This window comes from Rhea pennata, chromosome 3, assembly GCF_028389875.1.
Source record: "Rhea pennata isolate bPtePen1 chromosome 3, bPtePen1.pri, whole genome shotgun sequence".
Taxonomy (NCBI): domain Eukaryota; kingdom Metazoa; phylum Chordata; class Aves; order Rheiformes; family Rheidae; genus Rhea; species Rhea pennata.
In genome coordinates, this window is record NC_084665.1 from 27,440,875 (window position 1) to 27,584,459 (window position 143,585).

General features: G+C 37.3%; 4 protein-coding genes across 13 annotated transcripts; 2 read left to right on the forward strand and 2 right to left on the reverse strand.

The window, feature by feature from the left end:
- The first annotated feature begins 4,049 nt into the window (after positions 1-4,049).
- On the forward strand, positions 4,050-61,583 carry UBR2 (ubiquitin protein ligase E3 component n-recognin 2). 4 transcript variants are annotated; one of them, XM_062571882.1, is made up of 47 exons: positions 4,050-4,128; positions 8,357-8,616; positions 11,733-11,811; positions 13,155-13,268; positions 14,091-14,218; positions 15,298-15,436; positions 17,070-17,132; positions 18,620-18,740; positions 23,003-23,110; positions 24,629-24,717; positions 25,361-25,459; positions 27,664-27,827; positions 27,909-28,008; positions 29,110-29,238; positions 30,001-30,184; positions 31,231-31,292; positions 33,245-33,355; positions 34,930-34,995; positions 36,359-36,481; positions 36,834-36,897; positions 37,282-37,406; positions 38,603-38,655; positions 38,910-39,012; positions 39,578-39,626; positions 40,002-40,156; positions 41,747-41,849; positions 42,626-42,735; positions 42,962-43,042; positions 43,862-44,043; positions 44,738-44,937; positions 45,779-45,872; positions 47,146-47,307; positions 49,183-49,280; positions 49,505-49,577; positions 50,225-50,373; positions 50,467-50,522; positions 50,909-51,005; positions 51,687-51,754; positions 52,009-52,144; positions 52,748-52,838; positions 53,313-53,443; positions 54,920-55,028; positions 55,262-55,318; positions 57,240-57,317; positions 57,600-57,770; positions 58,500-58,601; positions 59,321-61,583. In XM_062571882.1, exons 1-47 carry the CDS (start codon positions 4,051-4,053, stop codon positions 59,460-59,462), a joined length of 5,256 nt encoding a protein of 1,751 aa, XP_062427866.1. In that variant the 5' UTR covers position 4,050; the 3' UTR covers positions 59,463-61,583. The 4 variants fall into 4 exon arrangements, with proteins under 4 accessions (XP_062427866.1, XP_062427865.1, XP_062427867.1 ...); XM_062571881.1 differs by lacking the exon at positions 25,361-25,459 and adding an exon at positions 25,530-25,628; XM_062571883.1 differs by lacking the exons at positions 25,361-25,459; positions 41,747-41,849; positions 42,626-42,735; ... (18 more) ...; positions 58,500-58,601; positions 59,321-61,583 and adding exons at positions 25,530-25,628; positions 40,316-40,497.
- Positions 61,584-66,843: 5,260 nt separating this feature from the next.
- PRPH2 (peripherin 2) lies at positions 66,844-79,223 on the reverse strand. Of its 3 annotated transcripts, XR_009958084.1 has the most exons (4): positions 78,121-79,223; positions 75,687-75,933; positions 69,305-69,666; positions 66,844-68,469 (listed from the first exon to the last, which is right to left on the reverse strand). XR_009958084.1 is itself a non-coding variant. In XM_062573586.1 (3 exons), the coding sequence occupies exons 1-3, from the start codon at positions 78,699-78,701 to the stop codon at positions 69,430-69,432; spliced, it is 1,065 nt and encodes a 354-aa protein (XP_062429570.1). In that variant the 5' UTR covers positions 78,702-79,223; the 3' UTR covers positions 69,142-69,429. The 3 variants fall into 3 exon arrangements, 2 of the variants coding, with proteins under 2 accessions (XP_062429570.1, XP_062429571.1); XM_062573586.1 differs by lacking the exon at positions 66,844-68,469 and having other exon boundaries at positions 69,142-69,666; XM_062573587.1 differs by lacking the exons at positions 66,844-68,469; positions 69,305-69,666 and adding an exon at positions 70,533-70,649.
- A 1,976-nt stretch (positions 79,224-81,199) lies between these two features.
- TBCC (tubulin folding cofactor C) lies at positions 81,200-90,641 on the reverse strand. 2 transcript variants are annotated; one of them, XR_009957863.1, is made up of 3 exons: positions 89,320-90,641; positions 85,569-85,731; positions 81,200-81,311 (listed from the first exon to the last, which is right to left on the reverse strand). XR_009957863.1 is itself a non-coding variant. In XM_062571890.1 (2 exons), the coding sequence occupies exon 1, from the start codon at positions 90,409-90,411 to the stop codon at positions 89,353-89,355; it is 1,059 nt and encodes a 352-aa protein (XP_062427874.1). In that variant the 5' UTR covers positions 90,412-90,641; the 3' UTR covers positions 85,299-85,731; positions 89,320-89,352. The 2 variants fall into 2 exon arrangements, 1 of the variants encoding a protein (XP_062427874.1); XM_062571890.1 differs by lacking the exon at positions 81,200-81,311 and having other exon boundaries at positions 85,299-85,731.
- BICRAL (BICRA like chromatin remodeling complex associated protein) lies at positions 90,573-137,821 on the forward strand. 4 transcript variants are annotated; one of them, XM_062571886.1, is made up of 12 exons: positions 90,573-90,587; positions 117,039-117,087; positions 119,726-119,774; positions 119,857-119,925; positions 124,425-126,125; positions 127,939-128,044; positions 129,342-129,439; positions 131,285-131,346; positions 131,474-131,619; positions 131,756-131,850; positions 133,000-133,102; positions 133,928-137,821. In XM_062571886.1, exons 2-12 carry the CDS (start codon positions 117,044-117,046, stop codon positions 134,728-134,730), a joined length of 3,276 nt encoding a protein of 1,091 aa, XP_062427870.1. In that variant the 5' UTR covers positions 90,573-90,587; positions 117,039-117,043; the 3' UTR covers positions 134,731-137,821. The 4 variants fall into 4 exon arrangements, with proteins under 4 accessions (XP_062427870.1, XP_062427869.1, XP_062427871.1 ...); XM_062571885.1 differs by lacking the exon at positions 90,573-90,587 and adding an exon at positions 99,941-100,229; XM_062571887.1 differs by lacking the exons at positions 90,573-90,587; positions 119,857-119,925 and adding an exon at positions 99,941-100,229.
- Positions 137,822-143,585: the final 5,764 nt, after the last annotated feature.

The window sequence follows — 143,585 nt, forward strand, 5'->3', positions numbered from 1 at the left end:
TGTTATATGTAATACGCTCTGCTTTTAATATTGACCATTTTTGGCATCATGTTTAAAATATTGCATTTTAAAATTTGGCATTTTGGCAATATTGACCATTCTTGACGTCATGTTTAAAATATTGCATACCTGTATCTAAGATCATAGCCTTGCAAAGACAAAGTACAGAAAATAAATGCTTGCTCTGATTTATTGCTGAAAAGACTGATATAGCATTATTGCCTCCAAGAAAGCCTCACCTACACAGATTGTCACATAGTATTTTTAATACTTTAATTTTGAACAAAATTCTTAAAATAACCTGTGTTTTCAGATTATCATGTGGCCTTTTGCTCTGTATAATGTCTTGATTAGTGAACTATGTCTTATCAATCCACCAAGTACTGGGCGTCATTGTTCACCTCATTCACAATTCATCTTTTAATTAACAGTATCACAGACAAAATTCTATTTTGGTCAGCATAATTTGTCAGTGGAATTGGCAGAACAGAAATAAAAGAATTACCTTCTGAAATTATCTGAAGACAATGTAGGAGATGGTGACTACAAAGCTACCTTAACTGGCACTGAAGATGAAGGGAGGGAAAACATGTAAATGACTTTGGCTTTTAAAAAATTATATTTGCAGTGTAAAAATCACTACTTTGGCCATTCAGTATCTGCTAAGCAAACTGTTCTATCAGAATTACTGAAAATAGAAATCTGAATCTTACTCTTAGACACATACTTTACTTGGTGGAAAGGGCTGCTGACTTATGGAAGTTTAAAGAGATACAAATGTCTTTTCAAGGTTATGATCTTAGATATAGGTAGGTAATAAAGCAACAAAATGCTGATCATTTGCTTTAATAGTTAAACTTTGAAATTAAGTTACAGATACAGCATTGCTTTAAAGAGTAGACAAAGAAGTGATTTTTTTTGATTTTTTTCTAGTGCACTAGGAGATGAACTTCTTGTACTGAATAGAATGCAATTCTGAATCCATCTCTCAAGACTTAAGGTTTCTAATAACTGCTATTAGAATCCGTCAATGTGGGAAAAATTGAAGAGCATTCTATTTATCTGGGTCTATAAAGAACACATCTACCCCTACAATCTAGATCATAGACATTTGTCTATTTACATCCAAATTAATACTGTGAGATTAAAATGACTGCATTTAAGGCACAGTCAACATACCACCAAACCAGCCACTTAAAAATTCCCTCCAACATCCCTTTACCTTATGGCTTCTTCCATTCCTATTCTCAACTGCTGTGGAGGGCTTTGCAATATGCCCTGAAAATGGTCAGACTCCGGGAGTATTCTGCCAAGAAAACAGACAGTTCTGTAACCAGAGTAGCTCTTCAGAGCATGCTCTACTGGAGGCCCTTTCTGTTTCAAAATAGCTAGATTTCAGCTTGGCTGCTGCTGGTGACTTCTGTTACACTAAAGTAGACAGGCAGCCTTTTAGTTTGGAAGATCCTATTTCACTAGCAATGCCTAAAACAGTTTTTAGATAGGGACCACCAGTTTCTACTGTCATGTTTAATATTATATAATATTATAATAAATTGTGTATATTTACATTGTTTTTAATAAATGCAGCTTTTATTAAAAATATTGGAATGTAACTAACTGAACTGACCCCCCCATCATAATACCATTTGTTTTTTTTAATGGCAGAGCTGGTGCTTACAGAGGCACATCAGATGATCAAAGACATATAACAGATACCTGCATTTTTCAAGTCCAGATTCTGTAGCATTCTGTGGGCTACCCTATGTGTTGAGAGCAAGATGAAACCCAGAAATATATCACTGAGAGCAGGGAAATGCTATGAAGATTTAATAATAACCCCACTAACATTAAATTCTATGAATTTATTTTCTTCAGTTTGTATCTGATAATAGACCTAGGAAGAGTTAGGCTTTTTGGCAAAAGATAAAGGCAGTATGTCTCCTTAACCTTAATTATTGTTCCTTTATATGAATAATATCTAAGCATTATGAAGTTACTGGCACAGACTAAAAGTTATGGAAAATTCTATCTGAAGTTATAAAAAATAATACCCAGGAAGTTATTAGGTTGAAATAATGGCTTTGCAAGTTTAATTTCTTTTTGGGTCACCCTCCTTTCTAGGTAAAATAAGATGCCTTTCACATTACTGAACCACTGGCTTTTTCTAACATTTTCTACATGCAGCCCAGGAGAGACCATTAAATAATATGGCTTTCTTTCACCCTCTACTTTCTTCCAGAAAAATGTCATCTTCTGTATTCCTTATGCATCAACAGCACATGAATAAGAAGCAGTGAAGGTCTTGCTATCTTCTGAGGAATACATAATTATTTTCTGTGTTCTAAGAACGTTATGCAAAAAGTGGCAAACAATATAAAAATAAATGTGGTAAAAAGAGGTACCCTTTAGGTAGTAAGGATACAATTTGACAAAAGGAAATTAAGATTAAGAATATTCGGTGAAATCAATATTCTAAAGGCTATGCTTTTATGATTCTCTGATAGCTCTTGATAAAAACGTATTTTTCAGTTCTTGCAAACAGTCCCTCCAGAGATATATGTTCCTTTCATCTCAAAAAATTAACCAGAATCACAAACAAATTAACATATGTAAGTAAACGCAACGATTTCTAAATCCTTGAGATTTCAGAAACAAGTGCTTACATAGTATGACCAATACGTAAGCATGCACTGCTGCCCCCTGATGCAAGGAATGGTAAATCTGTTCAAGGGTAGCCAGCCGATGGCATGTTGCCCAATTTCTCTCTTTTATTTGTATATGGCCATAAATATATTTGTTACTGTTTAGACAAAAATAAGATAATGTCTATATTGTGGGTAACTCAATATTTAAATTATTAGTTGAGAGGGGAATGAGGAGAGGAAGAAAAAAGAAGCAAAAAGAGAAAGCAACAACTATGCACAAACACTACGAGAAACTTTTGAAAATTGTTAACACGTATAAACTGCTATTTAGAACCCGCTTTTATTGCACGCTTTTGTTGTAAATTACTACCATCTGGCAACGGTAACACTTGTGACCATCTCTGACTAATACTTCAGGCAACGATAGTACAGTTTGCCTTCCCACTCTCCTGTCTGGTTATTCACGTCTTGTGCCTTGTCTAAATTTGTCGGTGTGAGCTGTCTGGAGCAGAGACTTTGCTGGTGTTATTACTTGCTGCTGTAATTTCTAGCGCCCATGTCTCGACGGGCCCGCGGGTGCAGCGGCGGTGCAGCAGGCCTTTAGGAAGAGCTCCTCAGAAGCGAGAACGCCCTTGTCGACATGCATAAAACCGACTTCCCTGGGGACTGTTTGGTGGCGGAGACCGGCTCGATTGGTGGCGTTGCCACTGCGGAGCTCTGCCTTTCTGAGCACAGCTGAAAAACAGCATTTATAGCATTAGTGATTTTTATGCTTTGCGGAACTTCCCCCAAAGCCATAGCTCCAAATTCGTGTAAATTACAGAACTATTATTTTTTTCTTGAATAAAGCTGTTTTTTCACCTTTGTGACTGACAGTCAAGGTGGTCAAAGTGCATTTGAAAACCTTAGGCAAATAAAACGAGCGGTATTTGCCCGTGTGTGCCCCAGGACCGAAGTCCAGGCGTCGCGGGATGACCCCCGAGCCCGCTGCCGCCGGGTGAGCTGTGGGGCCCGCGGGGCTCCTGCGGCCCGGCCCGGGGCCTAGCCGGGAGACCCAGGCCGCCCTTGGGGAGCTGCTCTGAGTTACAAGGGAGACGACAAGGGAGCGGGTGAAGGAGGCCGGGCAAGGGCGAGGCGGCGCCCTGCGCCCGGCCTGCCCCGGGCGGCGAGGGCGGCCCGGCCCCGCCGCCGTCTCCTAGGAGACGGGGAGGCGGCGTGCGCGCGCCGCGGGAAGACTACAGCTCCCAGAGTGCTCCGGGCGCCGCGGGCGGTGACGCGCCGGGGCGGGGCGGAAGTGAGCTCCGCTCGCAGGGCCGCCGGCCGGGCCCGGTTCCGGGTGTCCCTTCCGCGGCGGCGGTGGCGGCGAGGACGGCGGCGGGGGAGGGGGCGTTGAGGCGGGGAGAAGATGGCGGCGGAGCTGGAGGCGGAGGTGCAGGCCATTGACAAGAGCCTGCTGGAGTGCTCCGCCGAGGAGATCGCCGTGGTGAGGCGCCGTCGCGCCCCGCTGCCGGGCCGCGGGGCCGGAGCGCGCTGGGCGCCTGGCGGCGGGGGGGAGGGCGGGTGCGAGGCCGGTGGTAACGGCGAGGGAGGCGGAGGGGGCAGGCGAGGCCGCGGCGGCGTCGGCCGCGCCTTCCCTGTTGTCCTCGCAGACGCGCTCGGCCCGTGCGGCCGCAGTGCCCGGGGCATCGCCCGGGCTCCGGGGGGGCCGGGGCCGAGGCCTGAGTCGCTTCCCAGCCTGCGCTCGCTTCCCGGCCGCCTCCGAGCGGCTCGCAAGTAGTGTGCGCCTGACTGGCCTCGCATCTCGTTAGCGGCGAGCATGTCTCGGAGAGAGAAGAGCCTCCCTGTTCCGTAGCCTGCTGATTTAGGTGGAAGTCTCGTCCCCTATATGTTTTGCAAATCAAGGTTTTATTGCAGGATTTCTCTCTCTCTCCTTTTTTTATTTTGTTTTTGTTTTTTTCCCCTCTTCTGCAGTATATAAGATGCAGTTTGGGTGAAAGCTTGTCCTGGTTAAGTTGGGACTATTCGGATGGAGAGTTTGTAGAGTAAATATCTTGTAAAATCAGAGTAATACTTGAAATCACCTACTTGCTTATATAGACTTTTCCAGCGTTTATAAAGAGTAGCAAGAAGGTCAAGGAAGGGGAGTTATAAGGGTAAAGTTTTCAGGGAACCATTTTATTTTTGCTTATGAGGTAGGTGCCTGTTCTTACAGGCATCTTGTTCATTTGAGGAACTGTATATATATATATATGTATATATATATTTCTTAACATACTTGGATACTTTGTGTGCATATCTGTAGGATAAGACATTAAAGAGCTTTTTTGTATATCTTAATGAAATTTACATTTTTTTTCCTAAAAGAAAGTAAAAGACAATATTATAATTCAGGTTATCCTCAGATTACAATGGTATATCTACAGTGCAGATAAAGGTATGTTTAGGTAGGCAAGTGTGCATAGTTAGCTATATCCTAGCAAGTTTAGTTCAGTGTTGGTAGCAGTGTGGGCTCATCAAACCCAATAATTCCATTAAACACTTCATGAAATAGCCCTGACTGAGCCCCAGTTACCTTTTCCCTGGCACACCTGAGTGTGTAACAGTTGCTTCTTTCTCTGGGTCACAGTGTAGATAAACCCTAGGTAAAGGTGCACCAAACTGTTCACATCTAAGAATCTGCCATAGGTACAAGCTCTTCTTTAAACTTTGTTCTTTTTCATTTTTTTCCCCCATAATCACCAGCATAAGCTACAATTCAGAGATCAGTTAGTTTCAGGTCCACGGTGTGCTAGCAGTTAAATGTGGCACGCCCTGAATGTATAAGTAAACAACATAGTTGGTCTTCAGCACTGTTTTTTCTCCGTCCTTTGCCAATGGTGTTATTTTGCTGATAGCACAATACTAACAAAATAAATATCAATCCAAAGCAATAGTTACAGTACTTTGCGTTTCAGTTTCTTATTGCAGTAACTTAACTACAAACCTTGAAAGAACACGATCAAAAGTACTGTCCTCTGTAACAGAGTATAATCCTAACATTGCAGATACTAAACCAAAACCGTAAATACAAAAGCTCTGGCTTTAACTCTGGAATAGTAGATTGTTTCATGACTTTTTAAAATTATTCATAGTTTTCAGCTATTTTGTCTCTTAATTAGATGTGATTAAATAGAAAGTCTGATGGACCCTTAGGTGTTTACTTCCATAAACGTTATTTGAACAATTTTTTAAAAAAATTTTTAGGGGGGAGGGGCACTTAAAAGTTACTTTCAGGAGAGTAAGTTGAGGGGAGAAAATGAAGAGGGATATGTTTTGCTTTTTATTAAAGACTCTCATGGGAGAATAGAACATTAACTTTTCTTATATATGAGTTCAAGATAGAAGATAGGTATTTCATATTTAGACAAGTTGTCAGTTAATATTTGTCTAAGTCAAAGAATAAATTACAACATTTTGTGTGTGGTTTGGTTTTTCTTTTTTTTCTTTTTTCTTTCTTTCTTTTTTTTTATGAGATTCAGTGCCCCCCCCCAGGTATCAATCCTCTAGCAAGTTAGCATAGCATATATATGTGTGTGTGTGTGTATATATATATATATATATATATATATATACACAATATGTGTGTGTATTGTTTTTTTTTACAGTTTTAAATACTCTCCGAGAGGCATCAAGAAGGCATCTGTTTCCTTGTCCTAGTAGTCCATATTTCTTTCCTTCTGATATTCCTTTAGCTAGGATGTGGTATTCAGAACTGTATGCGCAGATGCATGTATAGAACTGAATTTACAAAGAGGTTTAGGTGTGATGACACTCAGTGTTGCCACACCTAACTTTGAGGCAAGTACTCCCAGAATTTTTGGGAAGGGAAGGCTGTTTACCTGAGGAACAAGAATTTTTTCTGTCTAGGTATTTGTCTGAGCTTGTAGTGTAACTAATATGCACTGCATCTTTTCTAGGATAGAAATTACTAATCTACTACATATTTAAAAGGTTGAAATTAAAGGCATTTCCCTAAGAAAAAATGCAAACATTGTAACTTATACATTCTCTAGAAAATCATCTAAAAATGACTTCACTGAAGAGAGATGATGGAAGAAACAAAGTTGACTGTAATTAGGTCAGTTCCTCATGCAGTAGTAGATCTTCAGCACAAATGAGAAGACAAAAAGATTCATGAGCTAGGAAAAAAGATGTAAATTCTTAGCAATGAAAACTTTCATTTTTTCATTTTTTGGGAGTATTTTAATCCTGATGGTCATAGGGAGATTAACTGTAAACTTCTGGATTGTTAGATAGGGTCTTTTATGGCAAGCCTTTTCCATGGGTTTATTTGGAAAAAATCCAAGTTTTGTAGCCATCAAAGCTAGATCAATTCAAAAATGATTAGTAGATTGATTATGATTTTAAGCCAAATTTAGGGAAAGAGAAGTGAGGAAAGCATTTTATTCCACTGTCCAAGAGCTATATTGACAAGTAAGCCTTTTTTGTATGAAATTCTGTGGTAGGGAAAACAGTCTAGTAGATGAAAATACTGAAAATATATTTTATTTTCAAAACCCTTAAATGGTGCAAATGCTGTGCTGACTCTGTACCTGTGTCTTAAGGTCTTGAGGATAACAATATCCTCTCAAATAAAAGTTCTCTAAAGAGCAAGTCCTAAATCATTCAGAGTAAATCAAGCTGTAACATTTGATTACCAAAACCATTTATTGTGATATAACTAATTCTTCCTTTTCATATACAGTTTTAGCTTGATGTTTTAATTCTTTACCTGAAGTTGCCAGAGATCTTGTCATATCTATAGTTAGAAATGACATGCTAAGGCTGTTTATGTAACATAATTTAATCACTGCATATTAGCAGTATGTGTTTGTTCCCATATGTTTATTATAAAAACCCAGTAGCCTTAAATTACAACTTAAATCTTTATAGAAGTCGTATTTCACAAGGCTGAAATAAATGTTAGGCTGAGGATTATTTTTTTTACTGTGTGCATATATATATGCATATATATACAGAGGAAAAAAGTTCCGAGTTTCTCAGTGGCTTATAGCAGATATATAGTTTGGCTTTTAAAAACTTGCTGTCAGCACAAATTCTTTTTAAATTGACTAATTTGTAGATCTAACATCATACTTAAAATAGTAATTCAGATAAATTAAGTTATTATTTTTGAGGTAGGAGAAACAACCCCCCCAACCCCATTTGTTGAGATTAAAGGAGAGATGGACTGTCACCTAATGTTGTGTTTGCCAGTCTCTCTGTACCGCCTGTCTTCTCCTGTCCCTTGCCAACTCCAGGCTTCTGTTTCCTGTCTGTGACCCTAGTTGGCAGCATCAGTCTGCAATCCAGATAAATAAAACAGTCTAGTTTTGGCCTCACTTTACAAGTCCCTGCTAATGTTGGGGCATTTTACTGGTAGTGCATTCTAGAGGAATTTTTTGAGAATTTGATCTCTTAATCTTGTGTTCTTGAGAGTTTTCTGTATGTCAGAAGGATAAAATATGCAAACTGGGACACAGATGATTCCTAATGTCTATCTTACATAATTTTCTAGATTTAACATTTGCAGAACAAACTATGGCTTTCTGGTTTTGCAGTGTCATTTTAGATTGTAAGTAAGAAATAAAGAATATTTATTGATAGGTAGAATTATGAGTGCTGTTTTTATTATTGAATAAATTGTTTATTCTTTTGTTTTAACTTAAAAGAAATGGCTGCAAACGAATGACCTGCCGAAAGAAGTATACCAGCATCTGGCATATTATGTACCGAAAATTTACTGCAGGGGTCCTAACCCCGCCCCGCAAAGAGAAGACATGCTGGCACAACATATTTTGCTGGGACCAATGGAATGGTATCTTTGTGGTGAAGATCCTGCGTTTGGTTTTCCAAAGCTTGAGCAAGCAAACAAACCTTCCCATCTCTGTGGCCGTGTTTTTAAAGTGGGAGAACCTACGTATTCTTGCAGGTAGACCTAGCGTTTCTAATTAATGAAGTAGCAAAACAAGTTCAGATGAAAATACACTGTCCTAAAAAAAAAGTTAATAGCACAAATATATTTTTATAGTAATCATGCAATGTTCCATGAGGGCTGGGATTGTAGGAAAATTAACACACTACAGATTTGTAAATGGGAAGGTACTAGTTGGTGTAATGTAGAGTGTTTTCTGTACAAAAGAAATGCAAGATAAAGAAAGTAGCTGGATGAATTGCCAATGTAATTTAAGGATGTTAATCAGAAATAACTGGGCAGGTGCGTGTGCATATAAATTTGGGTGTTTAATATTGGCTGTTAGTGTTGATCCTGTGTTTTAGATCTCTTTTCATGACCTGTTAAACTAATATGCTGGATTCTCAAACAGACATACCAGCGTCTTATTCCTTCCCTGCCTCTCTCTCTTTCTAATTCTCCCTAAAAATACTATTTTACTCAAAAGCCTACATAGTTTGAAGAGCACAAAAAGTAACTAACCATTTGCAAGTATTTTAAAAATCTTATCTTTAGCCAGTATATTACTAATGTACAGTAATCCTTTTATTCTTTCTTTCATGAACCTTCTATAGTTTGTTAAACTTAGTTTGTGCCCTCTCTAGCACAGACTTTTTTGTTTTGTGTGTCTTTTGTCACCCTTGGACTCCTGAACACTAGCAATAATAATAATTTTACTTCTGATATTCAGCATTTTTTGTTGTTTTATTTTTGTCTTTCCTTTTGTCCTTTTTTGGGAGGCTGTAAGACCTGGATGTGGGTGGGATCTCTGTCATGTTTGGAGGGTTTATTTTCCTGCTTTTGCTGGATTTCCACGCCCCTTGTTTAGAAGGAGGGAATACTTGTAGAAGAATTTTGCTCCAGTGCCCTCCTTTTCTAGAAACATGATACCTGGCCTTACTGGCTGAGGCTCTGGGTGAGAATTGATTTGAGATACTTGCTCAGCAAGTTGTCTTTTACATTTCCATTTCAACAGTCAGTTAGAAGTAGCAGTATTGGAATTTTTTGAAATCTCTCATTCTGAGGCAGATGAGCGTGAACTGGAGAAATGCTGTAGATCTCTTCACTTCTTCTTTTTTTTTTTTTTTTTTTTTTTTTTTTTTTTTTAAAAAAAAAAAAATCCTTCTCTTTTCCCTGATACTTGTTCTTAGGTGCTTCCTTCACAATGTGAAGAAGACCAGAGAGATCTAGATACCATTAGCTACAGATTTTCCTTTCTTCTGAGGGTTGAAGGCTGGAAGCTATCAGAGGCTATGAAAAGAATTTCTGCAGTTTCTTTTTCTGGACCGAGAGAACTGAAAAACAAACCTTGGAACTAGGATTTTAATTCAAGTCAAATTGCATTGCAGCCTAGAAGTAATGATGTGTTAAATATTAAATGCTCTTCATCTGAACTGGTGAAATTTGGGAGTTCTGTTAATTCCTTCTAAACATTTGCTTTTTTAAGACTAGCAGTTCAATATGTGAAGTATATCCTCAAGTATGATGAAAACAAAGAAGAATGGAATCTATTGGTGTAGAATTTGGAGGATCAGTAAATGTACTGTTCATGTTCTGGGTCTGTATTTCAGTAGGAAAAAAAATAAATACAACAATATAATCACAATCTCATTCAGGTTGGAAAGAATCCTTGGGAGGACGTATTTTCCAATCTCCTGCTCAAATTGGGAACAGCAGTGAATGCAAAGTATTTTTACTCTTTCTGGAGTATCCAGTTCTTTATTAATGTGCATATATGTAAAATGATTAATATTTCCTCTCATGTTTTAATAATTCTTTGGTTTATAACCGATAATGAATAAGAATGAGAGTTTAAATTGAACTTTTCCAGGATGCAAAATACTTGTTTTTTGATCCCATGAAATATGGTAAAGGCAGTGGCTTTTTTTTTTTTTTTTTTTACCCCCTCAGTTGTGAAACTTGCAGAACTCTCTCTGCTGGGGGTAAGCCTCCTAATTAGAGAAATAACTCTGCAAAGGGTACTGAGTTCTCAGGTGTATAGTTGAGTGTGTTAGGGTTATGATAACTTAATACCCAATATTGCAATATAGCTGAAATAAATGTTTTTTATTGTTTTTTGAAAAATATGAGGTTACACAAACATAAATTATTTTAGAATAAAAGAGCTTCTTATATTTTTGGTTTGGATTTTCTCACTTTTATTAACTCATGTGGAGGAAAAAAACATGAAAATGACTTGACACTTCAGGAATATTAAAGCATGGTTGCCTGATATACTTTCAGTGATTAAGTGGTCTGATTTATTTGGTGAAATGGAATTAGGAGAATTCTTGATAATAACGTAGGTTCCGTGGTGTTTTCCTTTGAATGAAGTAAGTTGTTGATGTTAATTCTTGCTTTAATAACAGCCGTTGTTAGACATTCATTGTCTTCATAGTTACATTTACATAGTGAAACCTGTCTCCCTTAATCTTGAGGTGCCTTGGAGTCAGTTGCCTTACAGAAGTTTGTTTTTCCAGTGTTTTTCGTGGAGGCAACTAAATGTAATGCATAATTCTCATTCATTCTTTCAGCCCTTTTTGGTAGTTCTGTGTAGTATGGCAGTACTTCTAAACGTGAGCTTCTTAAAGTCTCTGGTCTTCTCGTTGAGGAACTCTTGTTCTCTCTTCAGAGAACTTCTAGGGCTAAACCTAGAAGCAGAGGGTTGATGTAATCTGTTCCATGCAATCTTTCCAGTGTTCAGTGAAAATAAGTGTTCTGATTAGTTAAGATTTGGCAATGTTTGTACTCTGTGCTTAAAAGAACTTGCTTGAATTTATGCTGTTAATTTGTCTATACTGTGTTCTGTCATTCAGCTATTTCTTTGCTTATAAACCTATCTCAATATATATTACCCAAGCAATTTTTTTAGAGCCTTCCCTGTACTGAGAACAGAATTTTCTTTCCTTCATATCAGGGCTCCCTTCTCCCTGGAAACTCTCCCTTTAATCTTTCAGAATAATATATAGATGAGTCAGAAAGTTCATATAGAGCTTTGAAATTGGACTTGAATGGACTTGAAAATTACCTGCTGAAAAATATGTAATTAAAGGTGAAAGTACTTGTTTTAATATTTTTTTTCCTGCTGTTTTCAGAGACTGTGCGGTTGACCCAACTTGTGTGTTATGCATGGAGTGCTTTCTTGGAAGTATTCATAGAGAACATCGATACAGGGTTAGTAATGTGATCGGAACCTACTACATGTAGTCAAAGTAGTTTTATATGTGTATAAAATTCCTTGTTTATAACTCAAGATTGTAAACATAATTTCAACTATTTCACTATTTTTAAAATGTATAGAATATCCTTTAAGAAACTACTTATATTTAAAACTTATTTCCTTTAAACATCTGCATTGTTGTTAACTTCTGTACAATAATGGTAATTTTCTTGTAAACATGAGAAAGAAGTTAAAATAGTAAACAACTTCAGATGTATTTTAATTCTGTAGTGCTAACAGCAGTATAGATTATTAATAGCATAGACAAAAATGAGAGGACCTAGGTGTGTTTATAAGGTAAGAAAATAAATAGAAATAACCAGTACAGACTTTCCGTAGATCTGTTTTTGACAATACTTTATTGTACTGCTTTTAATATAAATAAAATCACTGCAGAAGTTTCGCTAGATATTAGGATTAAAAAAAAGCCCCCCTCAAGAAACCCAGTACAACTTCCCATCCATCCTCTCTGAATTCTCTGCCATAATTTACTGATACCAGCATACTATTTGGAGATTTTTAGTTTGCAAGCTTAGGTGACATTCAAAAATATGAGGAAATGTTCTCTCAAATGCCCATCTAATTTTGTTGATACAGTAGGATGGTATGTACCTGTTTGCCAAAAACAGGTGAAAAAACAGCGCTTCTGTGAATCAGTTAATAGTTGTGGTTCAAATAAAATATTACATTTATTGTTTTCAGGTACTTTAAGATCAAACTTTATTTAAACAGCATGTGCAGTTTAAATATGCAGTATGCAGATACTTTTTTCTATGCTTACCAAATCTGATAATGTTAGAAACTTGTAAGTTTTGTCTGTAAACTCCTGTTCTTATAAACAACACATCTTTTCCTCACTACAGAGTGCTGTTCTATGAAATGATTTATCTTTGCTCTAGTTTAAAATATGAGAATCTGATACAAGAAAGATAGCATAAAAACTGTAAATTCAGAAAATGTTACTACATATAAATATTACACATACATGTTACTACTGTCTTGTAGTGTTGCATACTATACTATATTAATTCTACGTAGCCTTGGGATGAGGTAGAATGGGGATGTTTTAAGCTTTTCTTTTTTTCTTTTTTTTGCATTGGTAGATTGAAGTAGGTAAACCTTCAGCTATCATAGACGTGATTTTACTGTGTGTATTTGTTTTTTAACAGGATAGATGGAAAAAGGTATCAGGTGTTAAACTTGTGACTGTGCTTTTAGTTTAGCTGTAGTTACTTGTAAGTTAACATATATTTTTAGGCAACTTCACATAAACTGTTTTGTTTTTAAATAACTGTAGATGACGACATCAGGTGGAGGAGGGTTCTGTGACTGTGGTGATACGGAAGCTTGGAAAGAAGGTCCTTACTGTAAAAAGCACGAAATCAACACTTCAGAGACTGCAGAAGAAGAGGTAATAACAATTGAGATACCATGTCTCAAAATCTTTTTTTTTTTTTTTAAGTGTGTGTGTGGGGGGGGAGGGGAGTAAATGAGGTGTTTTTTAGTGATAACTCTGCATACCTGAAATAAGTTTTAAATAAAGCAAAAAAGGAGACATTATGTTCCAGCAGGGAGAGAAGGATGATTTCTTTAGTGGCTGCTATAGGTACCAAACAGAGAGCATCCAGGAACATGCAAAATAAGCATAAGGGATGCAAAAGGGAAACAGTTGTCTGTGAACAAGATTGAGATATGGGCAGATCATTATGAAATACTTGCCTGCATTTAATGATTTATGTATCACAGCACCTGAGTACTTCCATCATAAATCATTATCTCAGGAGGTGGGTGTTCTACAAGGTCAGATAGATAGGACAGCGTAATAATATTGCTAAGTGGAATAAAAGATATGCAGTGATTTCAAATTATGCTTTTGAAGACATGGAAAAAGCGTGTTTTAATACAAATGAGCTTTGAAAGCAAAATCTCTTGGTATGCGAAAGTGGGAACTATGAAAGTGAAAACATGAAGGTGTTTGAAAATTTGAGTGATCAGAGGGAAGTTAATGTTTGGGTATTGAATGCTAGATTTTATCCTTGATGTCTATCAGTGAAGAACTGGAAAAAGAAAACCAGCTGATTGTTGATCCTATTCTGTCCTATCAAATATAAAGTGATTTAAAGAAAGATTTCATCGAAGATGATATAAGCATCTGTGACGAAAGGAGGCATAGATTTGACAAAATATCTATTGTGAGTACCATTTCATTTCTCAACTGCTAAATATTTTTCAGGATCCCCTTGTGCACTTATCAGAAGATATGGTAGCAAGAGCTTATAATATTTTTGCGATCGCATTTAAATATGCAGTAGATATACTAACATGGGAAAAAGAGAATGAATTGCCTGGTCTAGAAATGATGTAAGTATAACTTTTTTATTCTGCATTTTAAAGGCTTGTAGGTTTTTACAATAGGAAGTGTAAATTCTCATTTAAGCATATTTTCTGTCTTTCCTAAAATTCTACTGGGAGTATGTTGTAGACAAGTCTAAAGTCATTTTTAATGTATTTGTTTTTCCTATATCTTGTGGGGTTTTTTTTACAGCCCTTTTCTCTTTGTAGTGGTGAAACTCCCTGTGATACTTTCATTTTCTTTAATGTTATTAATAATCAATATTCTTAATATTGAAGTGTTAATAAAATGCAATAACCTGAAACAGGTGGAAGGTCAATTTTCTTACAACCAATAAAAAATATTGAAATTATGATGGTTAAAATATCTTACACTACTTTGTGATCCATTTATTAGAAATTCTGAAACAGAAGATTGAAGTTCATTGTAGCAGCATAGTTAATATAGGTGCATTTGTGATGCGTTGCTAGTAACTCTGTTATGTGAGGAAGAATACTGTGTAATTAAACAATGGGAGTCAAGATTGCATTGAAAATTGCATTGGAATCTGTTCAAATTTAAAACTGGTTTTGAGGCTCATGATGGGTGGGTTGTGGGTTTGTTGGTTGAGTGTGGGGTTTTTTTTCATTGTTTAATAGAGACCTTTATGTAGGATTGGGGAAACAAATGTAGCAAAATAATTCCAGAACAGTAGAATATCTCAGAGGTTATGGGAAATGTTGACTAAGACTATGCTGGAGTAAATCTGTTTTCCTTAGTAGGAAATTACCAATTCAGAATTGACAAATGTTCATGAATAATACTGAGACTAAACTATTAGACTATTGCCATAAGATTTTGCTCATTTTGGATTTAATTTTGCAAGGAAGATGCTGCATATTCCTATAGAAATTGGGGGTGGGGGTACAGTAAGTCCTTTTCAAATAAAATTCGTGAGATACTGTTTCAGTACAGTAAAGATAACATTTCACTACAGTAAGGGAAGCCTAGACTTGAGTGCTCTGCTTGTTGGAAAACTTTGTTACACTGGCAGTATCTTTTCATTAATACTACTTTGAATTATATAAATTCAATGCTTGCTTTGAAGTGAGAAGAGTGACACTTACTACTGCATGCTTTTTAATGATGAAGTCCATACCTATGAACAAGTTATATATACTCTTCAGAAAGCTGTCAACTGCACCCAGAAAGAAGCTATTGGCTTTGCAACAACAGTAGATAGAGATGTAAGTAAATTCCTTGTTAGAACTTTAATTAAACTTCCCTTAATGTTTATTTTATGACTATAGTTACTTTAGTCTGGTTTCCCAAAGAGTGTGGTTAATGTGATTAGGTCCTGTGTGTCAGCCCACCCTAAACTATCTTGACTCATTGGCCCATTCAGACTAGAGTTAATCTTGAATGTATATTTCAATGCGGTTTCAATCCAGTGAGTGTAGATGATAGTGTCTCTCCTGCCTCCTTCTTTTAGTCAAGGACAGATAACAGCTTTAGCTCATCCCTTACTATATGTCCAAGTGTTTATGTGGGAGGAGCCCTTGTATGTGCTCCAAGCATGGGAAGAGCTTCTCAGACAGTGATACCAGACAACGGTGAGGGGCAAAATCCATAATCAGCTGCTTTCATTCCAGTGCTCGTGGAACTTCCTGTTTCTAATTATTTTTTTTCCTGGTCATTGTTAAAAGATGACTGGAAGAGATGAAGCATTTCTTATAATATTTAGAAAGAACATTGAGTGCAAAACCACTACACACTCAATATAGTTTTAACTAGTATGTTGATATCAAAAGAACTCTGCCAGCTCTGTTTGTCTTCTGGCTTGTGTGTATTTTTAAGAGGCTTCTGTTCTTCTGGGCAACTTTCAAGGCACAGCTACATTTTGTTATTTGTGCGTGAGCCTGTAAGCAGCTGCTCTGAAACTGAATGTTCTTTAGTGTCTTCTTTGCTTGTGGTTCCTTGTTTTGAGGAGATTTTCCAAAATGGAATGAGACCACCATTTTAGAATGTTAAAGCAGTTAAACTTGAAGAAAGTAAGTGGAAAAGGAAATAAGAATACTTTATATTACTTAGCAGTACATTACGTTTTTTGTATAATCACTAGTTTATTTCTGTGATACCAGTAAATATTTTAAAATTTTCCTTCTGTTCCCTGGTTATGTGCTGGCTTGATCACATGACCTACATAGGTTGCACTTGGGAGATTTGGCAATACTTCTTCAGAAGTAAGAGAGGGATCAACTAGAAATTTATTTATTCAGTTATTGAAAAGAAATGAGAAGATGATGCCTGAAATTATGTTTTGGCATCAGATTAGGCCTAAGATTTGAGTAAGCTATTCTGTCTATAGTACAGCCTAAATTAAATAACTGTCTGTACTTCAGTGTGTGTATTGATAGTATATAAAGACCCACAAAATGTGAAAACCTTCAAATTTTGAGAGAAACTATGTGCTTATTTATGTTAGTTAAGAGGGCCAGTTAGTTTTAATGTCTACTTTTAAAAAGGTATTGTCATATGTGAAATATATATAATACTGAAAACTTATTGCTGTAATAATGTGTTGATCATTAGTTTCAGTAAAATTAAAAAAGATAGTTGCATCTCATTTTAAAAAATACATAAAAAGTTTAGTATAACAGGTAAATGGATATTTAACATAATTTTCTTTTGAAATGTAGAGATTACTTTTTGGAAAGCCAGGTATATAGCTATATACAGTATTTATAAAAATGAAAATGACTTAAAAACAAGGTTAGCTTGCATCTGAAACTTTTGCCTTATCTTTTGTGGCAATATGAAACATAGTATTTGAACTGCTTGTTTTGAAATTAGTGGTAATATTACTTTACAAATTTAAAGGGACGTAGATCTGTTCGATATGGAGACTTCCAGTACTGTGATCAAGCAAAATCTGTAATAGTGGTAAGTAATACTTTTTACTTATTTGTCTCATCTTAAAGGTGTTACAACATGTTTTTTTTTGATTTTGTTAGTCTTGACTCTTTATTATAAAAAATGTTGGAGATTAATATTACTAACAATAGACACGGGATAACTGATAAAATACTGATATATACTCTGTTTTTTGTGTTTTTTCTTTTTTTAAACACCTATGATCTAATTTGCCCCCCAAATATTTTTCTAAGGCAAAAAGATTCCTAGGCATTTTTTTTCTGTCTTCAGAATTTGTCAGTTTGATTTAAAAAAAAAAATCTTATAAAAATGATAATATTATATATCTACAAATTGTAATACAGGATTGCAGATATCTTTCTTTCTCAGTTTTTTTTTGAGAATGGTTGTGTGAAACCAAACATTTCTTTGTAACTTCATGTGTTTTTAATAGTTTCTTCTAATGCTCTGTAATGATGTGATAATGTAATTGTCCTTTGCCATATTTTTTGTTAACAAATAATTACAGATCAAAATCAAAATTGCGTGATTTGCCTCCATTCTTAGAAGTTAATGTCTCACTTGAGCATTTAGGATTTTTTTAAAAAAAACAATTTTATACAAAATTACAATTCAAAAGGATGTTAAAATTTTCATGTTGTTCTTTTGTTTTTGACAGAGAGCAATGGTTTCTGGATTTCTGATGTGTTAAAAGAATATTTTTGTAATTAATCTGAAGAAATAATTGTAAATTAGGGTTCAGATTATAACATTGCTTCTAAACCTTTTCCACTGAAATCCTGATGAACTCTTTTTAAAATACATAGCTTGCCATGTCTCATTAATTTAGAAGTCTCAGACTTTGATCAGGAGCTTCAAATGTAAGCTTCTACAATTGCATGTCAGTTCAGATTAATGAAATTAAACTATTTTGTTTCTTTTTCCCTGTAACATAAACTTGTTTGCCTTTTGACAGCCTCAAGCATTGAAATAGGGACTGATAGAATACAAATGTGAAACTAAATATTTTTTGATTTATTATGACTATTCATAATACTTATCTATTACAAAATTCTTCTATTTCAACTTTCTTTCATCTTCACTTTTCTTTCTTGTTTTAACACTGTGTTTATTTTTTTTAATTATTTTTGGAAATACCCCATGGATGACTAGTTTTTCCTTGGTTGCTGGCTGTCACTTACGTATCATGCTGTGAGGAGCTAATATGCATGGTTGTCCTGGGCTGTGTATGAGGCTGCTTGTTAGTAACACGTAGCAGATCTATGTGTACGTTTATAAGAGGATGAGGGTGTGAAATGGATTTGCATAAATATGCTGATATTGACTCATAATGTCCTTCAAAACATTGATAGTGTAAACAAAATTAAAACTTCTTTGTTTTCCCATCAGTGATGATGCTTGTAATTAGAATGAGTATGTATTAATATTATAAATTATTTAGATTAATCACAGGAATGAAAAACTAACATTAACACCTTTTTCCTTTTCTTTTTAAGAGAAATACCAGTCGTCAGACAAAGCCACTGAAGGTTCAGGTTATGCATTCGTCTATTGTTGCCCACCAGAGCTTTGGTCTGAAGCTTCTGACTTGGCTTGGCAGTATTATTGGATATTCAGGTAGACAAACTTGAACTTTTTCAAGATAAGCTAGAGGGCAACTGTGAGGCAAGCTTATTTCTTGAAGCAGTATGATCTATTTATTTTGGATACATAATATGCATAAAGCTAATCTATTAATATCTTGTCAAACTTCATTCTTTTTTCTTGTTACGGAGTGCTGCTCTGAGGTCTAAGTTCCTCAGAGAACTGGAAGTCCTACTGGTTTTGTTTTCTGTGTTCAGGTGCTGCTTTACCTGATGTTGAACAGAATCTGTCTAAGAATTGTTGTCAAATGCTGTACACCAACAAGATAGGTTCTCAATCCTTAGACCTTCTTAGAGAATGCAGTAAGCTAAAAATAACTGGTGTCCTTAGATAAAACAATTTTTCAGAAGTTAGTTGAAGAATGATTTTGAAAGTGATTACTTCAGATTTGCTGCAGTGTAAGTGAAACAACAGAGAAAACACAAGGAGATTAGCACTAATGAGGTGCTAATTGATATTTAGAGAGACTTTTTGAAAGGAATCAAAATATGCAGAATCATTTTTATGAAAAGGCTGCATGTTAGTTTTGATTTGATTCCTTCTTTGTCCTTAAGAGTCATAAAGTTGTAAAGAGGTGGAGCATGAGGGGAAATAAAAGGAAAATGAGTCAAACTCTTGCCACTATGTAGAAGTGTAGATACAGTCCCCAACACACCTAATGCATACTATGTGTCTGTAAATGTTACCAAGAATTATTAGTCTACCAGTCTCACCTGTAACATTGTATGTAAATTCTTCTGTGAAGGTACAACATTTGTTCAGAGATTTTATTTTTTATTAGACTGATAGTTGACAAACTAGCCAATGTGTTGGGCACAGGTTCTTTATACGAGATTGTTTTTGAAAGATAAGTAGTTTATATTTGTGTAAATTTAAAAACTAACTTTTCAAAAAGTTATGGTAACAATTTGTTCAAGTATTTGCCAGTGTTGCTATATATTAATTTCCTATATATGAGCATAAAGGAGAGGCGTGAGGATATTTAGTTTTTCAGGTAAGTTTTCCTTTTGATGTAACTTGTCTTATTTTCTTTGAGCACAGTTTTGTGCCATGTTGTTTGTGCCTGGTACTTAAGTAATTGATTTTCAGCACCCAATTACAACTGCGAAAAAGCAATTCGCATATGCTAATTAAAGCACTGAATTCATAGTTTGATTGATGTACGTGTGTGATAGTTCCAAAATTCTGTAGAGTTCACTTCACTAAATTCAGTTTCCTTTGTGATTGAGAGGGGCAAAAAATAGCGTTTGACGGTAAGCAGTATGCTTATGTCTGTGACCTACCTGCACAACTGCTTTAATTGTCCTGTGTACCTTGGGATGCAGTTTTGCAATATACTTTGAAGTCTGACTTTGTGAAATGTACTTTTGGAAAAAATTGATTTCTTTTAGCTTTTTAACAAATGGTAATAAATATCCAGGCTGATTTTAAGCAGCCTGTTATCCATTCTTCTGCAAGATGAGGTAAAGCAAATGTGCTGCCTAAATCTCCTGGCTGGAGGGATATTCATGTTTGAAGGGGTCTTTTGTTTTGATATGCAAGTAGGCTGCGAAATGAGTGTCAAACTCTTGACAGTGACTACAGGGAAAAACTTACTATAGCATTTTTGTCACAAGCTTGACTATGACATCCTTGCTGGCAAATACCAGTTCTTTGTGAAAAGGGGTCTGATCACCAATTGTTGAATAATGTTGAGTTTAATGGGAATAATGGATTTCTATTAATAACAGTAAAAGAGTTGGAACTGAACTCTGAAAGGCAAAAGAATTGCTTTAGAATTTCACAGAATATGTAACACTGCACCATGCAGTGTAGAACTGTCTAAGCTACAGCCACCTCGATTTCTTAGGTACAGTTGGCAAAGTGGCGCGCAGAGATGATGGTTAATGCTTGTAAGCAGTGTACTTATGTTAGTGAATATATATATATATTATATATATATATTCACAACAGGTCCAAGGCTAGGTTGGACATATTGTTAATATAAGCCTGTTTGTTGTGCTCTGTCGAAGAGGTAGGTTTGTCTACAATGTGCAAATAATAAATTTTACTATTTCTTTCATTTAGGAAAAATATGTAGAGATGTTTTAAAAATAATAGCAGTTAAGTGCAGACTAAGAGTTGTCATGTGATAAATTATACACTTTGCTTTTGATAGGACTCTAAACAGGAGAAATGTAACTTTAAAAAAGTGAACATGGTGTATAATTATTTCTTGTATTAGTAAACTGATAGCACTTTTAAGAAAGCACAACATCATTTTCATTTGCTATCTCTGAGCAAAAAATGTTGTTTGGTATTTTTCATAGAAGTCTTTGTTCCATAAGCTTAATATGAGACTTCTATGAGGTATAAAATACTTGTGATTCAGCAGTAGTCAAGGAAAAGATGGCCCTATAGATTCTACTTTTTAGGCTTTAAAACTTTTTTTTGGGGGGTGGGGAGGGGAGTCTATCACTGTGATTTATAGTGTCAACTCAGTTTATAATTGCTTTTCTCTTTTGGTCTCTTGGATATCATTAAGAGCTGCTAAATAGCAATTATCCCTTGGTGTGTTTAGATAGTTGTAGCTTATAAAGTCAACTTCAGCATTATTTCTTCAGGTAGTTTGAGATCAGTGTTTTTTATACTGGCTTCTCAAATGCAAGAAATCTTTGAAATGAAATGTCAGAGCAGAAAGACTTATTTCAAAGATGTATCCCTTTGAAAATAATGTCATTTATTGTATGTACCAAGTTTATTCTTATCAGCAGACTAGGCCTTTGAACTATAGTTTTTAAAAGTTGTGAACTTAAACAGTAGCCTGTGAGGAAGACTACTTCTTTTATAAGACTGGAACATTATTTTTTTGGTTGGAAATGTCATTAGGCTGGTGCATGTTGAAAGGGTTGTGAGCTGCATTGTATGGTCTCCTCACCCCCACCCTTTTCTACTAAAACGAATAGTAGAAGAGGAAAATCAGAACCTAATCTTTACGTAAGTAAAATCGTATGAGTTAAGAGAATCATGAGTCTCATATTGGTAAATATTCTTTCTGTTTGTGTCCCATTAAAGATTATTGCATTTTCAGGCTTTAATCTTCAACAGTTTTTTCTGTTGGTGGTTTAAAGGGGAAAAAATGTGTTTCTAACTAGTAAAATGCTTAGTGTATTGATATTTTCAAATACATTTAACAAAAGCTTGTTAAATGCTAAATATGTTTTACTAGCGAGTCAGTTATAGGAAAGGGGTTTATAGATTTCTTTGAAACAGGCATGAAAAAGAGCATTTGTATTCTACATCCATTCAGTTGTTTCTTACGATGTTCAGGATTTTGTACTCAAATAGAGGAAGGCGTTATGCATAAAATGATTGCATTAAGAGATGTCCTGATACTCATCAAATGTTCTGTTAAGCCAAGGAATGCTTTCTTTTGCGTAAGTGGAAGATGTTTATATACCTATGTGACAAATAGGCAACAGAGCTCTCCCATTTAAAGCTTTTGAAACTTCTCAAACTTGCTACTGGTTGACCTTTGCAGATTACTTTCACTTCTTTGCAATAACTTCTCATGACAAAGTGTACCGTGTAACAATTCGCAAATCTGATATGTTTGCAAAAAGGCCCTGTCCAGCCTTTGTGCAGTGTATTAAACTGACTAATTTTTTTTTAATGTGAACCATACATGCACTGTAAAATTGGCTGTCTTCAAAATATCTGAAAAGTATTGTGAACCTATGTAATATTCCACAATTTTTGTGAGACTTGTGAGTATGTAGGCTTCCTGGAAAAACAGCTATTTTGTTGCCAGAGTATGGGTTAAGGAGCCAGTGCTGAACGTGAGAAATTTTCGTTTTTTGTATATGTCTTTCAATTACAGTAAAGTTATTCATAAGAAACTGATTATACTCATGAGATTCCAGATAGCAGGTATCTACAGATTAGCAATCTCCTGATTTAAAACAAACAAAAACCCCCTCGTATCTAATAAGGAAAGTTCTCTGTCTCTACCTTGTATGCATTTTTTGATGCTTTCCCCTCCCTGAGCTAGTTTATTATTAGTGTGGTACTTCTGTTCTTTTTATATGAGATGATTCAAAAATTAAAAATTGTTTTTTAGTTGGTGAACTAAAATAAATTTAATAGTTGTGCTTGTAGTATGCTATGAAAACTTGCAGTATGTCAAAATAATGTACTAATTTTGTGTTCAAGGTAAAATTAACTTTAAATTTGTTCAATTATTTCTTTTTGTTAAGATGGCCTTCGTCGAATATTGTGTCAGGTTGGTTTACAGGAAGGACCAGATGGTGAAAATTCTTCTCTTGTGGATAAGCTGATGCTGTGTGATTCTAAACTGTGGAAAGGTAAGTTTTCTCAAACTTCAGGAAAATGCTAAAGGATATTATGTATGATAGTTTTCATTTACTGTAGCTGTTAATGTTTGATCATGTCTGCTGTGGTACATTGCGGATGCAATTGCCTGTTTTATTATAATTTATCCTGTCACTATGCATTTCCAACTATATTGAGGACAAAAACATAAGGGCATCGTTTGGAGCTTTTTTAGATTCAATACTTCCAAGTAGCCTGAGATTCAGATCTAATTTGATATGCTGATGAAAGTGCCAGTTTAAGGAAAACTGGGTGAACAGTAGAGTGAATTTGCTTTACAAGATCTCAGGATGCAGATCACATCTACTAAAATGCTTGCTTTCGCGCACACTGTCGCACGCTCTCTCTCTTTTGTTTGTGTGTGTGTTCATGAGGAGTTCCTGCTGATCTGAGAACATGCGCACTCTGTTTATTTTAGAGTTCCTAAAGTCTTTAAAGACCCATTGATGTAATAAGATTGGCCAAAAAGTTGTAACTTTTGAGGAAGCAGAAGCAACTCATTTCTGTGCTTTTGTGGAGTCTGTTGTATAGACAAAGCAAAGACAGAGAATGGTACAGTATAACTGATCTATCCTTACTGAAACAGGAGTGCAGGATTTAGAAGAGTGTGTGTATGTGGTTTTTTTCCAGTATCTTTTGTTCTTCAGCTCTGAGGTAGAGATATCCAAGAGAATAGTAATACCTCATCATGGTCAATCAAAAGAATGATTTCTCTAGGTTTTGTTTTTCTAAGCCCTTTTATGTGAATATGTTCTTGGCTCTCAACTTTTTCTTTTGTTTACAAATTTGGTGATCTAAAAGGAACTACTTTTATGGACAACTACTACCTTCTTAGTAAAGGTTTCGTTAGTGTAATATCTTAAATGTAAAAAAGGAGTAACTTTAAACTTTTGCATTTCATTTTAACATTTTTCTACCTTTTCTGTATTCCATAGTTATTCTACATTAAACAATTAGCATAATGACTTCTGACTTTCAAGTGACCAATAGAAAAAAAATGATACAAACATGTATGCATTTTCAAGCTATAAACAGTCAATTCTCATTTACATTGATATTATTTTCTGGATGCAGAAAATCTGTAGCCAGGCTACAAATTCAGTAGCTGAAATTAAATTTGGTAGTGTAGCTAAATTGTTAATTATCAACAATATTGTCAAAATAATCAATTTATTGCAGTTTCCAGGAGCTACTCTGTAATAGCTCCTTTTTTTTCTGGACTGTCCCAGTCCTGTACCAGACTTACCTTGTATTGGGAGATTTTCAACAGCTGAGTATTAACTGATACAGGCATAATAAATAAAGCCACTTAGAGAATTCTCTTTGTTTTAGGTATACTTCTTCATCCTTTACTACTGACTACTAGAAATCAAAGCAGTTTTCTGCTCTGAAATGCAGACTTCATTCATGCTATAAGATTTGCATTTATAGGTGTTTCCATGATGTTTTTGACAAAGTAGTCATTCATAATATTTCATCTTTATTGATAGGTGCTAGAAATGTTTATCATCAGTTATTTATGAGCAGCCTGCTTATGGATTTGAAATACAAGAAACTTTTTGCCATTCGCTTTGCAAGAGTAAGTATTTTTCTTAAAGAGACATTAAATGCTTAGACAGTCTAGCCAGGAGTTTACCTAGCATACAGAACTTATAGGGAGCTGTTATTCAGAATATCCCTAGGATGTGATAGGGTGTGTGAGAAGTTGAAAAGAAATGCTGACTGTTTTATTTCTATCTTCAGAACCTTAGTTATCATGGCCTCTCACCTTTTAGGAAGAAAATGAGCTTTACAAGTTCCCCAGGATTAAGGCAATTCAGATGTTCTTGTCTTTACAGTTAATAATGTAGGCTATCGCTTGGGAGCTAATCATTCCACATTGTTGAGATGTAAGCTGTTACCACACTGCTCAGAAATAGTATTTGAAATGCAGTTATGCAGATTAATATTTCTGCAGTAATTGGTCCTTGAAATGCTTTAAATTAGAGCTGTGAAACAGTACTCACTACTGAAGACAAATTTTTCTTACCTAGCAAGTAAGATACTATCGTGTGAAAATCAGAGTGAGTAGGTCTCATGCTTGAGCTGAAAAGTTGTCATGTTCTTTGTATAAATTATTAGTTATTCGTCCCTTTATCATAACATTAGTTTCCCAGAGCACACATTTAAATAAAAAAATCAGGTCAGTGTGGATTAGAGGTGAATTTCCCCTTGTTGTTTAGAATTACCGGCAGTTGCAGAGAGATTATATGGAGGATGATCACGAACGGGCAGTATCGGTGGCTGCTCTGTCTGTCCAACTCTTCACTGTACCTACTCTGGTGAGTAGTACCTGTCTTTTAAAAACTGATAGTTGGCACTCCTTGCCTTTTTTTGCCTCCTTCTTAATAGAACTATGAGCGATTGCAGAGTGATTTTATGAAAGATGACCACGACAGAGAGTTCTCAATTGCTGACCTCTCGATACAGATATTCACAGTGCCTTCTCTTGTAAGTACTAAAAGACCAAAAAAAAAAAAAAAAAGAAAAAAGAAAAAAGGAAGTCTTTATTTGTTAAAAGCCATGTGAGGCTGTTGAACCCAGACAGCATATTTCTCTAACATTATTACAATGAAAATGCAGGACACTGCTGCTGCAAGGTAGTTGAACTGTTCGTAGGTATTGCTCTAGGTTTACAAGGTTAAGTATATGAGCGTTGCAAAGCTTTGAGTCTGACTTCCTAGAGCAGTTTGAGTATTCTTGGGTTTCTTTTTACATTTTTGCTTATTTTTAAAAAAGACTTCAAATGTTTATGTATGTAGACATGCACATAATGCTTTAATTTCTGATGATACTGGGTTGTAGTTACTGTTTGTAGAAATTTACATTATGATTTACATACTGCAGTTTCAGGGCATACCATTCTGGTGCAGTTCTATTGTGTTTATCTTGGTTTTCTAACGAATCCAAGTGCAGGCAAAAGTTGTTTCATGATATTACTTGCTTCCTGTGGTTCTTCTAGACTCAGAACAGCCTCTTTTCATGCTTCCACTTTAGTTTTGTTTCAGGGCTTCAGGCCATATTCCCAATCCACTAACTCTGGTCTTTTACCAGCTTATGCTTGCTTGGGAAATCTTCTTGTTTGTTCTGGTCTCCAAATAAGTACTTCTTACCTTGTAAAACTACACGAATTAATTTTTGGAGCTGTACTGGAAATGGAAATTTCATTTTCATAGTCAGAATCGTTTCTAAAAATGAGTGCTTGTAATTGCATGGCAGTTACAGTGCTGAGCAAAGTGGGTTTTTTCTAGATGTGCTGGTTTTTTTAGATTTGCATTATTACACATCTGCTAGATATGTATGTAATAATACAGATAATGGGCATTTTTCAGGACTTTCAGAATGATTGTAATATTTATATAGCAGCATATTGTTTGTTCCCTTTTTTATGACTCTTGAAATTATTTTAAACTTCTTGATAAGTTGAGGAATATAAATATCTTCCTCTCTGTCCTCAGTAACATTTTCAAAATTATTTAAATGATCTAAGAGTTAGCTGTCCAGCAACTGAGGTGGTTTGGTTTGGGGGAAGTTGGGTGATTGTATTGCTGGTGATGGCATTTTGTTTTTTATATTAACCGTTAGATTCCTTCCCCTCCCTCCCTCCTCCTCCTCCCCTGAATGTTTCAGAAACTCAATCTAGAATATCATGAGCAACTGCAGAATCCAGAAGCTGTAGTCAACAACCACAGTATCATTGTGCTAGATCAAGGTGACTAATCTTGAACCTACCAGCCATGTAATGAAACCTTCATGGGACCTGAGAACCACAAGACTCATCCTGTTTACCTTGCAGAGCCAACAGAAGGGAGGAGTTCTGGAAGAGCTCATAAGTAGGAGATGGCAGTAATTTCCTTAGTGCTCCCTGTTCTGTTGCAGGGTTGCATTAGGCTAGGCTGGACACGGGAGACAATCTGGCAGTCTCAGCCTTTGCAATGCCTGCAGTCTTGTTTCCTGCAGTGCAGGAAACATGTATTAGCCCCTGACAGGAGTCACAGGTCATTTTGCATAATTTTGATGTGGAAATCAAACTATACAGTTTCTTAGGAATTCGAAAGGCTCAGGCTTTTCATCACTGTGCTTAATAGTTTATAAAAAGAAAACAGAAGAGCTGTCACTGCCATAGAGAGCTCAAACTTAAATTATTAAGAGAAGAGACAACAGATGCTTAAAGGAAGATACAAGTTAAAAATAAGATAGTAGGTTAGTAGCAGCCTAACCATAAACTTCTGTAACTGTTGTGGCAAAAAAAAAAAAAAAAAAAAAAAAAATTACAGAAGCCATCTGATTTATGATAATTGCTAGTTAGATTCCATTTTTCTTCAGTCAATATTTGCAATATTTTAGTATCCTCCTCTATTTTATTTATTGGTATTATAATTGTTCTGGATAAAATGTCATGTATGAATTTCATTGTGTAGTATGAAACTTATTCTTGTTACTAGTATCTTTTAATTACAGCAAATTTCAATGTACTTTGGCATAGGCTCGAATGCTAATAACAGAAGAAAATCTCATGACCACTATCATCAAAACTTTTATGGATCACTTAAGACACCGTGACGTCCAAGGCAGGTTTCAGTTTGAACGTTACACTGCTCTACAGGCTTTCAAATTCAGACGTGTTCAGAGCCTTATTTTGGATCTCAAGTAAGTATATTAATTGTGTGTTAATGTGATAAATTAAAAAAATTTGAAATTAACACTTCTATTTGTTTCTAATGTACTCAGGTACGTGTTGATAAGTAAACCAACTGAGTGGTCAGATGACTTGAGGCACAAGTTTTTAGAGGGTTTTGATGCCTTCTTAGAATTACTCAAATGTATGCAGGTATGTAAATCTGTAAAGTACAAAATTTACAGAACATATTTTCTTCTTAAAACAGGAGGATAGCTTTTAAGATTTAAAATTGATGAAATTTAATGTAACTTCCATTTTATGAAACTTGAATTCACTGTAACTGTTAGAATCATGTCATGTTTGCCTGAAACGCAACGTTTCACTTAACTTTTTTTTTTTTAGTTCAGTTTGTTGCTGCTATAGAAGACAGTAAAAAGGAAAATCAGTTCAAACAGGAACATGTTAGTTTTGTCATACTTTGCAGCTATACAGGCATAAAAGATGCATTTAATTGTTCGAGCAAAATCTTGTCCACCTTAACCAAAACTTGCTGCTCTTGAGTGCTCGAGATACTACTTAAATTCAACAGTTGTTGTTCATATTAAGGAATATGTAGTCTTTTGACATAAAAGTAGACATCTTCACTGTAAAGTTTTTTTTTTCAGCCTTTTTATGCACCATGTTATCTTAAGAGTTGTATATTTTAAAAGCAGCACAGGTTTTACACAGGCAAATGGCCATGTGATCATAAGGTATAATGAGAATTTCTCTCACTTTGTCGGTGTGTCAGTAGAATGTTTTCCTCAACACTTATCTTTTGATGGTCTATTAAAGATAATTTCTTCTCTTGAATATACTGGAGTTATGAGATTACACCATATTTATCTTATTGGGCCCAGATCTGATTAGGCAGTCTGTACACAATCTTTAGTTAACACTTACTTGCATTTAATAGCACATCCCTAGAAAATACACTTTTGAAAAGTGGAATGGCTTTGTAAGATGATGTTTATATGTAAAAGTTTTTGTAAAAAGAATTTATGAATTTACTAATGACAGTGAAATTTTCCCAGGTGTTAAAAATAATAATAAATAGATTTAGATCTGAAACCTTTCTTGTTCCAGTATTCTTATCTTTCTCCACTTCCTGTTTCATTTTCTTGTTATATTAGATCTGTTTGAATCCTTTTAGAATGTTCTCAATTTTTTCTTTCGTATTGCAGCAATATTACATAAATAAGAACATATTTATGTTATGTTGTCAGTGTTTCAGTGTTATATTGCTAAAATGCACAGTTCTTTTTGTTCCAGGGCATGGATCCAATAACTCGTCAAGTAGGACAACATATCGAAATGGAACCAGAATGGGAAGCAGCATTTACATTGCAAATGAAATTAACACTTGTTATTTCAATGATGCAGGATTGGTGTGCTTTGGATGTAAGTTCCTTTTAGGTTATTTTTCCATGTGGATATGTGAAAAAAGGTGAAACTTAGTAATATATGTTGACAATGGAACAAAACACAATTTCATTACCAGCCAAAGTCTTCCTTTATGAGCCAGTACAATTTTTTCTGTATTTGAAAACTTTTTTTAGAGCTTGAAATGATAACTTCATTAAACTATGATTAAGCCTTTTGAAGAAATGCTGCTGAAAGACCTCTGTCAAACATCCAGAAGTTGTGATTGTCTGTCTAAACTATTAGATTATAATTATCGGAGGAGGAGCAGAGGACCATACCCTTGGATGTACCTCTCCTGTCTGCTTGTAAATTGGGTTTCTATACCATAAGTTTTTCAAATTTTAGGACAGCAGAACTTCAGCATGATAAAACATTGCCATGGAACAAGGGATCCTAGAATATCTGAACATTCAAATTGATCTTAATCTGTTACTCTTAGTCAGCTTGCAGGTTTTACTGGCACAACATGATCATTGCTCAGAAGGTTCTATGGTACCAATAACAAAGAAACATACTAGAGAGTCTTTGTTTAACAAGATGTACCTGAATGAGTTTCAGGATCTGCATCCTTCTTAATGATTCAGTTTATGTTTGAGTCCTTGTCTTAAAAGACTGTTAAAAAAGGTAAAACTCAAAACATTGTATCAAAACCATCATACTTTGTATATATAACAGTTATGTTACTTTGCAGAACTCTGCTTTCTTCATAGTCTGCATAAACCACAATCTTTTTTGTAGGAAAAAGTATTAATTGAAGCTTACAAGAAATGCCTGACTGTGTTGATGCAGTGTCACAGTGGTTTTACTGATGGAGAGCAACCTATTGTTCTCAGTATGTGTGGACATTCAGTTGAGACCATCAGATACTGTGTTTCTCAGGAAAAAGTTAGCATTCATCTCCCAGTTTCTCGTTTACTTGCAGGTATGAAATATTTAAAATTTCAGGTAACTAAAACATTATATAAATATGAATTAAATTTACATGGATGTAAGGAACCACACATCAGCTGTTGACAGCCTGAATAGAGTGTATTTTAGCCGTTTTCTAGCTGTTGGATAGCCTTTAGGCAAAATGTTCCGAAGCCTTGGAGAAATTGTTCTGGTTTCAGGCCGGGGGAAATGTCAGTGAGACGAGCTGTAGGCAGTTACTGCTGCTTTTGTGTCACTTGATTGATGCAAAAAGAGTCCAACAAAATAGAATCTGTAGTTGACTGATTCCTTTGAAGTATGGTCAATTTCAGACTGAATAGACTAGCAGACATTCTGTTAGAGAGCAGGTCTGTTAAACATCTGCTGCCTACAAACCAATGTGTGACTGGAAAATTAGGCAGTTTTTCCCCTTTATATTGTGGCTAACTTGTTGAACAATTGTGTTTAAAAAAATTGAATTTTAGTTTAACCAGAAACAGAATCAAAGTCATCTGACAGTAAAATAAATTCACAGGTGATGAAAAAATTAATTCCTGGGTAAAACTTCAAACAGCTTAGAATCAAAGAATTTTGAATCTTTCAATCTACAAGCAAAAGCCTTGTAGTTTAAAAAACAAACTTTATTGTATTTTGCAGGGGTCTTATAATAGTTCCTGAACTATTATTATTTTTATAAATGCAAAAATTGATGGAAAGGATGGGGCATTTGTCATTGATAACTTGACCTGATAGACCAGGGATACTTGGCTATCTCTGAAGGGGGCATGACGTGAGCAAAAAAGGAAAAAAGCCAAAATGCACACCTGTTGTCCTGCAAATAACATACAGAATCAATGGGAAAACTTTAATGCTCAAAATGTATATTTTGTGATGTGTCTCTTCAGAACATCTCTAACACCAAAAAGATTAACATGCAAATGTTTTCATGAAGATTGTCTAGAAAATGGTCAGATAGTAAATTAGATGGCTTTTTTTGTCCTATTGAAATTATGTAAAATATTGTATGCTATATAATATTTGTTTTATGTATTCATATAGGCTTGCATGTTTTGCTGAGTAAAACTGAAGTGGCCTATAAATTTCCTGAGCTGCTCCCCCTGGTATGTAATTAAATATAACATATTCATTAAATACAACAAATTCATACTCTTAAAATGTTGAAAGTGAAATTCGTTATGTAAGAGTACAGTATTATTAAAAATAACAGATTATCTTTCTGCTACGAATTCCATTTAGAGAAGCTAGTCTTTGTGCAGTGGGTAAAATTGCCTCTTAAAAGATGAATAGATGTTCATGACTAGGCCTTAAGCAATCAGTATTGCCCTCTTAAATTATTTAAGACTCCCATTTAAGGTTTGTATTTTATTCTTCATGCATTACTTTTCATCTCACAGTAGGAACTGTTTTTAGTATCTGTTGGCATGACCTAATTCTTTCTTCTTGGCTTTGGAGTTTCTAGTTTTGTTCCCCAGTTATTTCTTCCTTCCTGCATGTTCATATTGGGACACTTGCTTTAAGGGGAACTTAAAAAGAGCAAAATAAGAAGATAGAACAGAACTGGTAGATAAAACATTGCTATTTTCTCTTTCCTGTAAAGGTTAGTTATTCTTTCACAAGAATTTTTTTAAATTGATAACACTAACTGTGTTTAGGAATAAACTTAAGTTACAGAATCACAGAACGGGTAAGGTTGGAAGGGACCTCTAGAGATCATCTAGTCCAACCCCCCTGCTCAAGCAGAGTCACCTACAGCATGTTAGACAGGGTTACATCCAGGCAGGCCTTGAATACCTCCACAGAAGGAGACTCCACAACCTCTCTGGGCAACCTGTGCCAGTGCTCTGTCACTCTCACAGGGAAGAAATTCCCCCTCACGCTCAGGTAGAACTTCCTGTGCTTCAATTTCTGCCCATTGCCTCTTGTCCTGCCATATGGGACAACTGAAAAGAGTTTGTCCCCATCCCATTGACACCCTCCCTTCAGGTACTTGTACACATTGATAAGATCCCCCCTCAGTCTTCTCTTCCCCAGGCTGAACAGGCCCAGCTCTCGCAGCCGTTCCTCATAGGGCAGGTGCTCCAGCCCTCTCGTCATCTTTGTAGCCCTACGCTGGACTCTCTCCAGTAGCTCCATGTCTCTCTTGTACTGGGGGGCCCACAACTGGGCACAGTACTGGAGATGAGGCCTCCCCAGGGCTGAGTAGAGGGGCAGGATCACCTCCCTCGACCTGCTGGCAACACTCTTCCCAATGCACCCCAGAATACCGTTGGCCTTCTTGGCCACAAGGGCACATTACTGGCTCATGATCAACTTGTCATCCACCAGCACTCCCAGGTCCTTCTCTGCAGAGCTGCTCTCCAGAAGGTCAGCCCCCAACCTGTACTGGTGCCTAGGGTTATTTCTGCCTAGGTGCAGGACTCTGCACTTGCCCTTGTTGAACCTCATGAGGTTCCTCTCCACCCAACTCTCCAGCCTGTCCAGGTCTCTGAATGGCAGCAGAGCCCTCTGGTGTGTCAGCCACTCCTCCCAGCTTGGTATCATCAGCAAACTTGCTGAGGAGGCACTCTGTCCCCTCATCCAGGTTATTGATGAAAAAGTTGAACAGGATGGGACCCAGTACTGAGCCCTGGGGAACGCCACTAGCCATAGGCTACAACTAGACTCCACAGCACTGATGATGACCCTCTGAGCTCTGCCTTTCAGCCAGTTCTCAATCCACCTCCCCATCCATTTGTCTAACCCCCACTTCCAGAGCTTACCTATGAGGATGTTATGGGAGACAGTGTCAAAAGTCTTGCTGAAGTCAAGGTACACAACGTCCACTGCTTGCAGAATACCTGTATGGATCAAAGTTAAACATGAGATTTATTTACAGAGTGATTGGATGTATTTTAAGTGAGCTTATCAAACCTTTGTAATACATGTTTTGGACTTGCTACTTTTTCATGCTCCTAAAATTATTTAATGACTATAAATATCCTCCCTTTTGACTTCATTTCCTTTAACTTTTCTCTATTTATGTGAAAATACTATGTCTCTTTATTTAATGCAGAGTGAACTTAGCCCACCTATGTTGATAGAACATCCTCTACGATGCCTAGTCTTATGTGCCCAAGTGCATGCAGGAATGTGGAGAAGAAATGGATTCTCTCTTGTTAATCAGGTAAGTACTTAATAGCTGTATAATCACTGTTTTCTGGTAACTTTGTATATGGTGATTTTAGACTTCAAGAACTCCCCTTTCTATATTTAAAAACATATATTCAGTATTGATTTCAAAATCCACTTGTGGAAATCTTATGGAAGGGCAGTGGGAATGAGGCAGTTGCATCATTTGAATATTTAGGCTTTTAAACTGATCTTTGATTTTCTTAACTGAAGTTGCCTTTATTTTGGTCTTGGGATTAGTATAATGCTAAGTGAACTTAGCATTCTGCTCATGAAGAAACTTCTAAGTATAATGCAGTTAATATCCCTTACCTTGTTTACTGTACACCATTCAACAACAGCAAAAAGTGCTGAATTAGATCTGTATTTCTTTGTAATTCATCACTTTCCTGTAAAAATGTCTCAAATATATAAATATGTACCATGAGATAAGATATTATTATTATTTCTAAGGTAATTAAAATCCTGAAATTACACAATAAAGAAGCACCAGAACCAGGATAGAAGAGTATTTCTTGGCTTTTATCTCTGTATAGAGAGAAGGATCATGCTTTGGAGACTAGCTGCTTCTGGCTTGAATTTTCTCTGCATTTGTTCAAATGAGGTCTTAGGTGTTTTGAGCATAACAGCTATAAAATGGATATTGTAGTGTTGGTGCCACTCAACAGGATGATGATCTTAAGTGATTTACTGAGCAAGACAAAGATAGTAGCAGAAATAGGATTTATTTCTGTGAGGTGTTAACTTGACATAATAGTGAAACTGTTCTTTCCCTCCCACAATTCCCCATGTTCATCAGATAGTTGCAATGTGTGTGTGCTTGCAGGCTGAATTCAGTTTATTTGTTTGAGCTTTAATTCTGACATTCTAGTCTTTTAGCCTAAATAATATGTTCTTATAAGGTGATGTCTTCATTGTCATTTTAAAGCAAAACCAATGCTATATACAAATACAACAACATTCATATTACTGTAGATACGTATTAAATCTGAAATTTCAGCATAACTTCTGGTAGAGAGATAACTACTCTGTGTTAAATTCTTGTGACTTTCGGCATCTTAAATTTAAGAAAATTCTTAAACTGAAGTAGTTTGGCTTCCATGGTCTAGAAGAACCTTTTTCTTTCCATTGGTTATAGAGAACTCGTGTTTAGCCAGATACTGGAAAGTAGAGCATACTGGAGACTGTTTCCAGTCCTGCCTAGAAACTTAACAGCTTGTTTCATTTCCCCTAATTGCTGTGGAATCAACATTTCCTGTTTTTCTGTGCCACGTCCTGATGTCATGTTGCTGCTGTTTCATTGTACTGTTGAATTTATTCCTAGAATAGTTTGGGTTAAGCGTGGCTCTCACCACTCTTAACGTTATCCTGAAACCAGCACTGGATCAATACAATTCAACCAGTAATTATGCGTGTTTTATGCCATATTAAAATGCTTTTTGCATCCAAACGTATCAATATAAATTTTACAGATTTTAATGTCTTTAGTTTGACAAGAGTTTATTTTTCCAGAGCAAAAGTAAGTTTAGAATAAATATAATACTCCTTAAATATTATGCTTTTTTTCAGATTTATTACTATCATAACGTGAAGTGCAGAAGGGAGATGTTTGACAAGGACATAGTCATGCTTCAGGTAACCACGTATACCAGTCTGCATTTCACTGGGTGTTTTCAGGATTTGTGTGCGTGTGTATACAGCTCCATCAAAACCCTTTAATAGCAGGGAAAATAAATTATTATTTCTGTGGAAGAATTTGTGTTGTTCATTTTTGTATCTGTGTTCTTACAGGAAAGTTATGTAGAGGAGATACTGCTATAATCCTGTTTTTTTTTTTTTTTTAACATACTGCAGAAAGTGCAGAACTTCATGTGCAATGGCTGTGTAATACTACACCTTTAAGAATGTAATATTTTAACTAATGGATGATGCTATAGTGGCGGTTAAGGAGTCTTCAGGTCTTCAGTATTGGGCTCAGTGCATGTGTTGCCTCTTCTCCCTTTCTCATTTCCAGTCAAAACTGACCTTTAAAATGCTGGATAGAAGGTAGAAGCTCATATAGCAGTTTGCCAGTTTTGCTATGTTGTAAAATCTCTTCTGAAGCGCAAAACTGAGAGTGAACTTAACCCTGTCACAAGAAGATATGATGCCTTACATCTAAACTGAAGTGAAGAAAGCTAAAATTTGTAGCTGAAGGAAGAGGGCCCCTAAATCTTACCTAGACTTACCAAGCATGATGCATGTGTCCAGAGTTACTTGTTGTTTCAGACACATTTCACTGAGACTTGATCTGTCCCTGATTTGTGATGTGCATTCACGTCATCATCATGTGGACATAAGCAATTTCGTGAGAAATTATCCTATGTTAAGGATAGCCCTGTTATCAGTAGGAAACAACTACTTGCTAAAATCTTATCTGTTAATTAATCTAAATTAACCAGTTATGAATTAATTATTAGTTTTTCAGAAATTGATATATGGAAATGGAAATAGTCACACACATTAAATGTGTGTGACTATCTTATAAAATCAATAGTATTCTTTCCAGGAAAGTTTGGAAAGTCTTGCTAATGTTTTGGGAGTTGGAATTTATAATCTGTTTTTTAAACCTGTACATGGTATCCATTAAGTGCTAAACACATTTCAGTGTATTCTCCAGAAGTTGGAGCAGCAGGAACAGAGTAGCAGAAACAAAACAAAACAAATTTTTAGTGGATTTTATTTGGGATAGAAAGAATAACTGAGTATTTTGCATTTAAAAGTGTATCAAATTGATAAAACAAAAGACTCTCTTTACTTAAATGTATGTTATCGCTTGTGTTATTGAAGTCCTAAGAGAGAGGATAGGGTGCTTTAATTAAATCTTTCCCCAGGATAGAGAGAGAAGAATGAATTTCATAGGGAATATATTGTGAACATTGTCTATGAAATACAAATGTACTTCAATAACACCAGATTTTTTTTCCATTTATAATAACCATTTTTCCTTTTGTAATAGACAGGTGTATCTATGATGGATCCAAATCATTTTCTGATGATAATGCTGAGTCGCTTTGAACTTTATCAGATATTTAGTACTCCAGACTATGGCAAAAGATTTAGCACAGAAAATACTAACAAGGTAATTTTTTATACTGCCATAATGGAAAACTTGCTGTTTTGTTTTTGAAAGTGTATTAGACTCTGTTGCACCAACTCTATGTAATTTCTTGACAAAAATACAGAAGTAACTTTACCTTATTTTAATTTGCCCAATTTGAAATTTGCATAAATACATAAATATATTTACATGTTGAAATAGTAAATTTAAGAAATTGATGTATAATTTTTGCATTATTCAAGAATTTTAAGGCAATTGTGATTACCTTTCAGGAAAAACTCCAATGTTTCTAAAATAAAAATATTTTTGGCTGATAGAACCATGTTTTTACTCTTACTTGAAAAATGCTTTTTCTATTTTTACTTTAAATCAGGATATTGTTCAACAAAATAATACTCTTATAGAAGAAATGCTGTATCTCATTATAATGATTGTTGGTAAGTTCAGAATACATTTCATCTTTTTTTAATTTAATTTGCTTAATGATTTAGAATGAGCATACTTCATCTGATATTCAATTTCATTTCCAGTTTATTGCAGTTTAGACTACTTTCCTAGGAGGAAAGGCTTGCTGAATTTTGTTCAATTTTAATTTCTGTAAGGCATAAGTATCAATCCTGCAAAGTCATCCTGCTCATGAAAAAAGATGTTGGGATCTTGTAACTAGCTTAATTCAGTGATATTTTTGAACACTGGAGGGTGAACTGTTGGGTTTTCAAAAAAAATATTTATTTTTCTAGAACTTTCCTTTAAATTGCAAAAGAACAGAAAATAATATTTCAAAAAATCCTAACAAAAATACTGTTATATTTTCTTGACAGGAGAGCGATTCAGTCCTGGAATAGGACAGGTCAATGCAACAGATGAGATCAAGCGAGAGATCATCCATCAGCTGAGCATTAGGCCCATGGCTCACAGTGAATTGGTAAAGGCATTACCAGAAGATGTAAGTAACTTGGGAAAAATATAACTTCAACTTTGAGATTGCTAAAAATTTCTGTCTTAAGCATGCTTTTGTCCTTAAATCTGAAATGGGAGCATCATGATTATGCAAAAAGAAAGTTTAGTACAGGTACAGATTAATAGTTGCCAGGGAGAGGTAGGAAAGGACTGTAGAATGATATATCATCTGAAAGAGGCAGGAGCTGAGACATGAGAGCTTCCTCAGCATTTTTCTTTTTAATGCTGTTTCTTATCAGGCCACCTGGTCAGCAGTCCCTGTATGTAAGCCCATGTTGCCAGAGCTATCCAAAAATATCAACTGTGCTGTCTGGAAGCCTAACAGTAATTGAAAATACTAGGCACAGTATAATGACTTGTAATGTAAATGCTTCATGTAAATGATGTACTTACTCTGTAAATACTTGTGTAGAATAGCAAAGATGACTTCAAAAACTTACTTTTAAGAAATTAAGCTTTTAACATGATTCAAGGAGACTGTCGAGATTCAAAAGTTAACCTTCAACTCTATAAGTAATATATTAATAAACTTTTTGAGTTATTTTCATTGTTCTAAATGTTTTAAGTGGATAACAAACAAATTTAAAAGTCCAAACTTAGACTAGCTTTTAAAAAATATTTTAGTGTTGGATGAAAAATATTTTAAGCTGGAGTTCTAAATTAATTACATTGTCAGTCTTAGTTAAATAAATGCATTTTCCTTGGACTATTAACTGCTATGAATGTGTATTGCATGAAAGAGATGTGACTTAAAAGGTAATTTGTGTATGAAGCTTTATTACGTATTTGAGCTGATATCTGCTGATACCTTTTGTTTTGTCAATTTTCAGTGACCTGAGTTTTTAGCATTCTCCTATATTTAGTTTTAAAGGTCTAGTAAACAGATATTGACTAATATATACTGAGTAAACTAAGAATTTTTTCAGTTAAGTCTGTTATGCCCAAGTTTGCTAGGGTAAGGAAAAACAGTAAAAAAATTTAAATGGCACAATTTTTTAAAAATACTTTTTGAAGACATGGTATTTTTGGATTTATCTTCATGTTACTTGTTTTAGAGTTCTCTAGAGTGCTAGTAAAACGACATCTAACTTTCTTGCGTATCTATTGCTTTGTGATATTAAAACATATTTGATTCAAGAATCATAGTAACGTTATCTTCTCTTTTCTTTTTACTTAATGTAGGAGAACAGAGAGACGGGAATGGAAAGCGTGATTGAGGAAGTTGCCTGTTTTAAGTATGTTTTACTTTATTCTTGTGTTTCAGCCTTAAAAATTGAATACCTAAATTAGTGTAAATGAGAGAACAGAAGGAGGCTGAGACACTGCTTTCCCCTTTGCTCATGTACATCTCTCTAAATACTACTATATATTTGATTTCTAGGCTGTCTTCTAAGCAGCAAAAGCTTTTTAGCTGTTCTAGTTTGACATTTCAGCATAAAAATGATTATAATCATTGAACATTGTTTTTATACATTTTTTTTCTTTGTAGAAAACCTGGATTAACAGGCAGAGGGCTGTATGAACTAAAACCAGAATGTGCCAAGAACTTTAATCTGTATTTCTATCACTTTTCAAGGGCAGAGCAATCAAAGGTAACTAACAATTTATCTTTGTTTTTCATTTTCTTCATGTTTTCTGTTTTTAAAGCTTTATTTTGTGAAGGAATATTATGAGTCAGCATTTAAAAAAATATTAACATATTTGAGAATGACAAAATTTAACTGAGATTTTGCAGTGATTTCTGTACCCTCAAATGCTGCATTCCTATACAGAACTACTGAAATTAGTGAGGCTTCAGGAGTTTTTCTATGTAAAAATTGTTGTTTTATTAGGTGTTACTTTACTGAAAGTACTTTAACAGTCTATATTTCCCCTTACCTGTATGGAAATTACTGTTTTAGCTCAGATTTGGCTCCTGATTTTATACTAAAAAAAATCTAGACTAGCTTAGGATAAAGATTGCTTCTAAAGATGCAAGATTGTGAGGTACTTACAGATAGGCTGTAAGACAAACTTGAAAGGACTTGGAAACTTGCTTCTGTTATTGAATGCTAGGGAAAAGAGGGGGAAAACTGTTGCAATGTAATAAAGTAAAAGTGCTGTTTTATCAGTTTTGCACAGGTTTTGAGTAAAATCGACATAATTCCTCTATTTCAGGCAGAAGAAGCACAAAGAAAGCTGAAAAAACAGAACAGAGAAGATACAGGTACATCATCTTTGAGGGAGGATGGGAGGAGGAAACACCTGTGGAACTGCATATTCCCCTGACACTTTTAGGCTAACATCGTGTTCTTGGGTTAGCCAAAAATTGGTGAAAACATAGTCATTTCTCTATCTTTCTGGTCATAGACTGGAATCTAATCTGTCAAGGAACCTGCCTTAAGAGTAGCTTATTCCTTCAACTTCTATGTTAAATGCAAGCAATGCCGAATGTTACTACGTGCTGATCTGTCATACTGTTTATCAAGCAACTGTGTATTGTCTTTGGTTAGACTTAAGCTATCTGAGAGTTGGACACTTCTCATGAGTCTTGAAAATTGTAGAGATGTTCAGATGTGAAAAACACAAATTTGCCTTTCAGCACTTCCACCCCCTGGTCTGCCTCCTTTCTGCCCGCTTTTTGCAAGCCTGGTTAATATTCTGCAGTCTGATGTCATGTTGTGCATTATGGGAACTATACTGCAGTGGGCGGTGGAACACAATGGCTACGCCTGGTCAGAGTCCATGCTGCAAAGGGTATGTTTCTGTATTTAAAATTATGCATACACTAAAGAAGGGGTGTGTACTTCAGCCTTTCAACGTCTGTTTGTTTTTTTTATTTACTTTTTGCTTACTTGGTATATTAGAATATACAGAATGCATGTATTTTAGTAGTAAGTGATGTTTTTCTGATAGATATGCAAGGCTGGGGAGACCTCTCTGCCTCCGGTGCAGTTTATTTTTAAAAGTGTATGGAAGACAGAGGTAAATTTCTAACAGGTGCACACAAGACGGAAGAATTCTGCTTGGATCAGTTGAAATAATTGTGGAATGTTGTGTCAGAGACTCTGTTACGTCTGAGTTGTTGCATGTTGAATTTGTAAAGCGTAGTAACTTTTTTCTGACACTTCTTTACTTATTTTCAAGGTAGGCTAAATAATAAAAAAAAAGTAATAAAAAAAAATAAAATACAGAGCAGTTATCTAACTGAAAGCATTTTATTGTTGGAAAGCTGAACTGAACTGTTTGCTCCTCAGTATTTATAATGATCTTTAGAAACCTGGAGAGCTACTCTAGGTTTTGTTGTCTGCGATGATCATTGTCTGGGATGTGCAAAAGTTGTTAGCTAAAGGCAGACTGCCATCAAAGGGGTTGTTTGTGTTGGTAAAGATTGTTGTTTGGCCTCCAAAACCAAATTTTCGGAAAATGTTGATAGTTTTTTGAAATAACATTTTGAAGTAAAGCCTCAGCTGTGAAGCTAAGTATTTTTTTGACATTTGGTCTCGTTGAATTTATATTACTTTTTATAGCTAAATTTAAATCAACATGAGAGCAATTCCATACAAAATACCTTATTGCAAAAAGAACAGTATATCAGTATTATAAATCATAGTAAAAAGTAGAGAATGCAGTCACATTTCAGTAACATGAGAATGTTAGGCTTTAAAATAAGTACTTGAATAGCTTAAGGTACCTTGCAGCTGAGCTAAAATATGCTCAGCCATCTGGGTGCCATGCAATTGGACTTCCCTGGCAAACCAGACAACTTGGGCGCACCATGCACAGGTGTTGACATGAGGCATCTGGGAGAGGTAGCTTACATCTGATGAGGCTTGTTAGCCATGTGATAAGCTGGGAAGAATGGACTGTTACTTCAAACAAAAAACAAAAACCCCTCCAAGAGTAGAATTCAATTTTACCATTTTTTCTAATGGATACTGTAGTTATCTTGGATTATTTCATTCCAGTTCTGGTGGGGATTTTCTAGTTCTTATAATACCATGCTTCTGTTCAGAGAGTTGCAATAATAGCATACAATTGCTAGGGAAAGCTGAGAAATATGAGAAACCAATGAAATTTATTCCAAAGCACAGAGTTGACAGTGAGTAAGCAGGACAGCAAACAGACATATGAGCAGTGAAATGCTCTTACATTTTGTGAGGTTGCAGGAATTTATAAATGCATGTTGTCACTAATGTTTAACCTAGCTATGGAACTAATTTAAATATGTTCTTATTGTTTAATTTTGCTATAAACTTCTTTGTCTTTTAATGAATTATTCAAACTATATACAGAGATTATATGTGCGCTTCAAGAGAAAGACTAAAACTAATAATTTTTATTTAGGTTTTGCACTTGCTTGGAATGGCACTACAAGAAGAAAAACAACATCTAGAGAATCTCAATGAGGAGAACGTCGTAACATTTACCTTCACTCAGAAAATATCAAGTATGCCTCTTTTCAAATGTATAGCAAATTTGAAGCAGCTGAAAATACCAGCATATTATATTTTTATTCTTTTGAGAAGGCATTTACCAAAAAGTTTGTTTACCCATCAAAAGTTTTTAGTGTTATAGCTTAGTATGCGAAAGACAGAATTCCCAAATGCTACAAAAACATTATGTATATATGCTTTACATATACAGTATGCTGGTACTACAGAATCTACATATGCTTTTTCAAGGGAGAAAAATTAAAAAAAGATATTAAGAATAAAATTTGCTGGAAATTATTCTATTTTTTTAAGAAGGGTCTCAACAAAGATTGCTGCTGCATTGAAATACACTATCAAACCTTACAGTTGGAAAAAAACATATCTGTATTCTTAATAAATAGTTGTTTAATCTTGACTCTCCCCTGCATTTTCTGATTAGTTTCTGTAATTTTGTGAAAACATGAGAGTTGGTAAGACTCTTCTGTTGAAAATAGGTGGGCAATACAATATTGTAAATTGTACATGGCAGCTCTCAAAAGGCAAACAGCCAGGGAATGCATGCAGTGTATGTGGTCTTGAAAAACACAATCAACAAGCACTATTCCCTACAACTTTTCAATATTGAGAGAATATTTATGAAAATACTTTGAGGGGAGTGAAAGATGCACATTGGGCATATTTGCTGTAGGGATTCTTCAGCTGTTGAGTTTATACAAGAGTTTTTATTACGGTGAGTGATCAGATTACCAGGTATAAATATAATCAATTGTCATGTTTACTTTTTTCTCAGGACCAGGAGATGCACCCAATAATTCCCCTAGTATACTAGCTATGCTAGAAACACTGCAAAATGCACCTCATCTGGAAGTGCACAAGGACATGATCAGATGGATATTGAAGGTAAATCTGTTTTATATAATTCGTGAAAATCTTGCAGATTTTTGAAACTTTGCTTAACTCTGATTTTTCTTGTACTTCCCATGTTGATTTGTTATGCCTATTTGTTTGTTCTTCTGGAATCCAACACTCTGCATTATCTGACCAGCATTATAATAAGCACAGTTTTTATATATTCATATGTCAAACTAATTAAGACTTTTTTTTTGTTTTTTGTTTATTTTTACAGACTTTCAATGCTATTAAAAAGCTAAGAGAAAGCTCCTCTACAAGTCCTGTGGCAGAGACAGAAGGAAATATTATGGAGGAGGTAAAAAGTTGTAGCAGTTAACTCATCTTAAACTGGTGTGGATTGTGAGCAGCAATGAATTATGTTTCTAACTGCTGCTCTAAATCAAAGATGAGAAAACCCAGTGATTTCAGAAATCTTAGTTCTGTCTCACAGCTTTTAGATTAGGCCAACACACTTTTTGAAAGATCTAGTGGCAGAGTCCCTGATAATTTCCACCCCCCTCTTTTTTTTTTTTTTTTTTTTCTCTCCCTTTGCTTTACCTGTGGTCTCCAAAACTCTGGCAAGTTTACTGCTTGTACTGTTCATAGCACTGATCATAGCACTTAGTCTACTCATCTCATCAGTTCAGACTGCATGGGAAAGTGTTAATGTACACTTCCCCCCTCCCCCTCCTCTTCCCCCCCCCCCCCCTTCTTTGCAGATCATTCCAGGTAAACTCTTGTCAGTTTATTTGCTTGACATGACATTCTAGGTGTTACCCCAAAACCTTGGAGTGTTATAATGCATTAAGAATACAACCAGTGTGGCTGGAGAGAGAGCAGCCCTAGGGACCTGTTACTTTCCTTTTTATTTCATATTATGCATGCTCAAAGAAAATAAAAATAAAAAATAGAATTCAAGGGTGGGGAGGGAGTACACTTCTGGATCTGCGTTTCTACCTGGCATTTAACGTGAGCCAAAGCAAAGAGGGCACAAACCTTTTTGGTAGTTTGTTTTTTTTTTTTTTGTCTTTTTATGAGATTTCGATTGCTAAATGGTTAGTATAAGTTATGCATAGCAGTAGGTAACATCAGTTGTTTGTTATAACAAGATTTTAAATGAACAATGAAATTCCAGAGTTCACGCGATAAAGACAAAGCTGAAAGAAAGCGGAAAGCTGAGATTGCCCGGCTGCGCAGAGAGAAGATCATGGCCCAGATGTCTGAGATGCAACGGCACTTCATTAATGAAAATAAAGAACTCTTTCAGCAGACTTTGGAGGAACTAGATACTTCAGCCTCCGGTGTACATGATAACAGGTAAAGCAAAAAAGAAATTAAAATGAGATTTCATTAACTTTTACATCACTACATTGCTACTGTTTAAAGCAAACAACAGGTTTTTCTTGGTCTTCATGGAGAGCTATTCAAAAATTTGAGGCTTTTTTTAAAAAGCAATAAAGGGAACTTACTTTCACTTACTGTCAAAATTGTAGGATAAATATTTATTTCTCCCTCTTCCCATGTTCGTAGTGCTCAGTGTAAGCAGATAAATAACTTTTTTTTTCCTGTAAGACCATCCAACAGAGTTGTTAATTTCTCAAGAAGAGAAAACAAAGAGAAGGAAATTTTTTTTGAAGAGATAATGTTATCAAACATACTAAATTGGACATAGCTGATGCATGTTTGTCATTTGTGGATGATGAATACAACTGTTAGAATAAATACAATTGTTAAATATAATTTGAAAGAAATAAGGATAGCAAACATGGCCACTATTGTAAGGATATAACCTTTTTTCTACAAAGTATTTTTTCATAATTATTTTTGGGGACATAGGTATTGATATATACTTGCCAAAATTATTTTTCGTCAGAGTATTTAACATAGAGATTTATTAATCGCATTTAAAGCATGATCTGTTTGAGGTGGTGTTTTGTTGTTGGTGGTGTTTTTTTGTTATTTTGTTTTTTTTCCAAATACTGTGCTCACTAGTATCTTTTGAATATTTTAGCCCTGTAATTTCAGATGCAAAACTCACAGCTTTGGGACCAGAGCAAACCAGAGTGGCTGAACACAGGCAGGTGGTTATGTGTATATTGTGTCAAGAAGAACAAGAAGTTAAAGTGGACAGCAGAGCTATGGTCTTGGCAGCATTTATTCAAAGATCAACTGTGTTATCTAAAAACAGAAACAAAATTATCCCAGACCCTGGTAAATGATATTCATAGTTGTCTTCAATGTTACAAATTTCAGAGTTGCCTGTAATGACCACATGCTTTTTATAAAGCAGTATAGCTTCGCTTTCTCATGTTAGCTGTATAATTGTGAATGACTTCATTGTGATCAGTAGCAGAATTCCTGTTTTTTTTGTGTGCGGTAGAGTGCATTCTAAATAACAAAAAGTAACTGCAAAGCATTATCAAAAAACCTTTCAACAGCCATTTATGGGGAATTATTTATAACTATAAAAATCTATTTTTATATAACTATATAAATAGTTATATAACTATTTATAACATAACTATATATATATATAAATAAAAATATAACTATTAAACCCCTTCCTCAAGTTTTGGGGCTAGTATACTTGAACTACTCACATAAATGCTTCCCCTTTGTATAATGTTGTGTACTGCTGTGAAAGCACAAGATGTATCTTTGCTTCTTCTCAGTTTTATCATCTGAAATGGCTCTTAGCCATAATAAACAAACAGAACAAAATGACCTTCCTCCTCCCCCCCCCCCCCCAAAAAAAAAAACAAACAAACTCATCTTGGTGATGAGTGCCATGGCTCAGCACCTTCAAATACTTAATTTGAAGTGTAAATATAGTATACATGCTCAATACAGAATGACATGGTATTTTTCACACGACAGAAAAAGTTGTTATGCATTAGCAATATGATTTGTTTCATCAAATGAATAATACTTCTGTGGTACATTAGAGTTCTTAACAATGTATGTAAATGCAGTAGCCTTTATCTAGCCTTTAGCAGCTAAGTTATTTTGGTAGATAATGCTTATTCTAAAGTGATATTTTGTCTTAATACAGATAAATATGACCCATTATTCATGCACCCAGATCTGTCATGTGGAACACACACGGGTAGCTGTGGACATATTATGCATGCTCATTGTTGGCAAAGGTAAAAAGCTGTACTTACATTTTTCAGTCCAAATAGCATGTCAGCTGTCACTTTGCCTAATGATGCTAATTTTAATTAATACTACTTAATAAATTTAAAAATGAATGTCATGAAGCAATGAAAGTTTTCTGAATTAAAAGGAAACCAGAAGTCAGTTATAATAAAGAATATTATAAACACTTAAAGTAATTTTGATTTACTATCTCTCATTAAGATGAGAAGAATGTGAGGCCACTCATGGCAGTTCTCATTCTCTTTGGATGTTTATCCATGCGCATAGTCTGTGGTGCACATATATCTGAGCCCTGTAGCTCACACTTTCTTTGTTTTTAGCAGTTCAGTAATAGACATGTTCCTGCTCCTTCTTGACCTCTCTGCTGAATTACGCTCTTCAATTCTTCCATCCAGTTAACATTGATACCCTTCCTAGGGGCATGTTGACAAACTCTTCATTTCCTAGGCTGGGAAGGAGTACGAAATCAGGTTTTGCCTTCTGGGTACATTGTTGGTGATGTCCAGCGGTGTAAGAACACAAGCCTCTTAGGAGCACCCAGAGCAGCCTAGGCAGAAGCCCAGAAGTTCTGTGGCCGTAAGTGCTCAGTGATCCTGAGCAGGTCTCAGTTGCAGTCTCTGATACCACTGCTCACTGAAGTTGTGGTGTTCCTGGTCTTGTTACATAGCAGATATACTGCCCTGTGTGGTTACCATTGACTCCTGGAAGTATCCTTAGATGCCTGTATTCAGAGACCACTTTTGGGTAGTAGTCATCAAGCATGCTGTAAACCATCCCAAAGGTTTCTGAAACAGTAGTTACATTTAGCAAAGCAGTGAATTTAGTTCCTTTTCATGCAAGATTCAGAGATCAACCAGCAGTTGTTCTGGTTCTGACTCAATTATGGTCTGTAAAGGAATATACACGGGAATAAAAAAATAAAGTGTTCAAGGCATCTCCCTTAAAATTTCATGTAAAACTGAAATTTAAGTGTTTTTTAAATCCCTCAACATTCTCTACTTTTCCCAATTTGTGATCCCAAAATGTGATTTTGACACATTTTGCATGTCAATGAATTTTTATCACTGATGGATTTTGGCTGACAAAAATTAGGGGTAACCAGAAATTAGTAATACTTGGTCAGTCAGAAGGTAGGTCTTTTCATATAGACAATTTTCTTATGTAGATCTAGGAGATAGAGTGCTTTCAGGAGTATTCATGAATTTGTTTTAAAGTGATATTTGAATAACATGTCATTAATATCTTGCTTTTTTCTTAAAGGTATTTTGACGCTGTCCAGGCAAAAGAGCAACGAAGACAGCAAAGATTACGGGTACACACAAGTTATGATGTAGAAAACGGTGAATTCCTTTGCCCACTTTGTGAATGTTTAAGCAACACTGTTATCCCTCTGCTTCCTCCACCAAGAGCTTTATTCAACAGGTCTGTTTGCTTTATAAACACTCTCAATATTTTTTTTTTTTAAACTAGGCTGTCCTTCTGTACACTTGTTGTTTTGATTATAAAAATAATCCTCAAAATTAGGCTTCCCATCGGAGCTATTCTTAAAGAGAGATACATCTATGTATTACTTTGTCATATCAGCTTGGGGAATGGATTTTAATTTGAAGAACTTTATTGCAAGTGAAACTGCATAAACTGTTAAAGGAATCAAACACCATAAATTGCAGATTTACGATCTTCCGTTGTTAGAGCAATTCGTAGGATGTTGGACTATTAATAAACCAAACCAAAACGAAAAAACTCAGAACAGTCCCAAAAGATAAAACAAAAGGCTATTCGTGATCTCTGGAACAACTTTTTTTTTTGCTTTTTCAAAATGTTTACTCTTTTCAGTTTTAATAATCTGAAATGGATTGCCTCCTTGCTGCTTTTAATTTATGTCACTTCCTCACATAAATTCTGTGTGGTTCTATGCTGTTCTGTGGTTTCAAATATAGCATGTGAACAGTAAAAGGATAGTAAATTGTAGGACCTGCAGGGAAAAGACTTAAAATATGGAAATGAGCAAACAGCAGAGAAAAGAGCCTATTGAGAAGAAGAACATGAAATGCCTATGAAATGACTCATAGGGAGAAAGAAGAAAAAAGAAAAGTAAAAATGAAAAGAGAATACAAAAAAGAGGAGAATACTTTTAAGGAAAGAATGTAGAGGTTCCTCATGTGGAGTAGATTGACAAATGACTGTTAGAGTGTCATTGGAGACAAAAATTTGGAAGTTGGCTTTACTTTTAAAAATAAGTATTATTGCCTTTTGTAGCTTCTTGATCCCATTAAATAAATTTTTTTGCTTCCCAGTTTTCTTTGTATGATAGTTCTTTGTAGTATATGTTTATGCAATATGCTTGTTGGCTTATATAATTAATTTCTATTATCTACACTTTTGTAAAATACATTCAAAACTTCACAAAAAAGTTCTGGAGCATAGCAAACAAATCTGTAACTAGTGTGTTGGTTTAGTTTGTAGTGTGTAATACGTAAGTCTTGTGCACCAGTGGTGCATATGAGCACTACTGTCTTTTAAATGAGAAAACATAAATAATTATCAGATTAAGAGATCAAATACCACATTAGACATTTATTAATGCCAGCACAAATTCCATTGCACTTAAACTGTTTCCCAAGGGTTAAATTTTTCTGTTGAGTGTTCGTATTTCCTCATGATAATTGCATATCAGCCAATAAAAAGCTTTGTTAATATATCATTTATAGTGAAAATAACTAAATTCACTTGTAGGCTAAGAGGAGTCAAAGAAATTGTAGTTCAAAAACAGTGCTAAAAATGAATTATGTTTTTAAAAAAATCTCAGGATTTATAAGCTTTTAGTTTGTTAGTTATGAGAAGAATAAGAATTTGTGTGGGATGTATTACTGCTCTAAGAGGAGAATAAACAAATTCCATCACTCTGTAGAGCTGTTGAGTTGATGGTGGTTTGAGTAATCCATAAACCAGTGGAACATTGTGTCAATCAACAGATAAAATAGATTTTCGTAAGAGAAGTTCCTAAAGTTATAAGCCAAAGGATCTTGCAACAAATTAGTAGCCACTTCACTTTCTTTATGATATGTGAGTTATAACTACATTTTACCTTTAGGAGCACAAAACTAGGCGTAGGGCTCTGAAGAAGTATGAGAGAAGGAATCTAAAGCATCTATAGCCTTTCTGTACCTACACACTGTCATTTGCCTATAGTTAGACAAGAGAGGTTACTAACTTATACAGACGTTAATTTTTATAATATCTGTATCATAGTTGGTCTTTAAATAATGGATATATTCTGTTTATGTTTTTGGACAGGTTAGATTTTTCAGGTCAACCAAACCTAGCTCACTGGATCAAAACAGTATGCCAGCAAATAAAAGCACTATATTTACTTAGAGATGAAGGCTGCGCAAGTAAGTCGAAAGAACTATGTGTATCTGTCTGTGAAAATGTTAAAACGTTCCTGAAACAGGCCCAGTATTATGTTTCTACCACAGTGGAGTTCAGAGGTGGTGGCAGAAGTGGTGAGAATAACTTGGAATTTCAGTTTCTAGTGCTCTGAGCCTGTGATTTTTTTTTATAATGTAAAAATTACATATAGGTGAATAATCAGTGTGCATTTTTCTTGTTTATATAGGTAACTCTGGTAGTTCAGAAAAAATGGATGAGCTGCAATTACCTGAAGGATTTAGACCTGATTACCAACCGAAGTATGTTTTTGTATCTTAAAAAATCATGAAAATTTATCATCAAACTGTAACATTCAAATGTCAAATTCATGCTGTAATATTTGAGTAATGAAGGCAAAAATACGAATTTTCATTTAATTAGAAAAACTGGTTCTATTATTGTGATAATATTGAAGACTAACCCATAAACAGTAAATAATGTGATAGAATTTCAGGGGAGATATGATTCATAGGTGTGCCAAGAAGATCCTTTTGTTTTTTAAATAAACTTCAATGTCACAGTTAAACTTTATTCCCTCTTCTTATTTATAACTGATTTAAGGATTCACAGTTATAGCTTAGCACTCTAAGTACGTTAAAGACTGAAATTGAGAGTATATTGATATGTAATTTCAGTTGTTATGCTATGTTTCTGTTATCTTTGTGGGTTGGATATTCTTAATACTAACAAATGGGAACATTTCCAGTCCAATAATAAAAATAATTGTGAGAGTATCTGGCACAGAAAAGAGGTTATTGAGTAGTTTGAATCAAAGTAAGATACTGAAGTTCTCACTTAAAATTTACAAATCAGAGCATTCAGGTGTGGGGTGTATGCTCCTCTCTGAAAGAATTAGTCTGACAGTGAGAGAAATAATAAATTAGTAATATTGTTTTCCTTGCTTCAGGAATCTTTATTCTGAGAGCATTAAAGAAATGTTGACAACTTTTGGTACAGCCACATATAAAGTGGGTTTGAAGGTTCATCCAAACGAAGAAGATCCACGTGTACCTATAATGTGCTGGGGAAGCTGTGCTTATACAATACAGACAATAGGTAAAAAAGTACTCATTTTGTTCCTTTATGTTTGTTTTCAGGCTTTAGTTAAATTCACAGCACTGAAGTGTCTTCATTTTTTATTTTTCACAGAACGAATTTTAGCTGATGAAGATAAACCATTATTTGGCCATTTACCTTGCCGACAGGTGAGGATCTACTAGCAATTCTTCTCTGAGTTGATGGAACAAGAAGGACTTGTGCTTCTTCAGTGCAGAATGTCTGAAGTTTTAAACTGTGTTCATTTAGCAGTTTTCTCTGTATTTAGATAACTGATATCTGATTTTAATCAATCTATTTAAAAATCACGTACTTGTGTAGCTTTGTAAGGCCAGGGTTCTCATGGTAACGATCAAAATAAGACTAAAAAGAACTTATACGTTTGCACAAACATAAGTATCTTTGTCACATATTACACTCTGCTCCCATTAAATGTGCAACAAAGGGGCGTGAATAGAGTGATATGAGGGAAAAAGTCCTTTCATTTTAAAGGACACATTTAACTGTGGCAGTGTCTTTTTCTTTGTTTTTAAAGGATGACTGCCTTACATCCTTAACAAGATTTGCAGCAGCTCATTGGACAGTTTCATCTCTTTCAGCAGTACAAGGTCACTTTTGTACTCTCTTAGCATGTAAGTTCACTACTTTATTCTATTTTTTTCTGAAGAAATGACATAGAAATGTAATTATGGAAAAATTGTTACAGTTTTTATAACACAAAGATCATATAGAGGATATAGAGGTTTTAACTAAGAGACTGAGAGCTGGTACTTTTACCTGTGTAGCTATACATATTTCATTGCAATGTGGAAAACCAGCATTTCTTTTAGTCTGCAGTTCCAACATAAATTTCAAGAGAAGCACAGATATTTTGCAGTGAAGGGTAGCTATAGATTCTTCCCAGTATTCCTGCTTTTAGACAAATACGTAGGGCAGAGGAGAAGGGAACATGGTCTTTTACAGAAGAGAAGTAATACCTTGAATATTACTTAGTCTTTGTCTTTATTCTGCTGCACGCATAAGCAATACAAGATATAACGCTATCGGAGTAGTGTGAAGTGGTACTCACTTTGCTGTAAATTATTTTGGTTTTGCTTCATTTCAGTACAGTATACTCAAATAGGGAAAGAGTTTTTCTCTAGTGATATTGAACAACTCTAGAATTCATGCATTTCTGGCCAAAAATTTCACATTTGTTTATTAAGTATTATAAGCACATTAGCCAGTGAGATGGCTCTCATTTTGTAACCGAAATACATTAAAATCTTTTCATGTACAAATATTTAATTGTTTTTTCTCTTTAAAATATTCAGCACTGGTGCCTAATGAAAAAAATGGAAATATTCCATGTATACTTGATATCGATATGTTTCACTTGTTGGTAAGTTTTCCATAATATATTATTAATAATGTTTTGATCTCATGCACTTTTCTATGTCAAACAATAGCAAACTTTCTGCCTAACTCTGGGTTAGGAACAGCTGTCATTCTGTTATGTCATAGCTGACTAGCTACTTCCAGAATTAGCCCTATCAAATATCCTGCTTAAAAGGGTATAATTGCAGCATTAACATAGGAAAATGGGGAGATTCAAAAGGAAAAGGAATACTATTGCTTCCTTGTTTTCTTTTACAGGTAAGCTTGGTGCTCTCTTTCCCTGCCATACATTGTCAGGATTTTTCAGGGGTTAGTCTTGGCACTGGAGATCTTCACTTGTTTCATCTTGTCACTATGGCACACATAATACAAATTTTACTTACCTCATCAACAGGTAACTTTTTAACACTTCCTTTCAGGTTTTTATTGAAATGGTTACTCAAACCTGTGCTTGGAAAACAATATAGTGCTATTGGTAAATATATGCAGGTTACACTGGTAAAATAAAAATGTTGATGTTCTTTTTTTTTCCACTTTCCAGTAACTACTGATAAATTATATTCATGAAAGTTCACTCTGTCATTTTTTTGCACTGAAAGTTTTGGTGGCGTAGCTAGTCACAAACCCTAGCTTTCTAGCTAGTTACTGTGCCTGTAAGTATTTACCGCAAAAACTTGGCACGTATGCTTTGCATGATGAACAAGTTGTAGTTAATGAAGAGAATCAAGGCTTCTTCAGGTAAGAGGAACTGGCTAAGCTGTAGCATGCCAAAAGCAGGAAGACATCAAGCAAGCAAACCAGTGCCTTACTGAAGCTGACAGTAGCATATATGCGCCACAAGATGTGCGGCAGAATAACTTTTTCCAGAATGCCATACCATAGCTTGAGTTTTCCAGTGGAATATGTCACTTAGTTTTGCCCTTTTTCTCAAAAATGGAAAAATTACATTCTTGCTCTATAAACTATGGAAGAAATTTATTATTCCTTTACTTTTCAGAGGAGAATGGCATGGATCAAGAAAATGCTAGCAGTGAAGAAGAAGTAGCTGTGCTTACGCTACATAAATTTCTTTGCCAGTGTACAGGAAGGTAAAACGACAATGTTCAGATATTTTATAATTTTCACTCCTGGACTTGACACTAACTACAAACAGAATTCTATGTACTAATGCTGTTAAAGCTTATATTTTTAACTCTAACTCCTGCATCTTGTTCCTTATCCACTGCTTCTAGGTAGCCTTTCCACTGACTAGTCCTATAACTTCTTCTGAGCCCAGCATTATACTCTGGAACAGTGTTTTTCAGTCAGTTTGCAGATACACATGAATCTGGAATTGGTGGTATCTGAGTTCAGAGCAGTTTCTAGGATGTAAAATGTCTGTGCAAATTTTTCCTTGTTTTATTGTCAAAGTTTGATACATTTTTAGAAATCTATAATTCAGTGTTTTTCTTAGCGTTAGTTTTGATGTAAACACTTATTACATAACACTTATTTCAGCTAAGTTGCTTAAATGAAATATGATTGAAGATTTATTACAAAGCTTTTCATTATTGCTTTTTAAGTGCCTTGAAAGAAATTTCCTCGGGCTGGCACCTGTGGAAGAACCTAAAAGCTGGTATCATGCCTTTCCTGAGATGTTCTGCTTTGTTTTTTCATTACTTAAATGGAGTCCCAGCACCCTCGGAAACAGAAGGTACTGCCTGCTTACCAGTATTTGTAGTAACTCAGCTTTTCAAAAGACGCAAAGGTTGACTGACAAAATAAACTATGTTTAAACTCATTTTAGGAGGAAGCTAAATGGAATGAATGTTGAATTGTTATCACTACAGAATTGCGCTGTGTAACAAAAGCAAAAAAAAATTGTTTAAAAAATTTTTTTTCGTGTAAGGAACTAATGCAGATTTTCATTGTCCTAGATTATTTAAATTGTTGTTTTTTTGTTAAGAAGTGACATTTTGACTATATCAGATCTCTCGTTGATTACTGTTTTGAAATGAGCCCTACTTTTGTTTGCACAGATTTCTTTGAAATCAGCATTGAGCTAATGTTTAAAATCTCCAAATACACAAATGCTATATTATAGTATAAATAGCCAGTTTTAGGAACTTCTTTTACTGTGCACCACGTAGGGTTTATGCAGGGCCTGAATGTAAATCTAGAGATTTTAATTATGATTAAAACATCCCATAAGTAGATTTACAGTACTTCAGGCTTCCCATTTTATAACTGAAGTTTGATGCTTTGCTGAGCTGACATTAAAATAGTCCTTTTTTCCTTGTCACATGGTATCTTTATGAATAGTGGTCAGTGGGGCATTAGAGTTGGTTGTAGGAGAGCATAAGGGGAAGACCTTGCTTCGCTGTTGCGATGCCTGAATCCCAGGGGGTTGGATTGCCCTGCAGGTCCCCTCCCTGAGGGGTGTCCTCATCGTGGCTGTAAGGCCAAGGTGGGATGAGGGGGTCTTGCTTTCCCTTTACACTCCTGCTGCCCAGGACCCACTGACCCCACGGTTGCCCTCTGTTGCCCGTCTGTAGGGTTTTGGGGAGAGGGTGGCAAGAAGGGATCGCTGTTGATCATGGGAGGGAAGGGCACTGCTTTCTTCATAGTTTTCTCCACTCAATTATTCTGGAGCAAAAGAGTCTGTGCCGCAGAATAAACACTCAGGCTCCCTTTCCGGAAAGGTGGGAGCAGAGGCCAGGGGATCAGACCAGTACACAAGCATCATGGATAAGGCCATAGAGCAGTTGACTGATTGTGTCCCTGAGCTTGTGCCAGGGGCTACAAAGGGCATGAAATAGCTTTTTGACTGACAATGTTAAAGAAAGATATACTGAGTTGTAGAGGCCATAGAACTCTCTGTGCTTCTTCTATGACTAGGCTTGAAGAATGCTTCAAGGGGATGGTTGAAGTAACTTGTTCGCCATTGCATGCGGTTCTCCAGCACATGCAGTCTGGAGCCTTTACCGGCATTCTTTCAGAATACATTTTGGGGGTGTGGGAATACAGTTAAGAGAAATAAAAAAGTGGAATTAAAAGGATGGTTGTCCTGTTTAAGGCTGCATTTCATTTACTGTAGAGAGTGTTTAATGAGTGAAAGAATACTATACTTATAAAATAAAGTATAATAGTATAAATAAGAGCTATACACTTTTTTTCGCTTTATTCACAGTAAGTGGAACAAACCAGTTTGAACATTTATGTAGCTATCTTTCCTTGCCAAACAACCTCATTTGCCTTTTTCAAGAAAATAGTGAAATTATGAACACAGTAATAGAAAGGTAAGGAGAGTTTTTATATTTAGTTTAAATATAGTAACTAATTTTGCACTAGATAGTATTACTAGTCTTTTCCCATGAGTGCATATATGAAGTGAATGATAAATTTTGAAAAGTGTTTGAGAGACATTTTGAAATAAATTGTTTAAATCTCGAATAGATGTACTCAAATTTTTACATGTTTGCTTTGGGAAAGTAGTATCTGTTGAAGCTAAAATTCCATTTCTTTCTTGCAGTTGGTGTAGTAACAATGAAGTAAAAAGATATTTGGAAGGCAAGAGACATGCTATCAGGTAAACATGGAGAAATTCTAAGAGGGGAAAAATTGTAATGTTGCAGTTTTCGCTGAATACCTTTTTCTGAAAAGTGTTTACAGTAACCTAGTATCAGTTATGTTTTACTGATTGGCAAAGACACCGTAGGGAGATAAGTGAAGAGCTTTTGTAATTCTGTAAGGAAAGTGAAACATTACTTAGATTTTAAAGTCAAAGTGGACCATTACAGTTTTATTTAGGGTGATCTGCAGTAATCAAAGGCTGTAGTATTTCTTCTAATAATTCCTGTTGCAGGTTTGTACCTTCTGATTCAAGAAGGTATGTCCTTGCTGAAAGAGCTATATAATCTTTGTTTAAAAATATCAGGCACTGAAGGACTTCTTTAATTAGATTTTTAAAGAATCCACATTCTTCAGAGAAATCAACTTTGTATCAATTACTGGGAGAATAAAATGTGCTTTTCAAATGAGTTTCTGCTAAGTAATTAGTTTGAATTCAGAATACATTTAATGTGTAGTGGGCTTAGAGAAGAGTTTGAAGTGTTTCTTTTTTTTAGGGGCTGAGTGAAAGTGGTGGTAATCTGTTATCTAAATCTTAAACAAAAATAAGGTTCACGTTTTCATTAAAAAATTACTGACGCGTTTTAATCTTGTTAAATACATAAAGTCAGTCTTTCAACATTGTACATACTGAGTAACAAAAATAATAATGAATCACTTCATCTGTTAAATGCTAAGACTATTACAGAATATCCTGTACACTTAGAATAATCTGATTCTATAACTGATTTCCTGTTGTGCGTGTTAGGATTTTTGTACATGTGTTCCTTTTGCTGATTCTTAACTATCTTTCAGAGATTAACCTTTTCTAACTGGCTATTTTATTTTATTTTCTCTTCCTCCCAGCATGTTCTAGTATATTGCTTCTGTTACAGACCTCTGTATTTCAGTCTAATTCATGTTGTTCCTATAGGTAAAGATTATTAAAATTTATAGTGTATAGCATCTGCAAAAGAATTAACTTGAAATCAGAATTATTATTTCTAAGTAATACAAATATTTGATATTAAATACATACTTTTAATGACTTCTATTCTGTTTAGTATAAAAGTTGTATGAACTAGAATTGTACTGTTTTCCATTCAGCGTTAGGGTTATAGTCTTTGTTTTGATCCCTTAGCTGGAAAGCAAAGCAAAGCAAAGCAAGCGAAGCAAAACAAACGTGTAGTGATTTCGTCATGAGGTGTCACTAAAAGCATATATATGTACATGTTGTTCTGACTTTCTGCCTGTGTTTATTCTCCAAAATTTGTTACAAATGCAACATATAATGTAAGGCAAATTTGGAGTACCCTAGTTGAGAGATGTTGTGGATTCCTTTTGTAATTTTTATCAAACGTATTTGCCAGGATAGCTCAGGAAAGCTTCCTCTACCCCTGCCTGCCCTACCAGGTGAATAATACTTGAAGATGTCAACTGTGCCCATCACCAACAATTCTCTACGTTTTAAAGGGTCTGCCTCTTGGCTTGTATGATTTGGAGAACTGCTATGTGTAGGCTAGACTTCTTCACAGTTTTAACTTTGAAATTTCACTGGTCAAAATATTTCCGGTATGCTCACTAAAAAAATACTAGAAAATAACAAATATTTGTTATAATTAAAATAGCAAATAATCAATACAAAAGTGTTTTAATTCCTAGTTAATGCATGGTTGTTTAGGGCCCAGTGTATCACAGTAATTTTAGATCTAGCTTATTACAGCTGTAGAGTTATATGTTGACAATGGATGAAAATGATGAAAGATATCAAAGCTTAAATTTAAAGAATTAATTATTCACAGATGCTGTTTGGATGGCACTTAGGAAAACATGAATGAATTTGAAATGAGTGTGTGTTATTTATTGAACTTTGAGTAGTTAATTTGATTGTTTCATTCTAGCTATGCAAGAGAATCCAACAAATTAATAGACCTTCCGGATGACTACAGCTGTCTCATTAATCAAGCATCTAATTTCTCGTAAGTTGTATGCAATTATAATGAAGACTCTTAAAGCCTTTTGTTGTTTCTGACGAACTGGAAAATCCCCTAGCTTAAAACCCTTGCAAAGATGGTTTATGGATGTGTATAGCTCTGTTAATGGCCCATATTGATTGTCATCTCCTCTAGCAAAAATTATGTGCATTTCAATGAAACAGAAATTGTGGAGATCTGACTATAAATTTTCAAAAATGCTTTTGAATCTGCTTGTGCTGTTTGGAGAGTATACATACCATGGAATTTCTTTTTCCTTAACAAAAGGTGTCCGAAATCAGGTGGTGATAAAAGCAGAGCCCCAACATTGTGCCTTGTGTGTGGGACCATGCTATGTTCTCAAAGTTACTGTTGTCAGACTGAATTAGAAGGAGAAGATGTTGGAGCCTGTACTGCACATACATACACTTGTGGCTCTGGAGTGGGCATATTCCTTAGGTAAGGAACTCAGTATCTCTAATTATAGAAGGGAGACAGTGTGTGTGGACATGAAATGGTTCATTCTGTAAATGTGATTGTAGGGGTCTTTTTATGAAGAAAGCTATACTTGCAAATTATTTATTAATAGCATTTATTAAAAACTAAATGCATTTATGTTCCTTATACTTCAGTCTATTCTGACCTTGTTTCTCTGAATAGAAGATATCACAGAAAATTCAAATCTCATTTTAAAGAGGATGTGTTTTCTATGTATGTTTTTGTTTCCACTGAAGTATTACAAAACAATGAAGGTAAATTCCTTGATGATCTTTTTCTTTGGAAACATGAGAATTTTAGTTGTCTTCCTGCAAACTTAATCCACAACTATCTCAGAACTGTTGTATCATGATGTTGCAGTAAATCTGTCATAGGTCTTATTATACGTATACAAGGAGAGGTTAGATGATATATACTTTTGCCTTGGCAAAGATTAGTGAAAAATGAAATTGTATTTTCTTGTGGTGGTTGTGGGGTAATTTATACAGATTGCAAATAATATAGGATTTGTGAAACTGCATTGTTTTTAATTGGTAATAATTAGTAAGGTCTTTAATTCAAAAGAGCACTCTTAATCTGTACATGCATATTATACAAAACGAAGCTAGTTGAGAAATGGAACAGCAGTATCCATGACAGCAGGAGAAACTATTCACTTATAGCTAAAACATTCTCTGTGTGTCTATCCAGAGTGCGAGAATGTCAGGTGCTATTTCTAGCTGGAAAAACAAAGGGCTGCTTCTATCCTCCTCCTTACCTTGATGACTATGGAGAGACAGACCAGGGACTCAGGTAAATATTTAAGTTTTAAATATATACTAAATACAGTTTTAAAAGCTTGTAAAATAATGGTGTTCGTTACTTTAAGTGATGTAGGCAGTATTTTGACATTGCTGTTGTCTAATATCTTCAAACGTTTTAATGCTAATATGTATTTTTGTTTAAAACGTGTAATGGAAGATCTCTTTCTGGTTATAAAGAGTTGTCCTGAAGTGTGAAACCTTAAATATTTTTGTCTATGATGTTTTCTAGAAGATACTGCAAAAAATCATGTTTGTATAGTGTATTTATTTGTATCATTGTCTGTATTAATTTAGTATTAAGTGAAGATGCTGTAAGATGATTTTATTTAATGTGGTTGTTCTGTGTCTAAATTTCTGTCTTTGCTTCCAAAAATATATTTTGTGGACTTGGTATTGCAAATACTTACTAGTTTAAAATTTGTCAAGAGCATACAATATAAGTTGTTTTGATGTGGAAAGATTGCTGAGGACCTGTATTCAGACTTTGGTGAACTGCACATTAGATTCCCAAAGGCTGAAGGGGACCTCTGAGTAGTAAGGGATGGGAAGCACCAGGCTGCACCCGCAAAACATACTAATTAAAACGTTTGTTGATTTGGCATGACAGGAGAGGTGTTAAAGGGTTATAAAAGTATTTTGTGTAGCGTCTGACTGTGTGTACTTGTTGCCATGATTTATCATTCCTAATAAGTGTTATTTCCTTTTCAGACGTGGGAATCCCTTACATCTGTGTAAAGAGCGATTTAAAAAGATTCAAAAACTCTGGCAGCAGCACAGTATCACAGAGGAGATTGGACATGCACAAGAAGCAAATCAAACACTAGTTGGCATTGATTGGCAGCATTTATAATAGCTATCTGCTGAAGACTGGAACTTTATTACGATTTTTTGTAACTCAGTAAGCTTTCCAAAGGAGGGATTAGAAAAAAAAGGTCTGAGAAAATAAAATGAACCCGGTCCTTTTATTTAATCTTTGTTTTACAATGTATTTCATAAAAATACCAATTAACAATAACCAAGTAAACTACTTTCTATGTAAGCAAGTTTTATTAGTCATATAATTTGCACTGTGCTTCCTTCACAGAAACCTCTTGGGTTATAAACCTGGGCAAATGAACTTGAGTTTCTGATACAAAAGAATGACTCTTTTTGGAAGTCTGACTATGATTTTTTTTTCTTAGAAACTACAAGAGGAAAAAGACTGCTGGAACAGAAACTAGATAGAGCACAATTATGGATTGTGTTTTGCCCTTTGCTAGTAATCTGAGCCGTTTTATTTATTATTCTGCATTTTAATACTTAAGCTGTGTGTACATGCAATGGAATGAAGTAAGGAAGCAAATAATGTAGCAAATGGATGTATCTGTCTGCATCAGTGGGTAATTCACTCTTACACTCGCTGTATCTAAAATGATTTTGTCATTTGTACTCTTGTAGCTTTCTTGCTTCCAGTTATTTTTTTCTTACTAAAAGCCTAACACTAGCTTTATGAGTAAATGAATTTAATTTAAAACTTTCTCCAGAGCATTGCACTCCTTAGAATTATGTAGTTTACAATTTGAATATAGCCGGGAAACCCTTTTAATTATGTGATTGGTTGTTGATATTAAGGGGTTGACATTGTGCTTTAGAAGTTATTTTAAGGTAATAACAATGCATAAAATGTCAGGTGAAGGCTAATTTCCTGTTAATTTGTAGAAGCACAGAGGATATTTTCTTCATTTTTGCTAACAGTCAACTTTTAAGGTGCGAATCCCATCTCCTCCTTGTTGCAGACAAACTGGTTTCCTCTGACTTTAAAGGGCCATGATCACACTACCCAAATCTTGAATCTCTTCATTTTTTTTCTGTTGTACCGTCAAGTATATTTACTTTTTGGCTTGATTTAAAGCTCTGTAAAGATGTTTGCATATAGTATATTTTATAAATATATTCTATAACTGCGCAGATTTGCACTTGATATGAGGGTGCCTGAAGGCAGTGAGTTTTCTAGTTGTATGTAATTAGACCGCCGAGGTGTCTCTAAAAAGTGACATTGTTTATTGAGTTAAAAAATAAAATAAAATCCATTATCTTTATCTCTCCTATCTTCTGACAAAGTAGTAATATCTTAATTTACATAGTTCTGTTTCTTTAATAATCTGTAGTTGTCCTAGTTGTCTTATTTTCTGATTTCATCTTCAGCCCAAATAAGCAATCTCTTTAATTGTCTGCTGTGTCTTCGGTTACACTTGGTCTGACAGGATTGTTTGTATTTTTACAGATTTAATGCTTCAGGTAAATTTTGTATATTCATGGTGTACAGGACAATTTTGCAAACATTCAGTAACAGGTATTGAGTGAAGATGTGAAATATGAAATAAAGAAATTTGGCCAATTTTGATTCCCCTTTCTTAAAAACAGTATTATACAGACTACTTTTTTGTCTCTATAAGTGTTGTAGATCTGATCATTTATATAGTGCTGTCACTTTTTATGAAGAGACCTGCAGATGTTGCAGGATAAAAACCAGGCACTAAATGCTTCATCTCTGCCTTCTATTTCAGTTAGATTGCTATATCAACAATTTACTGTGCATTTGAAAATCCTCTCTTTCGTGATATTACTGCTCCTTTAAACAGAGACTTATGTTGTATGCCACAGTTTCAGATAATATATAATTGCCTTGAAATTTTTCGTTTTCCTGTAAGCATATTAAAAACGTAATTGATTAATTATATTGACAGATTTTTTTGTGCAAAGCAGAATTTGTAAAACAAACTTGATGGCAAGACAACATTTTCTTTGGAATCAGAATCGGGGATTGTGAGGCTGAATAATTGCAAAGTTCACAATTTATCATTTTTGTAAATTTAGTCATTCTTTATTCAGACTTTTATGATCTGTTTTGCATGTGTTAATTGTAGAAATGCTTATATATATTACTTCAGTATCAGGGAAATGATCTGTAATAAATTGGCTATAACTTTAATATTGTGGATTATGTGTACAATCTGGAATGTGGGAGAAAAACACAAAATCCCCAAACCAGAAACCATCAACAACAGAAAAGAAACAAAAAAGCTGAAAGCATCAAATAAATGATTTTGCTGTTGATATTAAGTACTTTTTAAAGTTTATTTTTAGAATTTTGCTGAGCTTGATGCTTCAGGTATGTCACCTTGTTAATCACAAGCTAACAAAAATACCTGGATGTGCAACATCTGCAGTTCCTGGGCTAAAAATGTAAGGTGATTATATTATTAATGTCAGTTGCTTCAGTCAGCTAAACCTTTCTTGACCTCTACCAAAAAGTCCTATAATCATTTTAAAGGATGAAGATGAATTTTATAAAGGGATGAAGGTTGGGGTTCACAGTAATGTTTTTACTCTGTTGATATTTAAAGGTAACACTTGTCTGTACTCTCCCTAATCTAATAGGCTCTCTCTTATTTTGGTGAAAGTACATGACAAGAATGCCAGGCCCGATGCCTCCTGAGTGGTGCCAAGAACCAGGGCTGCCCGTGGCTCTCTGTCAGCTGACGGATTCTGCGATGGGTGTTGGGTGTTTGTTGGGTGCAAGGAATTGGTGCAAGCTCCTGGATTCTCAGTCTGTTTCCATCTTTAGCTCTCTTCCCGTTCCTTGCAGCTTCCTTCTGTGTCCTTCAAACTAGTCTTCATGCTAGAAACTAAGCAAGTCAAATTCAGGCCCCCTTTCCCACTCTGGCTTTGGGAAGAACCTGGACTGATAGGTTTGCTATTCTCGCACTGTACAGTGGGCCTAATAGATTGGCTGACTTCTTTTACTGGGGCAGCGAGCCTCTACAAGTCTGGTCACGCAGACTTCCAGTTCTGTCCTTTTGCTTCTGGTGTGAATCCCCAGCAGCTCTCAGGCTCCAGACCTGCTTTATGTGCTTTTTTTATTTTTATTTTTATTATTATTATTTTTTTTTGTAATACAAAATGATGTCGTGTTTTGTTCAGGAGCTCCATCCTTGTCTCAGCTACTCAGAAGTTGAATTACAAAAGGGAAGCTGTCTCAGAAATCTCTCTCCACATCAGTCTTGTGTACTGGCAGTTGTGATTAACGGAGCAAGCAGTTTGCCTCCCTTGTGCTCTGGGGTCCCTTCCCTTTTCGTTTCTAGAAAGTACGTATAGGAAGAGGCAGTGACTCTGCGAGTCGTTGCATTCCTTGGTTCAGGTCCCTTGATAATGTTTTAATGAGTTTTGGCCCTCTATCAGCCCCTGGGGAAGGCCGCTTGCAACTGGCTGCGAGTTTGGTTTCCAGCTGTTGACCAGTACCTCCTGGCCATGAGAACTGAGCCATACTTTTGTCCACCTTGCGGTCATATGCCTAGCCCGTATCCCCCTAAATTGTTTGCAAAGATGGTATTGAAAGCTTTCACAAAGTCAGAGACATCTACTGTTTGAAGAAACTGGCTTTACAGAAGCTTTCTTGTACTGAAGAGAAGCTGATGAGGAACAGCTGTTTTAAGCAACAGCTGTGTGACTTTACCCTAAACCGATCTTACAAATAACTCCCTCTTCCATTCATATTTCATTTGTGGCGATCTTAATGTACCTCCTACAGCTCCCTGTTTTTCTACCAAGTATGAAAACTGCTTCTGAATACACCTATCTTCATGCTTTGGCTTATTTATTCTCTGCCTATTTTTCTGCTTTTCTGTTGCCTTTTCCCACTTGGCATACAAACAGAACATGCTAAGATCTTTTTCTTTTTTTTTTGTTTTGACCAAGAGATGTGTCAAGCGCTCTTTTCTTGAAAGAGAAAATAGAGGGAGAATATCAGTTTCTGCAGTGTGCCAGATGTAGGAGCTGGGAAGTGACAAGTACTGATCTTTGTCTCCATGACAGCAATGATTAAATGTTACTTTTCATCAGTTTTGGTATATGTATTTGCATAGTGTCTTTCCAGATAGCCTGAGCTTGGAGGTGTCAAGTTTTCCAGCTTGCTTCTCATTTGTGTAGGATGCTTGAAGAGAACCCAAACTGGCTGCTGAGCCCCAAGCAAGGTGGGCCAGCCGAGCGCGGGTTAGCAGTGGCATCTGTGCAGACCGTAGCAGGATGTTCTAGTGACCTATCAAAATGATATATTGCTTTGAAATTTGATTATATATTTTTTGAAAAATAGTATGTATTGCCCATTTTTGTATTTGTAGTACTGTAAACATGCAGGGTGCTAAAGCATGTTACTAAATCACGGAAAAGGTTACTTAAGAGGCAAGGCTATCAGCAGTATGTACAAGGATATATAATTTGCTAGAGCATCCTCTACCCAGCAATATTGCAGGATTAAAAGAGTAATGCTTAATCTCCATAAAGACAACTTAGTGTACGTGATATATTTAAGAAAAATTCAATGTGGATAGTATTTCAGGTGGCTGGGCAGTTGTGATATGAAGTTATGCAGGTGTTGAAAGGTATCGCATCTGTCTAAGAGGGCAAAACCAAATGTGGCCCCTTCCCTGCGTGGGGACGCGGCCCAGGGTCGGGGTGGGAGGCCCCTGGTGCTGCCAGCAGCGTGTGCTTAGTTTCTAGGGTCTGCGTCTTTCAGGATACTCTCGTAAGGCTTCGCCAATGACAGAGCCGTGGTTGCTGGATGCGCGAGAAGGGTGGGTGATGCTGTGGATGCGCACTTGCGTGAGCAGCGCTCCCAACTGAGTGCTGGCTTGCCAAGTGGGATAAAAAGTCATTTTGTCCCACTGCAGTAGGAGACTTGCTGCGGTAGTGAGTGGCGAAGTGTTCACCTGAAATCCAGATGTAACTGTGGCAGTCTTTTTCTGAGCAAAATGCTTCCTGGAATTACTTTAATCCACTTTTAGCTTTCCCTGAACTCGAGAATAATCTCAAATACTAAAATTAACAAAAAACATAAAAAAAAGAGGAGAATAAATTTTAGATACTAATTACATATAAAATTCTGTGATTAAAATAAATTATGACAGTATTTTTAAAAATATGCATGCAACAGTATTACTGAATCAGTTTGCTCTGGATTGATTTGTATCATTTATGAAAGATCTGTTCATATGAAAGTTGTGAATTCATATTATCCTTGTTTATATTCTGCATCTATGTTTTTAGCGTTGTTAAGTTAGTCATTTACGTCAAACAATTTGCAAAGGTATAAATAGGAAAATTCACACCGATTTTGAGAAAGCAGTTGTCTAAGCCAGAGCTGTAGCGTACCGTCCCTTGAACGGGTTCCTTTCAGCAGCTGGGTGGGGAGGCTAAAAGCAATTTTTGGAGCAAAAGCTTTGCATCCTGGTGACTGCGCGCGTCTTGGGGCGGATAAGTGCACTGAGTGATCACTGTCCTGTTTGCATATGCTGGTATTACTGGATAGAAAAAAGTCCAGAGCTGAGCCGCACTGGGCAGGATCGCAGCTCTTCGACACTGTTGTTGAACTCTGCTTTGTTGCGCAGTTTGAGGTGATTTCTGCGGTCTGTCCGTAGGAATCATAGTTCACTCTTATCCTTTTAACCTTACCACGGTGGTCTCTTCGGGGTACTGCGCGCCTCGGGCTTGATGGGTTCAGTGTTGCTCTTGGGAGCCGATTCTTCGGTCCCCTCCTTTCCCGGCCCCCGGGCTGACGTGGAGCCGGACTGAGCTGCGGGCGTCGTGGGCGTCCCGGGCCGTGGCCGGTGGCCTCGGTCCGCCCGGGAGCGCAGCGCCGAGCGCGCCAAGGTCTCGCGAAGGAGGGCGTCCGCGCTCCTGGGGGGGAGCCCCCCAAAGCTCGCCTCCGGGCCGCTGTTTCCCGGAGTTTTCCTACCTCACGCTCTGGGATGAAATTCAGGAGTTCGGTAAAACGCTACGGGATCATCGCGTGCAGGTTCTTTGAAACTGGTGTTTGGGGATTTTCTGGAAAATTGCTTCACGTATAGCAATTTCCTCAGGTTTCCCTGAGACTGCAGCACTCCTTTTTAGCAGAAATAAATTTGCCTAAGCCTTCGTCTGCCCGCAGGGGGCTGTTACCGCGTGACGCCGTTCTATTTCTTCGGCCTTATCTCTTAATTAACTAATCTCTAATAATGCTCTTTTAATTAAAAAAAAAAAAAAAAAAGAAAAGAAAAAGTTTGTGATCTGTCCCCGTTTTACATTGATTGGGGTAAGGGCCGTGTTCATTTGTTTTTTGCTTGGTTTTCTGTTATTAACTAAACAAATCAGGTGAAACTAAGTAACTGCGTTTCTCGGATCTCTCTTACTTTGTAGCAGCCTTGAAAATCTTCCTCCACCGTTGGCGGGGGAGCGTGCCGTGCCTAGGAGCCCGATATAGCAGTCCGATGCTCCTTGCTAAGCTGCACACATGCATTTGCCTGGTATTATAAAATGTCCGAGCTCATGTAACGCATGAGGGCTAATCTTATCAATTGTATTAAGGCTACTTAGGAATTAATAGCTTTAAGGAAGCTGTTTATATTTTCTCCTTTAAAGCATTTAAATGTTCTATGTCTGCTCAAATAAATGTCACCGGTAGAACAGCCACTTTTCCTGGGCAAATCATTTTTAAAAGTGATATTTTTTTAAAAAGTTTACTATTCAAGGCCTCAGGTTGGCTTTCAGATCCGGACACTTGGATTTAAGCTGCTAATCCATATGGAGGCACCTAAAAAGAAGTGGCCTGGTTTGTCTGAGTTAAGCTCACATCCCTCTGAAGTTGATGTGAGCTGAAGTTTATTAGTTTGAAAATCAGGACACGGCTCTGGAAGTTCTTAAATTGCTCTAGGCAGGCGGGGTTGACCACTTGAGCTTTGAATGTAAATTTAAAATAATAATGATGCTTTCTTTGAAATGCCTGTTGCAAGTTAGATTTAAAGGGGAAAAAAGAGGTAATAAACCCAGTTTTACTGATTTCCAAAGATCCTGAAGATGCCAGTGATTTCAGTTGTCCAGTGATTCTAGAAGTGAAGCCCTATGAGGATGGTGCAATTCCTGTGTATTACAAAAGGATAATACTAAAATGGTCTGGCAAATTCTGTTTCTAGCAAGAGGAAAGTGATTTTGGAGGCTGTCTGCAGGCACCTGAGAAGCTTTGCTTTCCCTGAGTATTGTATAGAGGAGAAAAGCTTCCCACGTGCAGGAATGCATGAAAAGTCAAAAAGTGAATTCAGAACCAAAATATCAGCAAATTAAAGAAAATCTGTATTAAATTGTATATATTTAAACATTTTCTTTTAACTGTTTTTTACTTACAATATAATTTTAATACCTAAATTTACATTTGCAGGCAGCGTAGATATGTTTATCTAGAACAGCGTTTGCGATGTCACAAGAAAATATATTTAAGATTGGACAAATGATATATTACATGTAATATAATACAAAGCAGTCATATTACAATCTTGTAATAACCATAAGATGTTACAAAGATCTTAATTAACCAGGAGCCTTTATTTTAGACAGCATTAGCATATATACTATTTGCCTTTATTTGGATGAAACCCCGATTCCAGTAATATTCTTAAACCTGTCTCAGGTAGTCTCTCTACCTCCTACTACAAGGAGACCATTGCTCTTGGAACTGGCTTCTCCAATATAGCGTTGAAAGAATAACGCGACAATTGTTATGTCTCTGCAGTAACAAACTGGAAAAAGTCGAGCCCACAAGTAATTGGAGAGTCCTGTCCGTAGTAATGGTCTAGGCCAAACTTCTAGGACAGCAGTAAATCTAGATCTCTCTGAAAAATCGGGTGACTAGTCGAATAGCTTGTATAGATCACAGCACAGTGAAGCCTCACAAAGAAAAACTGTAATCCTTGTAATGCAATTCCTATTTATGCATGTTGTCTCTGAAAAGCTCTTTTCTGATAAATGTGGACGCCTCATATGCTATTCAAAATCCTGTTCTCCTGTAATGGACCAGCGGAGACGAGCAGCAGGTCATACAGATTACTTACGCAGAAGAAAGCTGTTGGTTTGCTTTACACAGTTCTGCTAAGCAGAGTTGTCCTCAGCAAAGCAATAAACGATAGGCTGTGGTGAATAGCAAGTTGGCTTTTACATTAGTGCCCTCATTCTAGTCATTCTTGCGTACGAAAGACAGAGTTGATCTTGCTTCCTCCCCTCATTCGTTATTATAAGTAAAAAGCATTTCAGCTTAGCTTTGAAAAATGGGAAGAGTGCTACAGCTACCTGCCACAATGAAGCTTTGCATGCAGATGGCCTGAACCAGCCTGGCCTCTGAAATGGAGACTTTGGCTCGAACCGCAGCCCTCCCTACCTGGCCCACCAATAACTGGTGTATGCCTCCTGGAAAGAGTTGCCCATGAGTTTGAACAAATGCCGCAGGAGCTGTGACACAGGAGTATTGCTGGGGAAAGGGCACAAGTCATTAAGAATTAAAACTGCTCCTGAGCTGTACAATGACCGGGCAGCTGCAAGCGTCGCTTCGTTTGAAGACGAGCTGGGAGGAAAGGATGTTCAGAGAAAACGCTCCCCCTTCAGCCACAGCAAAGTTGAGGTTTTGCACAGCTGAATTAAAACGAAACCTGATTCTTAGCTGAGGGACTGCAAGGTTTGGAGTTGGCATTAGGGGAACAGGTATGGGTTTGCTCTCTCTGGCTTCTTCCTCTTCAGCTGAATTTACCTGGCAGCTGCAGAATAATTCGAGATGGTCTTCCTTGACTAGAGGCCACACACCACAGCAAACTCTTTCCATGTTTTATTCCAACTTTATACATAAAAACTATGACTGTGGTTGCAGGGATGCAGCCATATGCTAATTGTACCACCTCAAAAATACAAGTTGCAAGTTTGCAAACTGCTCCTTTCAGGAACTGATTACAACTTACTTGTTGCTGCCTCAAAGTTTGAGGCTTGAAGTACTTGCGGATGAATGGTATCCGTTTGCTAGGATCCTGGAAAACATTCAACATGTTAGTTCTAAATAGCCTCTTTTTTTTTTTTTTTTCCTTTAGAAATAGTTGGGCTTGAATACTCTGGAGAGGCTGAGAGTACATATTTATGTCCAGAATAACTGTAACTGGCACGTGTTCATCGCACTGATTCCACCTACTAAAAGAGGAATCATCTAAGCTTCTGCTAGTTTAAATACAAGGTGAAGTGTAAGCCTACCATGCACTCATTCAGGATATACTGGCTGAATATAACCCTGAGAAACAAAAACCGTAAATCTTACCTTAATGTTGTTTTCATGATATTTATGTAATTTATTAAATTACAATTTTTGCTTAGTACATAAGCTCTCAGTATACGTTTACCTTTTTTCCCCATTATGTACATCTTAAGAACACAGCAGAAATACCATCTCTTAGCACATTAACAAAAAATCACATTATATGAGAATTTTGTCAAAATACTATTATACGAAGTTCTATACAATTCTGGAAATCCTTCTTTGGACTTCTAAGATTTTTACCCCCTTCAAAAAAAAAAGTTTGTCTTAAAAAGTTAAAGTACATAAAGTATGCTGATAAATCAACTTGAGCAACAAATGCTAACTTTTCAATTTCCAATTTTAATTTCAAAATAAGATGGGATGGATCACAGAGTGATGCCAGCCTCCTTTTTTTTTTTTTTTTTTTTTTTTTTTTAAACTAACTCTCTGATAAGGGAACAACATGTGAGTATTGCAAGTCCTGGTGGGGTTATTTCCCTCAGAAGTTATGAATATGGTGTACTCACAGTGTGGATAAGTGTTTTATGCCAAGGTGTACTATGTTGTATACTCACATATATAAAAAAGCGTGTGTAGAAATGTGTATTTTGGTGGTTGATATACAGCTTTTAAAAAGCAGATATTCACAATTCTCAGTTTTTTCATTCCTCTTTGATAGAAGTCCACATCACTTAGAAGCTCAGCTGACCGTTGTGATGGCTGGAGTCTTTCCACCTTCCTCTCCTTCAGCCCCTTCAGCGTCTGCTTCCACCTGATTGAACTTACCAATCTTTTTCAAACTCTCCAAGGTGGACTTGAAAGTGTCTTTCAGGCTGTTCTCTAGAATCCACCCTTCGCTTTCGCATTCGGGGTCTTCGGGATTTGCAATGCTCTCTAGGGAGGTGTGCAACAGCCGCAGGCCGACCATCACGGACATCTGTAAGACGCGATGGAAAAGACAAAGCGAGTCAGGCAAGCCCGTACGTGCTGCTCGGCGCCCTCAGCGGCCCCCGCCATACGTGGAGCCGTGCTCGCTCTGTGCCCCTCCGGCCCTGCAGCCCCGCTTCAGCTTCGCGAGTCGGAGTGCGACTGCTCCTCTGCATCCACCACCCACGCTGGTGCAAAAGATGCCAAACAGCTTCCACCTGGGGGTTGTGAGGCTCCTCCAAATGAGAGGAGGACCAGAAGGAGCGCGAGAGAGGTGGAAGGAAGGAAACTCTTCCCGGCAGGAAAGGAGAACGACTGTCTGAAGGGGATGAGTGCCAGGGGAGCTGTGCTGCGGCAGCTGATTAGCAAACGGTGCGTGCACCAACTTACGAAGGAAATACGATGTACGTGGCTGCTGCAAAGCAGCAGCTTTGTGTGGTCCTGTGCACAAGGGGGCTTTGCACATATTGCTGATTCACGGGGCAGAAGGTTTTTCGTGGTACTACTGATCCTGTGCTCTATATGCTCGTAAAGCTGTTAACATGCACAACATTGTCCTCTGCCAAATCCACTTATTTTAATTCTAAATATTTTTATTTCATATTGACCTTAATATGTTTGGCAAGTACATTAATCTGATCAAGGAGATATTTATGAACCAGCATCAGGACAGAGTAGCATTATCATCTGGGCCATCAGCTTGTCCAGTTCAAGTTCTGTTTTTGCTCTTACTTAGATATGTGCAAATAATGAAATCAAGGCAGGAGGTGATCTGTGTCTGTTACTAGTTATATCTGAAACAATTTTCTATTTGTGATAAAGCATTTACCAATCCCAGCAGCCTTGACTGAGACTTTCTCTACTGTATTATGGAGCTGTAACATCCTGGACACCAGCAGCACCCCCAAACCTGCCTCCAGAGAGTGAATGTTTTTAACCGTTCTTCCGTCTTCTAACGTTGTTCAGAACAATCTGACTTCCATCCGTGTGACACTTAGGAAGAAGAATGGATACTCTGTGAGCTAGGTAAAGGAGGACAAAACGGCTGCCGGAAGAACCAGCTCGGTGAAATGATCGAGCAGGTGGTCTACAACCACGATGGGGAAGAAACAGGATTAGTTCAGTCTTTCGTGTGTCTGGCAGAGCTAAGATCTAGACCACTTATTCTCATTAATAGCTTCACAGGATTTGTTCTGTAAATGTTAACTCCGTTATCCTAGACAAATTCTCAAGGAAGTGATTACTTCCGGTCTTTCTAAACCCTAACAGCTAAAGAGGTTGCCGTCCCTGGGTGTTACTTGCCGGGCAGTCCAGCCAAGGCTGATGCCAGTGAGGCCCTTGGAGAGCAGCCAAGGGAGAAAGCTTGTGAACTTTTGTGTGCGACTGCAGCATTGGGCAGCCAGGCACATCTGACGTTGGGATTCAGCCACTTAGCATGTCCAACTGCAAAATTCCTACTTCGATTTTGGACTCCTTTAAAAGACAGGACTTGTCAAATATGTACTTCTTCAGACCATTCATTAGCCTCTCTGCCCTGTCATCCTGCTTATGTATCATCAGTGTCTCCAGACTCTTGGAAGACTAAAGCTACCTTTGGTTACATGTCAAATTCTCAGCTTTTCCCCTTTCACTCAAGATCAGAAAGGGAGAAATATTGGTCAAAGAAACACACTTCATCAAGTATTTATTTAGCCAGAAGCAGCTTCTGTGTCTTGTTTGACATGGGAATGTGTGACCTGTCACTATTTGATCTTTTAGAAAGCTCCTAATGGCCCTGAGTCTGGAAATAATCTCATGTTTTTGTGACTTTACCATGTTCTATGAAGACTTAAATCAATTGACACACCATTCTATAAAGGCCATAAGAAGTCATAAATCATCTAATAGTAGTCTTAGTATTTACTAGGGTGGCTTGACAGCCTGCTTCCATCCGAGCCCTGGTTTTGGACTGTCAGTTGTAGGACTAGCATCATTCCTATTAATGGTTGTTGCAGGTAAACGATGGGAGAGACTAGGATCCAACAGGATCAGATCCAAAAGATTGCTATCTGCCTGTGCTACCTCACTGCATGTCAGCAGGGGCTTTTGTGACTGACTTGCCAAGTCCCACTCTTTCTTTGACAGCAAAATTAGTTGTCCTTGCAAGCATCTTAAACTGCTGGAAGTTGCTAAATATGGTCTTACTTTCAATATGGACGATGCTTGTGTGGAAAGATGCAGTTGACCTAACCTCAGATGAGAGTCTGTGACACTTTCTCTCAATAAAATACTTCCTTTAAAAAAAAAAAAAAAAAAAAAAAAAAAAAAAAAGTTCTGCTCATAAAGGCTTTGAGCCACAGGATTAAGAGGCAGTGCAAAACGGACGTTCTCGTAAGTGAGCCTGCCTTCTCCGATGGATGAGAATCCAGAAAGCTGGAGATGAGTATCTGGTAAATTAATCTATCATCGCCTGCACAGAGCCTTGAATCACAAGTTTCGCTAAAGTTTTACCATCATTATTTGGTAAATGATGTATCCAGAAGCCCTAATGCAGGAAGTTTTTAATAGTACCACCTATTACTGTGTGCAAGTCTTGGCCAGGACAGTTAAGAGCTGCATGCTGTGCATAGGTCATGTTATCAAATAAAATATGAGAGGCAGCTGTCACTGTCTGCTACTTCAGAAATGTCTGAAGCACGTTTCGGCTTTGCAGAGATGCTGCAAGCTATAGACCCGTGCTTAATAGCAATCCAGTAGGAAAGCATGGGTTGTCAGAAAGCCAGGGTGGTTTCATTTATTTCCCCTGGACAACGGACAAACTGCCATAAAAAATTCTTGTCATTTTAACAGCAGCTTTAAAGTCGCAGGAAGAACAAGTCTGCAGTGCTTCACTGGAGCTGGACAGGCTGGACAGGGCCAGGCTGAGCCGGTGCAGCCGCCCCCACGGCGCGCTCTGCCTCTCGTTCACCTGCGGCAGAACGAACTTCCCGCCGTGCCGGGTGGTCCCTGCTCCTCTGCTATGAGTATGTGACTCCACAGGGGAACACAGGACAGCTCAGCTACCTCGGCTTGTGAGGTTACTCAGTGAAAAAGGCTTTTTTTTTCCATTCCATACTTCTGTAATCCTCCCCCCCCCCTTTTTTTAACTCACAGTATTGACTAATAGCTTAACTGATTGAACCTCTGAAATTCTCCTTCACAGCAGTGAGCTGTGCTTTCATACCCTTCTTGCTAGACTTCTGTAATACGCTGCTCGTGGACTGGTTTTCAGGATTATCAGGAGCCCACTTCTATGCTGTTGAATGCAGCTGGGAGTTTGCTTTCCAGCGCACAGCGTAGCATATTGTACTGGCACTTACTTGCTTTGGGTCCCCAACTTTCAGAGTTCAGTTTGGGGTTCACTCTGTTACGCCCAGCATGAGATGAATCTCACGGTCTCAGCCATCGCAGTGACTGTGATCTGTTGAGCTCTGCGTTATTATATTACTCTAAGAATTTAGAGTATCTTCGAAATCAGCTGTTGCCCTCCTTCCTGGAGGTCCTTACTTTTAAAATGCTTTGCTCAGGGCAACTTTGAATCCCCAAATTTCCTCTTTTCAGTGGCTGGAGCAGGTTAAAGAGGCAGCCAACCTTGCTCTGCTTAAGCTTCAAAAGCAAAGTCCATCTGTTTGCCAGGGTTTAGCCTGAGGCGGCTTAGCTAGAGCATGGTGTGATCTTTTTTTGTCACCCCGATGACTGACTGTCAGTCATCCTGGGAAGCCTACTGTTTTTGTTAGTAAGAGCAGCATGTAGGTGATAATGCATTCCCAGGAAATGTGTCATTCTGCATATTTTCAAATAGATGTTTTAGTACTTCAAAATATGTTCATTCTTCCGTGCATCTAATGCAGAAGCTTTAAATCCAAATGGCCTTCCCTGAGATCTCCCACTTGGCATATTGCGCTTTCTGTGGTTCAAAGTACAGCTATGATTAGCATTTTTCTCTGTGTTTTGTACCACTTCCCAGATACCAATATAACTAACCTAACTGCAAGAGTCCTCTGCAGGCCCCAAAAGTGGTTTTACCAAGGTGCTGCTGTAGTTGAGTTCACACTGGTTCCAGATGCAAAGTGAAACAGGAAGCTACTTTGCTAGCATTTTTTTTAACTTCTCAGCAAGCCAGTCAAAGAGAAAATAAAACAAGAAGTGTGAAGTCAGTACGCTAACTCCCCGTTGTATCATACGGTGGCAAGGGTGAAGTTTTACCTTAGCCAGGGGTCTAGACCTCTGCTGCACTACTACTCAGGATTAAATTTTTTCCTATTCTGACTAGAATTTAAAGAAAATGGTGATATTCCAAAGCAGGCTAAGTTAACATCTGTTTCCTGCTTTGCTTTCTCTCTTCAAAGTCACTCTTTAAAAGCAGAGGGAGTTAGAGATCCAGTTTGGACTCTTTGTTGCAGAATGTCAGGCCAATTATAAATATTCCAGGAATCCAATTAATATAGCTCAGGTCTGCAAATGCTTGTAGTATGTCTTTAAAGCTCTGCCCTGAGAGTTCTCTGAAAGCCTGAAAAAAAATCTCAACGTTTATTTAAAAAAAGAAGATGGTATTTCACATTACTTCACAGGTTGAAAAACTTGAAAGTATTGCCAAGGCATACTTTGAGGAGTTGTAAATAAAATATAGTACTTCTATAGTACTTCTGCAAGTAATATGAATGTTACTATATCATTGTTATCAACATTCCACAACTAGGTACCGAGTCATGAGTTTTTGCAGCTGGCATTAGTATTTCTGTGTAATTTTCCCCTAAGTTTTTGAATATCTTTCCAATTTTATCCAGCTGAAACACCCATTTCTTCAAGATCTCTTCATTAAGATTTGTGTTGAGATACCTGCTGCCGCCTGTTCTTTGTTTTCTTACCAAGTAATATTTCTCAGCCTGGCATAGTGGTTATTTTTAGAATAATGCAACATGAAGCAACTTTGTGATAGTTTGTTTTCCCGCGTGGTTTGCAAATATTTGGATGAGTGTCTATTTTTTAAAAAGTGTGCTCATTCCAGGAAGGATGTAGACCAGGGCTTGTATCAAAAATGTAATGCATTTTTTTTAAAAGTTTAGATAAATGCAAGTTTAAAAAAAAGCAGGCTCAATTATTTAAAATTGACAATGCCGTTTGGCAGCAGCCATCTCCGCTGTAATAAACAGCCTGCTTCCCTCCATATCCCGCAGCGATGTGCAGCCCGGCAGGGCTGCCCTGCCTCTGCAGCCACCAACTCACGCTCCAGCCCTCGTGCCACCTCCAGCCCACACTCCTCTCTCATTCCCCCAACTAAACACAACAGCTAGCAAATTGGCAGAGACCCAAAGGCACGTTTTTCTCACATTGAATAAACAGTTTTTTTAGCAGCAAAGCTGCACTTCAGGTTATGGGCCCCACACATACTTGCAGTACTTGCACCTTTTAGGCATACACACTGGGGTTTCTGGAAGAAGAATAAATAAAAACTGATTCATAAAATGCTTCACCTAGGCTACTTCTAGGGACCAAAAATGTTTATGGGTCTGAACAAATGCTTAAAACAAATATTGATCTGAAACTGGACATTACCCATAGCTCTAGGTCTCTGGTTTATCACCACATAAAACTCTAATCCCATTTCCTGGGCCATAATATAAAGCCATCTCTTTCTGATGTACAGTTTTGAGTAGTTTTTGTTCTTCACTAACAGTGACACATGTAAAAGCAGTGCAGCTAGGTAGCTGAACTCTCTCACCCTCTCCTCCCTACTCAGCACTCTTGCATTTTGCACAAAATCCGGTATTAACGCTGGTCCCTTTCTTCTGTTGCTGTTGGGATATCCTAGGCTCTGGCAGGACTGCTATGAAGGGGGACTCTGTAAGTTAAACACCCCCTGCTCTCTCTCCAGCCTAGGACCTTTTGGGGTTATTTATTTTAAATAGGTTTTTAACTCAGCAGTATACTTTGGAAAATGCTCTGTTTTCCTGGGACTGGAGCATTAGCAAAGCAGCGGGAGGTGGAGGAGCTGTGGTGCTGACAGGTTACCTCGAAAAGCCAGACGAGGAGGACAACAGCGCCCATGGAGCTCATCATGCTGCTATAGTAGTGCAGGAGGGCCTCCCTGCAGCCGCGGCCCCAGAGGTTGAGCTCCTCTGTTTGGTAGTCGTAGCTGTAGTGAGCCGAGTTGTTGGTGATCTGGTACTGGATGCAGGGTCTCGGGGAGCTGGGGTTGCAGCAGCTGAAAGGGACGCCGTCTACCAGGTACCTCCCATCCACGTTGCTTTTGATGCGACTGTACACAGGCAAGGGCAGAAGGAAGGATGAACACACTCATGCGCACACACACACACATAGATACACTGGAGAAAATTCAAACGAGAAAGGAAAGCAAAGGTAACAGATTTTCCACCGTGCTTCCCGGCCATGGGATTTACTTGTATCCCCTGTTTATATAGTGGCATTCTTCCCAGATGTTTTCCCTTTCTGAAATCCTTTTCTATGTCAAGGCTAAATAAAATCTACAATTAACTCCGCATTATTGGAAATGCACCCTCTCTAGTCACTTCTTCAATAAAACTAATTTTTAAGAAAAGTAAATGGTAGAGAGAAATTTCATGAAGGGCAATCAGAAAAGAGTGAGCATAGAATAATTAAGGTTGAAGCAATTGCTGGCAGCTATCTGGCCTATCTAAATGCCAGATGCAGTCCAGTATCTATCACTAGATGTACAGTGTGCCCCAAGTTGGGTCTAATTCCCACTGATGTATATGATAAGTGTTTTATACACTTCAGAGAGGTTGGATCAGGCCTTTACTTTACAGTAATATAAAAATCACATCATAGAGGATGGACTCTCACCTTCCCTGGAATTAAGGAGACCTTTGCTATTGAGTTCAAAGGGGCCAGATTATCACACCATTTGTGTGAGCAGAGACTGTAACACTCTGCAGTTCAGACCTTGAATTTACTGAATAATGTCCATTTCTGATGCCCTATTTACTGTCACAATAGTACAAAGAACTCACCAGGCATCTGCAGTCCTACACACGACATCGTTTGCTAAGGATAATATAACCTTTTTTTTCTCTCTGTGCTTTGTCCTTCTACTGCTGCTGGATTAAGTTTCAGCTTTCAAATCTTCATATAATGCTGGCAAGGTGAACTTCTTATTGTGTTTTCAAGCAGCTATTTATACCCAGGGGCATACCTTCACAGTGCAAATACTTGAGTGTATTTGTTGTAAAACTGTAGCGCAATAATTTAACCCTGTAATAGCCTTCATGGCAGCGTCCTAGTTCCGAATTATAAAAATAATCAGACCAACCAACTAGCCAAAACAGTATGCACAGAGACACAAATGAAATACCATTTACACAGTTAGGCAGGGATCTTACAAGATACACAGAGCTTTATTCAAAATCACTTCAGATATTTTTAATGTATGCAGTGTAGTTTAAAACCAGACTGCTTCTAGTTTACAATATTCGTTGTGCATCCAGAGCACAAACCTAACAAATGATGTTCTCAAAGCATTCTCAGTAAAGATCTCTTCCTCAAATGCTAATTTCTGAGAAAGTTGCAAGTATTTATGCTCAATGCTCACTTTATTTTTTTCAAAAGTTTTTTTGTTCTCATGTACATTTTTTTTTTACTTGTGCTTACTGTGCCTGACCTCATTTTGAGATTAATAACTTTTCAAGCACTGACATCAGAGCCATTAAGGTGTTTCTGGTCAACAATCTGTTATAGCTCATATAGAAGAAATAGTGACATTTTCATATGAGGTTTTTTAAAAAATAAGCACAAGCAGACATTTCCATTCATGTAGGAGAATGTAAAATGCATCTGCCGATGTTGGCAGCCCAATGTTGTCATAATGCTGAAGCAATCCATTAAGTGAATTTAAAATTCCAAATCTTAAGAATTTAAAATGCATGAGTTATTGGTAAAATGTTACTGTTTCTGTTTATTTCTATTAGACTGATTAATTGCCAAGATCTGAAGTGGAGTTTTAAATATGGTATCAACAGCATATATCCAGGGGACCCATTTTGCTAACTCAATATGTCCAACTGAAATCTGCTTTAAGAGTAGTGAGATTTTGATACTTTGCTGTTAGCCAGACACTTGATTTTGGGAGTAGGTATACATGGTTCAATATAATGAATTTGTAAAGAAGCAAAGATAGATAGAAAAAGCAATTTTAAAGTCTGCTCACCTTACTTTACGTATGAGTGGGAATCATATTTTGCTGCTTTAGATTTTATGCTGTTCTGGGTAATGTAAGAGGAATTTTTCAGAAGAGAAAGTAATCTATCTGAATGCTTGGAATCCTTATTAAAGCAAGAGCAGGGAGAAACAAAAAACAAACACATTTTACACGAAACCCCCTCCAGCCAGTGTGTGTTGCAATGCAGGTTTCTTTAGCATAACACTGACCAAATAATGATCCTACGCAATACAAATGCCAGTCACTTACTCTTTCACTTCTTTTGAGCTGAAGTCCAGGTACCTGTTGCTGATCCACTGAATTTCAAACCAATCTCTGAAGCCGTTGTTTCCACAGCATTTGAACTCAATTTGGAGCATGTCAATTGTCTTCTTCATGAAGCACCTTCCCGGGGTGTCCGTGTCCCTGTAGAACTTCATGCTGTTCTTGAGCCCGTGAGCCAGGGTGCTCTCCAGAGAGCCTCGCATGAGAAAGCAAATCAGAGCCACAAAAAAAATTAGGATGTTAAAAAAGAAACACAATGCCAAGTAAGGTTTCAGCAAAGGCTTCCACTTGGCAAATTTAGTGGGATCCAGAGAATCGTAACAAATTTTTCCAGCAAAACCATTGAAGGCGCAGGATAATATACCCATCAATATCAAAGAATTGGGCACAAAATGGCTTTCAGCATTGTCCATCACTTCGCTTCGCTTGCGGAGTTCGATTTTGAGGAACAGTCCCATGCTAAAAACAGTGATTCCAGCAAACACGGAAAACCAGTTCATGAGCCATAGTCCCTGAGCTAGTTTTACTCGTTTCTTCTGGTTGAATTTGACCTTCAACAGTGCCATCTTCGTAATGTGAGGTGCTGAAAGTTTTCACCGTTTTTCAGTGCAAGCAATTCTAGAAAGAACCATTCAGGCATTTAAAAAGACTCTGAATGGCATAGTATGAAGTGAGCTACTGCTTGGTCCTTCCATCCTGGGCTCCCCAAGTTAAGTTTCAAGCTGGTAAATATTCAAAGATCCAAATTAACAATTTCACATTAGTAAGAATAATTGGCAATTAGGACCTACAACTATTTCTGGTGGTTCCTTCCAAGCAAAGGAGAAACAGTCTCAAGGTTTCAAATGATTTGATCTGGATCTGCAAGACGTCATTCTAATACCTTTAATCGTTTGATCCAATTTAGAGAAATGTCTGTCAACAGATGAGTGGAAATAATCCCTCATTTTACTATTTAGTAGATTTGTTCTTTCTTATGATAGGCTACTTGGTAGAATGTGAAAACGCAGCGATATAAAAAGAACTTTCTTACCAGAAGAATACGGATTCTTTGGTGAAGAAGGAAGAAGGCTCCTAGATTTTTTTTTTTTTTTAAGGCTGCTTGAATACAGAAACACATTTCTTCTATGTGATCCTGGTTTATTCATATCTACAGCCAGGAACACCGTTCCAGTCCTTATCCTTCTCTGTTTACCCTAGATGACATCCTGTGGCTTATGTGTTCTGGAAGCAGATAAGCGTGTAGTTTATAGTGACCTAAAAAAACCTAAGCTTGCTATTTTCTATTTACTTTCAGGGTCTGTACAATCTCCAAGCCTTCACAAAAGAGGAGAAATGAAAGCTCAACTTGATAAATAAACCACAACCTAAAATCTAGAAATGCTTTTTTTCCAAAAGGAGTTGACATGAGCAGCTTATTGGATAATCATAGGGCCGGGCGGGGAACCAGGACTGGCCAAGGAGATGCAGAGAGGAGTTGCTTACGCCAGGGTGGAACATGACCCAGGGACGGGGAAGGGAGTCGTGGTCTGTCATTGCTGGCTGGCACAAGCAGGGTGCTGCTGCGGTCCTTGGGGAGCGTGGCCACCGAGCGTGCCAAGGCGGCTGCAGGAGGCAGGGCAGGACCTCTGTGAACGTACGCCTTGTTCGCACTGCAGCCTGGCGGCACGGGATGGGGATGATCTCAGCTCTCCTTGGGCCGTTATGTTCCCCGCTGCCCTGAGCAGCCGTTTCAGGAAAGCACAGATGCTGGGTTTTGCTCTTTTTGGTGCTTTGGGAGTTTTGCTCACTCTGACGCGTCCCCTTCTGCTCCCCTCTTGTGGCCCTCTCACCATGCAGAGGTTCAGGCCTGTGCTGGTTCACAAGTCACTGAGGAAAGCTCTGTAATGAAGCAATTAAACTAAGCAAAGGGGAGGAAAAATCTGGTCCCATGAGTTGCGTCCCGAGGCAGACAGGCAAGCGCTCAGGTGCTAACGCTGCACATTAGGAAGGAGCAGCCGTGCCCTGGGGATTGACCTCATTTCTCCAGGTGGCTGGTGGCCCCCGGGGGGACCTGCAAGGCTCAGCCTGACCTACAGCCCCTCAGGCTGTCCCAACTGCTTCAGGGCCTTCCTCTAGTGGCTGAAAACAGAAGGGCTAAAGAAAGCTCAGGGAAAAATAAAAGGTGTCATAGTCAACAAGGGGAGTGCTCGAGGAAGGCAGTGTAAGAAGTTTTAAAATAGCACACTGAAGAGCAGTATTTTGACAATCTGCCACTGCGCACCTCAGTTCATGCTGCTGAGTTACTCAGCTTGGGATACAGGAGATTTCCTAATTAACAACGAAGAATATCCAGCTGCTATTTTTTACTGCTCTGAGTAATAAAAGATTTTTGTGACAGACCTTTCCTGGCCCAGTAAACACCAAATTATCCTTGTCCCATGCTCTGGAGCAGAGCTGAGTGCCCAGGCTGTCAAAAACTGCCAGTCTGGGCACTGTTGCAGGGACCTGAAGAGCAGCTGGTAACTAGGATTTTCTGAAATTGCTGCTCAGTAGGGCTCTGCTGCTGTTGCAGGTGAATAGCAAGTGTGTAAAAGAAAGAAGGAAAGTATCTATCTGGCGCTATTCTTTTTACTTGCTATAAAGTGGAAGAAAAGTGCCATTTCTCTGGAGAGCCTGTTAAAATACTTATGTGCAGTAAACAATAATACTGAAAGAACATCTCCTCTGGCTTCTCCGCGAAGTACCACATAACTCCGCAGTGCGTGTTGCTACATTTCACTGACTCCTCCAGGGCTCAGCTAGAAAATACAAGATAGTTTGGAGGATGTATTTATCTGACAGCTTGAAGGAAGCCCTACATAAATAAACCTGAAATGATTTCCCTTCTTGTCAGTGATGATAGAGTGAAACTCAAGTAAGCGAAAGAGAACTGTATATTAGGTCTGTAAATCACAGGGCTATACATTGAAATATGTTATGCAGTGCACTTAATAAGACAAGAAATACTAAACCTGCACATAGCAGATGTAAGCAAGCTTGGTGTCGCTCTGAATATTGGGACATTTGTATTCAGAAGCACAGATGCCAGTCTAAATAGCTCTTACCTTAATAATTTGACATTCAGATGTTCACAGTAGATCTGAGCAACCGATAAATCAAAACTATGTATGTGACTGTATTCAGCAGGGTGCTTCCTGTTAGTTTGGGAATAGAAACAGTGAAATGGAACATATAGTGCACACTTCAGTGCTCATCAATCCCTCCAAATTTTCTGTCTTACTCCTCTCCTTAAACAAAGGTAACAGGAGGGGTCCTAATAAATCACTCATAAAAGTTAATGCCTTCTAGGAGATGATCAGTGATTAACCCGATGTCCAAGAAGGGGCAGTCCAACGCTTTGTAGTTAGACCTTCAAGATTTCAAATGATACCTTGGCTCCTTTGAAGTTGTCACAGAGAACAATCCACACAACCAAAACAATTGAGATTTGGAAATTTGCTGTACTTATCCAAGTAGTTTGAATAATTCAGTACCAGATGGGAGCTCAGACTGACCAAAACTACCCACATACCAAATCATATCACTATGCTTTGAAGTTTTAAAAGAGATTGGTGACAGTAAATCATGTGCTATATGTTGACATCTGCTTCAAAAAATGAAGTTATGCTTTTAACAGTTGAGAATTAATGCTTCTAGCTTATCCCAGATATACAGCTGACAAGTTCCGTGCAAACTTCAGGCCAAGGACTGATAAAGCAGTGCTTCCAACAGTGCAATCTAGCTGACAAATATATCAATGTTGAGTAGCAAAAGTCACAAAAACCTGTGCCAGTGGGGGTGGGGAGACTGACCTAAAGACAGAGAGAAGGGAGTTACAGACAGAAAAAGGCAATCCTCTAATTCTCAAGAATGTTGTTTGCCCAAGTGTTGTGCTTCTCTGAAGGTAGTACTCTCATTTTGTTCATATTTTCTAGAACTGGGAAGTGCCCAACTCATGCTGGGACCAATATAAAAATACAGATAGACAGATCTAACAGATTCAAACTGATTAGCTGAGGGCTGTCTCAAGTAGAATTACCTACAAAAAAAAGAAGGTTATGGAGGATAATCAGGAAGTGTTTTGCAGTATGGACAGTGCAAAGAAGAAAAGTATTTTTGCCTGGCATCTGTCTTCTTACAAATGCTTATTTTGGCTGGGATTTGCCTTTAATCAGGGCAGATTTACTAATTCTTCCTACTTCAAATACAAAACATTGAAACTGGGCCGTAACAGATACAAGCTGATTGCAGCGAGAATGTTTGAGTTATTGGTCCCCTCAGAGGCTGCATATTAAACTCAAATGTATAATTCATATGCCATTTTGGAGAAAAAAATTTAGAACAAAATGTTCAAATCGTAATTGATCTGCCAGAACTGCCAATTAAAGTATTTGAGTTCAAAATATGTTGCTAAAAAATTATCATTTCTATGGATAATAATGCAATACAGATATCTTTTGGAAAAGCTATGCCTTCTAAACTGAATATAATCCACAAAATTATCAGTGAATGTTGAGAGGGAGGAAAAGGTTGTTTTAAATGCAGATGATTCATAGAATCACAGAGTGGTTGAGGTTGGAAGGGACTAGTCCAACCCCCCTGCTCAAGCAGGGTCATTTGGAGCACATTGCATAAGATTGCATCCAGGTGGATGAATACCTCCAGAGAAGGAGACTCCACAACCTCTCTGGGCAACCTGTGCCAGTGCTCTGTCACTCTCACAGGGAAGAAGGTTTTCCTCATATTCAGGCGGAACTTCCTGTGTTTCTGTTTGTGCCCATTGCCTCTTGTCTTGTCGCTTGGCACCACTGAAAAGAGTCCAGCCCCATCTGCTTGACACCCTCCCTTAATCAATCATCTGATCATCTTTGTAGCCCTACGCTGGACTCTCTCCAGTAGCTCCATGTCTCTCTTGTACTGGGGAAAACAGAACTGGATGCAGTACTCGAGATGAGGCCTCACCAGGGCTGAGTAGAGGGGCAGGATCACCTCCCTTGACCTGTTGGCAACACTCTTCCTAATGCACCCCAGGAGACCATTGGCTTTCTTGGCCACAAGGGCACATTGCTGGCTCGTGGTTAACTTGTGGTCCATGAGGACTCCTAGGTCCTTCTCCACAGAGCTGCTTTCAAGCAGGCCAGTCCCCAGCCTGTACTGGTGCCTAGGGTTATTTGCCTTTGTCGAACTTCAGAAGGTTCCTCTGCCCAACTCTCCAGCCTGTCCAGCTAACAGTACAACTTGGTATCTGCTATACACTCTGCTGCCCAGTGCTGAATCAGTTGTGCTCCTTTCAAAGTCTTCAGTCCAAGTATTTAGGCATATGTAAAAAGCCAAACATATATAAAAGTCAAATTCTCTTTAAACAGGAACAGTCCATGTACCTAAATTATGCAAGTGCTTTTAGCTGGAAAAAAAATCCTGATCTAATCTGTTCCTTTCACACTGCTTTGTGATATCAAACAGGTGTTTTTCTTGGGGCTTTTATTTTGTTTCTTTCGAAGTGGCTGTTTTTCATTGCGGGGAAGAAGGTATCTGTTTCCACCTGTTGCAGGAACTTATTTTGGAAAGATGAGAAATGGTGTTTATGAAATGTAAGTTGCTAAATCCATTGCTTGGGCTGTTATGCACAAAATATATAGATACAGTGCATACAAATGTATCATCAGTATTACAGATAGCCACATGTATGGTATCATGCAGCATGAGAGAATACAAGCGTACTGCTCGAGAAGCTGATGTTGCCAACAGAAACTGATGTGCCACGCATAGTAAGTGAGCTCCTAGGTCAGCACTTGCTGAGGGAAGAAAGGATGAAATCCTTGTTGCTATACGGTTATTGCCTAAATAGGAAGAAACTATCCCACACTAGAACCTATTTAAATAAAACAGGGTTGGATAAAGAGAGAATGCAGATAACTTATTTTTTGTTTCTGGTCTTCAGAGAACAAGGTGCAGATATACTGAACTGCTCAGGAGCCTCAGTGGGAACCAAGCGGGGCAACCTCTCTCGGGACTGAATGTCCGAATGAAACGTTGGCCTCACTGAAAGCAGCAACAAAACTTGCAGTTGCTTCTCTGGAGTCGAACTTTCTCCCATTTGTCTGTTCCATACTATCACCAAATATTAACATGTGAAACTCTGTATAATGCTAAATAATTGTCTCAAAATGGCTTCTATATGCTCATTTTTGTGTATTTTTGCATAAAATCATTTTACTTCATTCTCAAATGCATATGATCTTAAAAAGGTTGAGTTACATTGCTGCAGAGAATGAAGGTAATTACACTTGTTTTAAAGATTTCTGTAAGTCTTTCAACCGGAGATGGGCTGTCTTTGCAGATTGTTTTTCAAGGGTATTTAAACCAAGAGTTTGCTCTTATGAATCTCATTGGAAAATTATTCCAGACGGCTATCCTCCAATGTTTAGAAACTTTCTGATTTTTTTGCAAATTGGCCTTGTATTCAGGGCCAATTTATATCCAGTTTTATTGTGCCAATATTTCTGTGTTTATCCTCGTAACACAGTCATAACCATGTCCCTGGCAGGCATTTGTTTTTCTGGCTCTTTTGAATCCTATCATCAGAATTAAATTTTTTAGGGAGTGTATTTCTAAAGGAGTTCCTTTGTTTAATCTGATGGCAATGAGCCACAACTAGAGTTCAAGTTCTTGAGGAGACTTTGCTGAATATAGGTTGCGATCCTACTGACAAAGTCCCCTATAGACAAAGACCAAAAGGTGCTAATGGTGCTATGGTTTCAGCTGTCAGCTGGCACTCGTACTGCTGACTAGGACCACCTTGACTGCAGCTGACAGCAGGCACTACCTTCTGCATCGCTTTCTTACTGACGGGCAGGACAATTACCTTTCCTTAAAATGTTCTTTTGCAGGGCGCCATTGAATTCTGCCTGACCCCTGCCTCTCACTGTTTTTAGTCTTCATCCTGCTCCTATATAAGAGAATTTCTTTTCAAAGCAGTTCTGGCTGCTTTTACCCTCCCTGGAGCAAGACTGTGAGCCCGATTTTAGCAGCCATCCACTCAGCCGTGAAACCTCTTCAGTATGCAGGCTTGAACGCAGCCTTCACAATTCAAAACCTTTTTCCCCCATGGGTCACTGGGGGAGGGGATTTTTGCCAGTTCTCCCTAGCAGGTTAGACATAAAGGAAAAACAATTCTAACTCCTGACCTAGATGATGTTGTCAGGCAATTTTCTTCATGTTAGCATTGCTTCTTGTTCCAAGGGAAGAAAGAGTACATAGGCTGCTCTCCTTTCTCGAAGCTGTGATTAGCAGGGACGCAAAGCAGCTCTGACCAGACCAGCACTCCAGGTCTCCTTGAACTGGGAAAGACTGAGAGCCAGCCAGGCCCAACTCCTGAAACCAACCACTTCGCGAACACTGCCCGATCTTACCTGTGATTATTTCTCAGGTACAAGCTTCAGGAAAATTCAGTTGCCCAGCAACTTGCAGCTTCCTCTAACAGCGTAGTGTCCTCCGTCACAAATACTTCACTTCTGAGTAGCTTTGCCTGGATGAGATGTATGAGGGTCTCCATCATATCATCATTCTAGTCATCTGGAAAATAGCACAAAATCACTCACTTCACTCGTTACAATCAGACATTCTCAACAAACTTATTATTTCATCGCTTACATACTTGAGCTATGTTTTGTCCTCCTGAACAAATAGTTTAGGGCTTATCTGGAGAGCAGAAACTATCTTCCTTATGTCTTTTGTCAAGACTTTGTCAGCTGAGGAGAAAGGTAAGCAAATACTATGAAGATACAAATATTGTGAACCAGACTCTCACAGTCTTTCAGTGTTTAGTATCTACTCAGTTTGTAGCTCCAATTAAATAATCTCAGCAACTCTGGAGCAGTCTAGACCTCTCAAAGTATCAGCAGCACCCTATTTTCAAAACGTTTAACTAATGAGTTGTGTCAACATTTTTATTTGCAAAAAATTCCTCTTAGTGGAAGAAATTAACGAATAGCTAAGGAAAACATTTTCATAATGTTTTAACACTATGAAACGTAACACTCAATATAACTATAAAACATTTTTGTGTTTAATCCTACCATTCTTTTAAATACTTTGTAAAAACTTAATGAGCGTATTAATTCTCAGTACGTATGAATTATTAATTTCCACTAGATTTGGCTGAAGAATGGATGTCCTCTCAAGTGAAAAGTAGATGTTATTTTTCTGCTTGCAGAATGCTAGGACATCACACAAGTATTTCAAGAATTATCTGCACCACTGTCATCACTGTGAAATGTTTCCTCTGGGACACATATCATGCAGATGACAATCTGCTCCTGATAGTGGTTATACTAATTGCAACTTTCTTTTCCATATGTATTTTTATTAAAAGTTATCATAAATAGTATTGTAAAAATATCAATTCATCAGATAGTAAAGCCTAGTGCTTTTGTTTAGATAAAAGCTACTGAACAGGTTGCTAGCTATTTCTATAGCGATACAGTTTACAAATAAGCCAGATAGCATTTTCTAGTGCATAGCCTATGTTCACACACAGTGTATTTAATAACATAACTCTTCTGCTTCAAAATAGTTAAATCCCTCCTTGTTGAAAATAATTCTAGATTGGGGAGATAAAATTTAGAAAAGGTACATGGAAGCGCATAAAACTGTATGTGTGTGTATATATATATATAAACTACATATTTAAAACTATAAATACACATGCAAGAATGACAAAGCAGTTTCACAGACCTACCACTCTGAAATTACATTGCCTTACGTCATGCTTGAAATCAAGATTCAGTTACCCATTTCTTATTATGAAGGTAATGACAGCCCTTACAAGGGAAAAGTGTGTATCTAACAGTAGCACCAGTTACCTGAAACATCTTCTGTAATGTTCCTAAAGAGTCTTACCTAACAATTTTGGTCTGATGAAAGTTAAATATTTGAGAAGAAAAACACTGAGAACTGGCTATCAGCTGACCTCTCAAAAGGGAAAAAGTCTACCACAGTGAAACTAAAATCTGAATGTCTTGTTTTTAACTCATGCTCCATTCATTGAGACAGTACTGCACACTGCCTGAGCAGCAAGATCAGAAATGTTGAGGTATGGACCAACAGCTGATACAGGTACACACTTAATTGTCAGTTTGTAAAGTGGGTTGAGAAATCTCCATCTCTGATATCTGCTACAACCTGGTAGCAGTATCTACGTTTCTAGATTTACCAGTGTCCATCAACCTGACATAGCAAGTAAAATTGGATGGGTTTTGGCTAGCAGAACGAAAGAATTTCTGCAGTTATTAAAAAAATCAGACTGAACATCCCGTAATCACAAAACCAGAGGACATGAGGAGGACTGATTTGCCACAAACAGGGTATGTGAGGGGACCAAAAAAAAAAAAAAAAACCCCAAACAAACAAACACTCCCCAAAACACCCCACAAACAACACACAAAATTTTAGGGTCAGCTTCTATACTTAGATGTACTTGTTAAAATTAAAATATTTGAGAACTTCATATGCCAACATCCCTTTAACAACAGACGTTAAAAAAATACCAAAAAGTACCACAGTAAGGCAAGACAATGAATATTGTCTTTAAATTATTTTATGAAGCTGTCAGTGCAAAGGAAAACCATCATTAAAGGGATATAAACAGATACTTAAAATGCAAAGTGTTAAGAAGTATACATCAGCATAACAAACTGAAAAGTTGCAAAAATGTAAGAAAAAATATTTTTGCTTTTAAATTAAATACATTAAAAACAAACAGAAGCTTCTTAGCTGCTCAAAAGCACTCAGGTGAAATTCCAAGTACTCATAGCAGTAATACAATTTTTGACAGTTCAGTTAGCATTCATTTCTCTTACAGAGGCACACACATGATAGCAGGACAGCATAAACATTTTGAAATTTAAGTTCAGCTCTGAGCTGTTTCTAAGGCATGATGTTTCTTAGGTGTAAAATGCCACAATATAAAGAGCGTTTTTGGAAATCTAAAACTATTACGTACACCTTATGTATGGGAACTGGTTACTTCACCATTCACAGGTGTTGTAAGAAGATTAGGCCACAACATAATGCTCATGCTTTTCCTGGTATTGAAAATGAGAGAAAAAATAGAGACTATGAGAAGTTAATATATTACTGCCTTTATGGAAGATAATATTTAATTTTGAATTTGGAATACAGCACTTTATCTCTACATTAACTCCTTGTGCGGAGTTAACACTTCGCTTTACATGCAGTAGCAAGATGCTGTAAATTATGCTCTTACCACAAAAAGGGCTTATTGTCTGACATGCAGGCAAAATGGGCATAGCAGTAGGTCAAATCTGAACAAATACCTTCCCTGAAGTTTCAAACTCAGTGTATGCCCTTAAACGTATGCTCAAAACACTCAAGTTAAAGCTGTTGGTTTACAGAAGGAACATCCACTCAAGTAACAGAGTTTCAGACTGAAGTTTTACTATTCATAGTTTGTTAATGCCAACCATTTATTAATATATTAGTGAAACACTGAGTTTTTATTAAGAGTCTTCTTTTGCTTCAAACTTATTACCCAACTTGACATAAAAGCCTAACAGACAACTTGTAGACTTCATCCACATTAGCACAACCTGGTCCACAGTTAAAGTAGTCTAGGATTGGCATCAGTCTCCTATAATGCCTGCTGTTAAAAATTCCTTCCTTAAGTTTGCCTCCATTAGCTCACAGAAGTTCTCTCCCTCACTCCCTGTAATGTTAAGTGTACTGTGGTCTGTAACTTAAGCACCATGAAGATGGGAAAATTTTGGTATTTGATTTTTCCATTCCAGTACAGCTTGCACTACTTGCAGGTAATTCCTATTTTGTCTGGGTGAGTGACAGCAGCACAGCTGTTAGCAGAGACTCCCTCTCATTCCTGTACTAAGGTCCCTTGCCCCACCTTCCACAGGAAGAAGTCAGCAATGAGGTATTGCAGTAGTGGGCAAATTCCACAGGGACATATATATATAGATATAGAGATAGCAGCAAGTAGTTTCAGAATAGTAAACGACATTTCACTAGTACTTTTAAATCATTGAATCTATTCATTTAAATTGTGAACTACAATGTATACCAAATGCAATTGTTTTTATGGCGAATTGAAGACCAAAGTCCTCCTGCTTGTGAATAAATGCGTTTCAGTACCAATTCTCAATCAGCACCAAGCTGCCTCTGCAGTCAGTCCCAGTAGGTGATCCTTTCCAGCTCAGGAATCAGGCTCCAGTTGGGTGAAGGCTTGTCCTTCGCCAGCCAGTTAAAGTCATCCACTATGTTCCAGTTGTTCCTGCTCCTGTCCAGCCCAGAAGACTCGAAATCCTTCTCGATACCAGGGTAGCTCCAGGAGTAAGGGGCGAAAGAGACCTTAGTGCAGTCTTCGATCACGGCACGGCTAGTCACCTGCACGTAGAACCGACTGTCTCGAGTGCGATGGGTGCGGAGCTGCTGGCAGGCCAGCACCAGGAGGCAGTCGCTGCAGCCATCCACCAGCACGGAGGTGGAAACGGGCCCGCAGAGCACGGTGCAGCCCCGGCAGTCCCGCACCCGCAGCGTGTTGGCATTGCCGCGGAGCCGCACCCGGCAGCCGCGCAGCTCGGAAAGCACCACATCGCGCTGCAGCAGCTCAGCGGGGCCGAGCTCCAGCTCCTCACTCTCGGCCCGGCTGAACCCGCACAGCGGGGAGCCGTCCGAGTCCCCCTCTGCGGAGCCGTGGCCGGGGGCCGGCGCGGCGGCTGGAGGCTGGGCAGGCTCCGCGGGGCGCTGCTCGCTGCCCGGAGCCACTTCCTTCTTGAGGGTGCGGAAGGCGAATTTCTTCTTGGGCTGCAGCTCCTGGCGCCTGGCCGCTAGGGCCCCCTGGAGCCGGGCCAGGGCCTCCTGCCCCTGCCGCACCTCGTAGGCCGCCAGGAAGCGCACGCTCTCGGTCAGCAGCTTCTGCAGCCCTTGCACGCGGGCGGCCGCCTCTTCCAGCTGCTCAGCGGCGGCCGCCGCCGCCAGCAGCGCCTCCACGGCCTCCCGCTCCCGGGCGAAGGCGGCGACGAAGAACTCGCTCTGCTCCTCCTTCACCACCTGCGCCTCCTTCTTCTGCCGCTGCCGCTCCACGCCCTGCTGCCGCTCCACTTCCCGCCGCTGCAGCCGCTCCGGCAGCACCGCGGCAGCCACCTCCGGCTGCAGCGGAGCCACCAAGGCGGCCGGAGCCCGCAACCCCTCGGCAGGCGCCACATCCTCTCCCGCTGCCTCCATCTTGCGGCCTCTCCTCCCTGCCGCTCACTAAGCGGCTCGCTAATTGGCTGCCGCTGGCCCCGGCTGCGTGGCGGCCGCTGATTGGCGGGCCAGGGGAGGGGTGGGGGGAGGAGAGGAGGGCCGGAGGGAGGGGTCTCTGCGGTTTTAAAGGGGCCGGCGCCTCTCTGCGGGATGGGGTGAGTCCTGGCGTCAGGTGCTGCGGTCTGCGGGGCTTGTTATCCCGCTTCCCAAATTAGCAGCCGGGCTATAAATAACCCCCTGCCACCCCCCCCCCTACCCCCCCCATTCCAGCTATTCCTTCCTCCTGCCGTGCGCGCGCGCGTACGCGGCCGCTCCCCGGGCGCGCCCGGCCCAGCCCGGGGCGCGCGGCGGCCGTTGGGGCGGTGGCTGCCGTTAGGGCGGGGCGGCCCGGCCCGGTCCGGTCTGGTCCGGTCCGGCTCGGCGCCCCCGGCCGCGCCGCGTCGCTCCGCTGGGAGGGCGCTCCCTGCCGCTGAGGGGCGCGGGAAGCGGCGGCGGCCTCGGGCGGGGCCCTGGCGCGGCGGCAGCGCGGCTTCGGGCGCCCGCGGCGGTCTCCGCCCGCCGGTGCGGTCCCTCGCGGGGGGGAGCTGCCCGCGGCCGGCCGCCAGCACGGCCGCTGCCGCCCGCGGCGGATCGCTGTGGCAGCGGGGTGCGCGTGTAACGGCTGGCGCTGACAGCCCGCTCAGGCCGTGCTGCCGGCGTGCCTGGGGATGGCGCGGGTTGTCTGCTGCGCGGCTGCTCGCTGCTGGTGAGCGCCGCCTCGCTGGCTGACACGGAGGGCTGGCTTGGGTCATGCTCTCTGGAGGTCCGCCAGGATACCTGGGCAGGCCTCGGGCTCCTGCCCTGGCATCCGTGGTGCCTGCGGGTGTGTGCGTGTGCCCAGGCATCTGCAGAGCGCCGGGCGGCTCCTCCGGAAAGCCTCATCTGCAGATGCCATCAGGAGGCTCTGTAAATGCAGTACGCTCAATAAAACTTCCCTATTGTTTCCTCTTCTGCAGTAGTTTATGAAAGAGGCTGTTTATACGTACGATAACGGCAAAGGTGCTGCCAAATTGACTGTTTTTCTTCCTAGCTGTGTATTTGATCTCTTGATTGTTTTATTTCGGAAGAATGTTTAGTGGAGGGAAAATAGAGCAGTGCCTGTGGATTACAACACCCTAGAAGGAGGTCTGTATCAGAAATCTATGTAGAGAGCAATGGCAAGGAAGATCTTTTCTTCACATGTTTCTTTAAATTTTATAGTTAAGAAACATGTTTTAAATAAAATTGCAGCAGGAACATTAAAGTACACTTCCTGGCTACAAAGTAGAAGAGTGACCATTATTCTGATGTATTCTTTTGAGAACTGCCATGTCTCAGTCTCACAGGATATTAATTGTTGCAAAGAAAGTTGACATGAAGCACTCTTAAAATATAAGACAACAAATGGAACTGCTCTGCAGTTCTACAAATATCTCCCTTCCCTTGATGTTTCAAAATTACCTAAAGTAACTGTCAACTATCCACCAAAACGAAAATGTGATAAACCCAGAGAAGCTATTCTGAATTTACTATCCTATATTTGGTGGTAGCATGCATTTTTTGGCTAATGTTGCCAATTGCCTGTTTGGATGTATAGCTTGTTCTATCACTTATAGTTAAGGCGAGCATTTAGTCTGTCTTCTCTCAAGCTATTGTTTTTTGTCTCTTGAGGAACACAGGGTTTAATTTCTGTGTCAGACATGATATAGTGCTGTTAGAGAGTAGGGAGTACCTGAACCTTATACGTAATAAAGTCAGCCCGGTCGGGATGGCAGAGGAAAAGGCAGTGAAATGCCTTCGCATCCTTGTAATGCATGAAGGACATGCACAAAAATAGCAAGATAATATTCATTCTTCATTGTCATGGTTGAAATACAAAATTGAGGGATATCAAAGGATTGTCTAAATAACATCAACTTTGGAGCTGGTTGGTAAAGCATGTCGCAAAACTAGTGCATGACAAAGTCATTGCAGAGGATCTGCACTGCCTTTTTGTAATTGATTGCCAGCAAACTAGAGGTGATAGTCTGTTCAGCTGGAATATGGCTGGGTAATGTAGTGTTCAGTGCATTACAGCACTTAACTGTCTTAACACTGGAAAGCTAACGTGTTCAGAATTTCGCTTCTGAACAATGAGGTTTTAAGTCTTAAAATTGAAAGCCCTTATGCTGTAGAAAATGAGAATTCTCCATCGTGAGAAAGCATACTTCAAGATTTTTTTCTAGAAATATATTAAATGATGCATTTAGTAAAACTTGGACATTTTTGCTAATAAATAGCAGTCAAATCTGCTCCTAATATAACCCAGTAATGTTACATTAGCCATGCATATGGTACAATTAAGTCACTGTAGAAAAGAACCAAATCCTTTTTTGTCCTGTTTCATAAGAAAGGTGTCTAAGTTTCATTTTAGCTAAGTCTTTTTTGCCTTGTGTTTCCACTAGTGTAGGTAACACAGACAGTAACAGTAATATACAGGCTTAACGCATATATGAAAATATTCACAAAAAACCCAGTCTTCAGCTGTCTTCAGTATCTGCAAATCCAGTTGCTGTTTTGGAGCCTTTGTTAGTATGACTTGGTTACTCTTGCACAAATATGAACTGCAGCGGGTAAAAGAATTGTATTTGTAAAGATTACAAGCAAACACTAGTGTACACTAGTCAAATTAAACGTAAGTCTAGATTTTCAGTTGGTGTATAATGATTACTTTTTACTGCATTGGGTCACTCAGAAAGCTAAGTGTGCTGACTTGGGTTTTCTAGAAGTGATTGGAGGTTTAAATTAATGAGGACCAAATACACTTGTGAATATGAGCTTTGGGGAGTGAATCTTTTCATATTGCTAATGCACACAAATGATTTTGGGGTTACAAGCAAAATAACCCCAGATACAAGAATGTGAAGTGTATGACCATAATGAAATCCTAAAAAGGGAGCAATAAAACTCTGCCAACCTTCTCATCTTGATGTTCCAAAATTACTTCTCCACACTTATAATTTGAGGCTTTGATGTAATTGATGGTGGTATACTTTTGTTGTGGTAATGCAAAGACTGGTAATTTTCTTATGGATGCTATTGGCAGCAACATTTATGTCTGAAGGCTGCTTAACACATTCCATTATATGTAGCAGAGAAGAGAGGGTTTACAATTCCCCAAAGAGTAACCACCTGAATAAAAAGTAAGCCTTCTAGTTCAGGCTTGAACTCTTTTGGTAAACTGCAGTAAGTAGTTTAGCTGCTTGAGAATATTAGATAAAAGCAAAGCACATGGTTCTGCCTTATAAATTTTCCTACTTTTTTTTTTTTTTTTTTTTATGGAAATGCTTTAGTTCCTCTCTGCTTTTAAAGTGGGTAGCAGTCATTTCAGTCAGACTTTTTGCTGTCACTTGGATTACACAGTGTGATTTGCCTTATGTGAAACTGCAGCTTGCATATGCTTACTAGGGTCTAGCCCTATGGGACTCAGAAACAAGCTACAATACACGTGCTTCCAAGTTTCAGTTGGTATCACGTGGTTATAAGTCTTGAATGCTATCTACTTGGAAATACTATATTGATTTAAACTAACTTTGAGCAATATTAACTCATAGTATTTTGAATAAGATGTTGTATTGCATAGGTCAGGTGAAAGTTCGAGATCCTTTCTCATTTAATCTTTTTTCTAAGAAGAGTGGGGTACATATAAAAGTGACGTCCACAGAGGCAACTGAGTGTCCACATTTATAAAGCAGATTCTTAAACCTGAGAAGGATACCTCAGTTCCCTAGCTTGTGAAAGCTAGTAACTTCATAGCTGTGGTGTGATCTGATGATGCGTTTCTCTCAAGCAGAGGAAAGAAGTAAATGCATGTATTTCTTATCACATATTATGTACTTCAATGCTGACTTTTTTTTTTATTCTGAAGGGCGATACATGCACGTTGCATCATAACACACAAAAAATGCTATTTAGTCTTTTAGCTGTGTTTTCAAGAAAAGCAGCACCTACTGAGTCTTGTGTGGAGTTCATTCTGATAGATGTGATTTCTGAATGCCTGATAGATTGAGCTTCTCCAGATGAGATTAGCAGGCACACATAATTACTTCTGGCTGCAGAGTAGGTATTTCAATGCCTTGCTCAACCATAGTATTCTACTGCCAGTTTTAGCAAGGACTCTTTGAACTCTTCTGGCACTCTGATCAGGCATTAAAGTGAGATGTAAGCTATATTATCATTGGCTTTAAGATACTGTACACTGTAAATTTTTCATGGTGCAATAGGCTTCATAGAAGTGACTGTCATGGATCTGTATCTTTGTGTTCTGCTTTTGAAAAAAAAATAAGAAATTCCTTTAACATTATGGTTGACATACTGATTGTTTTCCCAAAAAACCTTCTGTTTGGATTAAAATGATATTCTTTAGATATTTGGCCATATGGAAAGGCAAGACAATGTAAAATATGTGTGTTTTTTAGAACACTGATTAGAGAGTTAGAGCAGCAACTATAAAACTTATTGGGTGCATCTTAATTGCTGTGAGTAATGCTAAAGCTTTGAAATGTAATCCTTGGGAATGCTTAAGATACTAATTATATACCAATCAGTCCAGGTGCACTCATTTTGAAATGAGTCTGTGCTGGTCCCTTCTGAGAACTAGGTGTTTCAAATGCCAGAGGTGGAGAAACATTAATTTATATGAAAATGAATCATCCTCCAAAACCAGGAACTAACTTCAAAGCATTAGCATTTTATGACAAGACACACTTCAAGATTAATAAAGCAAGGCCCAAATACACTGAACACAAAAGATTAAGCCTAAAAGAGCACATAGGTTTGGTCTACTAAATATCTAACTGATATTTAGGATTCTAGCATGCTATTTGACATTAGTTAAATTTCAAAGTCTAAGCATGTAAACCACAGATGCTGTCTTCTATGTATCCTTTTGAGGTACTCGTTTTCATAGTTCTGGAGTTCTCCTTTTATTTATTTTTTATTTTTTCTGTACTATATCAAAGTCTGCCATTTTGGAACTGTGAATATGAGTTTCAGACCTGTTCCATTTATCTTTATAATTAATTTAAATTGAATGAACTTGTAATCATTTGATCCAACTTTATGGATTTTCTGTTAGCTCTCCTGTAATATTTTTGACAATAAACAAAACTAAAGTTTTATTCTTTTTGCTTTTTATTCTGTCTATTAAAAAAAGATCTGTAGGCTGTCATATTCAAGGAAGCCTGTTTCTTCCTATTATTTGCATTTGCTCTTTACTTCAAATTCACCTAAGGCAAATCACACTATGTAATCCAAGCGACAGCAAAAAGTCTGACTGAAATGACTGCCATCTACTTTCAAAGCAGAGAGGAGCTAAGGCTTTCTCTGCCATTCGCCTGCGCTAAGCAAGCTAAAGATATTATATGAGCTTCTCCCAATTTTCTACCCTGTGTTTTAATGTAAATTTCATTTATAAATTTTGGCAGTCTTAGTTGTGGATATTATTTTTGAGATACTGTACTAGAGGGTTGTTTTTTTGTCAATGCATTCTGGTGGCTGAATATCTTAGAACTATGCTCCTAACTCAGGAGATAGAGCTATTGATGTTTCATTCTCCTTTTTAAGGTATCTATGACACCATTTAAATACTTTACCTAAAACATGGGATAGTTATCCTTGATATGTTCCAGTAATAATTTTGCAATGTTATTTGTTTCAATGTGAGCTTCAGTCACCATATTTTTCTCTGTTTCTACTGATAGCCTTTCAAAACTTAGGTCCTTGTTGTACAGAAACATAGTGCTGCAGAATCTGCTCTTCAGATTCATCAAAAAACTCATGCAATCACCAGTCATTCAGACCTGTCTTTTTCTGATAACTCTCTTGTTCTGAGGTTCAGTCTTAGTTACCTTCTCTTGCTACCCACATCCTAACCATTCAGCCTTTAAGATATTTATTGGTTAGATATTCATGCATTTGATATGATTGATATTGGAGTCATATGGCTTTTATAAGTTACATTATGCAATTATGAACCTGGTTTTGTAGGTAATATTTCATGCAACTAAGGCATTGTATCAGGCTGAAATTCATAAGGTTTAGGAAATTTTTACTGATGAATGATCTAAGTATTGGTGGTAACTGTTCAAAATGTGACAGGAGTTCATATGGTTATGGAAGAACTGTATTTTGCATGTGATATATAGTATTTATATTCCAAGTTAAAGCCCTTGTTTCCCTTCATGCTACTATATTTGAATGCCCTACTTCCGAACAACATAGTGACTTCTGCTTTTCTGTTAGTTATACTTTTAATGAGAACCTATTTGTTTCTGTGCATTTCTGCTTATTTTTACTTATCTGAGTTACTAATTGTTACAAGAAATAGCGGAGAAATGGTGGGTCTGATGATGAGCTGATACAGAAGCATGTTAAGGGATGGAGAGGTAAAGAAGCATGGGAGGAGGAATTGACAGCAACTGAGCTGTAGTAGTTGTGGGATATGGATGCAGCCAGAGCAAGCTGCAGTGGAGCAAGTGGCATTCTTTCCCATCTGATGCATCTCAGAAAGGATGCAGTGAATTCAAGGTACAAAGGAATTATTCATGCAGGAATCTTAGGATGACTGTGGCATTCATCCTTTAATGTAAATAGTTTGCTCCTAAAACTCTTTCTTCTGAATTTGCTGTTGCTTGTTTTTTTTGGGGGGTACTAACTTGTGATTGTACAAGAATGGAAGTGCATGTAATGTAAAGAGCAGGAGAAATGGGCAAAATAATAATAAAATGACTTTGACCTAGGAGAAAGCTGGAGACAGAATGAAAAAGAAAGTATTTTGTATTCACTTAAGTTCTCCCTCTCAATAGCTAAGCCTCCCTCTCAATATCTAAGCCTAATTTTCACTTCTGCGTACTGTGTCATCCCAAGGCTATGTATTTCAGTTGACTCCAAATGTCATTTGGTGTCTTTGCACACCTGTGAGAGCAGTAGTTGTTACATATGTGAAATGTTGAATTTCTCTTATGCATCTAATATGAAGAATAAGATTTTGGTTGAATAGGACTGTTCTGGGCAGGTGGTGCTAGGGTAGAACTTTGACACTTTTTTTTTCCCCTAAGGTAGTAAGGCAGTGAGAAAAGGGGGAGCTCTTGGGCAATGATATTCAGTTCAGAAACACTATGTGATCCTCTTAAAAAAGCATGAATATTTAATCGCAAAGGGCAACACGTATTCTTTAAAAACATGGTTTAGAAAATTCTGTAGTAGCACAGTAGAGATTATATTACAGTTGAAAACAGAATTCAAACTTCCTAGTGTAAATGTAACATTAATTTTAAGTGCATACTTCAATTCAATCTGACCTATGAAGTCACATCCAACTCTTGATTTTTGAATTCACTGTTTCTACCTGAGCCACACTTGTTACTGAAGTAAATATAGAAATCTATGCAAATTTGCTTCTGCAGAGGGAGTGGAGGGCTATAATGGGCTCTAGTTTGGTTTTGTTCACTCAGTGACAAAGTTAAAGGGTTTTCATCCTTAAACTCACTGCCATATGTAGATTGAGAAATCTAGTAGTTTCAGGGTGCCTCACTGTGTAGACATTGTCTCTCCTTCCGGTTTTGTACTGTCCCTGTTTATCAAGGTTATTACTAACACTGCTTTGAAACATCCTTCAGGGAAAGTAAGTTTAAGTTATGGTACGATCTGATAATTTATGTACACTTTCTGGTGCTTCTTATGATAATGGAATCAATTCAAAATCATCTGTCTTTTTCCTACTGTTTCTTCTTTGTATTGCCTATTTCCTGTTTGTGGTTTCTGCAGGGCTGGGAGGGAAAGAATGCACTGATCAGCCTCATATCCTGCCTCATAGCTGTGTCCTTCTGAAGCACAGCTCCTTCCTGGTAGCCAAACCAGGAGAGAGGTGTGTGTGTGTGGGGGGGGGAGGGTCTCTCCACGTCGGAAGTTCTTACTTGAGCGGAATTCTCTAAAGTCAGTGATGCTGAGCGGGCTTTAATTTGGGGCAGAGTTTGGCCTCCTGAAACAGTTGCTGGAGTTAAGCACCTTGGAGTTTGGCCTCTTGGATTTGCTCGCACTAGTTTCAGAAGTGTGCGTTGTAAGAGCAATTAGGATGCTGAGCCCTTTGACATGCAGGGTTTATGCCTGTATTGTTGGCTATTCATGTCCATCTTGGATTTATAAAAAGTGAAGTTTGCATATTGGCTGATGGTGTAGGTTGTGCCATGCTCATGTTCGATTTGGCTGGAGTGCATGAAGGATCTGTTAGACTCATGTTAAGGTCTGTTTGCTAGGGCTTGACCTTGCTGTTCGGGGAGTGATTTGAAACTTCACCTGAATTTTCTACTATGCCTGTGTATGTAAACACGGATGGCAGGTGAGTCTAGGCTTTAGCCCAAGTTTGGAGCCAGGCTTAACCGTTGTGACCCACATTTGAGTATGAAATGGTTCAATTAATTAAAAAATAAGATAATCAGATTTTCCTCAAAAACAATGCTTAGACACTGAATTTTTAGAAAAGTCTTTTGGCCAACTTTTTTTGGCCAACTGAAGTTCTAATTATTACACTACCCATAAATGTATTCAAGTCGTTGTATTAAAAACCTAAAAACTTGGTGTTTTCTGAGATGTAAAGCTAATAAAGAAGAATGTGTTGCTAAATAAAGTCTTCATCCTTGTCTCTAAGGTGTTTTAATAAAATCAGTTTTTTAAGAAGAAAAGGCCACTGCCTGTAAGTCCTTGGGAATTACAATTATTAGCATAAAAATGGTCTTTAGATTTGTTTTAAAATCATTAGCCTATGTATCTCTTCACCCTAAGAATGTTTTAAATCAGAATATTTTTATTTTAAATAAAATAGGCTTGTAAGATCTGAATATAAAAATTAATGGTATTTTAATGGAAGAATATGGTGAGTATTTTAAGTCAAACTGATTTTGTATAATAAGGCTTTTAACAAAGTGTATTAATACTGTTAAGTGAAATAAATTGTAGAATTTTATCAGTGAACTTCCAGTGCTGTAAGCTTTGAGTCAAAGCCAGCATTTCTAGGTTACCTCAAACTTTTCCTTTTTATACAGTTGTCTCTGGAATTCATGTGTCATTTATTTCAACCAAAGGTGACAGAAAAAGAACATATTTAAATATATATGAAGTCGCATGCATTCTGAGAGGGTGAAATCTCATCTTTTTCAAGGTGACCTTTCATTAGATCTGTTCCTGGGGACTCCCCTCCTCCCCAAACTGTCTAGAGGTTTACAACTATAATATGAAGAAAATTAACCAGGCTCTGATAAAAAATGTTTTTAGTGGAAAATAGCAAACGGTTTTTTGCTTTCCTTTAACCCAAAACAGACCCCAACTTTTAACTGAAAGTAAACAGTTCACACACGTACAGTTGGCCAGATCTGCAGTTTTCTTAAAAAAAAAAAAAAAAAAAAAAAAAAAAAAAAAAAAGCACTACTAAACTTTTTAAAGGGACTGACTTTCAAAAATGAAAAGCGAGGAGCTCGCCGGAGCCGGGAGCTCGCAATGTCAGCGTGGCGGCTGCGTGCCTGTGCCGTGCCTTCCTTGCCGGCGCGCTGTCTCTCCGCGGAGCGGCGGCTCCGGCTCCGCTCCCCGCTCTCCTCTCTCGCTCTCTTCTCTTTCCCCCTCTCTCGCTCTCTCTCTTCCCCCCTCCCTTTCTCGCTCTCTCGCTCTCCCTCTCTCTCTCTTACACTGCCAGCCCCTGATGTGATGGCGAAGAAACCCCGTTGACAAGGCACTGCTTTTTCATGACGGTGAGTTTCCCTTTGAGTGTATTATAATTTTGTGATAAAAATTTCAAGGAAAAAAAAAACACACAACCTCCTTCCTCCCTTCCTTCGGGGAGGGAAAAGAGAGGGGGGAAATCTATCTCCAGACAGACAGAAAAGAAAGAGGAGCAAATTAACAACCAGGAGTTGCCAAAACCAGGATATTAGGTTTCAGCCCAGAGAGCTATTGGCTCTGGGGCTATGTATATAAATATATATCTAGAGAGTAAGCGAGCGAGAGGGGAGACAAGGAGGAAGAAGAGGGATGTTTTGTGGGTGGCTGTTGTTTGGGCAGATGTGGATTCACATGGAAATGAACTATATATTTATTTTTTCAGCGAGACTAGTGGTGGTGGCTGCTGAGGGCACTTAAAAAAAAGTTGTTTCTTAAAATAAAGGCGGGGGGGGGGGGGCGAAGAGAGAGATAAGGTTTCAGGTCCAGGCTGATAGCTGCAGAGAGGGGAGAGGTTTGGGGTGGGTTTTTTTTTTTTTTCTTGCTGATGCCATGCAAATTCAGAAGAGGAGGGAAGAAAAATCTCTTTTAATGACTCATTGATTGAGCCGGTTTAAAATTAGTTGTTGTTGTCTTTTTTTTTTTTTTATTTTCCGCCCCCTTGATGGCCATCAAGAGAGGGATGGAAAGAGGAGAGGAGGGAGAGAGTGTGTGTGTGTGTATGTGTGAGAGAGAGAGTGAGACGGAGAGAGGGGGATAGAGAGAGTGTGTGAGGGAGAAAGAAAAATAATCTTTTCAAATCTCCTCCCTCTTTTTTTTTCCCCCTCGTTTCTTTGCTTTTCTCTAAAGCTCTGTGGTCTGTGAAACACTCTTTCTTCCTGCTCCTCAGGAAAATGGAGACACTTCGTCTCTCTCCTGACTGTGCAGCTGGGAAGGATTTTTCTTTTCTTTTTTTCTTTTTCACTCCTGGCTTAATTTTTTCCTTTCCCCCCTCCGCTTGCCACCACCCTAATCTTGTCATTTCTTTGAGCTTGTGTCTCAGATTTGTGCCTGCTGGGGATTTATTTTTCACTCGTTTCCTCGTTTTTAATGTCGCCACTAGATTTGATTTGATTTCTTTGGTTCTTTATTTGCAATTTCCTCTGAATTGCTCTGTGCTTCACGCTTTTAAACAAGGAATGGAAACTGTGCTCCTTTTTCTGTGTACGCGAAATTCTTGGGCGGTAGGTTTGGGCTAATGCGCTTTTTTCTCCTCTTCAGAAACAATTTTTTTCGATTTTTTTTTTTTTAATTCCTTTTGGAGAGAGACTATTTAACTGTAATGCTTCTATTTAAAACGTAACAATAAACAAGACTCTTTCTGGAGTAACCCGTTTGGTTTTCCTTTACAATGTGAATCTGCTGCTTTGTGCTGTCGGATTATTTTTGATAGTTAAAGCAATATTTTATAAATACTGTTTTTACTTGTGGCTAAAACTATAGTTGGTGAGTTGTCCGGGGGGTTTGTTGAAGTGCTCAGTTCACTTTTCGGGGTTGTGGGGGTGTTTAAGTGCCTAGTTTTCATTTGCTTTTGACATTTGTTAAATTCACTTACAAGCTGCGGATTATGGCGGAAGTAAGGCAGCTCTAACTATGTGAAAAAACGAACAAAACCGACTTACAGAGGACATATTTGTATTTATTTAAATCTATTATTAGAGCACCATTGGGGGAAGGAAAGAACGAGGTTTTGAGGCCTTTGGTTCCCTGATTCTCTGCTCCCACTGCCCCAATTCTCCTCGTCTTTTCGGGGCTTAATAACGTTAGAATGAAAAAAAAGATTTGAGAGGGGAGAGGTCTTCCAGCAGTGGCTCCGGCTGCTCTGGGCTTGGCTGTGAGCGTTTGCCGTGCAGGTCCGGGTGCGTGTGGGAGTGGGAGAAAGAGTAGGGAAGATGGCGCTGTCTGGCTTCCTGCCAGCGTTTGTTGCGCAGTTTCACTGTGACTCTCCTCCCCCACGGGCGCCATTTTAAGGTCCTTTCTGCTGTCACTGCGCCGCGCGGGGCGTTGCCGCCGCGCCTCTGCCGAGGCGTTTCTTCGCTCTCGGTGTGTCAGACATGTTGCCCTGCCGGTCCGAGAAATCCTGTCTGCAAACTCTCGAACTCCCCCAAACTCTTTTTCCTTAGAAAATCGACGTAAGAGACCCCCCCCCCCCCGGTGTGCTTTGCGGAGATAGTTTTTTTTTTCTTTGTATCCAGGGGAGTGAAAAAGGAGGGTGGAGATTTTGGGGCAAAGGCTATTTAGTAGGTTAAATCTGTTTACTTTCAGACCTCCCTCATCCCTTGAGTAACCCTGGGCCATGATCCTGTGAGCTATTAAACTTGCTTAATTTGTTCCAGAGGCCTGAGTGGGCCTGGTCCCCTAGTTTTTAAGTCTGTAAGCATGAGTTTGTCTTATTTATATACACCTCTAAAGTCTTATTTCTTGACGCAGTATGCGTGCACAGTTGAAGGGGAGAAAAAGTAGGTTTGAAAAAACCTCCTCTTCCACTGAATGATTTGATGACCAAAAATTACACCATAACAGTAAAGAAGAAACCTATCTTTAAACAGTGTTCTAGGGTAACATATGACAAAGTAATCATCATTAGAGTATTAAAGAACCTTAAATACCCTTAAAACAATCTTCACAGAACTCAAGGGTGAATAACCTTTTGGTGGGTGAACACATTATGCCTGTTGCTCTCTTCGTAGGCCTTTTTTTTTTTTTGCTTGGGCTGATACCTTTTCATGATTTTTTTTAATTCCACATGAAGTAATTTTCCTCCCAAATCTTCCAAATGGTTTAAACTTTGCAGCTCAATTTTAATAGGCTTTTTTTGGTTTTGATTTGATGCTGTGTGATTTTTTTTTAGTGAAAGGATTGAATTTTTTTCTTTTTTTGATCAAGACCCCCTCAAGGTTTTGACACTTTCTGTATAATTTGACCCATGCTTTTGATGCTTGAGTTGAATTCAGACATTGTTAATATTAAAGAACAGCAAGTATGCTGCCAAATCAACTCGTGCTGACCTCTTAAGGAGTGTGGAATGCTTGTTGAATTCTCATTTTATGCTTTTTGACACATCATCGGAGGGCTTCCCTGTGCCTCTTACTCATTCCTGAAGGATGTGACAGGTTTTATTATTTAGGATTACTTCTAAGGCCTTTTAAGTCTTTGGCCTGTTAGTGCTGAAGAGTTTTGAACAACGTTTCTAGTGAAATAAACATTTTTGTTTATTTGATATAGTCTGAAAAAATCTCTGAATATGAACTTTTCTAAAGTCTTTCTGGAGGGCAACATTGTTAATGTTGCTAGTTTTTTAAACAACTGATGCGCATGACAAAAGTCTTACCAATTCTTTGAAGTCTATCAAGTGTGGAATATGGTATCTACATATTTCAGAAAACTTTTTAATGCATGAAATTTGCCCTTTCTTAAAGCTGTTACTTTGTATAACTGCTAGCAGTGGTCTTGAATTGCAAAGTACGATTTATTTTTTTTTTTAATGTTCATGTACATTTACAATAAAGTTTCACTAATATGCACTAATGGCTGGCAGATTCCTTGTGGATTTTTCATTAATTCATTTAAAAAAAAAGACAAAAAGTATAATAAAAATGACAGTGATACATGCTCTTTGCCATGACCTGCACACATTAAAGCAAAATGCATTTTCATTTGAGTTCAGATGTTCGGAGGGTAGAACTTAAATACACTAGCTTTATTCTTTTTTAGATGTAATCCTTTGGCCAGATCTGTGCTTAAAAGTTTTTTTTCCCTCTTCCTATATTTCTGAGAGTAGTACTCTACATTTTTATTGATTCAAAAGCGCAGAAGCTCACTATGTTGATAGACTGGCCCAGTTGTGCTTTAGAAATGCACTTCATCTTAATCACTTGGATGATGATAAAATACATTAAATGTCTTCTGCTGAACCCATGCTGTGAGCACTTGGCTAGTGTATTGTATGTGTATTCTTGATGTGGTAGTGCTTTCAGTGTATATATATGGCCTTAAGGCAGATCAGTGCTACAGTTACCACACACTTGACAAGGATAGTTTTGCTGTGTCTTAATATTTACATCACCATATAGATAGCAGTTTTGTGCCCGCTCACCCTCAAATGCTCTTTTTCAGTGGAGTTCATCTATATAGCTCAGTTGTACTCAGGGGAAAAGGCTCAGTCCTCCTAGCGTAGTAGAAGCTGCATTTCCTCCAAGGACACTTTCTGTATCCATAAAGCTTCGAAACAAAGAGTTAAAGAGCTTTGTCAGTATGGACATGTTGGTACACTACTTGGGCATTGTACTGTAGGTACGTTTTCAGAATTTTGCTGGTATAGTTCCACCTCCATTGCAGAAAAAAAAGTTGTATCCACATAACTGTGGTTATATTTTATAATGTGGCTCTAATGGTCAATGATCACACCTTTTCATACCACATTAGGCTTGTGATAAGTCTAATGGTTGGTGCTTTTTAATGTAGATTTAGCAATAGGAGCATGAAAGAATGGCCTTTAATGTGATATGTACAATCCAGGCGTGAGAACCTTGGTAACAGAGCTCATTCTGTTCTGAGAGTTGTCATAATTAATTCTGGTAGTTCTGCAGGAATAAACTGCATCTCTGCTTGACTTACCCTCTGCAGTATAGACATGGGGGATGGTCTGCAAAAACGGATGTTTTGCTCTTTTTGCTTACAGTAGAGGTAAGCAGCAAAATACATGTAGTGTAATTTTTTTTTCTAGACTAAAGCTGTTCTAGTGTGAAAGCTGGAATAAAGAATATAAGTAAGGCCCTTGTATAAACATAACTGCATGTACACTGCAGTCTTTATGGTTTATTTTCAGAAAGATTGCATGGTTAAGTGAGTATGTGTATTTTTATTTTCTAATGTTGATGAGCACATTTTCATTATGAAAAACTCCTTTGCTGTGTATTATTTTTGTTTTAATTGAGAATTGCTGAGTTTGCAGACAGAATAAGAATTAACAAGATTAATTAGCACTAACCGACAGTTGAGTTTTCTATTCCTGGAACTTTCCTTATAATGATTTAAAAATCTTTTAAAAAATCTTAAAAAAAATCTTTTAAAATCTTAATGTTAGTTGAAATTGAGTGTTTACCAAAAAGGAAAGAAGGAAGGTGGTCTCTCTCTCTCTGTCAAAACTTGATTCAGTAGCTTTCCTTTCATGGAAAGTATTAAGAAAGGGTGGGGAAGAAGAAGAGAGGGGGAAAGTCCAGAAGACTTAATTAATTGCAACTTAATTGCAAGAGACTGACTGTTCTTGTAAGGGCTGATCTAGTAACTTGTTTTGGGGGAACTTAAATTGATTTTATTGTGAACTAGATAGATCTGAATGTGGAAGTTAAATTTGGTATTGAAGGTTGAATTTATTGAGAGAGATGTTGACTAGAGAAAAAATCTCAGCCCCACAGAACTGGGTGGCAAAATCTCCACTGGCTTCAGTAAGGCATTGGCTTCACCAAAGATAAGATTGGCAACCTGGAGGATTTTTATTTTTGTAGCAGTGGTATAGGCTGTGCTGCTGAATTGGTTACCGTCTGTCAATTCTTCATACTCAAATTTTAGTTAACTTTCCAAACATGATAACTTAGCAGAATCTAAAGCTTCTAAAGCACTGTTCAGCTTTAGTTATTGACAGGAATAAAGTGTTAGATGATGCTTGCTTAATGCCTGTGGCAAGATACCAACATTGTGGACTTTTTTAAAACTAGTGTTGGCTGGAGTGGTATTAAAAAGGTATTAACTGGGCATTGTTCTACAAGTTAATTGAGGAATGATCGGTTCGTAAGGAAGTCGCATTCTGGGACTGTATATATTTTCTCTTTTTAGAATCTTTGAAAATCATATACAAGGAATGAAAAGTATGACTTGTAAGTATTCTGTGCTAGACATCAAGAGAAATGATGCAAGACGTTAAACTGCTGTGTTGCACAAATAACGTTCTGATGGATTGTGTTATTGTATATAGTAGTTTATATATATATATATATATATAGTGCATATATAGAAGTACTTATGAACATCAGACTAGCTCTTGGCAGAGAAATATTTCTGTTTCCACCAACTCCTTTGAGATTATGTCTCCTTCTTTTCCTTTCAAATGTTCTGAGAGTATTAAGATTCCCCAAGAATTATGTATGTGGTGGAACAGCTTAAACGGAGACAGAGCCCAAAATAAGCAATAGCGTGCTCCTAAGGGTAGCCACCATTTGGGAAATGGGCTGAGCTGAGTGTTGAGCCTGGTGAGACCTCCAGACTGAGTTATTCTGGATTTTCTGTGTGGTTTCACGAACCTGTTTTTAGATGGAAGTCTTGTAGAAGTGTTGATGTGTCCACAAAGTGCTCTGTGTTCTATGGGGAAAATTGTATTGAACAAATTAAAAAAATTCAATTCTCAGTATGTAAAGTGTGTGGTGGGAAGCCAGTTTGCCCTGGGAGTTCAGAGATCTCAGTGTGCTTGTCCGTATTAGACTGACTTTCACAAATGTGTACAATGAAAGTGCAAATTTCCGTTTTATTCTTAATACATTAAAATATGACTATAGTTTTTGGAAGCTTGATAAATTAGGAATGCTTTTGCCAAACAGTTTAAAAAATCAGTTTTATACTCTGTATTAATCGGAAATCAAATTTAACAAATGGATTAGCAGTCTGTTGTAGGTTGTCTGTGCTTTAGTGTGTAACTTTTATTTGCTCTTCTGTATGTGGAGCTAGTACTTAAAAGTTGAATAAGGACTCTGTCTTCCTAGGTGCCCATCTCCTGCCAAGTCTCAGAATCCATTGAGATGCATACTGTTGTAGGACTTGTGTTTACTAAGTGATGGTAGCTCTTTATATGATTCCTGCCTGAATATTCTCATCTCTCCGTCTCTTCTTCTTCTTCTTTTTTTTTTTTTTTCTTTTTAAACATCTTTTTCATAGAAGTTCTGTGTAATTTTTCCAGGTATTTAAATTACAAGTTTCTTCTTGTACCTATTGTGTACAGAAAGTCTTTGAGAATACTGATACTTAAATGGAGAATTTCCACAGTTGATTTTAGACATTGTAAGTTCATCTTAAAAACACTACTCAAGTTTAGAATCTGAGGGTGGAAATGCATTTTCATATACAGAAAAAGTTCACATGAATTAAGTTCTGTATTACTAATTTGGAGCCCCAAATTTATTACCGTGTTAGCTCTTTTTTTAGAATACAATTCCTGATAGAATTTGAAACTATTTATTTATTTATTTATTTTTTATCACTTAAGCTGAAAGGGAAAGTATATATGAGAAGTAAGTTGGTAGAGGATAAGTCCAGCGTGATTTACAAGTGAGAAGCTGAGCCTTTTGCTTTACAAAATACATTTTAAAAATTAATACTACTTTCTTGCCTTAAATTTGAGAACTTCTTATTAACTGTCTTCTGTATTTTTACCCAAATAAAATTTATAATGGGCATTTTCATTTCCAGTCAACTTCTGCAATATTTAGCTCTTCATCATTGACTGTTGTCATTATTCTGCTAATGCAATTTTTATATTACTAAGTATCTTTTAATAATTTTTTTTGTATTCCATTTTGTAAAACTCAGTTCTTGAAAATTAAAAGATTGAATGTTGTGAGCAACTTGAAGCTGATCATGAAACACATTCTTGATTAGTTACAGGAATCTGATACTACCCTGTTGGTCCAATCTTAGATTGTTCGAAGATAGTATGGACTTGAAATTTAAAAACAAAATATACACTGATAAGGGTTTGAATTTACATTCCTTTTTACACTCCTATATTGCAGAGAATCCAAGCAAGATTCTGCAGTCCTTGTACAGGTAAGTTCCCTTCAGTTAATCCCAGGCCTTGTTCGTTAGGAACCTGAAGTGATAACTGACATAGTAAATCCCTGGTATAGACAAGGCAGTAGTTAGGGCGCATTAGCAACTTGAAATAAGTACTGCTTAGATGATACATGTTCTCTCATATGTGATAAAATGATAATTCTTTTTTCCTAGTTAAGAAGCACACTGAACATAACTTTTGGCACTATTAAAATTTTAAAATTAATAGAAATCTTGTAGAAAAATTGTGTGACAGCAGGATTTCAGCTCTGGGAGTTCTGTTTCTGCAGTCAGTGTAGGATCATTCTTAATGCGTTGTGTACTTTGATATGATTTAAGGAGCATTCTCTGTTTTGTGGTATTTCTTCTTAGTAGAGTTACCTTCTATGTATATTCAGAATGAGGGATAAAAATGTGATAAATCTGATGTTGAAATAATACATTTAGTTCAGTGCAGTACAGTTCACTGTGATGAATATTATGGTAATTCTGATTTTTTTACATTTCTATAACTAACTATTATTATTGTTATAGTGACAGGTTATTTCTCAGGATTTTCCATAGTGGAATTAATGTTAGTACTGTAGATTAAAATCCTGGAAAGTGGTATAAAACCACAGAATGGTTCAGATTATTTGATGTTTCAGTTATAGTATAAGTCACAATAAAAGTTTCCTGAGAGGCTTCTCTGACTGGACAAAGTCTTATTGAAGCTAGTGAGATTTAGGAGGTATATCATAACTTAGAGTGTTTGCTTAGACATTAAGTATGTTGCTGTGTTTCAGTTGGATCATCTCCCACTAAAAGGTGGTCATTATAGCTATCATTTCCTTGTTTGAAAACACAGATTTCCAAAGATCAGTTTTCATGCTGAAGAGTCATGGACCAGCATGCTTCCAGTCAGGAATTGATACTATGTTGCTGCACTGAATTTTAAGTTTGTAGATTTTTACAAAAGTTTCACAAATTTATTTTCTTCTGGATTACCAAGTTTGGATGCTGGTTACATCAAACTTATAGGAATTACTGCTCTAAACATTGCTTATTTACAGTAGCCACTATCCTTGGCTTTCCAGAAATGTAAAAATAATATTTTACTACTTTGTATGTGAAGTTGTGCATGAAGTTATGAATGACTTCAGTGAAAACAAACTAATTCTTTTGTGACAAATCTGAATGTGATTTCAGTGAGTTTGAAATTCGATATTTACGATAGTTTTGACTAAATGTATAGTTCAGTAGTGAAAGCTATCAAGGTAATTGGCGTCAGTTTCTGAGGAAGGTACCCTTTTTGGTAGCTAATCAGGATTGTGTGTGGAATCTTTCAAGGTTCTACAGAGGTATAGATGTTTTAGAGTCGTAGAGACAGGATAAATGCTTATCTTGTTTATTCCTTATGACAAACAGCATATAAGCTGGGTCTTCTAAACAGTCACTTAAGCATTTAAACTTTCTTGAGGTTTAAGTTTCTTCATGGCTATGTGCCTTTTCTTTTTTTTTTTTTAAAAAGAACACGTTCATTGTTTCTGTTTTTTGAAATTATATAAATAATGATAGATATATGAAATACCTGTAAATGGTTTGAGTGTTTAAGGACAAATCCAATTTTAATGACTGCACAGGTTATAGACCCCGCACGTGCTACGTAATACTCCAGTTTGCATAGTGCAGTGATTAAAGCAGTTACATTCAACATAGGATTTCAATATATCTCTTTCTTTGTATGCAATTATGGAATAATTTAGCTGTAGAAGAGCATTAAAGGTTATGTAGTCCTATCCCCTGCTGTAAGCAGGGCTAGCTTCAGAATTAGAAAATGTTTCAAAGCTCGGATAGCGGTGTGCAAATTTCCAAAGATTCTGTAGCTGTAATGCTTATTACGCATTCATATTTCTGAACTTTTTTTTTTTATATATATCCAATTATTTTCCTTATATCTAATTGAAATTTCCGTTGTTGCAACTTGTAACTGTTGCTTCTTGCTGCTCTGCTGTGTATTGCTGAGAAGAGCTGACTCTGCTTGTCTTAGAGTCCCCCTTTGGCTAGTGGAAGAATATAGTTAATCTCGTTTAGCCTTCTGTTTTCCAGACTAAAGAAATGTAGTTTCCTTGGGCTTCTTCAAATGTCACGTGCTCTAGATTCTTAACCATTTTATTGGCACTCTACTGGATTCGTGCCTTTCTATCTATATTCCTCTTAAAGTGAGGGAACTCGCTTTAAACTAGACACAGTATTTTGGAATGGACCTCACAATTGCTGAATGGAGAATAATCGCTTCCCTCAACTTTCTGGCTGTGCTCTAACTAATGTGAGAATGGTGGCTCTATTAACTGTGCATGTGAGGCTGCAGTTGAACAGTTGCTTTAAGCAGACAGAAATGCCGAGCTCTTTCCCCGTAAATTACTCAGCCTGCTCATTCCTGTCCACTCTGTTATATTACAAGAATTACCATTCTTGTAACCCTATGGCAAGCCAGAGCCAAATCAGGAAGCTAATCCAAGTTGAAAACCAGTCTCTCTCTATATATTTATATATATATATATATATATAATCAAGTCAGATTTTCTAGTTACTGCAGAAAGCGTACAGTTAACTCAGTGAAATTGGAAAAGAGAGGAGCAGGACTACTCTTTTCCCTTTTTGCTGCCCCCCCCCCGGCTATTAATTTTTTCCCTCTTTCTCTTCCCAAACTATGAGGAATTGCAAAAGTTCTTGCATATCTGACCACTCCAGAAATTATAGTTCTAATTGCACATTAATGTGTTTTGATGCTAATATTTCTAAATGAAGTCACAGCGAAGTCATAATCACAATGAAGTTGTTTTAATGCAAGGATGTGAATATGTGTTGCATTAAAGGAGAATGTTTCTGTGCAAGTGAATTTAGTCAAAGATTATCAATGTATCACTAATTAAGATGTTTAGAAACGTGTGAGTTTAGAATTGTCATTTCATGTGTAAAATGAAGAAGTGCTGAATCAATTCCAGGTTGTTCTAGAAAATGATAGCAAGAAATTTAATGCCTGAAATATACATAGTAATTGTAGAATGTCAGTCAGTCTAGGAAGGGACTAGGAGAAAAGTAAGTTAGGAAGATTGAGAAAAATGGTTTAAAGGTGCATTTAATGCCCTCCCTCACCATTAAGAATGTGCTGATGTGGGTTGTGTTTTCTTGAGTCGGTCTCACATTACTTCAGTGTATGGATAAATTATTCTTTCTTTAAAAAACCTACTTTCAATTATAAATACATTTGGAGTTCAAATGACTTCAGAACCAGAACATCTCTTCTCTTTCTCTTTGCTAGTTCCATATTGCGTTGTCAGTTTTACTAGCTAGGGCCTTATCTTACATTCTTCAGGAGCATGCGATGAAGGGGGTATACTTCTTTCCCAAAAGGGGATTGGCAGTGTTGCTTCCGTGTGTTAATGGGACACAAGTTGAAGTATATGTTGCCTTCACTTTTCTCCAGAGCAGCAAGAGGAGTATGAAATAAAATAATGGAGTCCTTGATAATAATAAAAATGTTACAGGGAGTATCTGTACTGGGCTGTGAATAATTAATAAGATTGTCCTGTTGTAAATAAAGAGTACTCCTTTGAGTTAGTTGGATATACCAGCAGGGCAGAGTTTGGCCTAGTTATGCTAAATGGAATTTTATATGCTTTAAAAAAGACACTGTTGAATAATATTGCTGATAATTAGGTGTTCCTTATGCTATATCGTAACAGCTTTCCACAGGGTTTTATGGCTCTTGCAAATGCGTATTTTCACCCAACTAACTCTAGCTTGGGCTATTGTCAGGGCTCTGAATGCACCAACCGGCCTTGTTGGCCCGGAACAGCCTCTCTGGGTCCTTCCACACCCTGTCCAGGCCCAGGACCCCAATTCAGCCCAGGGACTGTCAGTCCCTGGCCCAGCAATATTGTCGTAGTGCTGGTCTGCAGCTTCGCCACAGCCGTGCCCCTGCCTGGCCGTGTACCCCGCTGCTCTGAACCCTCACCTGCAGGCTGACTTTCTTGCCTGCACTCAGACCTCTCATGTCACTGTGAACCTGCCTGATGAGCGAGGCTATGTCTGACTCTGATTACCCTCACCAGGCCTGGTCCTGATACTGACTCTGGCTTGTGGATTGATTTTCTTGGCTTCACCTCCAACCTGCCTCATCACCATGAGCTTGCGTGGTGATCCCGACCCTTGGATGATCCTCTCTGCTCCCTGCCCCAGGCCTGCCCTGCTTACTTCAGTCAGGGGTGGTGGATTGGGGCCCTGACTCGTGAGACTCCTGCCTTGCCCAGGTCATGTTACCCTGCTCTGCCCTTAGTTTGAGTCCAAATCCAGAAGTGAGTTGATCTGTGAGAGTCTAGATTATGTACCTAATCTTCCAATTCCTACTCATTGTGTCTAGTTTTAATTTCGCACTCTTGGGATGATGTGGTTTATACCCGTTTCATACATAAATCATGAATTTGGCTCAGTATATTGTGTGACTGATGTATAAAAAGGCTAGAAGGATAATCTGTGGCAAGAAAAGCAGCAGGCATGAAAGTTCTGTGTTTAAATAATCAGCATTTTGAAGTTAAAACTTGTCAACAATTTGTGCTACAGAAAACATGATGTGAAAACTACACAATGTAGGCTTACATTTATTAACACACTTTTAAATGAATCTGTGTATCTTAAAGTCAAGTTTATGTGTTGCTAAAGTTGGCTTCTTTATAAATAAACTGAATGAGTAGTTGCTTTTGGGTGTACAAGGGTTGAATCTGGTTGTGTGCCTCTTCCATTGCTGTCTTCCAGTCAATAGAACGATAATCACAACGGAGTATCTGTATCAATTAAAAAGATCTAAATGTATAGTTATGTGGTTATGTAGAATTTGGATATGCGCATTCAAATGAGAATAAAATTTAGTCTGAATAGGTAGGGAGTTTATATGGCTTGGTGTAAATTTGATCTTTTTTTTTCACAGACCATGTACCCCTGTGTGTGCTGTTTAGATTGCATGTTGGTTTTGTGGTATTCCACAAAAGCAATGCAATACAGCATTGGGTTAGTATAAAGTATGGCTATTATTTGGGGAATTTGAGATGGTGGTACTAAGACTTTGCTGTAGCTTTATTTTCAGCTTTCGATGTGCAGGAGTATAGAGCCCCCTTAGACTCTGGAGGCTGACCAGAACAACTTTTGAATGTAAGAGATATGTATGCAGTTGGTGTGTTCTTGGCTCTATGATGTTATGTTGATGAGTTATATAAAAACTTTTGATAGTGGCTTTCTACGGATTAACTCTTCGGTAAACCAAAATTAAAAAACATATTACTTCTGGCATATTTCTTTTTTTCATATGCATGCAGAATTCTGCTAGTGTTTTTGAAAATTTTGTTAAAGCACAAAGAAGAATGTAAGTTACTAAACCAGGTAGCTTGCATTGATGCTTTGTGTCTGGTTGTAACGATACTGTCTTTAGTACTGTTTTTTTCTTTATTCTTTTTCTGTGTGGAGCTTTGAAATCACAAAGCTCACACCAAAGTCAAATTAAGAAACCTAGATGAATACACTGTTTGGGTAAAAGTCTGTTATTACGCAATCTGTTTTTTTCTGGTAACAAAAGAACTGATAGACACTTAAGAATTAAATTTTGTACAATGCTTTAGCTCCTCTGCTATAAGATCCTTACAAAGTCTATGTGTTTATATTTATGAGGATGTTGTATCTGCCTAGAGTTATTCTCCATTAAGAGCAAATACAAGAGCTAACAGTCTTTAATGACATTATGTAGGGTAAAGCTTAAGGTTCTGACTTCAGGAGGAAATACTTAGGCATTATTTCACTTGCTGGTGCAAAATCATCTGAAGAGACTTCCTCTTAGTAACTGCTGAAAAGACTGTAAGAGATGAGAACTAACTCTCAGGTGATTTTTTTTATTTTCATGCTTGTTAGGAAAATTGCTTTCCTGGTGGGACTAGTTGTGGTTCTTTTCATTTCCCAAAAATAAAGAGTTGTTTTCTTCATTTATGTTTTCTGTTTTACAGTGGTGAGAGGCTGCAGTATGCTAAATTTTTGTTATGAAATACTTGTGGAATGAGTAAAATACATAAATAATTTTTTCTAATGAAGTCAACTAGATGTTTAGCTAAAGGGCTAAGTAGTGGAGAGTATTTATTGCCATTAGGATTTTGTCTCCTTGGTATTTTTGTGCAGCTTGTTATTTTCTTCTGATTGTAATTTGCAGGTTTTCAACAGTTTGATGAACTTGTAAATTCAGCTTATGTGTGTTAGTAGTTTTAATGCTCATAGGAATACGGTTTGAGCAAAATTCTGCGGTCACTTGGACTTTTCCATAGTATTCACTCTTTAGTATATTGTCCCGGGAATTTTTCATTTGGTAAAGCAAAGACGTTTTACTGCTTTTTTTTTTTTTTTTTTTTTTTTTTTTTTTTTTTTAATAGCAATGTCAGCATTGTCATAGTAGCATATGATGGATTTTCAGAGTAGGCATGTGGTGTGAAAATACAGATCCTGCTGACCTTCAGTAGAATTAGTTTTTTTGTTTGTTTGTTTTTTTGTTAGCTAGGTGTCTTTGAAACCTGTTCTTTAGAGGTGGATATGCTGTTTGTCTGTTAGAGGACAACAGCTTTCTGTAAGTAGTGCTAACAATACAGTTAAATTAGAATGCAAATCTCGTAATAATTTGTTCTTACTGATGCACGTTTCCATTGACGTTTAATAATATCATAAAACATCATATTGTAATTTACTTAAAACTAAATTGCAAGACCAGTATTCATGCTGGTAGCTGTACACAGCAATGAGTAGATTTGCTACTAAACCAAGGGAGAAATTATTTTTCTCACAGTGCAGAATCACGTCATGAATGCCGATTTAGTCTGATGTTTGAAGTAGTTTTCTGTAGCCATGATTTGTTTTCCTGTTCTTGCTGTTATCCCAGAGAGGTAATACTGAGGGTTCCTTACGGTGACGTGTCCTCTGGTCATGCTTCACCCTCTCTGTGAGCTACAGTACAGAGGACTGGAGAAAAAACCTGAGTGAGTCTATGCAGTATAGAGGGTGGGGTTCCCTCTGCTAGTCTAAAGGATAAACTTGTCAGAATTGATGAGTTACAGAAAAGAGCATGAAAAAGATTACAGAATCACAACTAATCACAGAACAATTGAGGCTGGAAGAAACCTTTGGAGATTTGCTGTTCCTGCTGCCATTCCCCTACCTCCTGGTCAGATAGAGCAGGTTGCCCAGGACTGTGTACCATTGGGCTTTGAATATCTCCAAAGATGGTGACTCCATAATCTCTATGGGCAGCCTGTTCTAGTGTTGATCACCCTCACAGAAATTTTTTTTTCTTAGTTTAAATTGATTTTCTTGTATTTCTGTTTGTGCTCATTGCCTCTTGTTCATTCACTGAATAGCACTGAGAAGAGTCTGTCTCAGTTGTCTTTACTCCCATTACCCTCAGTCAAGTATTTCTACATGTTGATAAGATTCCCCTTTCCCTTCCCAGCCCACTTTCTTGAAGCTAAACAATCCCAGCTCTCTTAACCTCTCCTTGTATGATATGCTCCAGTCCCTTAATTGTCTTCCATCATTACGGAGATCAGTAAGAGCGATCCTGAGGCAGGATTCATATGGAGCTAGTCAAGGAGAGTAAAAGTTTCTATTTTGCAAGAAGTTACAGAACTTGATAGGGGATATTAGAAAAGACGGAATAAAATGAGTTAAAGGCAGAACTACGTTAATAAGTTTGAGTGATAAATATGATCTTTTTTTTTCTACTTTCCTAAAAAGGCTAAGCATGGAATGTGGATAGATCAGTTTGATTTGATTATAAGGTATTGTGAAGATGAGATTGTATACCTAAGCAGAAGTCAGCATACAGAGACACAGATTTAGGAAATGTTAGCATGGGTCGATAATTTAACTGGTCGAATGAGATGGGATATCTGCACAGAAGATAAGGGAGCACAGAGACGTCCTGAGAGTTACTGAAAGGAAAAAGTGAGAAGATGTTACAGAACTCAGATGAAATTCTGAGATTTATGGTAAGCAGGAGAACCAAGATTGCGCAAACTGAAGCCTAGAGGAAACAACAGAGGAAAAAGTGATGAACATGTTCTGTGCAGCCAGTATGAAACTGAGTAAGTGGTGAAGAGTAGGTGACTATAATATTGTGATCTAAAAATGCTCTGCATCCAATGAATGGATGCTTACATTCAGTTTGGGTAATGCAAATGAATTCCTCCTCTTTTAAAGACTTTTCAGGACTCTTACTGTTAGTCACAAACCTGCTGTAGTACATGTCTGAGTGTTATTAAGGAGAAACTGGAAGTTGAGTGTATCAATGACTAGCAGTAGTTAAGAAGCATGTGGTAGAATAATCATGTCTTTTTTAGTGCTTTGAGATTTATATCGCATATGGTTTTGTTTCTAGACTGTAGGGGCAGAGCCACCACACTAATGTAAATTTGTTTATCTTTTTGGCTCGTCAATAAAAAAGCCAATAATTCTGAAGACTTTGTTGTAGTTTCTGTAGTGTTCATGTGGACCCTCACTGGGAATAGTTACTAGGCTAAACAAAAATTTCCACAGAAGCATTTTAATGGGAATCTTGAGATAGCGTTCAATGTTGATTTTTCATTTTTTTTTTTAGTTGTAAAAGTTCAGTTTAGTCAGTTTGGTTAAGCGTTTGTCTTTCTCTAATTTCAAATACCTAAATAATTACAGGTTAGAACCTCAAATGGAATTTTGGAGATCATTACACGTGGTTGAATTTGGCTGTGAGATAAATGTTCGGAATTTATATAGATCTCAGTAGAAAATGCTTGTTAATTCAAGAACTTTGTCAAGATACCTGTCAACTCCCATAAATTAATAAAAATCATTGAGATGTTCTAAAAATTGTTCTATTGTTGAAAGCAATCTTGTGTCTGATATGGATCAAATACCTGTCCTCTCCCTTTTTGCTTTAGTTGTCATGGATGATGACGACGATGAATCCTGTCTCCTTGATCTTATTGGGTAAGTTTTCCTTAATTCTTTTGGAGAAGTTAGGAAAAATCGTTTTGCAAAATCACCTGCCAGAAGGTGATCTCCCCCACACTCCTCCCTCAACTTATCGTCTCAAGATTAGGTGTCATGCAAATGAAATGAGTAGCTGTGCTTCAGTTTCTTCATGCAGAGATGTATACATGACAAAAACTTCTATCCTAATTTATACTAATTGACAGTTCACTTGTTGGCATTCTGCTCAAGGAAGGGTAAGGAATGAGTATGCATGGAGGTTGGATTCTCTTTTCAGCTGGGATGATAACCTAGTCAGTGCTGAGGCATGTCGCTGAGGGTGCTGTTAAAAAGTTCATTGAAAATAATTTTTTTTGATAAATAGAAGACCTTAGCTTTTAGAGTAGAAGTGATAGAAACTTTGTAACCACTATGCATGTATTTTAAAGGAAAAATTAAAATTATGGTTTGTTTCTCAACTAAAAATACTTAATTTCTATTAATAATGCACATTTTCATAAAAATATTACAAGAATAGAATTGCTATCTATTATTGCTAAGTATCAGCAACAAACAAGAAATCACCAGCATTTTGCTCAAAGATGCTTGCTTTTAATAAAACAGAAGTTTTCAAATACAATCAAAGAAGCTTATGGTCCTGTTTGTTTGCATTATGTCCATAACACATTTATTTGTAGCTTTGTAATAAATTCCATATGAGGATCTCATTAAGCAATAATTAGGTAAGCTGCAGCACAAGCAAGAATTTTGTAGATTTCTATGCGTGGCAAAGTTAACACTTTGTAACAGTTACAAAGCTAACCTTCATGTTGAATATTCACAGATGATCTGCTGTAATGCATTTAAAGCATAAGAGGAGATTGAACATCCTGAATATCTGATTGATTTTTAGCAGACTGAATGAAGTATTGTATCAGTCGTGTAGCACCTACTGAAATAATCTCCACTTCATACAGGAATGATATACTATCTTAAATGTAGTAAATGATGTTTTGCGTTTCTTATGCAGTCAGAGCTTCCGGCAAAACTAGTGAGAACTTTGACTTCAGAAAAAAATGAAATTCCAGCTCAAAACACAGTGCTGTGTTTCGTGCATTACTATGTGGTTCATGTAACTAAAGTGTTGCCAGTAATGGCTTGCTGTTACATTCTATGTGTAAGAGTACTGATTATAGCCCTAAAAATGAGAATACTTGCATCCTGCTTGGAACAAAAGAATAACAAGTGACTGCATCAGACAATTAAGTGCTCCATCGTGAGCATGAATTATGAGAATCCTTGTACAAGTTCGCAGATGATCCAGAAAAGAAATGCTATGTAGTTGAACATTTGTGTGAAAAAATTTTGTCCCCTTCCTGCTGCTTGCAGGAATTACTGTCTAAAGCATCTAGAAGAGGATTTTTTTTCCCATCAGATCTTTGATTTTTGGTAAGTGCCTTCTAAAATTCTCTATTAAAAACAAGGTGTTAAAATTTTTGACATTTTTAATTGCATTTTTCATGACTTAAGGCTGATGAATGTATAAATCCGCTTGATTATATGTCAGTAAAACTCATAAGCATGATAGATCCCTGTGTGTGTTCTTGGTCTTTCACCTTAATTCTTGTAATTTAATGTAATCAACTATGACAATGACACTTTCATTTGAAAATCTGTTACTTCCAAATTGTAAGCAAAATTCTACTGTAAAGTCCCTGCCAAGAGACTCTGTTTCTATGTTTAGTATGTCTTTAGTGGATCTGTTAAATTTTTGTTTGTTTTCTTAATATATGAAGGAAACAGAACAGGCATAGAGGTGTGTTTGGGCTTTTTAAAGACTAATTATAAACCTGAAACCTTTAACTTGTTCTCTCTTCATTTTTTAGGATGATCCAGAATGAAGAAGAGATATTTGGAATTAATATTTTTACATGGGAAGCTCCTGCTTCTCAAACATGTTTTATTATTACTTTTTAACCAATAAAGACATTTTAAAAATCAGAAAATTCTGTCATTTTGCTCTTCATGCTAATGAGCATATTTGGAAATGCTGTATTATTGCTGTATTAAAATAATCTGTGTAATGTAACTTGAATATATCTTAATAGGTCTGTATGTGCAGCCACATTAATGTATATTTAATTCATTTGAATCTTCAATACTTACTCTATTGGATGTTAAAGATTAAGGTGTGTAAGTATCATAATTGACTGAGACACTAGCTAAACTAGTTTGTGTTAGAGATGATCTCTGCAGAAGATGGTTCAGATTTTAGTTTTCATATTATTTGGTGATAGTATTTTCCTTATGTTTTGTCCTGTTGTAAAATACTATGTATGTTAAGCAAATAGGAGAAATGTCTTCATAAAAAGTAGTAAAGTGTAATGTAACTAAGATTTTGTGATGAACGTAGTTTATTATTTGAACTTCTTTGGCCCTATGACAATGTGATAAACATTGAAGACATTTAAGAATTATAGTGGTAAAGAAAAACAGAGCCTCAGATGATGTGAATTTTCAGCTTTGCAATGGAGTCAGTGAAGCAGACCTGATTTGTATGAGTAGAATACCAGGCTCAGTTAAATTAGCTTTATTAACAGAAAGAGCTGTTTAAGTGATAACTTTTTTTTTTTTTTTTTTTTTTTTTCCTTTAAAGGGATCCACAGGCACTGAATTATTTTCTACATGGACCTAGTAGTAAATCTGTAAGTAGCATTCCTGTGTATTAGACCTGTATAAACTCTGTTGAATACATTATTTTTAAACGTGATTTTTATGTTTCACCAGAGCAATGAAGACTTGACTAATGCAGATTATTCTGTAGCCAACTCAAATTCAATTTTCGCCAACTCCAATGTAAGTAGTCAGGAGAGAAATTATATTTTAATTGAGATTGCATGCCCCTGTTATGGTTGTATTTTTTTTTTTTTTTTAAGACCAAATGAAGCAGATTCGGGCTTTGACCTTCTTAGTGTGAAAATTCTGAATGCTAACAATAGAGCTACCTCATACTGTTTGTTTTAAGTACTGGGTTTTCAGTTGGGAGTTAAATCAAAAACTCTGTGGCACTCTTTTGCCATTTTTTTTGAATATGCAAAAACAAACTTGCTAGATAGTGTAACTCTACCCAATAAACTGGACTTGGCATTTGAGTGTTCACAGAAATAGTAGTGCTCAAAATCAGAAAGTTGTAGTCATTCTTATAGTAATTTCCTGGGTATATATGAGGATATTTTTGTTTCCTATTTCAGAGTAGAATCTCAGATAGCAATTAATTTTCAAAATGAATTAATGTTACTTTTCAGTCTAAGGAATAAAAAACTAGCTTGAGATGTTTTCTTCCTGTAAATCCTGTATTAGGGATTTTTGTCTTGCCTATTCCTGATTGCACACTATACTGTGAATTAATTGGTGTTGTGTATGTAATTTTTTAGCCTTAAGAAGGATTTTAAAAAGTCACTTAAAATTAGGGGCTCTAGTAGTCTTCAGTATTTTTTTCTTCACTAAGAGAGTATTGCAGCAGTGGGCCAGATTACCCAGTGAGGCTATGGAATCTCCATCCTTGGAGGTTTTCAAGACTCAACTAGGCAGAGCCATGGCTGATTTGATCTAGCGTTGGCAATAGTCCTGCTCTGAGCAGGACTGGACTTCTAGAGGTCCCTTCCAACCCACATTTCTGTGATCTCCTCCTTCTTTTTCATTTTAATTGGTTTCTTCATCCCACAATTCATTTATATGGGTACAAACAGTAGGGTTTTCCCAGTAATTCCTCTTTCTGTTTTACTGTTTTCTTGACTGTGAATGTTAAACTCATCTTCCTAACAGAGTTGTGGATATACTGTATGTAGCTGTGTAGGGACTTTAATTGGCATACCCAAGTCCTGTATACTGTATACCTGTATGCAGACGTAGTGCCTTTTCTAGCCACTGTGCTGTAAGGTCAAAGTATTTGCTCTGATCTTCCTTTTTGTATCATTATTACTACATATTGTAGAACAAATATACATTAAGTGGCAGTCTGTTCTCCACCAAGTTTACAGGCTAACAGATGCAAGACATGACAGATTAACTGGTTGGGATGATGGTGGGGAAGATGGGGTACCAACAATAATAGGGTGTACCCGATTTTCAGCTGATCAGGAACAGTGGTCACAACTTGATACCAGGCTAGCCATTATCAGACAGCAGTTTCCTGTATGCAACATGGCAGAGGTGAGTTTTGAGGAGGCTCCTAAGAAAGATAAGAATATGGGGGGGAAAAAAAGGGTGACATATGATATGGGTTTGCCACAGGCTGGACTTTCTAGTTGTTCTTTGCAGAGATTCTTCTAATAAGCATGAGTATGTGGGTGGGAGTAAGGGAGGCATTTCTTGTGTATATTCAGAAGGTGATCTTTTGGAGAGAGACTTGGGAAAATGGGATTGTTAGGCAGGGATTAATGGTTGGGAGAAAAGAGAACACTTGGTAAATGCCAGAAAAGTTTTCTGGTGTATGAGATTAGTGAGTAGGTAATCTAGAAGACAGGTGATCAGAGTAGCAGTTTTGTAGTGTGTTTTCTTATAAGTGCTCACTCCCTTTCACTCTCCAGCTCTTGTTCCTCTCATGTTCTGTTATCATCATTTTGCATCTGTATAACTAATACCAATGTCATTTTCGCTTCTTGGTCTCCTGTGGTTAGGAGTAGGGTGCTGATTTAAGAACGACAGATTGCATGGATAGATTATTACAGTGGATTGTGAAGGGACAGGGAGTAGCTAAACTACAAAGCCCCTTTGGTGGATGGTTTCGTATGTCCTATTTATAATTTAAAGCACCTGAAAAGTAGAAGACATCTGAGGGTGGTGGTGTTTTTGTTGTTTTTTTGTTTTTGTTTTTTTTTCCAATAAAAATTTCGCACACATTGAAAATTCTAGTTTTGTATGTATTCAGAATTGCTACCGTGGAATGGGATTGAGTGTCTTGATGCCCATCTCATGTCTTTCAGTGACAGAGTATACACATTCCAAGGGTTTAGTGCCTCAGCTGATAAGCCTACTCAGCTAACACCTATCACAAACAAGATTGAACTGAGTATACACAGTGACTGAAGGAAGAGGAGGCAGTCTCCCCCCCCCCCCAGTTGAAAGGTGTAATGCCACCTCCACTGATTGCAGATCTGTTTGCTTGAGCTGTCATTATTCTCTGTTCTACCTCTCAGGAGAGAAATTCTTTACCATTGCAGTATAAGCTGGTTTGTGTTCGATGAATTCTTCATCTTTCCTATTACGCACTGTAAGAAAGTGGAATTCACAGAGCCACAGAGAGCAAGACACTGTGGTTACCGGTAACCAGATACACAAAGTTACAGAGGCACTAAATGCCTGTTGAATAGAATGTTACATGTGTCTTTCCTCCCCACCCTCTTAATACCTGGGCAGTAGAGATTCAGCTGCTAACTTGGAAGGTCCTGAATTCCAGTTTATGCACACAAGTGTTTTCATACATTAAACCATTCTGGGAATGGAACTTGGGATTCTTCATTCCAGTAGGAGAGTTTCAAACTGTGAACTGTGTATTACTTAGAAGCAGAGAGAGGCCTCTAAGTTGTAGAGATGTGGAGGACTTTGGATTGGACTTTATGTTCTGAGGTATTGTTAGATGAGATATAGCTACAAAATATGCTCTCTGCTATGAATCCTGTTCTTACGTAGCTAGTGTTCCTTATACTTTAGGGAAGTGAGATACCCAGCTTGGACTGTGAATTCTGCTTCTGAGATGTACCTAAAAGACTAATGTAGAAACACAGTTATTGGAGACTATTTACAGACACAGTAGAGAATTCTCCATAGTCAGGAGTCCTGATATAACTCTAGTTAGTGCCTCCTTTTTGCTCTATCTGGTGGTAGCTAGGTGCAGTCTAGAACCTGATCTGTAGTTTAAGGTGTTCATGAGGTACAGATATCAAGACATTTAAGTATCAGTTTCATTCCTTTTGCTAACATACATATAAAGAAATCTTCTAGAATTTTGTAATGATATTTTGAAAATGTTTTATTGAATTGTAAGAACAATCTCTTAATGTTGTAAAACATAAATGAAGTTTCATAAAACAGAATCAGGAGGAGACTGGGATAAAATTATAAGTAACTATAATAATTAAATTGTAATAACTGTAATAACTGAAATTATAAGCAACTATGATGCTTGGGGAACTGAAGTTAGGATGGGGACTTATTGCATGTAATAATTATGCCTTGCAGCATCTTTGCACTGTTTAGAAGAGGTGAAAACAAAATGTCTCCTGATCTTGAAGGAGTGAGGGTTCAGAAAATGAACCTGCTTGTAATTTTGCATCCACATTTTGCATTTAACCTGGCTCAAAAAGAAACTGGGTGTTGTTTGGAATAATTGAGATTTTAGAATTTTGGGAATTTAGAAAGGTGAAGTGTATCTAACTAAACTATTTTAAATGTTCCATATCCATTTAAATTTGACATTCCCAGCCTCCTTTAGAAACCTGATATCTGTGTTGCTTAGAGTTTTGTTTCTTACAACTATTTTGTTGTAAGAAAATTTTATTGATCGTAGGCCAAAGTAAAGAAACTTGTGATTTTTTTTTCTTATCACAATACTAACGGTTATAGAGATGAAGAATTTTTCATTCAAAGTGTCCTTTGCTGTTTATTGTAGTGTCAACACTTACAGTTCTCCATAATTTTTTAATAACATAAAATAGAAATTCTATGGCATTGTTTTTCATACTGCTTTATTTCTAAAATTCTTTTAAAAATAAAGATTTAGCTTAGTTCCTTAACTTTATGAGGTGGCCATTAGTTTGTTCTGTGTAACTCTAGAAACACTGGCAGAATTTTGGAGACCAGAGGATCTTGTTTGATAGAGAAAGCCAGCAAAAGAGCAACTTTCTCCCACCTCTTCCTTGCTACTACTGCTGCTATTATAATCTTATCCCAAATTCAATTACAGTGGAGGTCTTTTCCCTCCTCTTTTCTTCTACCTTCTGATCCATACAGTGCTTGAGCTTGAGGACAGGGAAGGTGGTAGCTCAAAAGCCTGTGTCACATTCTCCTGAGACAGCTCAGCTGCGGTGCTGAGTGCTGTGTAATTGAGAGATTTGAGAACTGAAAGGAGAGGATTGTCCCCAGCAATCTGTTATGAGGGCCTAAGTGGGATGGATGTAAGTGATGCACATGTTTGTGCTGGCCCCCTGTATGGGATGAATGTCACCCTAAGTACGTATGATGCAAAGGTTATAATTTTGTAGGGGAAGTTTGTTTGCAAGAAGAATCATAATGGGGGGAAAAAAATCAGAGCTTACAATTTTTGAAAAGTCATTTCTTTTTTTTTTACATTTCAGAACACTGATCCTAAGTCATCTGTAAAAGGTGTAAGCAGTCAGCTTGGAGAGGGGCCTAGTGATGGACTGCAACTGTCTAGTAGCCTTCAGTTTCTTGAAGATGAACTTGTATCTTCCCCTTTACCTGATCTTAGTGAGGATCAGCCTTTTGATATTCTTCAGAAGTCCTTACAGGAGGCCAATATTACTGAACAGACTTTGGCAGAAGAGGCATATTTGGATGCCAGTGTAGGTTCTAGCCAACAGTTTGCACAAGCTCAGCTTCATCCTTCTTCATCAGCATCCTTTACTCAGGCTTCTAATGTTTCTAATTACTCAGGTCAGACGTTGCAACCTATAGGAGTTACTCAAGTGGTACAGCAACCTGTTGGAGCATCTTTTGCAAGCAATACTGTTGGTGTGCAACATGGCTTTATGCAACATGTCGGAATTAGTGTTCCCAGCCAGCATTTGTCTAATAGCAGCCAGATTAGTGGTTCTGGGCAGATACAGCTAATTGGTTCATTTAGTAATCAGCCTTCCATGATGACCATTAATAACCTTGATGGATCTCAGATTATACTGAAAGGCAATGGTCAGCAAACACCTGCAAACATGAGTGGTGGCCTCTTGGTTCATAGACAAACTCCAAATGGTAACTCACTGTTTGGCAACTCAAATTCAAGTCCAGTAGCACAACCTGTAACTGTTCCATTTAACAGCACAAATTTTCAGACGTCATTACCTGTCCATAATATCATCATTCAAAGGGGTTTAGCGCCAAACTCCAATAAAGTTCCCATTAATATTCAACCAAAGCCTCTCCAGATGGGTCAGCAAACTGCTTACAATATGAATAACTTGGGAATACAGCAGCATCATGTACAACAAGGGATTCCTTTTGCTTCTGCAAACTCACCTCAGAATTCAGTGGTTGGTCCTCATATGTCTGTTAATATTGTTAATCAACAAAGTACAAGAAAATCAGTTACACCTCAGACAGTTAGCAATGCTGGAGGTAGTATTGTTATCCATTCTCCTATGGGACAGCCTCATACACCTCAAAACCAGTTTCTCATACCTACAAGTTTGTCTGTTAATTCTAATTCAGTACATCATGTCCAGGCCATAAATGGACAGCTTCTTCAGACACAATCTTCCCAGCTGGTTCCTAGCCAAGTATCTGCTGAGCATGTTATGCTGAACAGGAACTCTACAAACATGCTAAGGGCCAACCAGTCATATTCAGGACAGATGCTGAATAATCAGAACACAGCTGTTCAGCTAGTTTCTGGCCAGACATTCACAGCTCCTGGAAGCCAAGTTATAGTAAATCATGGATCTTCTCAAATTGTTGGTGGACAGGTGCCACTGCAACAGGCGTCGCCAACAGTGTTGCATTTATCACCAAGTCAAGCTAATGTTTCTCAAGGTAGATCTAGTTTTACGACGATGTCACCTGGGCAGTCTACAGTATCAAATATGTCAGCTTCTAATAGATTTGCTGTTGTAAGTTCTTCTGGTTCAGTACATCCTAGCCTGGGACCACCAATTCAGTCTGTCGCATCAGGAGGAAACTTCACTGGAGATCAGCTCACACAGAACAGAACTCAAGTCTCTGTCAGTGCATCGCATCGTCTTCCAGCATCCTCTTCCAAAGCTGTCAGCACCTTTAGTCACACATCAGTTGGAGTAACACAACAACAGTTCGCTTTTAGTCAGGTATGAAAATTACTGGAGAATACAGCAGAAGAAATGCTTCTTAAACTGCAATAAAATTTGATGAGCAAGGCAGTGTTTAAGTTGGTATTAATACATTAATTTTGCTGGTTTATATTCATTACAAATATTGTGGAGCTGCTGAAAATTACTGTATCCCAGCAGAAATAATTTCACTTAGTATTTTCTAAAATAAATATCACTAAGTGAATGAGTCTTTAATTCAGAAGATTTTACTGTTGGTTTATAGTGATATTTTCAAACTGCTTAGTGTTGATTTTGTTTTTTGCTCCCAGCTAAAGAGTATTGTAAAACTACACAACCCTGGGTACTCTTGAAGATGAGTTCCTATAGAACTAGAACTAAAAGTTTGGGTGCGTTCTTAACACCTATAGGTCTTTGACTTCATTAAGAACTATGCACTGTTTTTTCTACTAAGAACTATTTTTCAAGATTTGACCTGTTCAAGTTTCTCATGTAATCTGTTATTTCACCTTATAGAGTTAAGCCATCAAGTGTGCCGTTTTGGCATTTTGTCCATTGCAGTTTTGTGTTTCTTGAACAGTTTGAAGCTTTCAAATTTGAAATTAAACAGTCAAAAAAAAACCCAGCAGAAGGTATTTCTTGGAACCCTTAAGAGGTCTATAGCAGTTTGTAAAAGGGTAACACTTGAAAAAATCTTTAAGAGATCAGTTAAGTAAGAGGAAAGAAAGGAAAAAAATAAAAAAGGTCTGAATGTGCTTATAAGATGAGAACAGGTCTTATTTGTCCAGTTGGTGCAGTTAAAGTGTGTATATTCAGCTCAAATTTAAGCATATCTGTTTTCATACTCCATACTCTGCAGTATTTACGGTATTTAACTGAACGACTGGTCACATAATTAGAAATAGACTATTACGAAACTTTTGTGGCTTTTGCCTTTTTTTTTTTCCCTTAGTTATAATAAAATATTGACAGTAAGATAAATCACTTGCACCAGTTCTCTTCACTTCAGTTTCCCAAAACTGAAATGGTCAGTAAAATAATACAACTTTATTTGGAAAATAAGGATGGACCTGTTTTAGGACCACGTTTTTGCCTTTGCCAAAACTGTTAGCGCAGATGATAACAGTTTGTTTGAAGATGGGTAACTAAAAGTCTACCTGACAGACTCTTTATGTACATCTTCCCATTTGTAGAATATGTGCTGAGGTCAGTGAGTTTCAGCAAAAAATACTTCCTATTGCTGTGAAAGAGCATTTTATTTGTCTATTGAAGTTTTAGAGCCATAAAATGGAAATGTGTCCGTAGCTAAATACAGAGATCAGATTCTACTGTTTACTAGAATCTTTTTAGTATGTTGGTGTTTACATTTTAAATACTGTACTATATTATAAAATGTATATGTCTCATTTAATCACTAAACACTACTTAGTTTGTGCCAGTGTGTGTTTGTTTTTCGGTTGAGAGAGTTTGCTGAGACAGTTAGTTTAGATACCTTTGCAGTTTTGAGGCTCTCAAAAGTATACCTGTCTGAAGGCCACTTTTATGTAGAATCATAGGTAAATAACGGCTTCCTTTGTTTAATCTAATATCTGTTCCTCTATGATGTACTTCATAAAATTCTGGAGTTTAGTAGGAAGAATTGAGATAGCTGAGACTCTACCGCTTACAAAATTGAGGTGAAGGAAAGATGTGTAGAGCTGACTAGCTATATTTGTCTTAATTGTGTTTTTGTGAGTTCCTTTTTTTTTTTTTTTTTTTTGCTCATTTTCTCTGCTTATTAAACCTTTTGGTAAATATTTGGTTGACATATGAATATGTGGTATTTTCACAGGCACAGAAAAAATCTATGAACCAGACATCACCAGTCTCTGCATCAAAGACACAGGATAATTTGAGACAGCCTCAGCTAACAAGTCTTCTGAGTAACACATTATCAGGTCAACCAAGGTCTTTTTATAATTATTTTCTTTAATTCCTCCAGCAACAAAAATTGGTTATCCTTCACTGTGTCAGACTTGAATTGATGGTTTATCCTGATAGGGTCTAAAGGTTATCAGAATTTTACTTTTTAGAAGAGTTCAAATCATATTTTTAGTATTGAGTGTGGGCTTTTGTTTTTCCCAGCCTGGGCAGCTAATAGTTCTACTTCGTTTTTCAGACTCATAAGTGAAACTTAAACAGTAAGCAGTTATTTCCCCTGTATAAAACTCAAATTTGTTCTCCTTTATTTTTCTATATTTTTTCAGCATAGGATATTAGAAATGGAAGATAATTTTAAAAATAGAGACATTTGTTGCAATGTTCTTAGAAAGTTTTAGCCCTCATCTTGTGATGGCTGCTTCAGGTAGAGGAGAAAGAAGAATAACAATTACAAGGTTGTAGGCAGGCTGTCATCACTGGATTTGCTTTTGAATAAGCTTTTCACTTTCAGTTAGGATAGGTAATGCATTGTTCATGGCAGAATACTCAAATTTTCAAGTGGCACCTTGCTTCTAAAAAACAAAACAACAGTGCCAGATCATGATAGATTCAAAGCAAACAGAAAATGCAATAACCTTCTTGTTCTCCTTGTACATAAATAACATTTCAGAATAAAATCTCATAATCTGTGCTTTTTTTTTTTTTTTTTCTTTTTGTGCAAGCTAGTTGGGCATTCTTTACAATTGGCACAAATGTTTGTGGAAAAAAAACGATTTTATTTGTTCTTTGGTTGTTAGTTGTAATGTGCATGACTGGTAGAATGCTGTTTGAATTCCTGAGCCAGATAGTTGGAGGAAGTCTGTACATCTAAAATCAGGGAAAACTTTAATATGGCTACTGTCTAAATATTTGGAAGAGCTCTACAAAATTCAGGTTTATGTGGTTGGAGGAATATTTTTGCTAGTATTGAAAAACTTGATAGAATCTACCACGTGACTTTCAGGAAACTTTTGGGACATAATGCATATGACACTTGATTTCCTCCCCCCCATATATTGCAGTATTGTTGTAGGACATTCTTTATGTCTAAGCATTTTTGTAGCTTGCAGTACAATAATACCAGTCCTGTTTGGTTTTTTTTTTATGTGCCAGTTTCTCTGCAGGGTTGTTGTGTTAGGGTTTTTAAGCATATGAGGGGTATATAATTCTTAAAAGCTAAAAACTCAAGTAACACCGTTAAGATAGGTACCTGAAATCTATTCTGTTCTTGGTTAAGGTAACATTTTTTTTTTTTTTTAAACTTATGCTTTATAGGACAGGACTCGGGAGGAAAAATAATACCACAGTCTCTAGGAACAGCACAGCTACAAGAAAAAGTGATGGGATCGTCTCCTGTTCAGCAGAATATACAGGTAGAGAGCTGTTGTCATCTATTTTTGTTGTTTTTGTTCCTTTTCCCTTTAAATTTTAGTGAAGCTAAGGATGTTCCAACACCATACTGATAATCTGTGCATCCTTCCACTTGATACAGAAAGCCTCTCAAGCTTTCCAGATAATACCTTGACAAAATAAACATTTGAGTATTTTGCCAATTGATACCCTGAATGCTGTTTTGAGGTATATTCAGTAAGTGGAATCTGACTGTATTACTTTCTGGATATATTTCATGTAGCATTATAATTCTTTGTTTAGTTGGATGTAAGTTAGACCCACTGTTATTCTTGCTTCCTATGAACTTGGCAGTCTCCAGCTGTTTGGAAGGGGTGGCTTGGGAGAAGCTGCAGAAAAAATTTGCTTGGATTTTGTGTGTCTCATTCTTGTGTTGTTGTTATTTTTGTTGTTTGTTTTGTTTTTTTTTTCCTCAGTGTCTCTCCCCATCACCCTCTCCCGCAAAGTTCTGCTTTATATAGCAACTCTGGAAAAAAAAAACAACACTACTTGCAGAGGTTAGGGCTGGAAGGGAGGCCAGCTTTTTTGGAGTTGGACGGAGGGAGGAAGCAGAGAATTGTTACATGCATGATCTGAATAGCTGAGAGCAAAGAAAAAGTGTTTGAAATAGGGTAGAGAATGCAGGCTGAGTTTTGGATGGAACTAAACTATAATATTAAAGAAAAAAAAAAGGAGAACCTGATTTAGAATTCTTACTCCTTGCCATAAATGTATTTTTTAATGCAGTATGGCCTACATGTTTTCCTCTATTGTTCTGGCGGTAAAGCAGAACATACTTAAAGTAGTATTCAATTTTGAGTTCAGTCTGTTCTTTGAATTACTGTCCAGATGTGTGTTTTCCTATGGTGGTGCGAACATTTTATGTTCTGAAGCTAGAAGCTTTTGTGGCCAGCAAATAACATTAGAGTGCATTTACTTCATGACACTTCTGCCATGCTAAAAAGGATGCTCTGTACTGCATGTTTGTTTGTTCCTGTTGATTGTGTTGTGGTTTAAAAGAGCCTTCTTGTTAGCTGTTTCTGAATCATAAATAACTTTTGCTCTGTGACTGATTTTGTTAGACTAGTTGACTGAAATCTTAAAAAACAAAACCAACAACCCCCCCCATTTGTTTTAAACAAAGACCTTTGGATCTAGAATGGCTACTTTAGGAGTCTTTGGATTGCAGTAGTACCTTCCATATGGTGGAAGCATGTGCCTCTAGCACCTGAGAGAACTTCACATCCCAGGGAGTGTTCTGCAAAACTTTTACTTCCTAAATGTGTAAGGAAAGGAGAAAATGCTGCAGATCCCTCTAATGGGTGTATCTGTTGCACTGACATTGAACCAGAGTTCCTAGGACTGCCCACCCTTCCCAACCACCATGACTTCTGAAATTTTACATATGTAGCCTTAGCCTGCTCACCTGACAGATCTAATCCATCAAAATTGGTCAAGAAGGCATCAGCTGGGAAGTGCAGGGATAGTCTCAAGAGGAAATTTTTCTTCAGAAATTTTGAATTGTAACTGTTCTTCCCTCACTTGCTAAATTTGATGATCAGTGTTTTTCCCAGGGAAGTTTGTGTGTGCACCACAGTCAGATTTGCCTATGAATAACGTATCATATCATTGGTTTATGCAAGAGAAGTGACTTCCCTATTTCATTGGTACGGTGCCCTGTGGAAATAGGAGATAATTGAGGTTGTTTAAACTTGGTGATTACACTTAATATTAGTAATATACTTAATTGGCAGCGAAAAACATTGAAACTTAGCCTTTGCAAGGGATTGGTTAGTATCACTGTAATTTGTTTTTTTTTTTGAACTTAGATGGATGGTCATATCGTTGGACAGAAACGGCCTGCAGCTAAACAGTTAACTAAAGGAGCTTTGTAAGTCTTTTGTAATTTTGTTGCAGACTTTCTCTCCAGCCTTTTTCTCCTTTGACTTTTTGTCAGTGTATAAACTTCTCTTAGATTTAGACTGTGTGTTAATTATAAATATTAATTTTCCTTGTAGTATCCTACAACAATTACAGAAGGATCAGGTGCAGGCTGTGACACCGGATAAAACTCAATTCAGATCAGTAAATGATGCAGTTCAGAGACTCCTTTCATATCATGTGTGCCAGGGATCCCTGCCAACAGAGGAAGACTTAAGAAAAGGTAATTTTCTTCTAAAAATTGGCAATGAGGTAATGAATGTATTGAGATAATTCTTTGTGTAAGTGAAAATAGTAAGATTTAAGTTTGTACAGGTTCCTGAAGAACAGTGTTTGAAAGTATTCTCGTATCTTTTTAGTGGACAGTGAATTTGAATCTGTAGCTACACAGCTTCTGAAGAGGACACAGGCTATGCTGAACAAGTACAGGTGTTTGCTTCTAGAAGATGCAATGGTAAGGTGTATAACCCAGATCTGTTTTATAGGATATAATTCAGTTTGTATATATTGTCTTGAATCATTAAAGTAGATGTATTATGCCAGTAATAAGCCTGTGTTTCTTTGAGCCCTGTTGCCAGATGGCATATTATAATATAAAGGATCTTCATGTTATTTGGTGAACAATTCAACCTCAACAGATGCCTCAAGAGCACCGGTTTTTGAAGGCGCTTGTTAGTGTGGAACAAGGGCTTCAGAAAAATTCTTCAGTTGATTCTGTGTTTGTATTTCTGTGCTAGAAGCTAGAGCTAGGATCTTTTCATAGTGCCATCTCCCAGTTCTTGCTTACCTTTCTGTTTCCAGATAGCTATTGGAGAACATGTTGCTGAAATGTATCGCTTCTCTCTGGTTCCTCTAATACTGTGCGGCTACTGCAGTACAGTTTACAGAGGTCCATAACTCTGCTATAGTAGATTTCGAAGGTACATGCAGTTGGGATATGACAGCTTTCAAGGCTTTTAATCACAGCACAGTAGGTAGTACTTACAGAAATGGTGGAACCTACCTGCTTAGTATCCTGCTGAATATTTTTTCTGCTGGAAGGTGAAAGCTAGCACTTAAAAGAATTTGTGTGTTGATTTTATTTATCACCTTCATATATACATATATAGTCTGAATTCTTAGTCTACCAGCATCATCAGTGACCGTGTATCTAAGTATATGGTCGCATCTTAAAATCAGTGAAATACATTGAGTCCACCTGTCCCGTACTGTCTGAGCAGTGGTGCCTGTAAGCTCCAAAGACACTGAAGACACATGAGCTTCTGCTCTCTGTGTATTTTATTTTTGTAAAGAAAACAGTATTAAAAAAATAACAATTGTAAATTTGTAAAGTTTGTATTATAATTTATAAAAGCCTCAACAAATAAAGTGTACCATAAACTATAAATAATGCTTCATTTTTGCTTGAGTTTCAGTAATGGTTAGGGTCACAGTCAAGATTGTTCAAGATACTGTACAAATACATGAAAGTTCTACCTTCTACAAATGTATAATGAAAGTTGGTCTTTTCCTTTGAAGAGTTATTAAGCTTTAAGTGTTTTGTTTTAGTGCAAATGTATGAAGTGACTTCAGAGATGGTTATTTATTTTTCCTTGCCTTCCAGCGGATAAATCCCTCTGCTGAAATGGTTATGATTGATAGGATGTTTAACCAGGAAGAAAGGGCATCTCTGTCCCGGGATAAGCGTCTTGCACTAATGGATCCTGGTAAGTAATGGTTAATTTCAAAACCTTAAGAAAGCAGCATAAGCACAGGGTGTTTAAAGTGCCTGGGACTATGGTGAGTCACTGATAGTTAGGGATTCTACTGATTGAAATACTGAATAAGCAGTTACAAAACTACCAAATTTAAGATTTAGAGACTCTGTAAGGTTAAAGACAGTTAATAGGAAAAAGAAGCATTAGGCCTGTCAGCAGAGAAATATTTTTGAAATTCTTCTGACAGTAATTTTACTTCCTCATGATTTCCAGTCGAGTATGGAAGAATCTGTCCCTGAGTTTGCTGGCAGTCAGAAAGAACACAGCTATATAAACCGTGAATACTCCTATTCATCTTAATGAAGCATTGTTTTTAGAACATAATTGTCAGTTAAATGGCATTTTTAAATGGTCTTTTTTTTTGAATGTAACAATGAGAAACGTACAATTTGTGTAGGTTAAAAGTTACTATTTTGTTAATGTTCTGCCTATTTTACTATTTTAAAAGATATTCAGAGGATGTATATATGAAAGTTTAGACAGTGAAATACTATTTTGGTTATACTGTATTTGGTATTTAGGATGCTTGAAAGTGCATTTAGTTTGCCTTTACAGTACACACCACTTGTATAGCTTGCTGGTTAATTTGATGATAGTCACCTACATTAAAGCATTAATGCAGCAGAACACTTAAGCTTACACTTTAGTTTAGGCACATCTCTTACTCTATTCTGTGGATGTTGTTTGAATGTTAATACTCAATAAAAAGTTGGAATGTCTGTTATTTTGATGTATAGGTAGCTTAAGTAAAATTCTGCTACTCTTAATTTTCAGATGGTTATCAGGCTGATTTTTGTTGTTCTGCCAAACAATTTGATAAAACAGCTGATGAAGCACAGGCCAGCAAAAGTGACCATCAATCTAGCAAAACGTTAACTTCTCGAAATCAAACGGCAAAGATCCAAGCCAGAGACCGACCAAAATCCAGCTCAGCAGAGTCCACGAATCACAATAAACTTCCTCTAGTGCCTAACAACATTTTAACACCACAAGAAGGAATGATTTCTACTAAAAAATCGGAGCGCCTCACTAAAGCTTTAAAGTTTGAGAAGGCTAATTGTTCTCCGGAGAGGCAACATGTGGCCCTTCCTGAAGAAAAGATGGCTGGCAAAGATCTTGCCAAATCCACTGAGAATTCTTCAAGTTCTGAAGACTTGTCAAAAACTCTGTCAAGAGCCAGTCATGGAACACACAATAGAATATCAAGGAATACAGTTCAGTCTTACTCAAAAGTAACATGTAATAATTCCCTCCAAGACAAAACTCTGAGGAGCTCTCCAAAGAATGAAGTTTTACATCCTGATAACATGAAAGGCTCTGGTGAACCTCAGCAAGACTTACTGCTCAATAAGAGTTTAGAAACTACATTTAAAAACATCTTGGAACTTAAAAAAGCTGGGAGACAGCCACAAAGTGAGGCAACTAGTAGTGGCTCTGTTGAATTAGAATTTCCTAATTTTTCACCTATTGCTTCACAGGAAAACTGCCTGGAGAAATTTATTCCAGACCACAGTGAAGGTGGTGTAGAAACTGACTCTATTTTAGAAGCAGCTGTAAATAGTATCTTAGAGTGTTAATAGTTACAGTACAATGGACAAGTTATGTTTCTCTTAGTAGAAGCAAATGTGAATGACACCACAAGTACAGCCTGACATACATTTAAGGTTAACCTTTCTAAACTAGATTCTGTTCTGTGTTGGAGAGCAATACTCATTGTGGTTACAGTGAGATATCCAAGTAAAGTTAATCCTTGTTAGAATGCAGTCTGTTAGGGCCTTATTATTTCAAGTATTATTATCATAGTGCTTTTGATAATTGTGCAGTACTGCAATGTAACAACGTTGCAGGTCATTAGGCCCTGTATAATACAGTAATATACTGACAATCACAGTCACTTGAAAGGATATATTTATTACAAAAATGTTTTTAAAAAGTGATGGAAGCAACAATTTTCCCCTACCCTTCTCTTCCATGAACCATCAAATTTTAATTTTTTTGGAAAACCCACTGTACCTCTCTTCAGAAGTGATTTGCTTTAGTAATGAATCTATCTGTTTTAGGAGTTGGAAGGATGTCATCAATGTGTTTACAAGGCTTCATACTTCAAACTTAAAGTGCTTTTCTATTGCTTTCTGAGCAGAAACTAGTGCTTGATTGAAATGTTTGTAGTGGGTATATTTAGTCTGTGGAATGATACCATATGATCTTAGTCACAGTGGCATGATATGAAGTAATAAATGCTTGACTAAGGAAGGTAGAATGGAAGCCAGTAAGTGGCAAAAGTGTACAGGATGAGGCCATGATAGAGCCATGAATTTATATATATAGTACGTATATATGTTAACTCTTGAGGAAAAGATTTTGCATTTTATAATTGGATGTAGTCAGCATTGAGTCTTTCTGAAGTGGTATAAATGTTTTTTTATTTGGTTTTTTTAGACCAAGTGTCAAAAGCACTTTTATTTGAAAACTGTTACCATATTAGTAGCTTATATTTTAAGAGGACATTAGCCTTACTCTGTTTAAATTTGAAGGCCATTTTTTTTTCTTTCTTTTCTTTTTCTTTTCTTTTTTTTTGTTTTTTACTCTCAAAAAATGTTAAATCATCCACCATAGCAGTCATAATTACTGAGATACGTACAGACCAAAGTCGATCAGCAATCCCATTAGTAAAACATATCTAAAAGAGTGTAATTATTAATTCATATTCTAGAGCCAAATGAAACCATTGCATGGTTTGTATTTGGCTGCTGTCATGTTGATAAGATAGAATCTTATTATTTTATTTATTTATTTTAATCTATGACATCTTTCTTTTTGATGCCCATGCTGCTTTTTACTAGTTTACTTTGGTCATCAGTGCTGTTGTGCACATAAGTACGCTGACATTAGTCACGTGCGTGTAGTACATATGTCTGCTCAGGAGGATATAGCTTTTGTGATTCCTAAGGTATGCTCATGTTGTCTCCCAGACCTTTCCCACAGTTTCTTAGAAAAATTACTATTTTTCAGACTTCCTGATTGCCATTTTCATAAGCATTTTCATAGAGGATAATTTTCACAGGCTGTGGTTGTCAGTTAGCCATGAAAGAAAAGAAAAGGTAAAGTCTTGCTATCATGTAAATCAGTCCATCTAAATACTGCAAAAGAAAGCAGGATTAGATCCTTGTGACAGTAGAAAATTACAGTGCAAACTCGGTATTGAGTTATAGTCTACTGTTTGACCATTGAAGGAAACCAAATCTAGAAAGCAGCGTGAGAAAGAAACTTAACTTAAAGCTCATTTCCCCTTGAACATAAATGGATATGCTTTTTTTCTGTATGTTATGAATTGCCATTTAAAAAATTGTGCCAATTTAAAAGTACATATTTGTAAAAACCCAGCATTCCCAAGTGTTGTATAAAATATTCAAAGTAATAATAAGTATTGCCAGTTTTAAATTTCTAGTTAGGTGTCAATAGAATAGACTTGCAGGCAGTTAGCTGTTTTCTTATTGGCAAAACTGACAATATAGTCTTCACCTATTGCCTTTTTAGATTTAATAATCTGCTTATAGCTGTGTATCCTGATGCATCTGTATTTTATGATCTTGGAAATAATTTAGGAAGGAAAACAGTACGTTACACAGCTATATGGTGACTAGTTAAAATTTTCTTTTATAGGAAAAAGGTTGCACATTCATTGATCAGCTTGTTTTTGTACCACCTCAAAATGGGTAGGAGGTTTCCAGCATTTGTACAACAAATAGGTAATTGAAGTATCAGACTATGTGTCTTCTATTGATTTTTATTTTGGGATAGGGGACAATGGCATATAAAAGGACAAATTACAAAAAGTAATCACTGTTGATTTGGTCAGATGTATTCCTCTGAACTACTTAGGAGAGGAACCCATTGAACAATTCTAGCAAGATTAATCTTAGGTTGTTAATGTTCTGTTGTTCACTCCTTTTGAATTCAATTCTAAAGGAATTTTGGTACGTGTTGAAGCAGTAAATGAAAGAATTGTATTTTTGTTGTGCTTAGAAAATATGAATTTATTAATCATATGGGCTCAAATCCAGCAAAGTATTGTGAATGTGCATGATTTGAAACGTTTTCATTATTTTGCTGGGTCAGCATTGTGATTTCAATGTTATTTAATATTGCCTAATATTAAAACAAATTTTAAACTGGCAATTAAGAAAATATGTTCATTTTGAAGATCTTAGTATAATTTATCTGTTAGATTAGGGAGGCCTTACAGACTGACTTCACTTAAAGAGGATGTGTCACTTATTGTCAGTGTGGTATGGACTTTATTTGCTTAAATACCTTCATTTGTAAAGTATGTCTCACTTGAAATTGCTTTGTATACATTTTGTAAAAATATTTATAAAATGTTTTGTAAAAAAAAAAGTATAACAAATTGCAGTTTATTTTGTTATGTTGGATAAATACTGTTAAAAGACACAAGTCAGTAAATATATTGTTAATCCATGGATAGGAAATGTTCAGTTGGAGATTACAAATTGAAACAACCATTGCAATACAGCCAAAGATTTGGGAAAAATGTGTATCTGTGATTGTCTTGATTTAACCAATTTGAATATTTACATTTCCAAAAGAAGATTGTTCTCAGTTTTAATAATATGGTTGCAAAATATTCTTCTGTGCTTTTTATAATGCAGCTGTATTACAAAATATTTAATAAGCCAGCTTCTTATATTCTTTATGTAACTTTCTGAAGGTATGCTATTTGGACTTGATTCATATGGCATTATAACTACGTGTAGCAATGTTGTTCTCGCAGTAACAAGATTGGCAGTGGTCGTGCTATACTGAAGTTTTGCCATGATCAGATTGTTGAAACGCTCTTTTTCTCCATTGCATTTTCAAAAAATAGAGGCACTGTGTTCCTGATACTAGAGGAGTTAAGAGAGGGATTGTATTGGTCAGTTAATAGCGAGTGTATTCAGATGTAATGAGTAATCACCTCATCAGTGCCACAGGTTACAGTATTGTGCGCGATGTGTTCAGCTAGGTGTACCTGTGTTTGTTAGTATTTTCCATTCCTTCCTGCTGTGGTTGAATTTTTCAGAAAGTATCCTGAGATTCTGATTTAGTAAGTCTTCTGTGGTTGAAAATTGAACATGTTATTTTTGGAGGCTGTGAAAATGAAGAATTGGTGAGACGCACTGCCTTACAACTTGGATTAGAGTCTACAGTATGAAAAGGTCAAAATCTTTATGACTTGTATTCCTTTATTTTACCAGTGAGGCAAAATAAATCTGCATTCTGAATGCATTTCACATGGATTCAGTCCATAACAAAATTAGTTATATATTATTTTAATTTTTATTTGGATTAGGATGGCTAAGCCACTTGGAATTTTTTTCTTCTGTTTTGTATATTCCCATAGAATTGCCAGGAAAGCTTTCTGGACTGTGAAGCATTTGATGTACAGCTTATTGTGCAGCTTCCTCACTTCAGAATTTCTTTTTGTTGCAGCAATATGGTGTATTTTTTTAATTGCCTTTTAGTAGCATTTTTATGAAGGGCTTGTTTTATTTATTCCAACACTCAGGGCAGAATTTCTGAAGATCTGGGCGTATGTGTTTGTGTGTAGCTTATTTAAGAAAGTCATAACATGTTTGCTTATGAGGATCCATACAAAGAAAAAACATGCCAGAATAATTATGCTCATCACAAGAAAAGGTATGTAAGTAAATTAAACATTAGATAAATTCTCCATCCTATTCAAGAAATGTTTTCTTTGTAAATCTTTATTTAATACGTCTTTTTTGTATTTTATTTTGTATTCTTTTATATTTTATTGTAGTGTTTTTTCTTGGAGTTTTCACAGTAAGGTCTTTTGTCAAACAGCTTCAGGAAATGCAAGAAACTGTCTTCATAACTTGGAGTTCAGCTGTCCTTTTGGTTTAAAGGAAGTCATTGGAGAAAATAAGCAAGTTCCACTGAAGATCTAAACATTACCATCTCTAGTATAATATGATTACATATACATATGCGGATAAAATACAGTGTATGCAGATTGCAACTTACTGTAGTAGTGGGTATGCTGAACTGCGTGGCTATAATTTATGCATCAGTAACTGTGCTGCTAGTCTTGGGACTAGTCACGTCACTGGAAGTTGGTAACAGTTTGTCCATAATAACTAATCAAAATAGTAACCAGTAAGCAAAGGCAAGAAAGCTTGCTGTACTAGGGAAGAAAAGGATAAAGATCAAGGAATGGTAAGTTGTTCTTGAAGTATCCTGTTGAACCAGTACTTTTGATTAAAAAAGAAGAAAATGCTGACTATAAAACCTTAGTTTATTTTTTATGGAGTTCAGATTGCATACACAATTTTGTGGGGAAAAAATGTTTTACAAATGGAGAAACAATTTACAGGGCTCAACCTCATATGTTAGCTTTTTCTGTAGGTGGATGTTACTATTTCTGCAGAATGTAAGTGTTTTGGAATGTAATACACTGCCTTCACTGTTTTGTACTGCAAGAGTTCTATTTGGGATTTAAAAAGGGGGGGGGGGGGAGTAAAAAGTGAGCCTATCAGTGTCAAAGTTCTGTTTTTTTTCTAGAGTACTTTGTATACTATTAATTCTTTAGTGTACTTAATTGGCGTAATTGTGTTTTCAGTTCAAAATGAAGCTGATTTCACCTCAGATTAGAACTTTCCTCCCAAAATTTCCTTCCAAAATGTGATAATACACACAAACTATAATTTGTTTTTAATTTCTTAATAGCTCTGTTAGATCCTGTGGATTTTTTAGGGTTTGTTTACAGTGGGTGATCTGTGAATATTGTATGTATCCTCTAAAGTGAACAGTGTAACAGAGTGAGCCTGGAAATCTGCAGTACTTCATTTCACAGCTTGAAATTGCGAAGAGTTCCTGATGCTGATGCTGTTTGAGAAGAGTTAGATACTGACTGAGTACTTAGAGATTTTAGGGTCCCTTTTCCTATGTACAGAGAGAGAAATTCAGATAAAATACTTTTAATAAGCTGAAGGAAACTAGGCTTCAGGTTTTGGAGGAGCAGGATATGTAGGTAGACTTTACTGTATGGGATGGATTTTGTGGAGACATACTGTTTGAAATTTGAATGACTAAATTTGATTTTTCAAAGAACAAGATACGTTCCATATCCAGGAATTTTTATGGGATCATTGTGTTTATTAGATTACATAATTGGCATATTAAAAGTAATTATTTAAACACACTATTCTCCTCCCCCTTATTGCTTTGTGAAAATGCTCAGATTCCATAGGTATTGGGTGAAAAATTGATCTAACAATATAATGAATATTCTACTTGATGTGGATTTATATATCTTAATACTGCAAAAATAGGCTCAACGCATAGTTTGAAAGTGCTGATTGTGAAAGAAGATACCTAATAGGCAAGATTTAGTTTTAAACCGTGAAGTAGGAACAGATTATTGAAAATTGTGATTAGACTCCAAAATACTGTGGAGTTGGTGAAATACGATACAGCAGCATCATATTCTGTACAACAGGCAAGGCATATGTCAAATATATTTACTTTTTGTTTGAGGTTAAGTTTTCTCCATTGATGGAAGAGAGAACTGTTCCGTAAAGTGAAAAGCAAGTTTTGAATTTTTAATGATGGCATATACAACCTTACAAAGCCTGTAGTAATTAGTATACTGTTTCTGAGAATGTTACTTCTGCTTGGTGGGAGGACAGTTTCAACCCTGTGACAGCCAATCTGAGAGATAAAATTCAGGTGTTTTCCCAAGCAGTTGAGAACCTGCTCTTCTTAAACTTGAATTACACCACATTTGATCTGTCAAAGCCAGAACAGAGCTCCAGTGGTTGTTACTTGTGTAAATTTGAAACCCCTAAGTAAATAAGCATTCTTGGATACCTCTACCTTGGGGTTGCTTTCATCTGTTTTTGTAGTAGTGTTCCATCAGAGGCTGCTCACTTCATTTCAGAACCATCATTATCAAGTGTGATCGTGCAAATAATCACAAGGAAATACTTTCTGTACTGCAGTTTCCTGCTCTGAAAAGGAAGGTGCAGTTACTGGGAGGAATCTGTTTGTTTTTTTTTTTTTTTTTTTTCCTTTCATTTGTAAACCAAAACCAATGGATCACCTTTACTATTTGCACGCATGTGTGTTTATGATACATCCCAAGCAAGTCTTTCCTTTCTTACCTGGCTAGCGTGGTAGAAATAAGTAGTAATACAGGTATCAGGGTAGACCTCTTGGAGATGATGAGACTTTCAGATGTGTTTTTTTTATTTCATCTACTGTGCTCTTTAGAACCACAGGTGCTAGTGGCAGCTTAATGGTTGTTCATCTGTTACAACTGTGGTACTAGAGTCTAATCATTCAAACGCAGCTGAGGGTTGGAATTAACTATTCCATGAATGGTGAGACCAGGGCAAAGGAAGCTCAAAATGTTAAAGGCAAATGTTTTTCTCCTTGTTTGTACTGGACTCCAAAGGCATTATCTGACCTGGAATATGTGTTTGTTGTGCAAATGGAAAGGAAGAGGAGAAGCAAGAAGTACTTTGTTAAAGTACTTACTTTGGTTATTTTCAGAATAACCAAAATGAGGAAAATTTGGGGATTTTGTTTCTTGCTTCCCCTCCTTTACTTACAAAACTGCTGTAGTTTTGGACTGATGAATTGACTTAAAGTAATTTGTAAAAGTGGGGAGATGGGAATGTGGATGCATATACATGGGCGTTCAAAAAGTTGTTCTGAAATGTGAGGCTCTGGGCAATTAAACAGTAGGTTTCAATTGTCTGCTGCTAATTATCACCCAAATTTGATTTGCACGCTCTTCAAAGGGACTCATATCTTTCCATTTAGTTATTTGTTTCACTAGGATGAATTTTTAATTCAAACCAAACACAACTCAGTTTCCAAATGAGAAAAAACGCAAGGAATGTGTTTATCCATGGTCGTATCAGTGTGTCTTTTTTTGTTTTATATATGTGGGGTGATTCATAGCCTCAGTGGGGAGGTGAGTTTGTGTCAGTCTGGGGCTTGGCTTTGGCTCGTTTGGTGAGTTTGTAAAGGGTTTGGTCAGTTGTAGAAAGGCTTAAAAAATTGTGCGTAATGGAATGTTTCTGGTGAGCTTCAGAATAACAAGTATAAGTCTTAAAGTAATACAGATGTAGCAGAATCTCGTTATGGGTACAATTTAATCTCTTTTTTCCCCGCTATTATGCAGAATCGGATCAATTGTGTGCACATTTTTCTTTCTGCTTTAGTACTTTAATCTTTATTTTTTCAGGCAGGCTGTTTGCTGCTCTGTGCTGCAGTGATACTGACTATAAAGTCTCTGAAATGTGGCAACATTAGTTGCTCACCTTTCCCCAAAAAGCACCAAAGACAAAGCACAGGTCTATAATGAGAAAATAAATCAATCCAAGGACATTTTATGCAGTGATTGACTTGGCAGATGGTGAGCACTAGCTTAGAAATATTGCAGTGCTGTGTATCAGTAATGTGTAACAAAATAACCTTTGTAAAGAAAAGGTATCTTAAGTTTTCAGTGCTAAATTTAACTTTTTCATTGACTGCAGTGGTGAATTGAACTTCCTAGGTCACAAAGGTGACAGGTATATTGAGAAGTACATTTTTCTCAGTTCTTTATGATCTAGAAAGAAAATACACCTCAGTGAAAGATTAAGTGAAAGGAGTCAAATGCTTAGTATTTTAGAAAAAAAAATTACAGCTGCCACCATTCATCCATGACCATTCATCCTGTTTAGAGAGAGCATATTCTTAATTTTGATGGGCTTGTGGATTGAGTGCTGAGAATGTTAGCACTGCTTTGTGCCATGTGTCAGCTTTGTCGCAGAATGCATTCATTTCGCTATACAGATTCAATGCATTTCAGCTCTCAGGACCTGCAAGTATCTGTGGCTGTAAGAGAGCTTTTTCATTACATGGCTGCCTGCTGTTTCGCCAAGGATGCCTGTCTCGGTGCACAGGATGGCAGATGTACGTTATATTGCAAACAGGTTCATCTAAAGTCAATGGTTTGTCTCAGCACTATCTAAAAGTTCCACCAAAGCTAATGAGGCAAAAGCCCCAACTGAACGGTATCTCCATTTCTTAGGTGAGAATCTCTCTCCTAGGAAGATTTCCTCTCTTTAGCTTCAGTTCTCATTTCCTCAGCCTCTTCTAAAAGCCGAACTTTGTCTTCAGTTGACTCTGCGAGGAAGAGTTCATTTGTTTCACAGATTCCTGGACACGCTCAGTACTTTCAGGAGGATGGTGGTGCTGTGCTTCTGAACCCACAGTAGTTGTCTGATATTTGGGGGCCCAGCTTCAAAATGGCTTCTCCTAAGTTTCTGAGCAGCTCTTCTGTAACTTCTGGTCATGAGGAGGTGTTCGTTCAGACTCCTCTGACTACTGCTGTTGCACCCTGGTTAGGAAGGGAGAT

Coding starts and splice junctions, on each gene's coding strand:
- UBR2 (XM_062571882.1), top strand. CDS start 4,051: ATGGCGGCGGAGCTGGAGGCGGAGGTGCAGGCCATTGACAAGAGCCTG. Junction 24,718..25,360: donor TTGCCATTCGCTTTGCAAGA/GTAAGTATTTTT, acceptor CTTGTTGTTTAG/AATTACCGGCAGTTGCAGAG. Junction 55,029..55,261: donor ATGAACACAGTAATAGAAAG/GTAAGGAGAGTT, acceptor TCTTTCTTGCAG/TTGGTGTAGTAACAATGAAG.
- PRPH2 (XM_062573586.1), bottom strand. CDS start 78,701: ATGGCACTGTTGAAGGTCAAATTCAACCAGAAGAAACGAGTAAAACTA. Junction 75,934..78,120: donor AGCTCAAAAGAAGTGAAAGA/GTAAGTGACTGG, acceptor GCCTGTGTACAG/TCGCATCAAAAGCAACGTGG. Junction 69,667..75,686: donor TCCTCGTCTGGCTTTTCGAG/GTAACCTGTCAG, acceptor CGCGTCTTACAG/ATGTCCGTGATGGTCGGCCT.
- TBCC (XM_062571890.1), bottom strand. CDS start 90,411: ATGGAGGCAGCGGGAGAGGATGTGGCGCCTGCCGAGGGGTTGCGGGCT.
- BICRAL (XM_062571886.1), top strand. CDS start 117,044: ATGGATGATGACGACGATGAATCCTGTCTCCTTGATCTTATTGG. Junction 131,620..131,755: donor AGAGGAAGACTTAAGAAAAG/GTAATTTTCTTC, acceptor GTATCTTTTTAG/TGGACAGTGAATTTGAATCT. Junction 131,851..132,999: donor TGCTTCTAGAAGATGCAATG/GTAAGGTGTATA, acceptor CTTGCCTTCCAG/CGGATAAATCCCTCTGCTGA.